Raw genomic sequence first — 113,880 nt, forward strand, 5'->3', positions numbered from 1 at the left:
CACACACTCAGTGCCAACAGTCAGCCTGGTCCATTCAAGCATGTGGTGCAAGGCTGGCTTCAAAGACTGGTGTGTGTGTTCCACCACAATTCCTCAGACCAAGAAGGTCAAGAGGGGCTCATCCAGACTGGATGGCTGCTCTTGTTTCACTCGTTCAGCTCTTTCTTCCTCACATCCTCTTTGTCTTTCCTCTTTTTTTTTTTTTCTGTCTCTCCGACTGACTTTCTTTTCATTTGTTATCTCTCCCCGTGTCCCCTCTCTCTTCCTGTCCCCTTTCTCCCTCTCTCACTCAGCCAGTCCATTTGTATTAATTCCTTACCTAATGGAGAAATCAGATTGTGGTACTTAGCAAGGATGTAATCAAAGTACTGTGCCTGAAATGTAATTCAGGTAAAGTTGCAGTTAAGGAGAGGATAAATTATAAAGCTCTGTATCCATTAAATGTGTGAAGAATAAGGTGCCAGCTTGAGAATTATGACTGATGCAGTGCCTCAATAGGATAAGCTATTCGTTTTTTCCTGTACCACCACAGATAAATCAGAGCAAAACGTTGGTCTTGCCTGCCAGTGCTCTTATTAATGGGCCTTTTGCATTAAGTTTATGACATCTGAGTGCACTGATAAAATACATGTGCATCTTAAAGGGCAAATGACACATAATCTTTAAAGAGTAATGTGCACTGACCAGTTTTCTCTTCCTCCACGGGCCTCTTTCAGTTCACACCAAAGGGGACATATATATATATATATATATATATATATATATATATATATATATATATATATATATATATATATATTGATCAGTTGCAGCAAGGTCCTTAGAAGGACATGGTCCTTCCTGTAGATGTGAGGCACACTGTGACTCTCAGACCAACCGTTTTAGTTGTCACACCCTCAACTGATTTATTTGTGGGTTGTAGACGTGCTGGCGCTGCAGTCCTTATTAAAAAGGCAAACACGACATGGTCACAGTTTTAGAGGTTCAAGTCTCGCAAGCCAAATCTTTGTTACTTTATTTTTTATTTTTTGATCTCTACAGTTGCAGAGTTTTCTCATGCAAATGGCACGCGTCACACACACAAAGTATTGTTTAAAATACTAAAGCAACAAAACATTATTATTATTACGTTGGTTGCTACAACAAATTCTTAAAGCTATAGTTCGTAGTTTCTTCGTAGTTGGCGCGTCCACATGATACAAGCCTTCCATAACCGTGCCCCGTATTCTCTTATTGTAAATGAATGATTTTCTGTCCAAGCAAAACATTCATCGCAACTATATGACCTCCCCGTAACGCTAACTCCTTGACCTTTATGACAGCAGCTGTGGTAGAAACACTACCGCTTTTGTCCAAAGAGGGCGAAACTGAAAGTTAGACATAGTCATTTTAAAACCTTTACTTACAGTGAGTGAATGTCAGTGCCTCAAAGCCATCAGTGGTAATGTGATTGCGATCATAATCAGGGTGGGTTGCAGTAGCCAGCATGAACTTTAAAGATGGAGTAAACCCGGATTTTTAGCCATGCTAGCGGCGTCACTCTCTGGATGGTTAGTCGGCCCGCTACTTTGCTCCAGACTGTAATATCTCAACTTAAATATCTAACTATTGGCTGTATTGTCATAACATTTTGTACAGACATTCTTCTCTAGAGTATCTGAAGCCTACTGACTTCAGTCAGCCACCGACTTTGCATCTACAGTAGCCGCACCACCAGCTAAACATTTTCATGTAGTGTAGTTAAATAAACATCTATTGGATAGCACAAAAATCTGGTAGAAACATTCATGTCCCTCTCAAGATGACTGCAATAACTTTGGTTATGCCTTAATTTTTCATTTACTGCCAGCATGAAGTCAAAATTTCCAATTCTTTGGTTTAGTGTTCAAACCTAGATTTAAACCACTGTTTCTCTTTTATTCAAATGTAACTAACTATTGGGGTTATATAGTGTCAACTTGTTAAGGATTTTTTGCCCCCAAGATGCCTAAAAAAGGAAGAAAGTAATCAGTGATCATAAATTCTTTTAACTTCTTTTAGGTAAACTATGATTTATCCTATTTATCAGTCCCAGTTGTTGTGCAACCGATCCCTAATGTGACTGGGGATTACATTTGCATTGATCTCAGCCAGGTACAAGTGCTGCTACTATTTCAGTAGGATGTACACCGCTCATATGTGGCAACCATGACACTGAAACCTCAGTAAAATGGGGACACGCCTCCACTTGTGGTCATAAAATATGCCTATGGGTATTTGGAGGATACAGCCGCAGACAACACCAGTCACGCCAGTGGCTTTGCCTTTTTACCGCCCCCTCTTCTTTCTTCGGGTCATCCAAAGTGGTAGTTCACAAACTGATGCTCCGTAAGGACTTGAGTTGACTACGCTACTGACTGACCACAACAGCTGCAGACAAAGCCTCAGTGTTTACAGAGTTCATGGCTGAGGCTAGGGAAGAGGAGAGGGCAGCAGGAAGGAGGAGGAGGACATGAGGGGGAGAGATGTGGGTCTCAGCTTCCACTGCTGGAGGAGAAAAAAATGACCAGAGGAAATGGGACCATAATGGTGCCCACAGGAATTCAAGGCTCAAGCTTAAAAACATGGAGCACGTCCTAGGAGGATTCAGACACGGTTTACATAAAAAAGGAGAAACTGTACGACACCTGGGGGAAGGAGAGGAAGAAAAAGGAGGAGGGTAGATGTGAAGGATATATTGCCCCTGTGCATTGTGCTTTTTCTTTCAAAAATGGGATGGGATGTACTGGGCTGTGTGTAGCTCAGATCCAAGGTCGTGACTCAAAAGAAAAGTGTATTTGTGAGTGAGGATTGAGGAAGCACAGGCAGAGGGACACTCTTCCCAGGAAGACTGGCAACCTAAAGTATCACGCAGAGACTTGCAGTGACAAGGAGACTACAAGCTTGGGTTGGGCAAGCTGCCACAGAAGCTCTCAGTGTCATAAAGGATAAATCATGACACTAAGCATCACTGTGGCACTCTCCGTCTGATGCAGCACTACTACTCTGTGAACAGCGGAGCTCGGCGAACACAAAATGTCACTTTTTAACTTCAGCAGTTTCCGTCAACGTTTTTCACCATGGAAGCCATCAAAGGTCCATTAAAGTGGTACTGTAACGCACTGTGCCAGTGTGTTTAATGTGTTAATGCTAGCATGGTGCAACATTGTGTAAAAATGGCTGGCGCAAAGGCCAAGGGGCTTTCCTCTCATCATAAGGCTGAGGTGAAATGAATCAACAATGTTGTTCCTGTTCCATGTCTGAGCTAATTAATAACTAATGGGAAATGTCAAATTTCATTTTCTAAACCCAGTCACTACTGTAAGTGCAGTGGAATGAATGACTGTGAACGGTCTGGTGTTTTGGTCAGAGACTAGGGCTGCTCGATCATGGAAAAAATCATCACGATTGTTTGGGTCAATATTGAAATCACGATTATTTAACAAATCAACAGACAAAACACCTTGAACTGTGAAATTTCCCATGATACTTTACCTGTTTGAATTTTTTTTTCTCATTCAGAACACAAGATAAAATAAGAGTTCATCTGCAAAACGTAATGTGCAAAATAATTGTTTTTCTTGACGATTTTTTTTTGTAATCATTAGGAGCCAAAATTGTAATTGCGGTTAAAATTTCGATTAATTGCACAGCCCTATCAGAGACATTAAATAAACTGAGTTGCCAATTGCTCAATTATTTCCACAATCACAGGCTTTTCAATTAATGTCAGCAATGTGGGGTTTAAACTGAGAGAAACAACTGTAAAATGTAATTATATAGCTGTGCAATAAACACTGTTTCACTTAAAATGTTCAGATTTTGGTTGAAACAAGCAGTTTGAGAGATGTTATGGTGAGTCTATAATGGTATGGCAACTGAGTGTGAAGCATATGGTTCTTTTTTTCTTCAGTGTACTGTAGATTATGAGGTGTAATCGTAGTAGTGGACTATTTTCTACTATATGTATTCTTGCACCAGTTTAATATGGTAGTATTGACTATATTATTCCAACCAATAATAAGATGTAATACTGTTATAATGTTGGTACCACTTTTCTCTAGTTTTCCATCTGTAGGACATATAATGAGCAGCAGCAGTAAAGCTTTAATTAAAAGCTACATGCCATTTCCTTAAAAGCAATCCCCCTTGACACAGGGTAGGTAGGAAGGAGCACATGCCAAAAAATGATTACAAGAGCGCTTGACATTCGAATGACAACCGAGTCTCCTTCTCAGTTTGTCAAAACAAGACAAAGTGTGTGACATTCCTTATACACGTGAGTGAATGTGCGGGGCTCCAAGGCTGTTGCCACAGGGGAAGTTGTCAGTAATTGTCAGACTGCAGCACATTCACATCATATTTCTATTCTCTGTTCCTTTCCTGTATTTAAATCAAATCCCTCACAGGGTGACAATGATGAATACAATCACACAGTCACTCGCAAAATTCCGTTATTACGGCTGCATCCGACTTAACTTTCAATTCTGGCTCGTGCACCTTGCAGAATTCAAAGACGTTCTGCTGAGCTTTGATCCTTAAGTGTCCTCCGCAATCCTGCTGATGCTGCACATTCAGACCTCATGGTATGTTAGCGGCACACTAGCCTTCCACTGGGAACATTTTAAAGAAGCCACTCTGCCTCATACTTCTTCGTACCACGCTCATTGCCCGTGATGCTACAGGACCAAAACACAATATCCGCCTGTATTTGCAGAAGCCTGGGGAGGGATTACCCACTATGCACTATTCCAAAGTTCATAAAACTGGGCTAAATGGGACTGAAGTCTAGGTCACATAAACTGTAGTTTCAAAAGCATTTAAAGGAGTATATTTAAATATTAAGCAGATCACAATTGCATATTAAGATATAGTTGAGATTCTGTTGAAATAAACTGTTAAATGTAACTTAGGTGTTTAACAAAACCTTTAAAAAAAAATTATTCCAGTTTTAATTTAGTCTTGCAAAACCACCACCAGGCTCTCTCTCTCAGACTCTATTAATGCTTCTCCACTTACACTGGTTAGAACATGTCTAGCTGGAAATAACTGACCTTTTTGTTAACTGCAATTTAATGGGGTGATTAGGTCTACTTCGCACTATTTTCAAAGTATACATCCATCTTCCTAAAGGTGTTGACACTGCAATAACCCTGCCTTTCAGCAGGCTCCACACAATGCCTGCTTGCTTACTGGTGAAACACCAAACAAGCAGACCCTTGACATTTTCACGCACCGCCTCATGAAATCCATAAATTCTGTGTATTTATGATTGGGCTGCCCGGTGCTCATAATGAGAGTGGTGAAAGGTTTGCCTGGCAACACTTTGACCTGCTGACCAAAGGAAAACATACAGTAGGTACCAGTTATTCTATGGATGATGTCACGCCGAGGTCCTCACTGGGATTGGTTCTTTTCATTTGCCTTATGTAAGTCGCCATGAAAATGTCACTCCAAAAAACATAAAACCTTGACAGCACAAGGACATATGTGTGCCTGTTTGTTTTAGTCGTATTCCTGAGGCAGACATAGCCAGCAGTGATGATGTCCTCGCCAGAAAAATGACAGCATTGTTTGCTTGTTCAAACACTTAAAGCTCCATGAATCAATAGTTTCTATATTAACAATTGATTGAATGTCTACATCTAAATAACCTGTTTTGTAGGAGGGCTTGTTGGGTGTTAAGGCGTGTTCAGACCGAACACAAAGCGAATTTGAGAGCTGTCTCTCGACTGCTTGCAAGGTCAACAGAAAGATGCAAGTGGATGCAAACAGACTGTAGGTGGCACAACTTGAAAATGTTGAAAATGAAATTTAGATTTTTCTTTTTTTTTTTAAATATAGTTTTCCTGAGGCTGTTTGACAAAAATCAAGACACAATATGTAAAAAGATAGGGGTCTGGAGGAAATAATAAAAAGTTCCGGAGTAAATTTTGAGAACAATCTTGAGTCTGAGCTGTCGCACTACCACATATACTCCCTCTACATACACATGGCTACAGCTAATGTATGCACAGTCAGTTCATTGGCTGTTCATTGGCCGCCCCCAAATAAAGCAAGGCCAAATGCCACCCGAAAGGCACCTAAGCAAACTTTCAGACCTCGGCAGAGTAATAAGCAATCAGACACAGACAGAATCCTATACTGTTGCTTATTGCTCAATCATGCTCAATGCGTTATGGCCAGCTACCTTTCTGACACACAGCTCAGTGGTTTGTCTCGGTAGACAGGGAGGCTCTGTAATGTTTCATAATCAAGCTGATCCATCCAGGCGTGGAGAGCAGCTGGACTGAGCTGATATTAGTATGCCCGTGGTGTGGCCTGGTGACAGAAGCTGGAGTGCTCTCTCTCTCTCCCTCCCTCATTGCATGGTGTCAGATGGAGAATTTTATGTGACAGAGGGGGAATGACATGTGCTGGTGCTCTCCAGCAAACTTAGATTGGCTTTGTAGCTTTAACTGTTTTGAGATAACTGATGGTCAAAGCGCACGTCAGTCTAAGCTGGGGAATACTTGCTCAGATAGCTTGCTTGCAGATGGAAATGTAATCTGATTTGTGGAGAGACGAACACAAAATTGGACCACAGGTTGACCGTAAAAGATGGACAGATATCGCAAATAAAAAATCGGTGTACGGATTTTAAATATAGTTCCTGACAGTGAGTTCGGAAAAGCAGCTGGGCTGCTGGTGTGGAGCCTTGCTGTAATCTGACAGACTGTGATAAAATCAGGTTGGCATTTGGATTGCTGTACCTGGAACAGCTTTCTCTCCTCTCCGCCCATGACAGATGCTGCAATTAGTGGTAGTGACGACTGCTAACTGCTGACACAGCTTAGTATCACCCACCCATCTCCGCTCTGTTTGTACCTGAATCACTAGCTTATCTCAGTACCCGGTTTCCAAGAGGAAACAACCAATCACAAAGGCATTCTCACCCAGTCAAGAATGGCTTGACACAGGTTGATTTTTTTGAACCAGACTTTTTATCCATGGCTAGTACTCTTCTTTTAATTGCAGACTCTAACACAGCCATGGGAAATACTTGTTTGCGATTGGTTGGCAGGTGTCCATTAAAACTGTATAACAGGACTCCTCAAACAAAGATCCAGGCAACAACCACACACGTCAATTTGCAGGTATATTAAACTGCAGCTAACCATAGAGACAGCTTCTGCTGCATGATTCCAGTCTAGTCTACTCTCACTGGTGAAATAGACCTGGGTCAACCTGACCTGTGGAAAATAACTCGCTGTGTGGCGTTCTTTGCCTCCTCTTGTCTTAAATTATTGCTTCAAAAACTCAAACTTTCACTATATTATTTAGTTGTAATTATATCTGTCCACTAATGCTTTGTTTAGAGCAGGGGTGTCAAACTCAATTTTGCTAAGGGCCAGACTGGAAAATGAGAATCACATTAAGGGCCAGACATGTACAGTTTATTGACATGCTTTTATTGAAGAGAAAAAGTAAATATTTTGACTGTATTATTGCATATCTCAAATAGATTTCTCACTTAGAATTTGGGCCACATAAAGCCCCCAAAAATTAAAGAAAAAAAAAAGTTGCTTAGCCATCATAGAAAAAAGGGCCAATATTGTCTAAAAACGTCAAACGTCCGAAAAAGAGGCAAAAACATCAAAAAAGTGCCTTTATTTATTGCGAACCTATATTGAAATGCGGGCCGGATCAAAATCTGCAAGGGGCCGGATTTGGCCCTCGGGCCTTGAGTTTGACACGTGGTTTAGAGGATTAAGTAGTAGCTAGTTATAAAGTCAAAGGGATGAGAATGAGGCAAGATATCTTTGTTTTTAGAGGGTTTTTTTTGAATGTCATTCTGTGAATGTTATATTACAGACCATAACTTTAAGTGAAATGATTTTTATTTAAAGCAGTTCTGTTGACAATTAAAGAAAGCACACAATCACTGTTGTTGTGTGCTTTTCCAAACCTTTTCCAGCCTGTCACCAGTCATTTTTAGGAAAAGTAAAACCAAATGAAGACCAATGACCATAACACTCCTCTACAAAAATATTGCTGTTGTCCCAAATGGATTGTGAAAATTTGCATATAAATCTGCTGCAAGAAAAATGCCCAGCCAAGGACATCTGAATTTTTGGAGGAACGCACTTGCCTTTTACCTCAAGTAATAATTTGTATTAGATTAACAGCTAAGATACAACATTTACAATGGTGGAAAGATGTTGCACATTACAATACTTGAATGAACCAAAGTTCTGTTTCTTTCCGCCCCTGAAACCATGCAATTAGGATTTGGGTACTACTTCTCAGAAAATCTGTTTTGTAAAGGCTTATTTTTCCTTTACAGCTGTGATCGCCTTGCCGATTCACTTGCATAACAAAACAGCTAATTACTATTTTGATAATTCTACAGCAGTTTTACAAAATAAACCAAAAATACATTTTTCAGAATTTACACAGCCCATTTCACAACATGGTGTAACAATTTAATTGTACTTTATTGTTGTGAATATTATAACTGTTCAGAAAATCTCAACAGCCAGGATTTAAGAACAAACTTACTTTTGTGTCTCACAAAGCTCACTTTCAAGTCGGAACACTGAATCTGAACTTATTCCAAAAAAAAAACCCACAGGACCAAAATGGCCCTACAGTTGAAAACCTTTTTTCTGCCCTTCTTGTCCGTCCATTAATAGTGAATTCATTGGTTGCCAAGTCTGGGCCTGAACCCCAGATAGATAACAGGTAATATTATCTACCTTGACATTTCCTCAGTAAAAGGTAATCTCTGGAATTTAAGATACATTTCTTCACCACCAGTCCTGTTTTGTGAGTGGAAAAAGCAGGGATAGAGGAGGCTTTTCCACTCTTGTTGAGCTTGGCTTTCTGAATCATGATTTTTCATGTTTTCACCGTGTTAGGTCGGGATTTCTGGTGACAGAATGTAAATGGACTGCATTTACAGTGGCTTTCCACCTCATCTCTACGTGATATTTGTTGGTGTTGTGTTAGTGAGAGAGAGGCTGATTGGTAAAGAAAGGACAGTGTCAGTGGCTGAGTGAACACCATGTCTGCCATGATGAGCTGTAGAAATGGACAGACAACAATGCCAAGAATCTGTCACTCTCTATTTTCAGGAAACCACACACCGAGGAAGGGGCAAAAAACATCCTTCACACCTGCCCTTGCAAATCTTGAGAGTTGTATCAGTCAATGCAAATGTGACCGTTTTTGTTATTTTTGCAAGCTGTGAAGAAGTCCTGTTGGACTGATGCTTATCTCTTACTGTATTTTCTAACCCAAAAGAACACAGGAATAAAAGAAACACAATTTCCACGAGTACAAAGAACTTGTCGAAGTACTTGGAGGGAATGAGAAAAGAAAGCTGCCGAGCTTGTGTGGGCAGCATTAGTGCAACATCCATCCCTGGTGAGGGGGGGTGGACCGTGGAGGGCCCCGGCTCTTTGTTAGGATGTGAAAGATGGACAATGCCACTACTGTGTGCTGAGAGCAGGAGTCATGCCGCTGCTGGTTCCATAAGACTGCCGAAGCTTGTCACATTATGCCTCTTTTGTTATAGACTTTTTCCTATAATCTTCCCTTTGCCTCCCCCACTTTTCTCTAAAATTCTAAAATCTCTTTGCCCTTTTTAAATCTCAGTGATGATTTATCCTCCATATTACGGACCGTTCTAACCTGATGTCCTGCAGTAATCCACTAGGAACATATGCAAACATCCAATCATCTCACAGTAATTGCCAATATAGTTTTTTATGTTGAGGAGTGAGACACTGTGCTTTAGGAGTTGGTGGTGTGATTGTCAATGTAAAACTGGCCAAGTAATTTCTCTGCTGATGTGTTTTACCTCAGCAAAGCTCTAGATCTGAGACTTGGATTCAAGCCAGACTTCTCAACAAAATGAGAACTTGAGGTTTTACTTGGACATAACTGAATCCCCTGTAAGAGTGACATTTTGACTTGCAATTTGCTGATGAAGACTTTTGAATTTACTTGGACTTGGCCGAAAGAACTTGAAACTTGACTCGAAAGAATTCAGATTTGACTACGACCCCTCACAAATGACTTGAGACTCCATTTATGATGAGATTTGCTTTGGGCTCGTCTTGATAACTGACTTGGTCTCAAAAGACTTTGAAAGACACATGACTTGAAACTTGCTGTGATATACCTGAGACTTGACTTGACTTGGTCTCGTCTCAAATGACTTGGACTTGCCTGGAAAAATCTGAGACTAGACTTGGAGTTGTCACGAATGACTTAACACTTAATTTGGACCTGTCTAAATTGTGAGATTTGGCTTGGGTTTATCTCAACTTGGAATAGTCTCAAATTACTTGAGATCCAACTTGGACCTTGGACCTCTCCAATGATGAGAGATCTGACTTGGAACTACAAGTCTCCAAAGACCTGAGACCTGACTTGGACTTGTCTCAAATCACTTGACACTTAAAGGTACAATATGTAACATTTCTGCTCTAAAATGTCTAAAAATGACCATACCTATGTTATATATTTTTATGAGTTGTGTTCTTACACTATCCCAAATGTTTCCACCAAATGTCAAACCCAGAGAAATCTGTTATTTTATTTTCAGACACGGTACGTTTCCTTTAGTCGCCCGTCAGTGGCGTCATATAACCTTTCACCCTCCAGTTACTCTAACTTCCGTCAGAACACTGGCACCAAGATGATACGTTCAGGAGTAATTGTAAATCATACAATTTCACAGAAAAAAAATACTTGTAACCGCAATACTGCTTTTTTTTGCCATACAGCATCATTTTGTGATTAATTACATCCCACTTTTTATCACAGTAATACAACAGAGACCTTATCTATTTTGAAAGTTCAATATCGATACCAGCTTGACATTACTACAATGTGCTAGCTAACGTTGATGCTAAAGCTTTGTGGGTAACATTATGAGGTTACAACATCGTTCAACACGCTAATAAAATTATTTTTAGTATGACTGTTTTGACCACAGCTAACAGGACTGAGCTAACCCACCAATAACTTCACTAGTAGCGTTAACGTTAGCTGTATAGATAGACTAATTAATCTAATGCTAATTTAGCTAAAGTAGCACACCCCGGTCTGTCTGCCTCACTCCCCCGGCGCAGAGAGACTCAGTCGGGATGACAGCTGACAACAGCCCCGGGACATATAGCTAGCTAGTTACCGTTAGCCCCCAGTCAGCTATCAGCCAGCTACTTTCATTACAGCATCCCCCGGCCAGAACTTATCTCCAGTGCCTGGCGCTTACGACGCTAACGGCAGTTTAATTAAACGTCGGGAAACAGACTATATCAGACCCAGCACCGAGTCACAACAGTGGCCATCCATAGCGGTAGCTAGCTACATCTCCGTAGCGCTACCGGTGTATGTGCCGAAAATCTCGTCCCTGCCGAATTTCTCCCCCCTTCGTGTTTAGCTGTCTTTACGGTTAGCTAAATTAACCCGACAAAAGGTGGGTTAAGCACCAAAACCAAAAGTTAAGATTACTGAAAAGTGAAGGGGAGATAATTCCGTACCATCCAAAAGGTGACATTGATATGGGAAATATTTTGTGCTTTAGCTGCTGGCTACTGTTAGCTTGCTGGCTCACTAGCTAACTGGTCAGCTACAAATAAAAATCTAATCAAGAAAAACGTAATTATGTTGGGGAAACTGCAGCTATTTTATTACAATAACATGAATAAACGTAAAGTGAATACACTTGAATGGGTAAACTCGTCCGTGAACTGATGCATTCTAACCGGCAGCGAAGGTGTTTAACACTAAAACTCCCATAATTCCACGCAACTTCCCAACGTCATCAAAAATCCAGTTTTACCGTCCATTGTTTTGGTTGAGAGACCCCTAGCGGCAGAAAGTTACATATTGTACGTTTAAGCCTCATCAACAAGGCCCCGGACCCCAGTGACAGACTCTTAATCCTACATCCTGGACTATATACCTGTCCTCTGCACATTCTATATATCCTGAATTTTTGCAGATCCCTCATGCACATCCTGCACTAATCCATAATGCCTATTTTTTCTTAATGTTAAACAGTTATGTTTATATTTGTTTCTGTATTTATTGTTGTTTATTCAAATTTCTTGTAAGTGTTACTTACTTGGCAAAAAAATCCTTTTCTGATACTGATTCTGATTGGAGACTGGACTAAAATGATAAGATTTGGCTTGGCTTTGTCTCAAGACTTGACTTGGACTTGAATGATCTGGGATGGACTTGGACTCTCAAATTACTTGACACGTTGTTGTATACATGTTGATGGTAGTCTGCCTGTGGATGTATTTACTTCACACACAGCCACAACCCTCAGCTAACAGTAGAAGAAATTGAAATAACATGTACAGTGTATAAAAACGAGGTAGTGGCGCTTGTACTTTCAGATGCACTTGATCTGCTAATGAAAAACGGATCCTTAAAATGCTTCACATAAATGTAGATGCAGCCAGCTGTGGAATATGGCAGCCATTAACGTGGAGAGTTTTTTTTAAAATTATTTTTAACAATGCCAGGATGACTGCTGAGGAGAGCATGCGATGGCTTCGTTTTACTTCAAGAAACTTTTAGAAAACAACCGTTGGATCTCACACTCAGCACACTATAAAATGTGAATTGCTCTCCAAACGAGCTATCATGGGAAGATAGATGAGAATGGATTTGAGAAAGGCATGTGTGTTTAAATAGTATATATGTGAGAGAGAGGAGTATAATGAAGACAGTGAGATCAATGACTTGTATATCTCTCTTGCAATCTAAAAAACTACGGTAGGCTACATTTAATTGAGTTAATGGGATGAAATGCCATTGCGATATGCAGCATATTGATTTTTGCTGCTGTACTTAGTCTGAGTTTGTTTCAAATAATAATAATAAAAAACAATACTGGGAAAACTGCCAGATCCCTCAAAGATTTTAACAGGGAATGGAGTCGTCTTTGTGAATCTGCTTTGTCATCGCTAAGCACCATTTGAATAGAGCTGCTGGCAAATAATAGTTTTTGATGAGAATAACAAAAAAATAAAAACCAGTATAGGCCTACATGAGAGATTGAGGACAAAGGCAGAAGGTTTATTGCGAGTTTCAACTGCAGCTAAATTCCTTTACTTGTAATTATGCTCAGACTATTGACCAGTGGCTGATACAGCTGTGTCACACAAGACTCAAAGAGAGTTTGTGCAACTTTTTTTTTTTTCTAAAAGGAATCCGTGTTGCCTTCCAGACGCCTCAGGACATGAATATTGCATTTAGTTCAACCCCAAACACTGACATTATTTTTTTGGAGGGAATCATCATCAGCCATGAAGTGAACCATGTCTGCCGGCACCAGGCAGCTGACCTCCAACAGTCTTCTTTGTGTTTAAAACTGAAGCTCTTTGTGGGTTCATACAGCAGCGATTCAATCATCACATTACTACGTATTTCTACATTTGTTATAAAGACCACAGTTGGTGTTTAATGAGCTGCAAGATGTACATTTTCCCATCGTCTCCAGCTATGTTATAAAGTCATGATGAGTGTGTGTGTGTGTGTGTGTGTGTGTGTGTGTGTGTGTGTGTGTGTGTGCGCGACTCATCTGTGTGTAAATCTATATGACTCTGTATGACCTCAGGTACTCGCTTTTATCTAAACCCTCAAAATAACAGTGCAGAACAATTACTGGGCTTCAGTCATCACAGACAAATAATTTGCTGTCAGTAAATGCAGCCTACTGGTCCATCACCAAGGCAAAAACATGTATCACCTGTAACAGCAGGTTTACACTGTGAGCTACGAGGCTCATGGATCTCCTGCTTTCCAGTCATGTTTTAATTAACTACGTCAGCATCCAGGTAACGTGTTGTCTCGAGTTGATCTGAAACAACTGGTTACCTGGGTTTAGTTTAGAAAATACCCAAACATATTTATCACGTTTCTTTCCTCGCGGCTATGGCTATATTGGTCACTAGCCTACATTACAGCCCCTTACTACACTACACAAGTAAAATAGTCTATGGTAAAATAGACTTGTCTATTTTTTTTAAAAGGTCCAATGTGTAGGAATTTCTCCCATCTAGCGTTGAGATCATATATCGCAATCAACTCGCAAAAAACAACAAAACGCACCACGCAGTTCAAAGTACGTATTACGGCTACGGTAGCCTTCACGCTTCAAAAAGCCGGTCTCTTGCTCTTTTCAATACCCTTTTTTTTCTGGCCGAAGAAGAAGAAGACTCCTGTTCCTGAAATTTGGATTTTGAATACGTGCGGTCCTCCATGTTTCCTTCTTCAAACTTGCCGGGGCCGGGAAGCTACGATACCCATTAGCAGCATTAGCAGCTCCTGTGAGTTTATTGTGTGACAGTGAAAACGCGAAAGGCGGAGCAGTATGTCCTGTATGTCCCTTACCAGCTAATGTATTTCAAGATGGTGCATGAATATGGAGCGTCTACGCCAGTAAGTAGGAGTAGGAGTAACCAGTTGTTTCAGATAAAACCAAAACAAACTGTTACCTGGATGCTGACGTAGTTAAGTAATACCTACTGGAAACAAAAGTCAAAAGTGTTCGAGTAGCTTGCAGTGTAGAGCTACGGATGTGAAGAGTATGTGATTTTGCTTTCGACGGTTCAAAACCAGCTCGACGCAAACTTGCAATTATTGTATTTTCTTAAATTTCTTTTTTGTTGCTGCGATGTAGTGCTCATTTATACAATCATATTCGGATCAATATACGGAAACCAGTTAGTTTGGAAGCCAGTAGGGACATAACACCGGTAAGTATTTGGACATTTACACATTTTGTGTTGTGTTGGCTCTGGACTCATTGGATTCATTTTCTTTTTGTTTGTGGTTAATTGTTTGTTTTATGTGTTTTTGTCATTTAAAGCATTATATAAACATAATAATTGTTTATAAGACATTATAATGTATTTATAAGCAGATACAAGGATATTTTAGGTGTCTCTTCATTTACTGCATTCTCAACAATTATATTTTATTCCTATGAGGGCATATTTTACATGATTACACCTGCGTCATTCATTATCTGTTTGTGTACCATGCAATATCCAGTTGGGGAAGTTGGGGTTAAAATAAAGTATTATGAAATATTTGAAACTCTCGACATCAAATCAGATCAGTTACATTTCAATATCGATATATCGGCCTCATAAATCAAGTATCAGAAGTCACTGTAAGAAGTACTGAAACGATGCATCATCTGCCTGTATCGGATACTTGGGCTGGGAGTTCCACAGCTGAGGTCATTGTATTATTTAAAATAAAATGCTGGAGTACAGTGACAAAATGTGCGTTTCTGTCCAAATTCTTACTGTATGTGTAAAGTAGGTCAGGAGCAATGAAAAGTAGAGCTGGGGAGGATGGTTGGTGTGAAGTGGTGAAAAAGGAGAGAGTTCAGCTCAGTATGAGTCATCATGGGTGGTGAGGTGGTAGGCAAACAGCCTTCCTGTGTCAGTAATGAAGGAGGGACTCTGAAGAAGGGCATTATCAAGTCACAGCAGTTCCCAAATGAAACATTTAACATTTAACTATACGCTCTCACCTTTAGAGAGGTGGGAGTGACACTGAGCGGTAAAGACAAATTCCAGTTCATTTCCACGCCTTGAAAGAAACACCCACACGGACGGAACAAAAGGCATCTGGCGCAAACCTCCTTACTGTCTTTAGGTCGTTAAGGTGCCACAATAGCTTTCACTGTAAATATCCCACCAGGGTTGAATGCATTTCCTAATGAGCATCTGCACCACTGTCAGCACCACAGTACATGTTTGATGGCAAACATTGCAATGCATTATTCTGTTCAAGTGAGAAACAACAAACAATGTGGAGAAGAAAAAAAAAAAGAAGAAGTCCAGGACACGCAATCAGGCCCTGCAAATCCAGAACATGAATAAAACATTAGCGGAACAGGAAGATTTTACATTGTGAAGTCTCTTCATGGGCTTTTTACTTTGCACAGAGAAACTCTAGCAGCCAGCAGGTCGTAATGCACAATGGCACACTTTATGAACAGTTTATTTTTGCTCTGCAGGTATCCTGCTATTCATGCAGACCCAGTGCTACACAGTTTTCAGACTTGACTCTAAATATGGAATACTGAGAGATTTTCTGACTGCACTGTCTAAGCTTAGCCTCCAGTGGATGTTATTATTAAATATTCTTTAAAAGGCCCTGAAAACCTATTTTCTCAATCAGCTTCTTGGGATTCGACATGAAACCACTATTTTCTGCCACAGTTTGGGTTATTTCTCACGAGAGAGATTTCTATATTTGTGTTTTTGTGTGTGCTTCTCTCACAGGTTTGGCGTTTTTGAGTGTTAAACTTTTTCTTTTCTTTTTTTTTTTACTTTAACTTTGATTGTTCCTTATTTAGCCGTGAATATTTACTGCAGTAGAGAAATCCTGAAGATGTTACCACTAATTTATTTAACTGGTATGGTCTCTTGAGATCTGAATTGTTTTAATTTTCTTGGCCAAAATGGCAGTACAATTATGTTGCATGAACTGAGGTAGAGAAAGACAAAAGATCTAAAAGGAATTGAATGTTAAAGCACAGCATTTCCACAAAAAGAAAACTGAATTAAAACAAAGTTGCATTTGCCAATTTCATTGAAATGTTAATACTTCTCCAAATCCCTTGCTCTCTGCATGCCATCATGGTGCCCAGACTATTTGGAATTTAGCCACAATGCTCATCCAAAATTAGCAAAATCAGATTTTTGTGTGCAACCAGATGTGTGATTCCATGGCCTCTGGCATATTAACAACCAGCATCAGATGATAGGAACCATGATGACATGATGATATATGAAAGAGTAACCGGAGCCTATGGCCCTCTCTCCTCCAGCTCCATGAAGGTGCCACGATTCCATCTGCAATTTTCCTCCAGCCCCGTGAAATCTGTGAGAAGTTTGCTTTTCCACTCAGCTAGTCTGCACCTTGGTGACAGGCCTAGAGTTTACATCCATGAGGGGCCCCTGGTTTTCATATTACAACATCAAAAATTCCTGCGGCCTTGTTGCACAGTGCTCTGACTGTTCCGAGCTCCTGCCAAGTCCATAGTAACAGACAAGCCTATATTTAGCCGTGTTTATGGGCTGTTGGAAAACGCTTAAAATAGTTAGGAGGGAGACACTTCTATAATGCTGCCCTACAGGGGTCCATCAGACTGGGGACTTAATCTTGGCACTTGAACATGGACATGATTGTTAACTTGTGCGTGTGTGCGTGGCAGCTGTGAAGAAGTTTATAAACTAAATTGAAAAGTCTCTAAAACCTCATTGAATCATTAACTCTCTAAAGGTTGTCAAATAAGATTTCTTTTCTGTTTTGCAAGTGATACAGGAGCTTTTTAGCCAATAGCTATGGGCTCAACTCGAGCCCAAAAAAACCAGCTGTGGACTTTTTAATGCAGGCTTTGCCCCCTTCCTCTTATCTAACAGTTTCAGGTCTCCAACCTTGTCCAGAGGGAAGACTGCAGCTTAAAAAAGTAAATAATCTGGTACCAGGCCAACTCAATACCTACAGAAAACAATGACTGGCAGTCCTCAACATCAAAGATTTAACCCCTAGTCACCTTGATGCAAGCGCTTCAGCAGAGGAACATCAAAACTCCAGCCTGCACACAGAGAGAGACACACAGCTCATATGGATGCCAACCAGCCTTCTACATTTTAAATGAGACTTTGAAGAGCATGTACAAGCAAAAGGCTCAAAAGGAATTATACTAACATGAAAGACACATGGGCGGCACCTTCAACGAAATACACGTTACTGTTGAAATTTTAACTCTCACATTAACATTTTCTTTAAGAAGTAACCCACTGGAGCTTCCTTTCAAACTTGGCTTCAGAGTGAAACAACATGCCATTGTCTCCATCACTATCCTGGGTGCTACTAAGTATATGTTTATAGCCTGTTGTGAAGTGGTCCATTTAATGAATCATTACATAAAATGTTGTGCAAATAAAAACCATACGCAAAAGATGTTGGAACTTGCAAGCGAGCGAGCGATGAAACCCAGACGGGCCGCAGAGGCAATTGCTGTTTAAGCATGGAAGGAATCAGAATTGCTGGAAGCTGAGATAATGATGCTTCATCAGCAGATAAACTGGTGGTATGAACCAATAACATTAATTCCCACTATTGTAAACATAAGAGCGTATCAACACTATATTTAGACTGAACTTTATAGAACCTGTTTGGATTGTGCCATGTCTTTGCTGATTTTATGGATACATATCACAGCCAGATTTTCCACTAGTGGACAGAAAAATATATTCAATGCATCCACGTGCCGGCAATTTTCTTGACAATCCATTCCAGTCCACTGATCCACGCCTAAATAAAAAGTCTATCCCAGTCTAAGCATGGTGTCCGCAACTGCAGAGTAGATCCAGGGCTGCAAAACACCTGCTTCATACACTCAGCAATAACCTTTAACCAGCTGCAAAATCCACAACTAGTAAACATCAAAATTCACTCTGAAAATTGTTTTTCCACATGCAGGAACCATAAGGAGGTGGAAATCCAGGCGTGCACAGATATTGGGAGCAGAAAGGTGGAATCGGTTTTTAGGAGCGCAGTGGGCTCAGAGTGGCGCGGTGGTCCGGGCTCCGTGACCCTTGTGTGTGATGGTGTGAGGGGACTTTTCAGACAGCGCTTCATTTCAAGCCAGCTGGAACAAGTTCCCAGAGCGTTCTTGGCTTATTCACTGTGCTGCTGACAGTGAAGCCAGCACTATGATTGCCTCGCTTCCTCCCGCCCTCCTTCTCTTCTTACACCTATTTGGACGTGAATAGCTTCTCCCGTGAAGCACCGAGAAGCTGATTATGCTGAGCAACACATGCTGGGAGAGCACCAATTACCCTGATGTGCCTTTTCATGTTTGCACATTGTTGGACAGCACATCGGCTGGTGTCCCAGGGGTACACAACAGCACACATGTCTGGAGAGGCAGCAGCAGTGACAGCAGAGGTGACTTTCTCTGAAAGATGACGAGGAAAGATGGAGGGCATCAGTCATGATTGTCACAGGAAATATCATTAATATGAATATCAATACAGGATAACCCAGTGGAATAAACCAACTGTCAGCCTTTCACTGAGTCAAGGTAAAAGCCGTGTTAGAACACCTTTATGTTTCACAATCTATGAACGCTAGTGTCTAAAATGTGAAAAATGCCGATCACAAACATTGGCTTTTGCCGCTCTAGCCGTTGGCCACTCCCTCCCTCACACTGCATGCACACTGACTGAGCACTAAACCTGTTTGAGTGTTGACTCACTCGGATCTTTCACCTGACTCTTTGAATTAACTCATGAGTCGCTCATACTACACGAAACAACACCGTCCGTCTCTCTCTCTCTATCTCTCTCTGCATACACACAAACAGTCCGGTTCTGGTGGTGATTAACGCAGATATGTGCTGTTTAGCACTCATAACGGGCCAGGTGGGTAGCACACTGCCATGAGTCCATGAGGCTAATGTCTGATTACTCCACATTTTCATTGTGATATTTTGTGATTACATTCAGAATCTGCAACATTCTCTGTCAGGTAAATAAGTAAGTTAGTAGTAGGGTATACAGGGGAGTTGCATTTGAAGTGGTTTGGGGTCCTTATACACACACGCACACGCACACGCACACGCACACACACACACACACACACACACACACACACACACACACACACACACATATATATAAAATGTAAAATAATATAAAAAAATATATAAAAACAGGGGTGCAAATAGCATACATAATATTTGTACCAGATAGGGTATTAATAGAACACATTGCTGTGTGCACCGGCGGGGTACGAATAGCATTCATTTCTAATTTCACCAGGGTACGAATAGCACTTCTAATTGCACCAGGGTACGAATAGCATACACTGCTAATTGTACCAGGGGTGCAAATAGCCTCACCCTTAATTTAATCTGAGGACATCATCAGGTTTTTTTTCTTACACTTAATTAGCTCTCTCTAAAACAATATAAGTCTATAACAACTGTTTTCACAGGTTGAGTAGTCCTAATCATGATTACTAAACTTTAATTAATCAACTAATTGTTTACCAATATATTTTTTGTAGCAAATCATTTCCTCTCCATTTTATCCTGGGGTGAAAATCCTGTACGAATGTCATCTTCACACATTAGGATCAACCCTACACAATTTCTGACTCAGCATTCACAAAGTGCTTTTGGTCCGAAGCGATTTACTGCAATAAATAGATGACCCCATGTCAACTCTCTATCAGCACCCACACCTTTGAGATTCCCTGTGCTGCTAATAGCCTCACTGGCACTGAGCTGATGCAGCTTCTCACATTCTCCATAACAGAAAGAGGAAACATGCAAAAGGAGGTTAAACTGCACCATTTAAATTCAGAGTTGGTAAGCTGTAATTTTTTTGCAGCTGTATGCTAAGCTGCAGGATATCTCCATTCCATTTTGTGCATTAAACCGTTTAGTATCCATTTCTGAAAAACAGCAGATGTAATGCTTTTATGCAGCTTTATGTAATGAATACATGATTACAAGTTGCTTTTGAATGCGGATGTGTACATTAGGATTAATTAAAAACAGTTTGTGAGATTTATCCCTGTTAACGTCCTTTAATTAGGGTGACCATATTTTGATTTCCAAAAAAGAGGACACTCGGCCTGGCCTCGAGACAAATCCAGACAGTGGTGATTCTCAGAGGTTAATGAACATGCCTTATTATGCCTCAATTGTGCAAAAATAACTTCTGTAATAAAATAAAATCTGTAACAAGATGTAACAAAATAATAGCTCTCTTTTAAAATAAATAAATAATATGAAATAATGTTCTAAATATGACCTCTTCTGTGTTATAAAATCCAGCTTCAACAAAATATCTCTTAATACCTTTTCAATGTAATAAGATAAATAATAAAGACACTGAAACATATGTGCCAGCTTTGCACACGGTGCACTCCGCCTCCCACTTGTCCGATCCCGACTGGGACGTATGTGGGACATTTTTTTTGCAGTTCAACTGTGAAGCTGCACTAGTCTTGTTTTATGGTTGTAAGTGGACTGATGTTTATACTTGTTTGTGCGTCGAGACGGCGTGTGTGTGTGTGGGGAGTGGGTGATAGAGCGGGGGAGAAGTGAGAGTGACAGCGAGCGAGTCCTACCGACTCTAGAGTCACAGTGAGAGAAACAAAGTGTCTGCCCTGTGTTTTCTGACCACGGTGGGAAATCTTTAGCAGGAAACGCTTCGGCATTTTGTGTGTAATGCTGCTCCGCTGTCTGCCCTGGTCCCTGTCTGTCTGCCCTGGTCCCTGTCTGTCTGCCCTGGTCCCTGTCTGTCTGCCCTGGTCCCTGTGTATGTGCGCGTCGCAGAGCCGCTCACAAGGCAGCCTCTCGGGAATTACGTCATACAACAAAGTAGCCTACCGTAGTATTGTGTTGAGCAAAGTGCCAGTCAATTTAAGTACACGCTTAATGGTCCCATGAAAAACAGTGAAAACCGGACATTTTAATGAATTTATAAACCCCCCCCCGGACTCCCCGGACAGTAGGTAAAAAGTGGACATGTCCGGTCACCCTACTTTAATACAATAAGCTTATGCTGACTCTTGGTATGCATTTGTGCAGTTAATCATATTTGGTAGAATCAATAGAGAGCACGCATACTGTATGTCTGAAATGATTTTCTATAGTAGGTCCAAGGCAGTGATGTCATTCTGTTCATATTTGATAAGATCTCTGTGGGCAATTCATCTCAAAAAGTGATGTTATTGTCTCCACAGGTCACAATTTCAATCAAATAGTTCAGGTGTTCAGCAGATCCACAGTGCCAGTTTTACTTTGGGTTATAAAGCCAATGATTTGCTTTTAGGCTTGTCTGAAAAAATATAAATTTTTGAGGTAGCAGCCGTAAAGCTCTGTGGTGCCTCCCAAAGGGATCCAGCCTAATGCCTCTATCTAACCTCCCGGGCTGAAAAACAATCAAGTGTGAGGTGAAGGTCTCTCCGAGCATCTGCCTCCAATAATAGCATCTGCCTCTGTCTGCTGGAGGCGTGTGAGCAGCGGCCATGTTGGAGGGCTTTACAGGAGTACCATTGGTCATTGCCAGGCCGGGCTCAGAAAAGGCTGAAATGCTCGAAAAGAACCCCAAGTTTAGGCAGTGTTATAACAGCCTAAAGTTATAAAAAAGATCACTGTCAGTTTTCCTGTCAACCACAATATTGAAGCAAAATATGCATTCAAGAATGTACAACAAAGTAAGACTGGGTTAAAAATTGTTTCCTATATCGTTAAATCGTAAAAAAAATCCAGAGATCAATCTTTTAACCGTAAGAGACCTGCGGGCCTGCCAGCGATTTTGGCTGACATTACTGTCTTCAAGAGGATGTAGTGGTTGAAAGCTAATGTGAAGATATTGGTATCATATGAAACTAGTCGACGAGTCTAACCCTGAACTCTGAGTTGATTTACCCTGAGATGGGAAACTGAGTTTTTGGTTCCAGAACAGCTGATTTGAGTTGGTTCAATCAACTGAGAGTAGGTTCCCTCGGAGTTAAGAGCGTGCACCACCACTATAAAAAGGCAGCATGAACAGAGCCATGATACTACGATTCACCATGGCAACAACCACAAACAAACTGTTTGGCGGAAATGCTCATGCGCACATAGAGCGAGTTTGAACATATATTTCGTTAAAAAAGCAATACAGCGGCTGCTGCAAAAGAGAGAGAATTTGCACGGGAGAAAATTGCTTTCAATATAGTGCATTAATATCATATTTAATCAAAACTATCATATTACTGGTGAAATGGTATTGAACCTATAATCTATTTCATTTAGGTGCAATCCTGCGGGCGAAAAAGTCCTAGGCCTACTAATCCCATTCTGAGGCTGCAGCACCATCACTAACAGAATTATAATTAATAATCTTTTATTTCAAAGGGTTTACATCATTCACCTGCAATCCTGTGGAACTCCTTTTAAATGGCTCTCACTGGTTTGTGTCCAGGGAACACTACAAAAACGTCTAAAACACGTTTCAGAGCGAGTCACACTCTTCTGACGGCACTTTGCTACAGTGGCTTTACTAATATGCTCCGCGTCACCAATGTCGTAAAGAAAACTGCCGTTTGCAAAAAAAAGTAATGTGACACAAGAATCTGCTGGGATGTATGAGCATGTCCACGATGGGTGACGTTAGTGATATGAGGACAGATAAGGTTATGTAGGCTACATAACTGATAGACTGGGAAGAAAAATGAGACCGCTCAAATAGGTAGGCTAGTATCTGGAAATAAAAATACATCTATAGTCAGGGCCTCAATATCATCTCCCGACGTATGTTTAACTCCCTGAGAAGGAATACAGCTTCTTCATCAACAGGATCGTCGACAAAAGGAAATGCCATGTTTGAGAAACTGCCTAACACAGTTAATCAACCAACCCTGGTTTTGTATTCATGCAGATAACAAACTGCACAAAAATGCGCCTGATACAGACTGAATGAATTAATAAGGAAATAAGAGAGTGATGTGTCAGAGGGAGGAGACAGAGAGAAACTCGAGGTTTATTGAAGAAAATCTGCTCCCGACCTGGTTAGGTTCACAGGCTCAGTTACCATAGTAACTGGCGCTGAGGTTAGGTTACCTCTCTTTCTAACAAACTCAGAGTTTTCACTAAACCTGCTTTCTGAAACGGACCCCTGGTCATGCTAACTCATCAGGTAGGGGGTTAGAAATTGCCCGGTAATGCATGCTGGTTAGATTTTTGTTCGACTTGATCCCGACTTGCTCTGACGTCATGCACACGTGGGCAACGATAACCTCAAGAGATCAAGGCAGCCGCAGTTCTGACTTGCAGGCAGCGCAGTTTATTTTCCCCGACTGCAAGAACCAAGCGGATCCAGGGTAGGCTGGGAAATGCCGGCCTCTCAGCTGATCTAACAGCTGATTGTTTCAGAATCGATTCAACAGGACAACGTTTTTAGGGCTGGGTTGATTCGTCATCGATTACATAAATGCATCGATACAAATAATTTGCGTCAGCAACAGATCGCATGTGGAGCATTTTGAGAGCTACTCTGTAATAATTAAAACAACTGGATACTGTGTACAAGCTGATATATGGGTCTGATAACATTTTATTAAATCCGAATCGGACCACAGTGTTTCTGTGACTTCCTGTTCAGCCCGAAGGCTGCGGGAATCGGCTGGAAACTGCTGTCACCTACTCTCGTCCACTTTACAGGCGAGGCGCAGTTCATCTCGAACAAGCCTAATATATCATGAATTAGGCGCCAGTAACTTAGATACATCATACCATTTTATTGCTGCTTATGTTTTTATCAGCTGATTTAGTGATAAAGATGGGGGTAATGTGGAACAAGGGCCCCTGACTTTAACTGTGGACCATGTAGTTTTGTACATCACTTTTTATTCTTTATTTCTTTAGCTTGGAGCATTCTGTTGGAGTGGAGACCTGTAACGGTGAGTGGCTCCGTTTACAGAGAAAGAAGCAGAGGCAGGTACCGCAAGATCAAGGTATACTTGAAAGATGTTTACATAAGCCTTTATTGCATTTTCAATATGGCAATGTTTCCACCTCAGCCAAGTAAAAAAATGTTTTGTTTTCTTTTTATTGTCAAATTAAAAATGTGCATTCCAGTCGAGACTCTGACTATGCTGACAGCCCTCAAATAAAAAGCAGCTCTGAGGAGCATCTTCTAGTGTTTTTTTAAAGGTGAGCAGCAACATCTGAAAAATGTGAAATAAGGGCTTGGGTTGTTGACTGAGCCTCTCTGCTGCTTTAAAAAAACAAAAACAAAAAAAACCTATGAGTTAATTTTAGGCTGCATCACTAATCAAAGACATTGGTTTGATTAAAGATTTCAGGTTAGGAGTGCAAGGCTGATAGATGATAGCTTTTTAAAGGTCCGAGATCTGCAATCCCATATGTGATATTTAGCTATAAATGGAATAAGCAATGGGATTATCCACAATTAGGGATGCATCTTCATGAATTATCCATGAGCGGAGGTTGCAAGTGCAACAGAATCTGGCTCTTTATCAGCTCTATGCAGATATTTACCTGAGGCTTTTTTGGAAGCTTCTTTTGATCCTCTGTGGTATCTCCTAAGTCAATTCCTCTTTCCTCAAACTTTTACTTTGAGATTCCTTTGGCTGATTATTTTATATAAATCAATTGGGCACTCTTGTACAGTAAACAAACTTGAACCTACTTTAAGTGCTTGTATGCCTCAGTATGAACAATCTTTAGCGGACTCATTGGAGTATGCACTTGTTTCAAAGCATGCAGAGGCATGAGAAATGACATATTGGCAGGAAGAGAATGATATCTGCTGCCATCTAATCTCAGATCTTGTGTATGTGACATATTTAACTTCCTCAGTTTTTAATCAGAACACTATGAGCGGTAAAAAAAAATGTTTCAAACACTCTGCTGAGCAGAAGGAAACAAACATGCTAACTGGATTCATAAAGAAGCAAGTCTGTTGAGCCAACAATTTGTCTCCTCCTCAAACCTCTTCCTTTGTCACATCCAACAACTTTCTTTTTAGAAATGGTACAAGTGTGCAGTTGCCATTACAGCTGCAAAACAATGACCTTTTGAGCAGGAAACTCTGCGTAGATGTTTTGAGACTTTTTGTACCGACTGATGAAAAACATCAACGCTGACCAGAAAGCATTTTCCAGTGGATTGTAGCCTTCATATTTTCCACATTGAAAAAACACGAGCATAGAGAATTTTCAAATCCACATCTTCTTATAGTAGAAATCACACTGACAGGCAAGAAGAGTCCTTTGCAGGTTTGTATGGGGCCCAGTACTGTCGAGACCATATTTCCATTAACACACCATAACGGTTTATGCAGCACGGTCGAAAATGCTGATCGATCCCATACTCTGATGTTCTCCATCAAAGCAAAAAAAGCCATCATACCGCGTGTAATTACATATAGTTGCTTCACTAACAGCTTATACATTTCTAAACAAGAAAGAGACTTTTCTTGTAGCAATACTCTCCATAGTTTATTCTGTTTGAAGTGTCAAATCTTGCTCTATAAGTTGTCAAAATGAAGCTTCAGTCTCTTAAAGGATCTGCTATCTTGTTCAAGTCCGTATCATTGGGCTATATTTATGACCCAAACGGAATCTTGACTGTTTTTTTTACTTGGGGTGGAGATGTGTCAACACATTATTTTAACATGTTTAAAACCTGCAGATTCTGTGTGGCCCTGCTTAAGACTTATTATTTTAAACTGCTCTTCTATATCTCAAATAGTCTGCTTTTTTTGTGAAAGACTTTAAGATGCATTTCTTTTGTGAGTTATTTAAATAAAATGTATTATTATTATTATTATTATTATTATTATTATTATATTTGACATGTGGTAGTAGTTCCTTCTCTTTAAATCTTCAAGATGCAGTCTGCATGTCTCGTGCCAAGTCATGGCAGGAATTTAAGGCATATACTCCTCTAAATAAATAAATACACAGCAAATCCCTAAAAAATGTACCTACTTAACCACTTCAGCCACTAGCCTGTTATAATGAATAGCTTAGTCAGCTTGGCTTATTAATGAGGATTAAAACATTTAATTTTAAAAAGTTTCACTAGATCTAGACTGCATCTCTGCTACTTCTTCTAATATAATTCATGTAGAGTGTGTAAAATATGACTGTGTCTTTGCTAATCTTTTAAGAATGCAGTTTTGGTTGCACGTTAATTTTGTCTTTGGTCTACTTGTAAACAAAAATAAATGATTCCCCGGCTTCAGCTATATACACATATATATATATATATATATATATATATATATATATATATATATATATATATATATATATATATATACAGGATAAGGGTAATATCAGGATAAGAATCTCAGACAGGGCCAATGCTAAGCATGCAGCGGAAATGAAAATGAAACCCATGTTTAGTGATAAACAGCACAACAGCAAGGAGAGACAAGTAACAGATGTGGTTTCAGTTTAGAGTGCAATTCATCAGATTGAATTTGAGTAATATCTTTAATAGAATAATGACCCCACTTAAAACCACTGAAGTGCTGACGAACAGCTTTAACATGCACGTATATGTAAACTGACTCTCGCATGGAAAATGTGAGGCAGTTGTGGGGAGTTTGAGCCCAGTGTGTGTTGTGGGGCGCAAAGCTGAGCACACTTTGAACTTTATGCCCCAGTTTCTCACAGTCAGACACAGCAGGCATCATCCCACTGTTCCCCCATGAAAGCAGCTCGGACCAGCCATTATCCGGCAATAAAGCCTTTGGCTACGCTGTATGGTGGCCAAAGCCCTGGGGGATGAGATAAGACGTGAGGGTGGATTTGGCTCTCAATGCTGTAAATCTTTTTTACATGCCCTCCTCCCGGCTCACATTGGAGGCTGTTGCTGTCTGCGTTAATTAGTTGAAAGGACTCTCCTGGCTCAAAGCTATGAAAAGAAAATTGGCTTCGCCTATACATATAGGAGTTCGGAAAATGACAATGGGATGACAAGGGCCAAGAAATTAAAGAGAAAGAATAATAACGGGTGTAACAGTGTTACAATACAAAATTGTGTTTGTATGCATTGTGCAGCAGAAGAATGGATCACAGTATTAAAATAGTTCAACATTTTGGGAAATATGCTTATTCACTTTCTTGTAGAGAGTTAGATTGGTACCACTCTCGTATCTCTATGCTAAATATGAGTGGAGGCATTAGCTTAGTATAAAGACTGGAAGCAGGGGAAAACAGCTAGCCTGGATCTATCCAAAAGTTAAAAATGTCACTGGCCCAGCTAAGCACATGGAAAACCACAACTTGTCATTTTTATGTTTTGGTTTTTGTGTTTTCATACTTAAATGTACATGCCATAAGAGTCATGGGGTAAGTGAGCAAATCAGCAAATTTCTCAAAATGTCCAACTTTTAGACTTGACTAAATTTGATCAGTTCATACTCCCAAATGGTACAAATTATATGCAAATAAGTCCTTGCCCTTCCCCAAAAATCTTTTAAATTGAGATTTGTGGAAAATGTAGATCTTTTGATAATCCAGACACTGGCTCTTTATCTTTTATGGGACTCATCAAGACATTTTCTATTCTTCACTTTAGTTATTTGAAGATGAATCACATGTACACATTCTGCTTTAGTTTTACATGTACAATGTTTTAGTTTTACATGTACACTTTTTTATTTTATGAAGATAGGGAGATAATAACAAATTAATCAGAGCAGGAAGTGTGAAATAACCTGTGTTTTGGAAACAGCAGCATGAAGGGGAATAATGACCTTGGACATGTGCCCATGTCCGTTTCAGTCAGCAGACTGTTGTGTCTGTTGCTGCTGCTACACCTGAATGGGTGTAAAACAGCAAGCCATCACAATGATGCTCAGTAGAGATGAGCTGTTGGTACAGTATGGGAACCTTCATTTGAAGGTTGCAGTCAGTTCTGAGTACTAGATCTATAAAATCTTATTTCTGCATTAAACTCTCCAACTTCAAAAATCAGCCAAAACGTCAGAATAAAACGAGTTGTTTGCGATGAGAAGCCCAAGTAACCCCCTGTGGCTGTTTCTAATTTGAGCTGTTTTTAATTATTATCCACAGAGGAGTCACATCTGTCAGAGGTCATTGTCTCCGACCAAACAGCTGTAATTTTGCTTTTTGACTAGCCTAGAAATCTAGACGCACCCTACCGGCAGCAAATTTAGTTTGCAGCCAGGGGGGTCTAGGCACTCTCTGTTGGCTTGCGAGCTGGATAAACCAAACTCTGGTCAGGCCAATCACATCGTGTATAGAGCCGGTGGGCGGGCTTATGGCTGCTGCTGCTGCTGGGAACAGTGGTCCTCTGGAAGACTTGGAGTTAAGCTTTGCTTTGAGAAAAGAACAAAGAACGGCACTGAAATCATTCTTAAAAAAGGAAGATAAAAGAAAAGAAAAGCTTAATCTATCAACTAGCTTCGCTACCTTCTTCGTTGCTCTGCCTGGTTGTAGTCTGTATTACGTGCAGGCGGAATTTGAAAGACAACCGTTCATCCCGCCCCCCGGATTGAGCTCCGTCAATGGTGAGTTCCCAGACCCAACATCTTAATGTGGGTCTCCCTTGTCAGGCTACTTTTTGACCCCAAAAAATGGGAATTAAACGGACATGATGTATGAGTGTGCAATATTTTCTTGTCTTTAGTGCTAAAATCATGGGGTTGATTAGTCAATAAAAAATAAACTGCTAACTTTATAAAATTAAATATTTTAGACAATAAATAAGCAAAAAATACATATTTGTTTTATATCATTGTGACATAAATGTCTTTTGGCTTTTTGGAACTGTTAGTTGAACAAAAAAAAGGAATTTGAAGACATAACCCTTGGCACTGGGCATTTATGGAGGCCAGTTTCCACTTTTTGACATTTTAAAGACTGAATTATTATTCAATTAACGGCCTTATTACATGAATCATTCATGAAAAATAATCATTAGTTTCAGCCCTAATCTTGTTAACTCCTCGTTATGATCAGTAGAGTCCTGACTAACCAGTATTTTCCATTTTACAGGTGCGAGCACAATAGGTATTTTTGCCAACTTTTTGTCTCCACTTTCCATTTCCTTTCCCCTCTTTTTTCTTAACTCTTTCCTGATCCTCCCATCCCTCCTGCTCCATATATTCTCCCAGTTGAGAATGAATGGGACTCAGTGTTAATGGAGGATGTGAAGTCACCCCCTTGACAGAGGAACACAGGTTGGCACCTGGATGGAGCAGCTGTCTCGCAGTCTTTGACTGACAGATTGCAGCTTGGGAACCCAGACAAGCAGCCACATGCACAGCGACCTGGATACCGGCCATTCAATTAATCTCCACCACCATCAGCCTCACAGCCATTTGGACTCAGCCACTGCTCTGGTGCAGATTGACTCACCTGTGTTCCCACTCCAGACCAGTGGAATAGAGGCCCAGTTAAGACAGTATCCCCCTTTTCCATTTCTACAACCGAGAAGCACAGACGCATGTCCAAATAGTTTGATAATTCAGCTGGAATGCTGAATTATACACAGAGCCGTATGTCTCTCTAATTTAATAGCTCAACATTTGACAGGCCTCATAACTTGAGTCCAGCTAAATGTATTTCTACTGTAATTTGATCAACTAATCAGTTGCACAGAGGTTGACTTTGGCTCTTATGTGAATATGAATGGCTGCATTTTCTTTGTTAACCTCAGAACTCTGTCATTCAATGTCCCGGCTTCCTATAATCTAAAGTTACAGTGCGTAGCTCCATGAATGCATTACTGTCTGTCACTGTGCTGACCCAAGTCACTTTTGATTTGTCAAGGCATGTTTAATTCAAATACTGAATTTGGACAGTGAAGTGTGTTTAGGTTTAAGCAACATTTTAAGAGCGCTGGAACAATAAATTGATTAGTTTGTAGACAGAAAACCAAACAGCAATTATATATTTTTTTATTATTTAAGACATTTATTAAGTAGATATGCTCTCTAATGTGAGGATTTGCTGCTTTTCTTTGTTTTATATAATTGTAAATTGAATATATTTGAATATATTTGGGTTTAAAGATGTCAACTAAATTTCTAATTAGCATTTTTTCAGTTTAAATTTTTTTTTTTATATTAATATAACTAAACATGTAATCAAGTTTAAAAAAAACAACTATTTATGCTAATGATAATAAGTGTTAGTTACAACTCTAATTCATAACCTTTTGACCTCAACTTCTAACCGTTCACCTTTAAACGCAGGACTGCCAGAAAGAACAAGACCTGACATATCTAAGACTACGTTTATCCTATAGACCTTCAACAACTAATGTTAAAGGTCTCTTCAGCTAAGCCATCTAACTGTCTCTTACTGGCAATTTCCACTGGATGCAGAACGTCTGCGGAATGTCTCCGGAACGTCGACGGAGTCATTAGGTTTCCATTAAAGTCAATCTGTGTATTTCCACAGACTGCGGAACGTCTGCGTCCCTACTCCGTCCCAGTTCCGTCAGTCCGCAGCCCTCCGCAGCAGATACGCAGAGCTTCTATTTTTGACGGACGACGGAGAGCTCCGCAGCAATTTAGCACACGGCAGATAGTGCGGGACAGGAAGTCGAGCACAGAAACAAAATAAATATCCGGTTAATTTTCAAAATAAAATACACCGTCCTCACGGCGGATCATATTTCCCTGCACTACACCTTGAAAACACAGCACAGAGTCGTTTCCTCTCTACTCCTCTGGATGGAAACAAACTGTTGTTGGTTTTGTGGTTCTATTCTACGTGAATTTGCGAGAACTTGTGGGTCCTCGTGACTACAGCTGTCAGTCACGGCCGCAGCCGTTGCGCAAACAAATCCGGACCCGGTGGGTATTGGCAGACGGCGGAGCACGCAGCAAGTGGAAATCCCCGGTTAGACCCCATCCCAAAGAGGCTACTTAAAGAAGCTTCAATAGTAAATATGATCAATATGTCTTTATTAACAGGTTATGTACCACAGTCATTTAAAATAGCTGTGATAAAACATCTTCTGAAAAAAAACCACCGTTGATCCTGAGGTCCAACTATAGACCTATATCTAACCTTCCCTTTCTCTCCAAGATCCTTGAGAAGGTAGTCACTAATCAGTTATGTGATTTTCTACACAGCAATAGTCTATTTGAGGATTTTCAGTCAGGATTTAGAGTGCATCATAGCACAGAGACGGCACCTGTGAAAATTACTAACAACCTTCTAACTGCTTCAGACAAAGGACTTGTCGCCGTACTTGTCTAATTAGATCATAATGCGGCATTCGACACTATTGACCATACCTTCCTGTTACAGAGATTGGAACATTTAGTTGCCATTAAATAGGGTGACCATATTTTGATTTCCAAAAAAGAGGACACTCTGCCCTGCCTTGAGACAAATCCAGACAGGCTTCTCAGAGGTTAATGAAATCTGTAACAACCTGTAACAAAATAATAGCTCTCTTTTAAAATACATAAATAATATGAAATAATGTTCTAAATATGACCTCTTCTGTGTTGGAAAAAAAATATGTGCCAGCTTTGCACACGGTTCACTCTGCCTCCCACTTATTTTTTTTCCAACACAGAAGAGGTCATATTTAGAACATTATTTCATATTATTAGGAAACACTCAATTAACTTTCACTGTTATGCAGATGACACCCAACTATACTTATCAATCAAGCCGGACGAAACCAGTCAGTTAGCTAAACTTCAAGGATGCATTAAAGATATAAAATCCTGGATGACCTACAATTTTCTGATGTTAAACTCAAACAAAACTGAAGTTATTGTGCTGGGCCCTAAACACCTCCAAACCTCATTATCCAAATATATAGTTACTCTGGATGGTATTGCCCTGGCCTCCAGCACTACTGTCAGAAATCTAGGAGTTATTTTTGATCAGGATATATCCTTCAACGCCCACTTAAAACAAACCTCAAGAACAGCCTTTTTTCATCTTTTTTACATTGACAAAATTAGGCACATCCTGTCTCAAAACGATGCTGAAAAACTAGTCCATGCATTTGTTACTTCCAGGCTGGACTACTGTAATTCCTTACTATCAGGTTGCCCAAATAAGTCTTAAGACTCTCCAACTGATCCAGAATGCTGTAGCGCGTGTTCTGACATGAACTAAGAAAAGAGATCATATTTCTCCTGTAATAGCTTCTCTGCATTGGCTTCCTGTAAAATCCAGGATTAAATTTAAAATCCTTCTCCTGAACTACAAAGCTCTAAATGGTCAAGCACCATCATATCTTGAAGAGCTCATAGTACCTTATTGTCCAACTAGAGCACTGCGCTCCCAGAATGCAGAGTTACTTGTGGTTCCTAGAGTCTCTAAAAGTAGAATGGGAGCCAGAGCCTTCAGCTATCAGGCTCCTCTCCTGTGTTTGGGAGGCAGACACCGTCACCACATTTAAAAGTAAACTTAAAACTCTCCTCTTTGATAAAGCTTATTCTATTTACCTCGGAAGCTGGAACTGGGAATGACGTTATACCCAAGTTGAATGCGCTCTATTTAAAAGTCGGATTTTCATTGTTTTCATTAGGTCTAGCCCGGTTAGCTATTGTTAGCAATACCAGTTGACAACAACGCATTACGCCGTTTTTTGTGCATGCAAACAGCGTAACAACATGTCCACAGATAGAAGTTGGACATGCCTGTGTGAAAGACTGATTTAGTGACACAAATAAGACAGAAGTGCTTATAACTTTATGTTACTGCAGCTTTCACAACTGTTGATACAGGGGGCAGCCATGTTGGATTTTGAACTTGGGCTACTGCGAGGTTGTCTGAGTTCCGAGCTTGTAAATCCGAGGTCAGGGGGCGTGTTTCCGACTTTGACCTCGTTAAAACCGAGTTCCGAGGTAAACAGAACGTGGCATTATAGTTAGGGGTGTGTGAGGGTGTGTGAGGGTGTATAGCTTCAGACACGGCACCCCTTCTCTTCTCTGCTGCTTTTCATAGTCGTCAGATTAATCTCCCATAACATAAAAATAGAGGGAGGCAGGCCAGTACAGCCCGATCCGGCAGGGTAGAGTTCAAGCCCGACCAGGCTCCTCTCCTTAACCTGTCTCTCTAAGTTATGCTTTTATAGTTTTAGACTGACTTTCTCTCTTCTCTCTCTTTCCATCTGTGTGCATCCTTGTCCCATAAATGCTTGTTACTAACTCAGCTCTGGGGAGTTTATTCCCCAGAGTCCTTATGTGTTTCTTTTGCCCAGCATGTTTCCTTGGACTAGGGTGGCACCTAAATCATGGTTGCCCTGTTACACCCCGCTATGCTCTGCTCTGCCCTGCTATGTCCTTTAACGCCCTGCAGTGCCCTGCTATGCCAGGAACTACTACAACTATTATTTCTGGTCATGTTTCCAGTATCTCTATTGTGACTATTATTGCTATTGTTCATCAACACCCCCAAGACAAAGCGTAAGACACAAAATAAAAACAACAAGGCTAAGAGCAACCTTAAAACACTGACACAAATATACAAAAGAAGGACCAATCAAAGAGGAAATCAATATGCTAATGAGAATAAGTAGGTTTGTACCAACGACTTGTAGATAGCAAGCAACTATAGTGTCCTGATCAACCTAAGCCCGTCCAATTTTATGCGCTGCTGTGCACAATAGACTTAGCACCTGCTCTCACTTTACTTGTCATTTAGAGCTATAATAGCTTGCTTTGCCCCATAGTACACAAAGTCCTCTGTAATGGAAGTTATCTTCATGCTCAATCTGCATATTACACTCTCCTTGAGAAATTCATGGGCTTTATGACCTTATGCTCTTTCAAAATCTCTTGTGATCACAGAGCTAAAAAAAATCCAATTTAGATTCCTCACGCAGGCCGTGAGGTTTAATGAAATGGTTGCTGTTAGCAAATCTGCTGGGAGAGGCATCTCTCAGTATGTTAACCTATCATAAACATGTTAATTTCTCCATGATTAAATGTGGAAGCAAAGCAGTGATCATGCTGTTGTAAATCCCACAATGCAAAGTGCAAATATTGCGTTTAAACCAATGATCTATGTTTGATCTGTGACAGGAACATCGAAGAGGTCTTGTGCCTGTGAAATCAGCTTTAACCACATTTATTTGCAAGGAATTGGATATTGATTGGCGGAAAAAACAGCTATGCCACTGAAATCTTTCCTCATTTACTCCTTATTCTGTCCTCTCAGGGAAGACAACAATCACAAAACGTGACTTTGAAGTTAAAACTGTACAACGAAGTGAGCACGTCCTCTGAGTATGAATACCACCAGCAGGATGATGAAATGCAAAGGTGAGGATATCAAAACCGGACACGCCATCAAACTGAAGCAGAAGGAAATGTGATCCCCCTTGAAACACAAGATTTAAAGTGAGCTGAATGAAAAATAATGTGCATCCATGCTCTGGCACACAGCAACGTAGTGCAGAATTCACAACTCTGCATCACTTCAAAAGCCTCTACTGTACTGCTCTCCCTCACTTCTAACATAAACATCACAAAAATATACTCCTCAAATTGCATCTGCAGTGACTGAACCAACAGCACATGGTTGCCGTTGCCTGTCAAACAAGCTAAGAAATACTGAACCATTGGCTCAAAATAATACTGACTTGACTGACAGGTTTCCATTACTCTGTAATAATTACTTCATTATAACCCTCTTTGAGTCCACAGTTTATTAACATAACCATGCCATTTTAAAATCTCATTAAAATACAACACAAAATGAAAATGGGAGCAAATGATATGTACTTCCGTTTACCTCCAGCCATCTTTCCGTTCATGTTTGTGTCTCGGTTGCTATTTGAATTCCTTCGTCGGCTCATTAAAAAGTTTAGTCTCAAATCAATGAGGTTTGTTTGCTGTCATTTGGCATGTTTGTCCTCAGGAAGACAGAGTATACTAAAAATAGTGTTTTATTTCCCAGTATATAGCATTTATAAGTATGTGGAAAAGAACATTTCCTGTGAAAACAAGTTTCTATAATATATTATAATAATTCTATAATAACCTATATAACTGACATTGCCGATACCATTATCATTCCATTAGCAAATCCCTGTTGCCAATTATTGTAGGATATGACAATTATAAATATGGAACCATGCGTTTGCAGAAAATAAATGTGTTTGTAACCACGGAAACAGCATTGTGAATGCAGGGGGAGCCACTAAATTATTTTCTAAAAATGGAAAAAAGGGCATTATCATACCCAATTATTCGGTCAAGATCCCCTATCCCTCGAGCTCTCATACTGACTTTTTATTTCAACACATTTACTGCACGACTGCAATCTGTACTTTCAAATGTGCCTTTTTCATTCAAGGCTTTCAGCAAACACAATTAAAATCTTGAAAGAGAAATGTTCTCTGTTAATATTCTGTCAATTAGGGCTAACAATTATTTTCAGTGTCAATTCATCTGCCGATTATTTTCGAGACTGTCCTCCCTTGAAAAATGCCCACATTAGTCGTGCAAGCAGAAATTACGACTCATATTTATATATTTTATAATGACACTCTTTAGTGGCTGTAGTAATTATGACAGGAGCAAAAGAAGTATAAGAGCGCCAAACCCAGCGTAAGGAGGCAAACAAACAAACAGGATTTTCACCCAAGAGATCAGGGTTGGAGTTTGAAAATAAAAGTTAACGGCGAGTGTTTTTTACTTTACGGGACAAACTGAACTACATCACGTGTGTAACCCAAACCACAATATTTTTCTAAACTAGGTAGTTTTGGTGCATAAACCTAACCAAACTGCGAGCGTTTCACCACGTTGACGACGGGTTTAAAACCCGTCGTCAACGTGGGTTGCATTTCCTGCCATAAACCATAAACCATAGGGTAGGAATAAACAACCCATATCAACGTATAGTTTGGAGGACTCGTTATTTTCTCGATTGCAATCGCTCAATATAAAATGTTTAAAAGAGTGAAAAAATGCCAGTCACAATTTATGAGCCCAATGGTGGTCTTGTTTCGTCCAACCAACAGTCCAAAACATTCAATTTACTATCATATATGATGAGGAAATTAGGCATTTGTGCTTAAAAAAGTATTGAAACAGCTCCACTGTGAACCAACAAATCTATGAATCCACTGTCTTTGCATCAGTGTTTCTTTTCTCAGCTTGCATGCATGCATTATATGTACAGTATATTCCATGTTGTTACATTATATTGTGTTGTACATTGTGTACTGTATGTGGAAACTGTGTATGTACTGTTATGGGAAAATGGGCGGTGACCCTGCCTAGTAAGCTGATGTATGGCATCCTGTCCAGCACTACATGATTCTGCTCTATTGGCTTTCTCCAGAGACCCGACCTCTTCAAGAAAAACCTTTTCCACAAGAAGCAGCTACGAACACAAGCAGGCCATCATAAATCAAATGGGTATTTCAAGGGGGGACTGTCCAATATCTGTTGGCGCTCAGCTTACTAGGTAGCGTGATGTGGTTTATTCATTCTTTTGAGTATTGCAACAGAAATCTTCAATGTTTCCATTCATCCACTGATGTTAAAAGTACAGCCTCCAAAGCACAGAGGTATGACGAAGACAATGGAGTGTGACAGCTTCAATCAAAGGTCCTGGTTTGCTGAGGCAGCATTGTTCTCTGTGGAGTCAGGTGATCATGTCTCCCTCTGACTGGTCAAATATTTAACGGAGATTACAGCAGATTAACACATATCATTTTTGATCTGGGCTAACAACACAGATCAGCTTTAGTCATCTGAACTTAGAGGAACCCCTGTAGTCTAAGAAAAACATTCACTGATGGTGGTAAATTTAGCCTCTGTGTCAAGCCATGGGGGGATTTTGCATTATTTATTCACATTACGTTAGTCCATATTCAAATGACTTGAAATAATCATGAGTTTATAACATCATGTCTCCTCCACTAGAGCTGAGAATTTAGTTCTCATCAGGTGAAAACTTCCAAACTCTGGCTTTGGGGATTTTTGTGTCAAGTTAACGTTACAGGGTTGAGAAAATTAAATAACTCTCAGGTTTAAAAACATGCAAAACAAAACCATCCATATAGTCTATGATATAAATCTATATATACTGTAGTATGTAATCTGTATCCTTTATTTTTCACGAGAAGTTTTCAGCAGTAATAAATGTCAGTTAAAAGGAACAAAGCCATTTTTAGAGCTGAAATTCCACGATCTTTGTTCAGACCCCTATATTGGTGCTGAATAGCTTTTACAAATATCATCAGGTTCAGGCTGTAATCACCGTTCAGCCTTGACATACACAACATGGAATGAAAGAGATGAGTAATGACCAAGCTGGAAATACCCGCATGGCAGCAGCTGCCTGAGCTCATGGAAGTTAAAACCAGACTTAGCAACAAACACATATGCACAGAGGACAAAATAAAGACATCTCATCCCCTTTTCATGACCAAAAGTATTGAAAACATACTGCTTTCAATGGAAACAGTGACTCATTTAAACAGGAAATCAGTGTTCACTCTTTCCTTAGAAATCCCCAATATGATTTTATCAGATATCTTTTCCACCCCTCTCTCACTAACAGACCTGTGTTTATAAGCTATTATTTCTAATCTCATTTGACTGTCCACATAGGTTCTTTGCGACATTTAAACATAAACTCTTTCCATTAAACAGAAGATAAAAAAACGCAAAGAGACTGTTTTTGAGCTGACAGTGGTGTGCTGTTCATAAAAATACTCCTCAACAGTGGAACCGTGGGGAGTCTCGCTCCGCTCAGACTCTTAGCGGAGTTTCTTTCTCGTGATTTAAAATCGGGATGGATGCAGTTTCCTCCTCTAAACACAGGTGAGATAGAAACTAAACTGAAAAAAATCCTGGGATGGATGGTATACGTTCAAGCCTGACACTACAACAGTCTTGACTCAACAACAAAATAAAAGCTTTTCAATTTGATTTCTTTTGGGTCCAATTTCAAGGACATATGAAACCTGACAAGACCTAACTTCATACACTATTTTGTGGTCCTTTGATCACATTTGTAGAGGCTTAAAAATGTATAGTGGCAGTGGAAAACTGCCACTATAAATTGGATTTGCTGGCCACCAATACTGTGCAGGGATGACACTGATTTGATAGTTACAGTAATGCATAAGGGAAGTAAAAATGTCATGCCTACTGCCTAATATTAGCACTTTGATCTTTGTAATTTTTGGGAAAGCAATACTAGAATGTGTGCTATGAAACAAGCAACTGAATGCCACGGCCAAACTGAATTATCTGAGGTTCTGGTTCAAATATCTAGTAATTTATTTCAATTGGCTCAAAGGTGAAAAACATGACATAAGGGTCTCAATAACACACACACACACACACACACACACACACACACACACACACACACACACACACACACACACACACTTCCTCCTGTCGCTTTCCTAATGTGTATTGAAACAAAAAACAAATGCAGGTATGCAATTTTCTAAGCTCAGAACAAACGGAGAAATAAAACAAACAAGAGTAAAGACTTTTTCTGCATTTGTCTCCTTTTCAGTATTTTCCACCGGGCTTTTATAGAGACAGGCTGTTGCTAAGAGGCATGTCTGGCTGCAGACGTGGGGCCATTGCACAATGACTTTATCATCATCATCATCATCATCATCAGTGTTGTTGCCATCAGAAGATTTGAGGATAAATACTTACAAACGGTCTTACTAGTGTAGTTGATTAGATTGTGATCATCCTCGAGTGAGATATACAGCAGGCAGTCAAACTTGCACGTGGAAAACCACAACGGAAGGCTTAATGGTAGCCATGATGATGATGATGATGATGATGATGATGTTGAGTCAGCGACGACAGTACCAGACCTGTGGCGGTATCACTTAAACATGATATGAGACAACATATTTCGCAGCCGAGCGTGCTCATGGTGAATCCACCTCTTGCAGAGAGAATTGCAGCCACATGTGGCTACATCGCAGTCAAGCTGCTGAATCCGTCCGGATGCGTCATGATGAATCATCTCCCATATCTCTGGCCCACATGCATCCATCTCCCTGTTGGAATTCATCATGCAAGAGAACACATTCTCAAATGATTGTGAAATTATTGGCCTTTGTTTTCCCAGGTAATTGCAGTGCATTCTATTGTATTCCTATGTCTGGGAGGCAAACACCTTGTTTAATTGTTTAAATTCTCCAATATTGAGCCGTGGCAATTATACTTCAGACACCACTAACTAGCTGCAAGGCTAAAGCAAAGCAAAGAAACCTAACAAACATACAGACATGGCCTCTTATAAATCCTTCTTTGCCTTAATGGTTTGAATAACCAGCCAGTGAGCAGCAGCTGTCTTGGTGGGTGCTATCCCCTCCCCCACTGTCACCCCCCCCCCCCTTTAACCAACCCCTTTATACACTCTATGCTGAGGAACAAGCACCACAATAATACAGTGATGGACCACTAGAGACGAACAATAAAAAATTCATGGTGTTTTTGTATTTATTTAATGTTAACAGAGATCTGTAGCGCATTTAGCTCAGGTTTAAAGCAATATGTTAATGGTGAGTTTAAAAGGGCCAGTTCACAAAAATTAGAAAAGGCAGATTTTGTCATTTACTATGCAGATTTGTGTTGGAGGCATTTGTCTCTAAGAAATTCTGACTCAACCAAAGTACAATGGACATGAATAGAACATTTGTGGTGCTTAGAAGATTGACAATAACATTAAATGATAAGGCTGGCATTACTCTACTCTTACTATGATTGTCAACAAATCCTATTAAAAGACCAAAACCAACAATGAAATTCTACTGTATGAACAGTATCGCCTGTTTTGCCAAAGCCATTATCCATTGAGCAGTGTCCAGCTGTTTTAGGAAATGTTTCAGTCTTTTTTTTTTTAAATGAAACTTTAGACATTATTTGTGACCTGTTTTTAAAGATTTCATTCTCAGTAGGAACCAAGACAGAGAAGCACACTATTGGTTTTGGGCTTTTCATGGGATTTGTTGACAATGAGAAAATCATAATAGCAAATATAGCAACATATAAGAAAAATGTACACTATCACCAGACTTATCCCCAAACAGTCCTTCCAGAAACAATATGGTAACTCTAAATAAGCCATAGTGAACACTTTCAATGGCAGCTGTCTTTAACCGCTATTTATGTATTTGTCATTTCTACCTTTTTCCGTAGGCCTAATCTCTTTTATTTGTGAGTTAATACCATAGACCGTCTACAATATGGACGCAGTCTCCGTGACGTCCCACATAGCTTTCTCAAGAGCCAAAATTAAGCTCAAAGTGGACAGCTCCCGGTGGCTCCGTCCGTCGGCATCTTGGCAGTGCCTGATGTCAGCTAATCCAATAATGGGCAAAGAGATGGAGCGTGGACAGGGCTGAGGTAGGCCGAATGAAGGCAACAGACTATGCACGCCTCCTGTGATGGCAGCCAACCTGTCACTCAAAGCGAAACACCCTTAATTATGCAGAACTTTAAACTTGAATATAGGGGGGGGGTAAACTTAGCTATAGAGTCCAAAATCGTTTTTTGTACCAGGCAGCAAACATGTTGAATTCTGCTGTAAATAAACTAATAATAATAAGTCTTATAGTTATTTATTAGAGGGACCCCTGATCGCTCCACCCTTTTGCTGCCTCTAACCCCTCACACACACACACACACACACACACACACACACACACACACACACACACACACACACACACACACACACACGCACACAGGGAGGGGGACGGGGGACCGGGGGAATGGAGCGAGAGAGAGAGAGACTGACTCCCACCGTTCATATCGGAAGCTTGAGAGAGAAGCAGAAGAAAGAGAGACGGTCACAGCGCAGAGTCTAGCCTACAACTTGTTCACATGTAACCGCCAGCGGAGGGTAAAACATATTTATTACACGGATTTACAAATGTCATTAATCCCGTGACCGGTGACCGGAATGGAAATATACGAGCCGGCAAGTTGTTTGATCCGGGTGGTCGCGTGAGCGCTGCAAGAAGAAACTCATGGTAGGCTACGTTCTTTTTTTTATTTTTTTTCATACAGTATTATTATTAGCCTACTGCACGATATTTAGCCCTGTGTATTTTGATTTCTGTCAATGCAGTTTTTAGTTTTTGTCTCCATCAGTTCTGAGTGGGTGAAGTTCATGCCCTCTGTTTTTAGACTGTGTCTCGACTGCGTGCAGAAATGGAAAAGTTTTTTTTTTGGGTGATTTGACTGTGTGCCCTGTCTACAACCGGAGACATCGCCAATAACGGTCTCCTTTCAGCGGCGAGGCGCCCGCTGCCCGTACAGAATGAATGGGTCACTATGTATTCTAATCTAACTCAAGAGTTGACTCAGTTTGCCTCGGTTTAAAGTGGAAGAAAGAACTACTGCTTGTAGAGTTAACAGCATGGGGATTGTAATAAATGACTATCGGACATATTTGATCACAGTCGCCATCACTTCTACGAGGGACTGCTTTGATTCCGAGAATCATGTCACATTTTGTTTGTGATTGTGCAGGAATATTTTGGCTTCCGTTCATGAGATGCGTTGTTCGGCTCTTCTCGCGTGGGAGCCAAAACAAAAGGATGTCCCGCTGACCAATGAGAGCATGGGAAGCCTCAGGAGGGTCAGAGTGGTCCTCTCATCTCTTTGTCCTACCTGAGACAGCAAATAGACCACAGACTGCCGCAAGGCAAATATGAGACTGACTGGGAATGCTTTCCAAATGGATTTTTATGATTTTTTTAAAAACAGTTTGAAGTGCCTGGTCGCACACACACACAGATGCATGTTCCCATATAGATCATTAGATGTTATGAAGAGTGTGTTCAGGATCTGAGAAGCCATCAACGCACCTGCTAGTTACGCTTTCCACAGTTTAGGCTACATCACAACATCCTTCACTGACTAAATCTGTAACAGTTAACAGATCCGGGATCTTTTGCCAGACTCAGCTGCGCAAGACATAAAGATATGCGCTGTTGATGATATGGATTCATCCCAGCAAACATTTGGACGTTTAATAACCGTTGAAAAGACGTCCGTCCGAGACGTCCCGTCATGGTTGAAAAATAGTTCCAAAATGAAAGTTGAACCGACGTCTTTGACGTCACTTGGCCGTGAATTCCACGTCTTTTCTGGCCGTGAATTCCACGTCTTTTCTGCGCGTCCCTGGACGCCAGAATTAGTCTTCTTCTGGATGTTTATAAGGTGTGTTTCTGCATAAGTGTAGGCTATAAGCCTGCATATTAAACAATCATACACCCATTGTCTTAAATCGTGAATGGCGATCTTGACGTTTACTCATCTAAACTTGACAAAGGTTCTAAAAAGGTCCAAAATCGGTCCAGTCATACCTGAACGTCTATAACACGTTATAATCACGTGTAGATCAAACAACACTTTACTTATACATTTAAGTTCTTAATATAATTAATTGCATCTGAATATAGGGTTAAGGTTTGTTGCATGTAATTATGCATAATTTATAGTTATTACAGTAACTACATGTAACAAGGGCACTGTAAAATAAACTGTTCTTATTTTCATTTTAGTAGTTCATTACAAATGATCATAAAGATAACGGGATGAACTAAAAAGCCACAAAATTCCAAATCACATTTATTTATTTTACGGTTTATACAATACAGATTCACCCGGGAAACAGGAAAAACGTGTTCATTACAAAACAAATTCAGTTTTAGCTCAATTCCGTTAATTTAGTTCAGTTCAATAACACTGTCACAAATATCTCCCTTTGTGTAGCAACTTTTTGCAACATCAGTTACACCAAAAAAGTTATTTGTTATAACCCCACACTCTTCCTGGAGCATGTTTCAAGTGTTTTCAAGCCGCATCAATTTCTGATTCAGTTGAATTTGGGCTCCACCTCTTCACAGCATCTGAGGGAAGAAAATATTACAATAATAAACAAAACAAACAGTAGGAAAAAAATTACATTGAATTATTGTCTAAATGTTTTTATGGTCCTATAACTAAATTAAAAAAAAATAAATGAAACAAGATTTTGCACCAGTTTCATGAATGAAACTGAGTTAGAAAAAGCTAAAATCAATATATATATATATATATATATATATATATATATATATCCCCCTAACCCATTCTATGAAAAAAAATGTAGGATTACTTCACCTTAGAAAAAATAACCAAATAAGGTAAAAAAAAAAAAAAAAAACGATTAACAGTACAGTGCAGCGTAGCAATTGCATGCAATGTTAAAACATACACTTTCACAACTTTGACTGTAACATTAAACATACTTTATACTATGGTATACCGTTGTATAAGTTCAAATTAACTTTTAGCCTACTAACGTTTGCTAGCTAGCTAATTTTAGCCAAACTCAGTACATTTCAGTTGACAATGTGGGCATCATTTCTTTCGGTTCATTCATGTCAAACAAGTAAAACTCAAGCACGTTAATCTAATAATACAAAATGTACTTACCCAACAGTAGATTTTTAATAATATTATCGATACAACTCAATTCCTCCTCTCTTCGTGGTTGTTCAACGTTCAAGTTACTGGCTCCGGAGTCTATATCTCGCGAGATAATCTATCCTATCGCGGGATCTTGTAATATCGCAAGATCTTTTGTTACTACATCTTGGCAGCAGTTTCCCTGTCAATGGCAATTACATGTTGTATATGTCAATGATTACATCCAACTCCGACATAAATGGTGACCGGATATATTTATGTTTTACACGTATGCATACATTCATTTAAAAACAAAAAACAAAGAATACATCAGGTACAACAGGTTGAAATAATGACTAAAATGCAGTGGCTTTGCAATCACTTAACCACACTGGGCACTGTGTAATTATAATTTATTTAAACCACATAAAGTAAATGTACTTTGTATACAAATCGTGTTTCTTTTTCTGTTTTGCTTGACTAGACGTGTAAAAGACGTCAGTGGACGACTATCCGCAGCCTTGACTATAGACGTGTAAAGGACGTCAGTGGACGTCTTCACAACCTTTTAAAAACTTGGCGAATTAAATTAATTATTGCAGTATTAACCATGCAAGGGTTTAGCGCAGCTTTATCACAATTGATTTCATAGAGGGGCATGATGGACTATAAATGCACGTGTAAAGGACGTCACTTAGTGGACGTCAACTTACAACTGATTCACAACATGGTATATGTTGAAGTACACGTAGCTAAAAGTAAAAATAACATTTATACATGCAACCCCACAGAACTGTTGACATGTTCAAATGTATCTGAATGCATTTTTAGGAAATGTTCTGTGTAACATCTTTTTACCAATTTATGCCGTCCTACCGCGACTATTTTTGGCCAGGGACACAACGTTGCCGTCGGACCAATGTTTGCTGGGATGTGAGGGCAGATTTTTTGGTTAATGGTTAAGACATGCCTTCAGGGTGCATCACATCACATAAACCTCCTCTCTCTTCCCCTCATTACTTTCAAGTTGAATAAGTTAATGTGCAGAGTAACACAATGGTTTTTAATTACTGTACTTAAGCTTTCAATTACGCACCATGGTAGCTGCTTGCCAGCACATTAGCCATAAGGGTTCTACACAGAAAACGAACTAAATCGGAGAAAAGGCAGGCCAACGGGAGGAAAATTAAGAACTTGTCAAGAGCACTAGTGCTGGAGCACTTAATCGATTAGTAGAATGAGAGAAAATTAATCTAGAATTTAAATGTCTGAGGTCATTTATCAAGCAGAAATGCTAAACATTCTCAGCTACTAGCTTCTCGAATGTGATAATTTGCAGCATTGTAGGCCTAAACTGAATATTTGTTATAAATTTACTTTTAACTGGACAAAGCAAGATCACCATAAGCTGTGGACACTTGTGATTTTTGAATTTACCTTTTTTTGGGACATTTTATAGACTAAACTAATAATCTGATAATAATTAAAAGAAATAACGGATAATGAAAATTATAATTACAAGTCATACTAAAGAGCACTTTTAAAGTGAGTAAGAGAGTAAAGAGCAGTTTTAAAGCACATATTTCATAATGATGCACATACTGTTTGCATGGTATGGCTAGATAGCCACTCAGTGTGTGTGCCATGCCAGTGTGCGTGTGTAGCAGTTTGCTTACAAGTTGTTACAGAGTCTGTGTGGGATGCTGAGACGTAGGCGTCATAAATGTGGCGGGGGATTCTTTTTCTCGCTGCAATATATTATTACACAGCGAGTGGGATGGATGATTAGAATGATTTAAATGCCACGACTGGGTGTAGCGTGCGTGGCCTCTAGCAGGCACTCTGTTTTGTTTGAGCTCATTTCATCTCTCCCACAGCAGATTTCGTTGGGAGAGACTGAAGCACTTTGATGAGTTACTCCGTCCGAGATAAATTGAGCTGTAATATTGCCGGCTGATTGTTCTTGATTTAGATGCAGCGTTAACTTCGGTCTTTGTAGTAGGCGGATGAAGTATTCATTTAAAAGAATTTAAAGTAAATAAACAATGAATCACACTGTCACACATTGTCAAATCTGCATGTGAAGCAGGGCTTTGTGCAACATAATAAAGAGCATGCAAAAAGAGGCAGAACTATGAATAATTACTATTAATGTCATAACTCTTCCATCAATTAAGAGAAAGCAAGATGTTAGTCTTTCAACCAGACTTTGATTACATGTAAATGTGATCACAGCAGGAAATGCAGCTTTTAGGATGCATTCTCCATCAAATGGTTTTCATTAGAGATTCCGGTGATGCTTCTTTCAGTAATAGACCAGCTGTAGACTCTTATTAGTGCAATACAGACAAAGAGGGAATGCCTTTGTTAACTAAATCTTTGTTGGAGATTTCTCAAGTGAAGGGAATTCCATTGAAATGGCTAGGGGAATCTGGGTGAAATCAATTTCAATGACCTTTTTAAAGCCACTTCATCATGCAAACTGGGGAGACTTTGGCAGCAAACATGCACCGAACTGTTGCCCTTTTCAGATTCACGGAGGTCTTCAGACACTGACAGTGATGAAACATACAGTCGTGTTTGGATGTCAAACCACAGACTGGATTAGTTTGAGTCCAGAAGATGAAACAAGTGTTACTTCAAAGCTGTATTTTTTTGGTGTGGGGGTTCTTCTGGGAATTGGCTGGCATTATTTGACCATCTTGTTCCCATGTTGTTACAGTATTGTGCCTTTGTGTAATATGAAAAACATGCAGTGGAGCAGCTTTTATTAGCCGAGACGTTTAGGGTCTTTAAGACTTTCATGTGAATTGTTCTGCCATCCTGCATTTAATGTCGCACAGATTTAACACAATGGCGTTCTTGTTTATCCGCACAGGTTTCATTTTCAAGTAGGGTGTCGTCTTTATCGTCACCCATAAATCTGAGGAAATGTCCATATTTGGGAAATAGATTCACATTTTTGTCACAGCCCTGGCTATGTTATGATTTATTAACAAATAACTAGAAATCAGAAAGCAATGATAAACACCGTGCTGCCTGACTTCCTGCCAAATTCCTTTTGCTCCACTTTGTCTTTTGTGAGGACACAGGCTTGTCTGGGACATTTTGCACCAGACGGGGCAACCGGCTACCCCAGAGCCTCAGTGTCTCATCCCCAAAACCTCTGACCAGTCCTTTAGATAGCCTGCGTTCCCCCAGTGTATCTCACATTCTGTCCCTGCACTGATACCTCGGACACCTTTTCTTGTTTCCTTCTGTGGGATACATCTCCTTTTTCAGCCTGAGAGCCTGAAGCAGCACTCTGTGTTTCTCAAATGAAGCATTTGACCGCTCTTTTAGGGGGTCTTTTATTTCACTCACTGCTGCAGGACGGTTACTGTCAAGAGTGCTTTCAGGGGCCACTGCGTACAGCCCGATAGGACTCCTCTGGGGCACAGGGCACACAGACTGACCGGACCCTCAACCCATGTGTATGCAGACAACATCAACACACAACAGGGTCAGCTAACTGTCCTTCAAATGTGATTTATGTATCTCAAGTGCAAAGATTTTACCGGAAACTGTCAGCATTGGCCTTTCCTAATACTGTTGTTTTCCCCACCACATTTTGGTTTAAAGACCATACTGTAATGTAGCCTTGCTGTTGTGTTTTGAGCAGGTTTTAAAATTGACAGTCTCCGTAGTCCTTGGGTGCTTAATTGACAACATATCTGAAAACCAATTAACTGTTATAGATCATTTATCAACCAAAAATGCTAAAAGTTAATTGGTTCCAGCTTCACTAATGTGAGGATTTGCTGCTTACCTATGTTATGTATTGTAGCAAATTGAATATTTTGGGTTTTAGACAGTTGGCCGCAGAAAACAAGCAACTTGAAAACAAGAAAAAAAATCAATTCAATGACTAATCAAGATGAAAGTAGTTGTTTGCTGCCCTAAATGTTTAGATTTTAGATTAGATTTAGCACTGATGGTTAACAAACTGAACACATCCTGAAACTACTATAGTGGATACATCTACCTCATCAGCATGCAGATTGAGTTTTTGCATCAACATAAACAAACTGATGCTGTGTGTCTATTTAAAGTTCAGTCCTGAAGAGCTGACATGTTTTCATAGGCTGCTGAACAGCCAGCAGCCTATCAAAATATGTCAGCTCTTTACGTAACCATCTTTAGCTCCACTCCTGTCACCAGTAACCCTTTGTTGCATAAATGTTTCATCGACAGACTGCTGTTTTTGCGAGCTGGCATCTAAGTGACAGCAGGCTCCAGTTTTAGACTGAATGATCTGTACTAGAGACGGTATCCGGCTCCCTTCTGACTGTGCTCAAGTGCAGAAGTTGGACTTTGAAAATAATGGTGCATGCAGCAGCCCAGTGATGGATAGATCCTTCAATGAAGTTATGTTATGTATTCCTGATGAGAGTAGTGGCTCAGCAGGCAGGATTTATGTGGCTGTGGAGGAGCAACCACTCCAGAAGATGCTGTCTGATTGAAGCTGCGGTCCGACGCTATTTGTCATTGTGATTGATGAGCTTCCAGTGATTAAGCTAACATGCTGACAGACATTAATCTTCTTTATCTCGTGAATGACTCGCATGGAAGTTTCTTCTCTGGAGTTATTGGCTCTAGTAACCCGGGAGGTGTCAGCATCTTGCATGCTTCATTCTCTTTCTGGTTGTGGTCAATCTTGTCATAGTCTCTAAGGTCTAAACTCTTTAAGAGTCATTTTAACTGGTCTAACCAACATTATATGCAGTACTTGAGACATTTATAAGTCAGATACATCCTTTTAAAAAAATTTCACACATAAACATCTGCCTGTAAATTCAAACCACATACTGTATGCTTTCTTGACATGTTATTTTTGGATTAATTAAAAAAAAAAGAGAAAAAGAAATAACACACATGGGATAAAGCCCCGTGCTGTATATGAAGCAATAATTGAAACGTGATGTGAGAACACAACATGAAAACAACACCTCACACATAAAAAAAAACATATTTTTGAAAAGTGTATGACTTGATATTTACATATCTGTAGGACACTTTCCTGCAATAACATGGGACATTGTGTGGAATTGTGGAAATCATGCTGGGACTTTGGGGGTGCTGAGTAGGAAGGTAATTCTGGCATCGCAGAGTTGCCGTGTGCCACTGTCAAGCTGGGGGTCATTTCTTGTATTAATGACGCGTGGGAAACTAAACTGGCTTTTATTTCCCTCACCATCTGTAGCCAGTTGTGCGCTATAGATGGAGTCGGGCGAATGAGAACATCCCCCTTTTGCAGCTAGCAGTTTGATTAATGGGACTGTGCTGGGATATATTACTTATGCAGAGAAAATTGTATGTTAACAATTATGTAAAAATCCCTGTTTACTAAATACATCACTGGTCTTATCGCTTCATTAGCATTAAAATGGCTGAAAAAAACAATGTATAGTTAAGGCTCATAGTTTGGAGTTTAATCATACTGAATTTTCTAGGATTGTTTTTTTAATAAAAATGAGCAGTTTGGAGGGGATGGAGGGAAAGACTTGAGGTAAAAATTATGCTTGAAGTGAAGGACAATTAAGGTACTATAAAACTCTGAGCACCCAATTGCTGCAATTTGCATCAAAATTCATATTTCTTCTTGGAGTCATAACTCATTCAAATTGTAACAGACATGTGTCAGACCCTTGTTAAAACTGATAATTACCTGAATCGAATGCCTCTACATGCCCAAAAGGTGTTTCCTGCTGCAAGAAGTCTCACACTAAGGGACGAGGTTGGGATAGACGGTAGGGGTTTGAATCTTCACTGGTGTCACGATTCAATTTGATTACGATTATCCAGTCAACAATTCGATACAATTCAATATCCCGATGCATCACCTCCTCAAATGTGTTATAAACTCAGCAAAAGAAGAAATGTCCTCTCACTTTCAACTGCTTTTATTTTCAGCCAACTTAACATGCGTAAAACTTTGTATGAACGTTTCACAGACACGTGACTAACAGAAAATGGAATGGAAAATGGAATGGAAAAATGTGCCCTGAACAAAGGGTGGTCAAAATCAAAAGTTACAGGGAAGACATCCTCCTCCCTCATGTGGTACCCTTCCTGCAGGCTCATCTTGACATGAGCCTCCAGCATGATAATGCCACTAGCCATAACGCTTGTTCTGTGTGCGATTTCCTGCAAGACAGGAAAGTTGGTGTTCTGCCATGACCAGCGAAGAGCCCGGTCCCATTGAGCACATCTGGGACCTGTTGGATCGGAGGGTAAGGGCGAGAACCATGCCCCCAGAAATGTCCGGGAACTTGCAGGTGCCTTGGTAAAAGAGTCTCACAACAAGAACTGGCAAACCTGGTGCAGTCCATGAGGAGGAGATGCACTGCAGTACTTAATGCAGCTGGTGGCCACACCGGTTACTGACTTTTGATTTTGTTCAGGGACACATTTTTCCATTTCAGTTAGTCACATGTCTGTGTAACATTTTTCAGTTTATTTCTTAGTAGTTGAATTTTTTTTGTGTTCATACAAAATTTTACACATGTTAAGTTTATATTGCTACACATGGTTTTCATCAACAAATTCAAGCAGTCAGATGTATATCAACTCCCATTTTTATTGCATCTTCTCTTAAAAAAAAAAGCAGAATCATCCGCATCGTGATGCTTCGATGCGATGATTATATCCAACACCCCTAATAGACGGTTGGGTGTACAAAGTAAAGTTTGCATTCTGTCTCCTACCAACAATCAACGCTAGTTTCTTTCAGCCATGCCTTCAATCTTTCCCTATCTCTAACCAAGTAGTTCTAGTTGGTGGTTTAGGTTTGAAAATGTTGGTAAATGACGGATGTTTATAGCTCAAAAAAATCTCCTTGTAAGAAAGCCCTACAGAGTTAAGTTTAAATCAAAAGAAATAATTCAATTACAGAGAGGTTGTGCATCCACATTTTTTATTATTGATTTTCTTTCTTCTAAATAAACATAATTTCCAGAGAGAAACAACTGAAAAATAATGACTGCGTTTTTACACACATGGCTTTCAAAATCTATATTTACGCTGCCACTTGATCATGGACGCTTTCATGTGTTGCCATGGAATCCCTTAGGTTAGCAGAAAGACCCAGTATTAGTGGTTGCGTGTGCGCGTGTGAGTGTGTTTGTAGACAGTATCTGTCTTCCAGATGTCACTCTAATGGGCCTCAACATAGACCTGTGGGGACCTCAACAATATACAGCGGTGGGGGGAGATGTCTTCATTTTCCAATTACCTCTGGCTACCTCTTATAAATGAGCAAGTGTGAAACCTTTCAGCACCATAGTTATATCTCACTACACAACCTACAAACCATTGAGAAGGTTTCTGTTAATTTCATCTCATTACTAAACCACCAACATGGCATCATGACTTTGCGTAAACATACACGCCATTTTCCTAAAGCCAAATGGCGTGTTATTTGTACGCATTTTGAGCTATCCACGTGTATGTCTACGCTGTATACAGTGGATGTAAACATACACACCACGCGGCATCGCCAAAAAAAGCTAAAAAAAAACAACTGTTGAAAAACACCACACGTGGGACGCGATCCTAGCTCTCCTGGGTGAAAGTCCTGTGTTTTACCCATCCTTTCATACTACTCGCTACGGTGAAAATTCACACATAATGTAGATCAATGGCGGCCAAACGGCGTTGATAAACACGCAAAAAAGATTATGCTTCTTGATAACACGCCAAAACGGCATACGAATTGGCGTGTCATACATATGCCACTTTATGAGATCAGTCTGAAACCACAGACAAGTTTAACTTCTACTCATCTTCCAAGTAGGGTAGAGTACCTAAACCCGGTGCTTATATGGCACCTGTGCCTAAACGACCGGTAACTACCGGACCAAGTAGCGACGCAGATTTCAGTGCCACTTAAATGCCTGCGCTGCCCTCTGATGCTCCGAAACAAACATTACAGGCAACAGAAGCATCGCTGCATGTGACGCTAGTTAACACTACACTTGGGATCAGGTAAAGTTAGCCTACCGTTAGCCAGTAGCTGGTCCTAAACACGGTTAAAATGCTGACAGCTAACGGTAAACGGTGTAAAGTGTGACTCTGTTTCACTGTAGAGGATTCCAACACCGGGACGTATCAGTCTGCTCTGCAGTTGCCGTTGTCGGAAAAACAAGGCCTAAGCCATGTGATGCATTCAAAGTTATCGCAAAATACCCTTTTCCCATCTGGTGGTTGTTTTTGTCGTTTAACAGCAATTTACTGTGAAAGAAGTTATTGTTATAAGTTAGTTATTACATTATTAATAAATCATTTCATTTTGACCATATGGCAAGCCGTTCTTTTAATGTCGCCGACTGTCGTTTTGTGCTCTTTTTTAAAATCACTATTTTAAAAGTATCACTTTAGCAGCTGTATTGGGAAGAAAAAAAATCTGGGACCCAACCCTACTTCCAAGTAATGTAGCTGAATGCATGGTTTAGGGGGTGATCGTAAGTGCAAGCAGCAGCAGCTCCGGGCTAAGCAAGAGGCGCGGCGTCTTAACTCGCTCAGACTGGTAAACAAAAAAAAACTTGCATGCACTTGCCACCTAGCTGCACGTCTGTCTGAGTTCAAAGGTCAACACAGAGTTCCGTTTACCAGACAGCCTCGAAATGTCCAGCAGAAGCGTCAGACACAACTGCAGGGCTGTTTGCATTCTTCAGACTCTTTGGCAGTGAAGGAGATGCACTCCGACCTGGCCCCGGTCACAAGGAATTTGTACAAATGTTATTTTCATAGCTGCAGCTATCATTTTGTGGGATTATCCTGCCAAGTTAATTTGGATCTGGAGTTTTATATCTGTGCAGGCAGCTGCTGCTAGTATGAACCTTTGGCGAACCAGATAATTTTTTACACTTTGCGAGATGGATGTGCTGTTGTAGTTAGAACATCTTTCCCCCTTCCTCCATTTATCAGGATGTAGCCAAGCAGGTAGAGTTGTGATTAAACTGTTTTTTGTTTTGTTTTTACAATCCACTACTTCCAGAGCATACTAAATAGGACTGATGCATTTTTGTGATTTATGCTAAACCTCACACTCAAATTACAGTGTAAGTGATCCTTCTGTGAGAGAGGTGGAACATATTGGCAACCTTAAAAATGAAGATACCATGCAATTAATCCTCCGTATTAAAAAGGAGACCTCTTTATGCTCACCCTTAATTTGGAGAATTAACCTGCCTGCCTCCCTGTTAAGCCGGGAGAATTTGTCCAAGCCTTCATTATTGGGGAGCCACATGTATAATGTAGCAGGGAGAAGATAAAGCACCGCATCTTATGAGTTGAAAATCCACAGGCCAAGTTAATATTATGGATCCGCTGGGATGCCCTCGAGTAGCCTCCCTAAAACTGTTTGCATCAGGCCTGCTCCTGAGCGCAGAGCAGCAAGCCAGCCAGACTCAGTAATAGCCTACGTTTTGTTAATTCACAAGTTTTCTTGGCAGTCTTAGGCTAACACTCAATCTGTGCACATATCCCTATCTGGCAGGAGGCTCAGTGCAATTAGAGATGAAACTGACTGTTAACTAGGTGTGAGACGCTACTGCACAGCATCTCCTGCACAACCTACCAAAGCAGTGAATTACAGACGAAACAGGAAGCTGTTCTGAAAGAAGTGGCGCTTCTCCTCATCATCATACACACATAGTCACAGATAGAAATGTAGTCTTTAATAAATTGGCTGACTTTTTTCAGTTGCTGGGCGTCAACAGCATGTTGCATCAGCAGGGAAAAGCTAATTTTTTTTTATTGTTAGCCTACTACTTACAATGTTACTTCTTGAATCCTCACAACTGCAGGATTTCACAAAGATTGTGGGTTGTTTTTTTGGGGGAGATACTCAAATTTTCCTCCAGCATAAATAAACAAGTTTGTTTGATGGAAGTTGGAAGAAAAAGCAGAGGAACAGCTCAACTGGAAAGAAAGTTTCTAACAGGCCTCACTTGATTTAACAAATGAGCTCCTTTTAGTTTCCTTACTGGGCTTTCAAGCCCTTAGTGACTTCAGTTTATATGAGTCCAGGGTACCATCATCATATTCTTCTATCTGCTGGGCAACTACTTAAAATATACTGGCATACTGAGAACAATGATTTACAAGCAACACCAAACATCCCAAGTGCCCATTTCATTCTGATTAATGAAAGGAACATTAGTCAATGATAAAGAAAGACTAATGACACCTATACACAATACAAATTCATCGCACAACCATTGTGTAACTGCACGCATTATGTGTAGTAGTGACATGTACTTTGGGAATTTTATATAATCATGCTAACAACCTGTAAAGTGTTTGCTATTTAGGCTTAAGTGTGATAGATTTAAAACAATTAAGTTATGATTTCATTCATTTGGAGCCAATGAAAAAATCTGAATAACGCCAGCACTGTCAGGTGAAAACCTCCTATCTCCACTTCTGCTGACTTTCATAACTTCATTTTATGAATTAGATCTTCCTCTTTGTGTGGAAGACCATTGCAAAACAAAAGAAAAAAAAGAAAAGCAAAAACAAAATATGCCCAACATCAGGATCAGTCACATTTGATGCATGTTTTTAAATCACTCAAACTTTTATGTTCACAACTTCTGTTAGAAACACACATTCTGAGCACTTGGATCTGTCTCCAATTTCCCACCTTTATTGGCTCTCATGATTGTCTTATTGAGTTTACTAAAATACATACTGTATTTATATGTGGCACAGATGTGCCAAAGGGGTACATTTTAGTAGCCGTTTACCGACTTGAAGTACAGTGTGATTCAGAGCATAGAATAGTGTTTACAGATGTGTCCTACAAATGTCAAGAGTGTCAATGGACAACAGCATGTGGATGGAAAAATACCCTACAACCGCAACATTGTTTTAGTTGTAAATATAGCCTTGAAAGTCCTAGCCACAGCATTGTTTCTTCTTTTTACACAAGCGTTACATTTTTTCCCTAAATTTTCTGTAAGCCGATTTGGACCTGAGCCATTTATGCTGCACTGTGGGTTCAGAGGCATTCCACTGGAAACAGTAAACATTCCCATTGGATTAATTACCAACTGCTTTTCCCCCAGCTCTGTCTGCTTCTTGTCAAAAAGGAAGATTAACAGTAGATTGAACTTTGGTCCACATGTAGACAGACTGCCTGTCAGGTCTCATTAAGAGCGTGAGGAGGCCAGCAGGAGCAGGTGTTGTAGGATGTTGAACAAATGAAAAAGGTGGTCGTCTGAAGGAAGAAGTCAGATTAGGTAAAGGGCCAAATTCGAGCACCAATTGTTTTACTGTCGTCTCCAGTATTCTTGATGCGTTTCCCCCATTTTCATCAGTGAAAATGTATTAATGCAATCACAAGATTGACACTTTTATTTTTTAGTGGTGTCTGTTGGAAGCCTCATTTTTTTTATCCACCTTCTAGGAAAAACAGCTCTGATGCTGAGTTGCTAATGGTACTCGATATAAATGTTTCAGGCTGCATTTGCCACCCACGTTATTGCCGGTTTAAAACACAAGAGATGGACCTTAAGGGGATGAGATACCAATTGGCACATATTTCACAAATTACAAAAACATTCAATCCTCCTATGCGGCAGCACTGAGCATCCATGAATCAAAGTCTTATTTTACGACTTCTCCCGACCCCCTTACTTACAATAAGTTTCCTGTCAGTTGGCATTCTTTAACTCCATCTCTCCTGTCTTTTATTTCAACCTACATCTCAAAATCTGTCAGCAAGACAGATTAATATTTCACAAACAAGGAATATGGTCAAGAGGAAAAAAACAAATGAATTAAAATGACTGTAGATCACTTACAAAAATATTTTTTAAATCTCCAACAATAGCAGGAAAGATTAAAATACAAAGGAGAATTATTTAAATTCATGGGGGTATACATTTTTTAAAGATAGATAATAACTTAGAGACACATCACATCTAGGTTCATCCTGATACATTATTCATCGGAAGTTGCTGCTGCGAACACAGCACTGCTTTGCATATGCCCCTCAAAACTTGAAGCTCCTTTTCATTCAAACAATAAATCCTTGATTGTTCATCGTGTTAAAGATGCAGCTCTTCAAATAAATTTGCCATCGTTAATTCCTAATTTGATGCAAGGCAGGCACCCATCTCAGATGGACACGTGAACCTTTCACGTCTTATCTCTACATTATCATTTTCAGTCGCAATTTAGCCTCATTGTATGTGTTCCGTGTAGGGACCAGAGCACCCCATGCTCTACATAACATATCCATTACTGTACTCAGTAATTTAAATAGCAGCCATTGTTTTTCTGCACTTTTTATGACACCATCATAAGCACTTATCCACCTCAGAAGGAGCCCAGGCTGCGGGAGGCTTCTAGTGAAATTAAAATAATTAATAAAAGATAAGATGGAAGAAAATGCTGAACTGGGATTCCGCCTGAAATCTCAGCAAAGCAGCAGTTATGAATCCAGGACAGAGGCCACATTTCTCGCCACCCTTGACACAGCAGTGAAAGGGTGTTGATAATTTGACCCGGCAGCTCCTCAGTCAGGTCACGGTCAGGTCCTCTGGACTCCTGGTGGGGGAATGCTGCCTGACTTCCTGGAGATTAGATTTGGATCTTTGGTCAACAGTGTGTGTGATGTGGGGGAATGTGATGGATGACTTCTCCCTGGGTAATATGACAAATTAATCCACTCTAAGCCACAGTGAATACTGATCTTCTCTTTCTTGCTTGCGTTACATCGTTGTGATATACATGATTAGATGGGGGCTGCAGCCCCTGGGGGGTGGACATATTTGACAGGTCATGGGGCTCCTGCTCACTCCATTATCAGTGCGCTGGGTGGTACATTGTAATCCAGTGCAATCCTACTTCCAGATGTTTCTCTTGTACTCTCAAGCTATTGTAAGGAGTAATTTCATGCTTCAGTACCTTGCCTAGGTTCTCGCTTCATTTACTCCACCAGTGATGCCTTTTCCAATTGATTTAATTTATTTAAATAGATACTCTATAGTTAAGGCTCATCATTTTCATTTGAATCATGAATTTCTTAGGAGTATTTATCAGAGTTCTCTTTACTTTTTTTTTACTTTTTTTTTTAGATGTCCTCATCACAAGACAACCTTATTTACTGTAAACTGCAGTGATCAATTAGCCTGGGAAAACCCTGACAACCTTCTGGCAAATTTGAGATTTGCTCTGCAAGTCAGTCTGGCCAAGAGCCCATTCAAGACCATTTCCAATTTTTCCAAATCGAGGCACCAATCACAACCGTTGAGGCAGGCTTTACACCAATCACAACCATTGAGGCAGGCTTTACACGATGATGATAGCACAGCGAAGGTGAGCAGCTTTTTGTTTACATTCAACATGACGGCCAACGAAGTGCAGCAATCCGTTGATACCGCTGTCGCTGCTACGTCACCTGGATCGTTGGTCTGATTGGTTGAAGGACTATCCAATTGCGCCCACAGGCATTTAAGCAACGTCCGTTGGTGATGCCCCTTTGGAAATGAGCTGCGAATGAACCTAACACACCCACTCTCAGTTACAACTGAGAAGGGTCTGGTGTCAACCAGGCTAGTGATCAATACTTTATTGTAGCAGGAAACATAACTTTTGGGTGTGTGGGAGACAAAATCTAGTAAAAGTTATCAACTTTAAGATTTTAATAAAAATCCAAACCCATTTTTGATAGTATTTACATATAGTAGTTGGTGGATTCAAATTGCCTTCACATGCAAAGGGGAATGAAAGGAAACCGTGCAAGTTTAATTTTATCTTACGAATAACAACCTCTTTCATTGTGAAGCAGCAACAGGAACAGCAATGTATTATTAATATTCATCACTGTGGTTAACGATGACTCCAACCAAGGTGTCTACATAACAAGCTAACAGTCCTGTTGTTCATTTTTTCATGAGCGAATAATTCTACATTTTTTGAAGAAAGTAAATAGAACAAGAAGCAGCTACAGCGAGCTGTTCGCAGAAGAGTTGCAGGTGACAAACACATCTAAGTTCTAACAAGGTAACCAACTTTACGGTGTCCAGATTATTTGGTTGCACGATAAACAGATATACCTGCTGCTTTTCTGACAAAAGTAGCTGCTAGAGGAGAGTTTGCTGTAGTATTAAACTGCAATGGCTGTTACCAGCGTAACCATTGGTGGTCAGTTCTAAACAATCTAATGTAAATTGAAATGAATATTTTTTTTTTGCTGAAAAGATGTTAATATAAAAACAAATACATAGGACACATATCCACAGTTTAAGGAGAGAGCTCTTGTCCCTTTAAGATCCCATTGGAAAATTAAAATAGACTCGACACTGGAGGAGACAGTGTCAGTGTCATCAGCAGCTATTTATCACTAGCTCTCTTTAACCAATCACAGGGTTGCTTCAGTTTCACATGTCAGGCTGAGCCTCATGGCTGTACCACCCTGTGGCCTCATGCTGAATTTTAATTATTGTGAGTGGCCTGATGGAAAAACATCTTTCTCCAGCTGACACAGTGATGACACCCTCTTTGTTCTTCCCTCTGACTGCTTCTATCACGCTTTTGCCTGACAGTACATCCTGTGTTTTTGGTGGACGTCAACCAAAATCCACTTCCCGTTTCTTGGAAATGTTAAGAGGTCATGGTAGTGAGGATGAGCAGATTGTTTCTCAGAAGAGAACATGCACTATACAGCCCTTCAGCTTGTACTGGCTTTTACAGTCAGCTAATCAGCCGTTGACGGTGAAAAAGTCGTAACGGGAAACTGCCCAAAGCTGCAGGCACTTCTGACATTCTGCTTACGGTCTGAAGTCATTAGCTGTTTACTCTATTCTTCAGTTTTTTTTGTTGCTTATTTGCTTTGGAGGATCTGTAAGTGGTTCTAATGGGGAAATAGCTTTGTGGATGGGCTTGTTCCTGAATGACAAACTGCTTCTTCAATATGACAGTGGATGGTTGGAAATCAGTCTGTGAGAGTAGGTCGAGGGTACTCCTGTGCAGCTGCACACAAGGACACTGTGGACAGAATGTGCTATTCTATTCTCAAGGTCTTCCAAGTGTCTTCATCGCAGGATTTTTTGTCCACTCAGTCATTGTGTGTTCATGTTTTATATTCCTCCACACCTTGAATGAAGGTACCGAGCTTGCTTGCTTTGTCTCTTTTCTCTGGCTCTGTGGTTGTGAAGGCAAGCTGGCAGCAGATAGTTGTTTATGCTGTGCACATTCCACTTGTATTAATCTGTTTTTTTACTACTGTCACAGACATATGGAAAATACCATGTTACGGTCTGTATAGGAAGGAGGCAACACTGCAACACTCAAGATGTGCGTATTACTTTACACCCCTGCACAATGAATCAGGGATAATCACTCGTTTACATTATGTTCTCCTGTTTATCAGTCAGTATAACCCACTCTGTGCCTCATGCTGTCTGTTTGTAATGCATATACTTTGCATCTAAAGTATGTATATCTTTGCTCTTTGTCCAATGACACCTTGATTTCCTCCTTCATAATCCCGTTATCTCTGATTAAACTCAATGATTACAAATTGAGTATCCAGTGATTCATTTGTCTTTGAGGATTTAACATTTTTTTTCCATCGACTTTTCATGGTAATATGGCTCCGAATTGCTTAAACTTATCGTCTCACTCTGTGAAAAACCTCACATAGCATTCCACTGCATCACAGTCTCCAACGCAACCTCTAATCTGCCTGTTGCTCCTGCAGATAACTTTAAGCTGTCATGCTTTGTAAACAGCACTGAATAATAAAACATAATTCTGACATATAAGTAGACCTCCCTCTTCTGGTCCCCGGAGGACAGACACATATACTGAGGAAAATTGTTTTCCAGAGTATCTCCAAGAGTTTCCTGCACCGTTTTTCAAAGGGAAAACAAGCAGGAAACATCTGAGTTCCACAGTAAATAGGTTAGAGTTGTGCCCAATAGAAAAAAAGGCCTTTTAATCTTCTCAAGCAGTCAAAGATGAAGACAACAGAGGGAGGTCTGTGGGGATAACTAAGATATATTAACTATATTCTGCAGTATGGAGCAGCCTGAGAGTAAGCTGGTGCTTTGCGTTGAATCAAAATAAAAAAGGACATTTCAGGGGCCCATCAGCAGGCCATGCAAATAATTCCCCCCCAATCATGTGGTTGGAGAAATTAATGAATATAGGACTGTGGAGTGTTTTTGTCATTCCTACTGTGTGTGACAGTGCTATGGAATATGACCACAATTCATGGACATCGGAAAAATAGAACAATATTCCTAAGTTTTGTCTAGTTTGTTTGTGTCACCACTTTGCCATTTTTGTCTTCACAATCAATGCCAAAGAAATTCCACAGCATGACAAAAGCTGTAATATAACCAGTTTGAAATTTGATTAACAACAATAGATTTCGATTGGTGCTTTTATAAAGTACAATAAAAGATAATGTGTCCATCTGCACTGCATCTTTTTACACAAATAATCAATCATACTGTATTGAGAGCTCTAAACACAAAGAAAGGAAGAAAAAAAAAAAGGTACACAACAGAACGGCAGTTAGCTGCCAGTGTGTGAGATTGGTCGGCTTTTCCAGAGCGGGGATGGACACCTAGGAGTGGAGTAGACGGCCGACTGAACAAATCTCCGTGATTGCCTGTTTCACTGCCTGCTCCGTCTCCGAATGACGGGGTAGACAGTATGGAGAGGTCTGCCTCTGATGAGGTATTAAGGCCGTGGCAATTCCATTTGCACCACACAGGGAGGGAACTACTGCATTAGCACAGCATGCAGGCCATTACCACTGATGCCAGTGTCTTTGAAGTTAAATTACAATCATTATGATTTTAATCTGTGTGGTCAATATGTTGGAACTCTCTAGTCAGATGACACTTATGTTTGGAAGTTGACTTGCAGACTTCTTCTTTCTAATAAAAAGCATACATTATAAGGGTTTATAATGTTTACCTATTATGCTATTCATTGTTAGTAAATGTAGGGCTTTATCATTCAGTAGGAAGTCAATAATAAGAACAGCTTTTGTGCTGCTTGATTGTGAAAAAATAATTGTAGCTTTTATTATTATTATTATTATTATTATTATTATTATTATTATTATTATTATTATTATTATTATGTTGATGACAAGAAAACTCATGGTAGGCTCACGACCATTGGGCAGCTAGCTCCTGAACTGAACCAACTATTAGTGTTTAAAACAGTAACGTTAATACAGCGTGTCAGAGGAATACAGCGTCTCCTGCAGTGGGGCATCAGAGGCAGAGGGACCGCAGCGTTCGCTAACGTTAGCTTCTTGTCTCATCTGGGGTGTGATACATTTATCAAAGTCAGTGTGCGCAATGCTATTTTACAATAAACTGCCGTCATATTTCACGGGACCCGCGTGAGTGATTTCATGTTCCAGTTTTTCAGCCTCAGAGGGGAGAGAGAGGGCGGCTGACTGTTCGCCTGAGATCAGTAGAGCAGACGGCTCTGCAGAGCCGTGTATAATTACGACTTTGACATTTTTTCACAGCTGATGGAGCAGCGGTGCGCCGCTGCTACATGCATATAGTGGAAACCCTGTGCGTGCGAGTGCGATGCTGATGTTGCGCAATGTTAATCATGCGGCGCCCAAGTGCATTTAACGGCATAAAAATCGACATATGTCAGACTGACCGGCCGGTCGCCAGTCATGGCCGATCACGTGAAAATCGGCCAATTCCGGTCACCAGTCGGTCAATCAGTGCATCTCTAGTATTCTACTCAACATGGTACAGTCAAGTTTCCTCTTTAACGAAACCCATTGGATGTACTCAATTCCTGTCTAGTTTGGTCCCATGGCCAGCAGTAATAAGAACAGGAGCTGATACAACAAACCGTGGGTTAATTTAAGTTGTATATTAACAAAAAAATTAAAGTATTAATACATGAATTGGTTTTGGTCATTTCATCATTATGTGAATGATGACAGTATGCATACTGAAATGACTCAAACTTTTTTTTTACTACTTTTGTCTGCAGGTTAGCATGCTATACTCATGTATGTTTACTATGCTAACATATCTCGGCCACAGAGGCCTGTTTCACAACTAAGACTACAGAACTATTGGAATAAATAACAGATCAGCAGTGTGCAACCTACTCTTATAGAGCAACGACAGAGCCCATGGCCCTAAATTAGTGACTTATTCATTAATATAATAAGTATAAAATAACCTGCTTCGAGGCATCATGGTCACATTACTTTGAAAACTACATCAAAAATGTATATGGACCAATATATCATCAGATATCCTGTATAGCTCTAATAGTGATACAAATGCTGCTTCTTATACTATGAGTAAAAAGTCAAAGCACATTATGCCAGATGAGGATATAAACCAGCCAAAGGGATATTAGTGATCTACAAAGCATTAATAAACCATGCATTACCTATCAAAGCTATAACTTGCAATAAACCCTTATTAGAAATAGTGACCAATTCATTTTATGAGCCGTGGTCAGAGGCACTTCGTCATGTTGAAAGTGCTGAAATAAATGTGGCTAACATCCATCTTTAATGAGGAAAATGTTGAAATCCACACGGTTTTCTATTATTTCAAGGTAGATGATGCAACCTCGTGTCCTTTTTGTCCACTGCCCTCAAGCCATATTTCTGTTCTAGTTATGGCGTTTCATCATGTTTGATGGACAGGCACAACATATTTCCTTTATGAATAAAGCTATCTGTCAAACTGCCAGTCGCCCACTGAGTTAGCTGACTGATAGATTTAGATGCGCGTTCCCTTAATAGCAACAGTCTCTCGTCAGTGACACAGTATTCACTCGCTCGCTCTCCATCTTTACCCCCCTCCTGCTTGCTTATTCCTTCCCTCTATTTGACATAGCCTTGAGCACAAGCACCTCATTTACTTCCGCCTTAATGAAGGACACAGACAATCAATAAGTGCTAATAGCATGAGGACTACAGATGAGCGCATATGTGCTCATCAATAGCAAACAGTGGGCTTGTTACCAAAGCACAAATCCTGAAAATTTCATCTTACTTTTAGCGCTTTTATTACACGGTGGCGTGTCCATCTCTGTGATGGAACAGGACATCTGATCTGTAGTAATTACATTTCTGTTAAAAGCAATCCTCTTAGTCTTTTTGAAGCTTTCATCACTTTGAAAAAATAAATAAAAATGAAAATGGGATCCCACATGAATACAGACTGCTTGGATAAGAAGACGTATACTAACACTACAGTCAGACAACTTCTTGACGTCTTTTCAGAGCATGGCTCGTTATTTCTCCACCTGTCTGTGGAGAGACTGTTGCTGTGGGGTGACGCTCAGGGCCCAGCTGGGGGTAAATGACATGCTTGAGCAGGTAGGCAGGCGCTCTCCAGCCATCCTCTTATCAGCTCTGCCGCAAGCTCCATGATACAGAGTTTTGCGAAGGGTGTGGGCGATGGGCGTTGGTGGGGGGGCAGACAGCATCAGCAGCCGTGAGCAGGAGCGATGACTCAATTCCATAGTGCCCTTATCTTATAAGGTATGCGAGCAGGATGCAGGTATAAACATATACGTCAACCTCATGGCTGTATCCATGCAGTTTCAAGGCTTCAGACATATTCTCGAACATCCCACTCATCCTTTGAAAAGTGTCCTAGACCCTCGGCTCTGTTGGCTTTTTGTCATTATGCTCTATTGTATTCACTGCCATCGTGTTGGCTCGGCTCCAGACACAAAGAAAGCCTCGAGGATAAAACTACACGTTGCTGCTGCAGGGGCATTATCATTAAAGATCCCCAATTCTCTCATCCTTTAAACATTGGCCCTCCTTTTATCTGTGGGCGACTGTTGATCCATGTGACTTCACAGTGAGGAATACCATTTCCTGATAATATAATCCCTTCTCCGGTCCAGACCGGGTATCTCTTATATTCATGTCTCTCCCCAGGAGAGTCTGACACACAGCCTCATAGTTTCTAGGTTGAATGCATCCCTCGTCCTTATCACTCCCTCCATATTGTGATTCTGATGCACAGGGATGGTGGGAGGATTGGAGAACTGTGAGTTTTGGGGAGGGTGTTGCTGTGCTATCTGATTAAAACAGGAAGTGTAAGAGGTCAGTGAATTTAGTTAATCCTGAAAAATTTGATTGTTGCTCAATTGTTAGTCGCAATGAAAATGATGTCAGATGTTCCAGGACATTGTGACATTTTGAAGTGAGTTGTAGTTTTACAGAATGACTTCTTAGGTGCTTTTCATGTAGTCATCAATATTCAGAGCAGACAGATTTCTTTCACCGTTCTGTCAATTTATATATTTTTTGTTGAAGCTGAAGTTACAACTGCAGAGGTTTAAGTGAAATTCCCTTTGGCTATCTAATCCTCTGACTGCTTTCACAAACCGGCATTATTTTGGCATTTTTCTGAGACTGAGGGATAGGATGACATGCTCTTAGAGGTGTGAAATGTTCATTGAAACTAAAACGGAAACAATTTCAATCTGTGCCTGGCCTTGGTTGCGACCTGGTTTCCAAATGAAGCAGATACACAAATGCAAGTCAGAATTTGAACAGGATGAGACTACAAGTCTATTCGTCACAGTATGCATCAATGAAACTTCTGGGTAATCTGACTCCTCTTTCAGCTATTGTTAATGTGAAACGGGAAGCTTCAGCTACACAGAAAAGCGTAGGTGGAAACAAAAGGTTATACTAAATATTTCTGAGGTTTTGGAAGTTGCTGCATCAGCCATAACCCATTAAACAGTGATTCAATGTAGTTGACTGTGTTTTTCTACTTACTAGGCAGGGGTCAGTGGATGAGGTGGACTGCACTCCACAACCCATCATGGATATTAACTGTCAGCCATTCCCCCATCCCACAACCTCCTGTCCTCCTGGCTCCTGCTCCACAACGCCCACCTGTGTCTGAGCTGTGTCACCTGGGACTCGCTGGCTGTTGACAACATGATGGACTACAAATACAGCCTGCTGGGCTCCACAGTGGACAACTACCGCAAGAGGCCGTTGCTCCTGCAGGTGGACAACACGCCCATGAACCTGTTTGCAGTCCTCGAGGTGAAACGGGAGCTGCCGAGACGCTGGAGCTCCCTGGGCTGCTTCCGCAAGATCCGCCTCTACAGCGTCCTGTTCGGCCTGGCCGTCTCGTTTGTCATCATGGCTTCGTACATCTTGACAGGAGACAAGAAGGGTCTCCTTCTCACCCCTTCCCCCTACCACTTCAGCAGCCTAGTCAGCCCGGGACCTTATGCGTTCAACCTCTCCTCAGTCAAGGACTATGCACATATCAAACTGGTGGTCAAGTCCATCACATCCAAGGTGGAGTTTCGCAGCAGTCGACAGCTCCCAGAGCTAAAGGCACTGGTTAACAGTGAGCCACATGTGAGTAGACATATTATCTGTCCTCATTTATTCAAAGAGATCTTAAGGACACAATTTCTATCCAAAAATGTATTTAGTTATTGCTGTAATTAGTACCTCAGTGTTTTATAGTGTAAATGTTATAGTATCTCTATTTTAAATCATAATACAAGCATGGCCCAGTGTGATATTAATCTCTTTTAATTGACAATCACAGATGTGTCTTGAAGCGTAATTAAATGCTAAGTGAAAAGGTGATTTAAATTAGTATTCGTGCCTACATGCCGTCTATACCGGGTTCAAACCAGCTACACAGTTGCAATTTCCCACAGCAGTTTAAAATTTAAATTTATAAAAAGAAAAAAAAAAGAAGAGATAAAACTGCTCTGAAAGCCTTGTAGAACACTTCATGTCACACCAGATAATTGCATGTCTCCACCATTTTCTTTTTGCAGAAGGGATTTAAAGTTCAAAGTCATCTCACAGTCTTTCAACACGTGTCCGTCTCACCTCAATGCCTGGTTCAATTAATTGTTAATCCTAATGATAATGGCTTGTGTGAGTGCTACTTGCAACAAAACTAATTTTTTTATTGAACCAGCTAATGAATAGGAGAGTGTGGCCATGGGACAATCAATACCATGTCTGTGGATGGATCCGGCATTAATTATCCTTAAAGTAGCTGTGTCTCACACAGGCTGTGAGCGAGTCACAGTAATGTCCGCCTTTGAAACACGGTCTCACTCCGCACTCGTAAAATATGGATGTTTGGACAGTGGCTGAAGTAGTATGTAAGGCCGAAATTCAGCGCAGGGAGGCTGGTTGGGGTGGTGGATGGGTCAAACACAGGACTTTCACCCAGGAGAGCGGGGTGTCATGTTTCCTAAAGTCGTTTTCTTCTTGTCCTAAACCCAACAGCCCAATTCTTCCCATGTGCCACAGAAACGTAAGCCCACCCACGACCTTTTCCTTAACATAACTGCATCAAAAAGGGACGCCAATAATTGACTTTAGCGTCAATAACAATGACAAAGGCACCTGACCAAGCGTCCGTATTTTACGAGATGGGAGTGAGAATCTGTTGGCCTTTGTCGTGTTTGATCACCAAAAAACACTTGTGTAACGCAAACAGAAAAAGACTGTCGGAAATGTGTTGCCTCACTTCTACTGTTGAACGTGAATCTGTTTTACACTCCCAGGGCAGACTGTTCGTGTGTGTTCATGGACACACTGCTGTAATAAAATGTTACAAATGTACTTTTTATTTTGTTTTGTTTTTCTTGAATCCAGCACATTGGATTTGGAATGAAACAATGTGTTCACATCCATACTGGGTAAACCGTAAAGGACTTATAGCTCTTTTTAGGACAATGATACAAGTTTGAGTTTTTATGCCCAAACCGGGAATGTTCTTGACTGGCGAAGTCAGTGGCCTGACCTCAATCCAACTGATCATGTATTTCTGCTGAGGACCAGACTGATGGCAAAAAGTTCCCAAAAATCATGACTTTATTTAAGTTTATTAACTTGTCTAATAACTTTTTTTTGACTGGAAGGTGATTAGCTTCCATTGTGCAGCCATAGCAATGATAATTTCAAGGGTTTACAGAAGGCTTTGTCTGAAATGCTTTATATATTTGGGAAGTTCAGTGACTCAGAAGCTTAAAGCAGCCTGCTTTCTTTACCATTACAGATGTTTTCTGCCATCCCCCGGAAATTCCTGCCTGGTGTCAAGAACCCCTGCTGGTATGAGGAATATACTGGGAATATTACCTCAGACCCATACAGGACAAACTTGTATGCACGCTATTCAAGGCGCTTCCGGACAGTGTTTCAGCACTTGAGGAACACTTTTCGAGAACACTTGTTTCACCGCGATGGGAAACCCTACCGCATGCGATGCCTTCCTTATTTCTATATCATCGGCCAACCAAAGTGTGGCACAACGGACCTGTATGATCGACTGAGGCTGCACCCGGACGTGAAGTTCTCTACTTTCAAAGAGCCACACTGGTGGACCCGCAAGAGGTTTGGTGAGTAAAGAAAACTAAAATTTGCTGTGGTAGAGGCCTTCAGGCAGGTACACGATAGTGAGAGCCCCAGAACATTTAAAGTGTGAAATGTGACTCTGACAGTATATTATTTTGGCAAAATCAGCTCAGAGGGCTTCAGAAAAGCACTCCTTGACAGACGTTTCTAAAGGGTCAGCCTCAAAGGCAGGCCTGCCTGTTTCATGAGCATTATTAAATGTATCTCCTGTATACTTACTGCCATCATATTGCTAAGATATGTTGATTGTAGTAACAATATTCCATAATTTAAACACATTTCGGTATTTAATTGGGGGAGGGTTGGGGGGAGTCCTTTGTCTGAATGTGTCATGAATTAAGTATCCCTGGTGCACTCTCCCAATGCAATTAATGGGTCTTGAATATTCAAGACCCATTTTGTTCATTTTGTTTACAGCTCTAATGTTACATTTATGTTCTATTTTGCCTCCTACATTCTTTTTCAGTTTCCCCCTCCTGTGTGCTTTTACACCATCATCTGCCTCTTAGCAGTGCAACATCTCCATTTTGATACATTGATGGTTGAGCTCATGCGGTGGCTGTGCTCATTAATGGCCTTAACTAGGACAATACTCAGAAAGATTATCTTGGGCATAAGATTTTTCTCTGTGGTAGAAATGACTTGCTCAGGACACACGTAAAACACCGTGTCCTTGCACACTTTAAACCCACATGTGTGGGCGCACTGTTTCCTGCACTGGTTTAGCAAACACTCACTCCTTAAAACATCTTGCCACCATGAACTTTGCTTCCTTAAGCTTCTAGTTCTTGCTCTGTTTTACACCTTTCTGGCTGCCCCCTCTTTGCACAGTTGATTCTATACTCTTGTTTAAAAGAGTAACAGAGCAATCATACATGTATTTAATTAGATGGAAAATCATTTTATTTTATAAGGAAGCAAACAAAATAGAGGCATACTTCAGCACACACACACACACACACACACACACACACACACACACACACACACACACACACAGTAATACTGCATGTAATTTTCTAAAAAAAAAAAAAAAAAAAAGAGATAAACCCTCAACTGCGTAGACATCTGGTCATAGGGCGGTTCTGTTATCTAAATGTGTGGATGCCATCATGTGTTTGCTTCACCATGTGCATCTGTGATGTTAAAAGAACCACCACAGATGGAATTAAAAGCTATGCGAGATCTGGGAGTGTGAGACTGTATTTGGGTGAGCTTAAAATCCTCCCTAAAGAAATTATATTTGACTTTAGAAGTGGGAGTTCGACCCCCCAGCAGATGACTATGGAGGGGCAAGGGATTGAAGTGGTAGGGGAGTATAAATACTTAGGAACAATAATAGATCCTAAGCTATCATGGAATTCCAACACTGATGCCATGTATAAAAAGGGTCTGCAGCGACTTTATTTCATGCGGAAGCTGAGACAGTTCAGAGTAGGGCTTTGACTTTTGCCCAAAAATCATATTCGAAGTTCGTTTGTTTATTAATATTTGAATATATTTGAATACTTATTAATACATATTTTGACCATTAAATGCCTTCAGTAAAACTTATATTGGTATCAAACTTTGTATAGGTTCTATCCACCAGAGGGCAGTGTATCAGTGAATAGGCAGGCAATGATGTTTTCAGAAGAAAAACACACTGCCACAACTGTTATTTTTTTACACTGGATACAGTATTGCCACGGAAAATATTGCGATACTATGCTGTATCGATTTTTTCCCCCACCCCTACTACGTAAGTGGTCTGATGTTTATACTTTTGTGCTGGTGTGTGCGTCGAACCAGCGTGTGTGTGTGTGTGTGTTAGAGTGAGAGAGTGACGGTGATTACCGGTAGCTTCAGAGCGAGTAAGAGTGAGAGAAACAAAGTGTCTCCCCTGTGCTTTCTGACCACGGTAAGACATCTGTAGCAGGAAAAGGTCACCCTCTCCTTGATTTTATGTTGTTTATGGAGAAGGAGAACCAGGAAATGAGTCGGAGGAAATGCAACACTACCACGCCACGGCCGAGCGAGAGTTACATTTTGAAATCTAAAATATTTAAAGCCTCGGAATCTGAATTGAAAACGTTTACAAACAAACACATTTACAAAAAACAATGGCCATAACAGGTTCGAATATTAAGGGCTGCCTAAGATTTGTTCGATATATCAATAATTTTTTAAATATTCGAATTATATTCAAATAACAAAGTTCGGAGTCGAAGCCCTAGTTCAGAGAGACATGATGGTCCTTTCCTCTTTTGTTGAGAGTATTTTAACTTTCTGCTCCATTGCCTCGTATTTGTCTTTGTCACTGACAAACAAAAATAAATTACACAGGATAGTTAACATGGCCAGCAAGATTGCTGGATATCCGTTAAATTCTCTGACCAAAGGACAAGCAATTTGCGGTGATGGGCTACATCCTCTATTCCAGGCGTACGACGTGCTGCCAACAGGCAGAAGATTTAGGGTGCCGTCCTTACAAACCAACCGGTCTCGCAAATCATTTATTCCTACCAGCATCACACTACTTAATAAATCAGGGAAAATAACTTGATCCTTTCTGTGTGATAATACTGCACTTTGGTATAGTATTAAAATGTCACTGATGATGTTGCACCTTACTATTGATAGCCCACTGGTGCTAATGATACTGCACTTTACTATTTTATAATGTAGAGATATTTGGTCCTGTTGTTGTCTGTGGTCTGTTGTCTGTCTGATGAGCTGTATGGTGCAAGATGCATTTTCGAAAGGATCAATAAATGTCTATCTCTGTAAACAAATCCAACCGCTCACTTAACTTGCAGATGCTTAATAGCACTGCTGCTTTGATTAGATGACTTTAGCCTAATGACATTTAAAGCATCTTAAGTCTCTTCTCTCAGATGTGAAAGATTTTTTTCTAAATCAAATGTAGTTGATAATTACTCCTCAGGCTAGCAGTAACACTTACAGATTCTAAATTTGTCTTGTGTTTTTGCTCCCAAAAGAAGGCAAATCATTATTCTCAATACCTACCAGGCTTTTTGTTTTCTTTAAAACTTAAACGCTCATTAGGACTCATGAATAATGGAAAATCGTCAACAGCTCAAGAGGCAGGCATCAGGAGTGTGAGTCAGTGTGTATGTATGTACGTGTGAAGAAATACTAGAAAAAAAAAAGTGAAGAGCAGCAGATAAACTGTAGAGGCGCTGATCTTTTTAAAATCTGCTTCCGATTATGAAATCAGAGCAGATTAGATAATGACTTTAGTTGAAAGACGTGAGTTATAGCGTGTAGATAATCTCATAATTCCCTTTTAAGAACAGCAGCTGCATTTTCACATCAGCGCAGCATGAGGACTCAACATTTAAAATGGCAATTTCTCAATGCGGAGGACTTATTCTTCTGCTCAGCAATGGCTGATGCATACATTTTATTTTGCCTGGAGTTATCGGTCTAAAAATTACTTAATGATTTTAATAATTTCACCCTGGGGTTTTGGCATTATACTTGTTGGAGGGAGCTACAAACATTTTCCGAAAATTTCATCCAAATTTTTGACACAAATATCAAAGGAGGTTTAACCGTGGCAGCCAAAACGATCCTTTTGAAGTTCATCCAGTTGCCGACGATGCCCCTAATCCGTTGCCACTCACAAAACATAACTGGTGGATTGATTAATCTGCATGAAATACCTTTTTTGATGTGTTGTGTTCAGTTTGAGTTGATAATTATTTGAACCTCATAAAAGCTGCGGGATGTGAATGAGTTGTTTGCCTTAATTTGTCGACCTTGTGCCTGTGTTTTCTGCAGCCTGTGATGTTGCGTAGCAGCAAATGCAGCTGTATCCCAAGGAAATAGGTCCTTCTAAGTTATTGTCCCCCCCCCTCATTTCCCATCCTTTCATCTTTGCTGCCACTTTCTTTCTCCCTCTCTCCCTTCCAGTGTTGCACTTAGAGCTATGTGCTGGTAATCAGCACTTTTCTCTTAAGACATCCTTTGAGAACACTCTGAATTCAAATGGTCTTGTTTTGTATTTATTTATTTATTTCATTCCCCTCAAGGCTCCACTCATCCAAAGCAGTGAAAAGGTGATTTGATGCAACCCGAGAGGAGCAGTTTGAATCTTAAACAGATGTGCCTTCCGTATACAGTGCCCATCAAGAAACACGGACTATTTGCAAATTGTGTGACACTTCAAATCATATAAAAAAGCAAAAGGGATGGGAAAAACAAAACCGAAAAAGACAAGCACCATCACACCTAGTGTAACCGTTCTGGATTAATAATGATGCAGGCTGTATGTCTGGAGAGTTTTCCTGCTAACTAGATAACGGTGTTTTACTGTGACACCATCAAAGCATCACTGAAAGTAACAGACACCTGAGCTACCTCATTATCCTTATCCTGCATGGATACTCCTAAATCCTACCCTGCATCTCCACAATATCCTGCCTAGTAAATTATTATACTGCGGACCACAACAGCTCAGATGGAAAACACATTTGCTGGTACTGCATTCAAAGCATTAACTTGACTTTGGCACCTAATTGGAAACGGGGAAAACTGAGCAGGGACGCTACTCCATGCTGAATTTGGATTGGATCTAAATTTTTATTAGGCCACTCCACAGTCAAGACAACACAGAAGCACTAATGACCTCCTTTAGTGTGATCACAGAAACACATGGAGAGGAGAGGGCAGGCAGGAACGAAAACATGCTTGATGGATACACAGGGATGTCAGGGCTAAAGATTCCCACCCAAACAATGTCTATCTTAATATTTATAGGCTCATAAAAGAGAAATATTTGTCTGTCTCTACTTTCTACCAAACATAAGATCTGATTACTTGCCAACTAAAGTAAACCTGCACTTGAGATGTAATTGTAACCCACAAAGTGTGTTTACCATCCCTGATTTCTCTTCTCCTACAGGTATCATCCGTCTGAGCGAGGGCTTTCATGATCGATACCCAGTGGAGGACTACCTGGACTTATTCGATCAGGCTGCTTACCAAATCCAGGGCAACCTCACAGCAAATGCCAGTGGAAGCCCCAGCCAACCTAACATCATCATAGGTAAGCAAAATGACAGTCAATAGTATTTACCACCAATGTGTGTATTTACTAAATACAGTATGGTTAAATGTAATACAATTATCATTTGCAATCCGTTAAATCCCATTGGAATAGTGCCTCACAAAAGACGTTTTTGAAGTACAGTAGTTCACTTGTTCCGTGTGAGCATCTCAGCATCAGATGTATGCACGATTCTTCCCATACGGTAACCAATGACCAGTGCAGAGGATAAGCTTAAAATAAATCACTGATGTTAAAAGCAACCAAAAACGAGGCGTGCAAGGGTCAAAGCCACATGATCCTGGGCCGATCCAAAGGATCTGAATCAGGGGGAAAAACGGGCATATTTGAATAGATTAGTATCAACTGAAATAAAGCCAATCAAATTCCAGTCCTTTCTTTCTCCAACAGGATGATTAGTCTTCTCTCTAGCTGGTCAAGTCATGTGAGTTTTAAGAGTTGCATTCTCCAGTTAAACTTTCACTTAAATCATAATTTATGCTTAATAATTTAATGGTTTTGAACCAGGACCTTTAGTATTTGAATCAAGTAGCTAGCTTGTCAGATTTAGTACACTACAGCTGTCATTTCAATGCATCAAAATAAATATTGGTGTAAGTATTGGATCAGACTGTGTATATATGGCAGATACCCAATATAAAAAAGCACTAACCCAATGCCTCTGGGAATGGGAATAAAAGACAAGCTCGAACTTGTGCCCCTTGTGTATAAAAAAAATAAATAAATCAACCACTGCCTAACACTGACTTTTGTCCAATCTAACCCTGAGCCGATTTTTAATTAACAATAGTCTTAAGATTAACTGTAACCCAAAAACTAAACGTCAAATAGAGCTTTTCACACTTAGCATCATGTGAAACTCAGCTACCCTTTGAGTGGCACACTAGGCCTCATCTGCATACGTATATTCCAATAAAGCACCTCTGATCTAGTTCAGAATGATTATCTTAAGAATTACATGGTAGCGGAAAGCAAGAAAAGGGAACAAGATAGCATCTCTCTAATCAGATCTCCAGGCAGTTTTAGTCGCACAAACATTTCCTGTTCAGTGTAATCTTTGCCTTCCTGTTTTGTCACATCATGTCAGAGGCCAGCTTGAGCCGCCCTCCCTCTGATGTATCATATTGGTTACTCAGGTCATGTATCAGCGCTGTGAATCTGAGTGAGAAACATGGCCTGACAGGACTCTGTGTCCCCTTCAGGCTGCAACCAATAGTGTTCCGGCTGCGGAGACCTGCCATTTGCCTGGAACTTCACTTGTAATCGTGCCTGCAATATAACAAAGCTGCTATTAAAGCAGCAGGTAGTGAGGCTGAAGCACAGACATGCTCTGTAGCAGCCACTCTCATTCCGGCTAGATTTTTAAGAGAGCCAGTCCTAAAGAGACACTCTAACAGCTTAATAATACTGGACTTCCTTCTGCTTCACTCAGCCACTTCAATGAAGTGCCATATAAAAAGGATCATTGTTTTTTTTTTGTGTCAGGACAGCAATAATATCCACAGCAGGGTGGAGAAGTCTTTCAAATCTCTGTCCTCTATCTGCATATCCTGCTCCCAGCGCCTCTGCTTCCATCTGTCTCTGTCTTTCCCCGTCATCCAAACACAATCTCTAAGAACTGCTCAGCCGCAAAGAAAAACTGATGTAAGTTTTCAACAATAGCCTTTTCAGACTGGACTGAGTTGGTGCATTGAGTGCAGCTTAGCATGCCGCCCTGTTTTGTTTTCCTCCTTAAATAAATAATCCTTGTAAAAGAATAAAAAAGAAGGGGGGAGGAGGAGGAGTGTGCCAAAGCTCCACTCAGTATTCACACCATGCCCTGGGAGAGCCCAGCAAGGTGCAGGCCTGTGGCCAGGATCTTGGGCTTCTGACTCTCCTCAACTGCCGGCCAACACCATGGGCCCACCGGTCTGGCTCTGCCATTTGTTTGCCCTAATACAGTCTCTCCCCGTGGAGCAAAATAAGCCCTTTTAATGGACACCGAGACCTTTAATGGACTTGATCACAGTGTGTATCATTTCAAGCATAACAACATTAGCAGCTATCCTGTTTCACTCTCATCGTTGTCATCACAGAAAATAGGTCCTGGCTATCATCCCTTTCTCTGAGGAAGGGAGGCCGATAAGGCCCGTGTTGTGTTCCCTCCAAATGCATCGCAGCTTTACTTCACAGATAAGAGGATAATGAAGGCACAGACAGCCTAATGAATCCTGGATATCATTTCTCAGCACAGCCTGATAAAGGTTCTGCTCTCAAATTGTTTGAGAAACGATGTCCTCTGACTTGTTATGAGCACCAGTACGGTCACTGTGTGAATTCCAGTCTTTCCACAATTTTACCCACAGCTGGATTTGCTGGATTTGTTTTTTTTGCCCTCCCTTTAGAATCTTTTGTTTAATTGACTTGTTGCGTTGCATGCGTGTTGGGAACATGCTGTGTCTGTTAGTTTCAGCCTTGATTTAAAAGCAATTATATAAAAGGAGGTTGAAACAAACTTCCATACATTTATGGCTTATTGGGCTACTGCATGTTTTTCTGAAGAAACTACTTGGGGTAATGTATCCATTTATATGGATTACATTACTCAATTACGATTACCCAATTAGCATATTCAACTACACATATCAAATACAAAGAGTGAGAAAAACTATGAAAATGTGTCTGTATGCATGTTCTGTCTCTGCATTATTGTAAAGTATGTTTATGATGGTCTGTGTGCATGTTTTTATTTAAAAAACTGTGGGTGTATTTTGCAGGAGAAGCCAGCGCATCCACCATGTGGGACAACAATGCCTGGGTGTATTTCTATGACAACACCACAGAGGGAGAGCCTCCTTTCCTTATCCAGGACTTTGTCCACGCCCTGCAGCCTAATGCCCGCTTCATCATCATGCTCAGGGACCCAGTGGAAAGGTGAAAGTGATCTCTGTTTTACTGCCTCCCACTGCATATCTGCACTAAAAATGCCTGGACCGATGGCGATCCAGCTCTGACACACACGCCGCTACCCTTATGCTTCTATCATAGCTGTTTACACTGCAGATACAGACAGATACTTTACCTGTTTACAGGAAACTAAAGACCTACTGTCACAAATGATGCGTTGCCTTTTACTGACCCCGGGTGCCACTTTTTTTAGTTTGTTTTTTTAGAGCTCATAGGTGCAAATGACGTCATACGCTTATTTGCTAATTAGTTGTATCATCGAGCATTATTTGCATAAAGCTTAGTGGTTGTCTGTTGCAGCGAGGGAGAGATAACTAAAGCAAAAATTGGTGAAAAACAAATTAAAAGCTAGTCCATCTCAAGCCGAAATTATACTGTCTGTGTGCGAGAGTGATTACGGCGTTAATGTCGTAATCAGGGCTTGGGTCGTCCACATGGCTTGAGTCTTGAGGAGTTGTAGCATTTATGCACTGACAGATAAACTGACTGCACTGCTACTCACAGCTAGAACATTACTGCCAACTTCATACTCATCGACACACACACAGCTCCCTCTCTTTTTCCCTGTCTCTCTCGTCACCGAACACTCGCTGTGTGCGCAACATGCATGGTGTGTGTGTGTGTGTGTGTGTGTGTGTGTGTGTGTATGTGACACTGTGCCGCTGTGTGCACAAACCACCATGCAACGACAATGTGGAACGCCCATGCCGATACTTTCCACATTGTTTTTATGTTCTTATGCTTAGGCCCTGCGCCTAAGCCGTATAATGGTAGGGAAAATCATGCATCCCTTTTAATTGTGATGCCTTTATCAGAGCCGTGGAGAACTTATTTTTGCTGTTAAGTGTTAACATTGATTTTTACTTCAGAGAATTTACATGCTCTCTATAATTGTTTCTGTCCTAATATTGAAATGTACTGTTGAAATGAATAATTGATATTGCTCCATTCACATTCCTATTTACTGTTCTTTAGTATAGTATTAACAATGTGTATGCATGTTGCCATACAAATTATTCTCAGAATCAATATCTTCTCCTTATCACACGTTTTTTTATGCTTGGAAGTTCAGTTGCCCATCATTTATATATCCAGCTGGAGAAAAATGCCCTCCGTTAAAACCGGTCATAAACTGGTTTTTATGACCACTTATTTGAATATTGCTCAAATAAGTGTATCGGTTCTAGGGAAACTGAACCCATGGAGAATACCCAATACTCATTTTAATGGCAATCACTTTCAAAACAAAAAAACTATTAGTGCAATAGCTATCCAGTCTAGTCCAAGGATTACTACTCAGTTAAGTCATTAGGTTCTCAAGACAAAAAAGAAATCTTGCAATTTTTGTCTTCACTTTGTGCCACAGAAAAAAAATTCTGAGATGTAAACATTGCAATCGCGCCTTGTTTACTGGAAACTACAATGCTCGGGGCCTTTGTTGCTGCAGGAAACAGATTTTTGATGCAAGACAAAATATGGGTAAAAACCGGTGTAAACCTGCTTCACTGAAAAATATCTGCAAACACCTACACGTTCACATTTGTTTACAGAGCATCTCTATTGTCTTGCAGGCTCTACTCTGACTACCTTTACTTTGGTATTGCCAACAAGTCTGCAGAGGATTTCCATGAGAAGGTGTCAGAGTCGCTGCAGTTATTCGAGGGGTGCCTTACGGAGTACACAATGCGCTCCTGTGTGTACAACACTACTATCAACAACGCCATGCCAGTGAGTGCACCCTCGCTTCTGCTTTTGTCTCGCAGCCCCACAGAAATCCGCAATTTAGCGACCTGCGTATAAGCTGGTGGGAAGAAAGAAATACAAAAGAGGAGTGAAAAAGACAGATGGAGTGAAATCCACACTTCATTTGCACATGCTAAAGCTTGCAGAGCAGACTATTCAAAGTGGATTGACAACATTATTGAACTATTAAACGGGGCAGTCTAGAGCCTATCTTTGTATTAGAAAAACAAGTTTACCAGTGGTGTGAACTTGCTTCTTACTAAAAAAAAAAAAAAAAAACCAAAGTCTTGTCAGCCAGTGCAGGGCCCCCAGTGTTGGGCCCCTGGACAGCTTTTCCCACTGTGCCCTGAAGCAGCTTGGCTGAGAGAGGGAGGAGGAGACCATCCTCTTTTGGCTCCTCCTCCAGGCTGCCTTGTACTCAGAAGTCCTCCTCTTCAACTGCCACTGACGAGCTTTATGGCCCTCTGGGAGCATGCTCAGTATTCGCTGGCCTAATTGTCCATCCACTAATATCTCCTCAGAGTTATTAGACCATGTGAAAAGCATTACAGCTGTCCTTACAGCGGTCTCTCATGCCTGTGGCTCCTCGATAAAAGTTTTAGAGCTCAGATTAGAGTCCGGGGAGAAAAGACAAATAAACACCACGAGCAGGAGAACACGATTGGCCTTTACTGTTGCACCAAATTAATTTAACAAAGCGAGGAGTTGCTGGCCTGGCTTGCAATTGTTTATTCTGAAAAGCCTTTCAGTTTTGCTAAAGAGGCAAAAGGACACAAAGACAATTCTTTTCCCATTAACAAGGTATTTTGTTTACGCCTACTGTTCTGCAATGATTGGTCACATGGGAATCTAAAAATCCATTTCAAAAACAATTAGGCTACCTGCAAGTACACTGTGGTGAAATCTGACAAAAGATCAGCAGCCAATTCATTTTTTTGGAATGTTATGACTTAATTTGGTTTAAATCAACAAAATGTCAAAAATAGTAAAAAGGACACCCATAAAGTTCCCGGAGCCCAAAGTGACATCTTCTTATTGCTGGTTTCGTCCGACCAAAAGCACAAAGAAAAAGTATGATTAAGGGATCACAATAATGGGCTGAAACTAAACATGTAGGCGTATAAAGTGAGCAGCTGGAGCACTGGCAGGTGGTGATGCAGGTTTCTCAATCTAGTCAACTACTCCCACCACAATACCAGTACATGTTCAATTCCCTCACAGTGCCTAGCATTACCCAGCCGGCCGTACCCATGGGGAAGATGAAAGAGAAAGCTGGTGGAATTCTCTCCCTCCAACTTCCCTTCCCCCCTACTGTTCATCTCCTTAAAAATGTACACTGTGTAGTGTTTTAAGTATTTTATTAGCTAAAATCAATGTCTTCATTCACAAATATGTCCGCATTGGTGTAAAATTACCTCTGCCAATGATCTGACTTTCTTATCTGTATTTACATTGGACAGGCAAGTCCAAGGAGGCTTCCATGTCGTTCCACCATTTTGAAAAACTATAATTGCTGAGAGGGACATAAAGCACTAGCCTACCTGTCTAGCTAATCCACAACACGTTTTTGTTCAGAGCCAGCGTCACGTGACTGAAAGCAGCTGAAACGGAGAAGGAGATCAGTGAGAGGCGCTTGTCACTGCCCCGGTAAATTTGAAAGCCTGCACTGCACTTTAGTTCATAATGGAGGATCATACTCACAGGAGAAGGAATCCTCGTCGCCAAAAAAGGCTACCGTAGTTGCAACACACATTTGAAAAAACAGGTGCTAGAGAGCACTGTTTGTTTGAATGCAAAATACAATTTCACCGCTAGATGGGAGAAATTCCTAACAGTGTACCTTTAAGAGAAGTTTAAACATGCATACACACACCCCCCATGTCCCTCCACTAAAGGAGGACATTTCTTGGATAGAGCTCGTTATCTCACATTGATTCTCCGGTTTTGTGCCCTTAGGTCAGGTTGCAAGTTGGTCTGTACATTGTGTACTTAATGGACTGGATGACCGTCTTCAGCAGGGAACAGATTCTGGTCCTGAGGTTGGAAGACCATGCCTCTAACAGGAAATACACAATGCACAAAGTCTTTGATTTCCTTAACCTGGGTGAGTAAAGCAACACATCCCATCATAGGGGGTGGGGGGGACTCTGGCAACATTGAACGCATAATATATGCGGACCGTTAGCGAAGCGTATGTGCCGCGGAATGTATGTTTTAATTGGCTACACCAGCTGCACACACACGGCCTAGGATTGTGTGAGTCACAGGTGAGACGGAGAGCTTTTGCTTTGGGACTGTTTCAGGTTTTTGGAGCATGTAGGCCGGCTCCTCATCTACAATGGGTCTCCGGTTAGAGAGATAGACACAGGGGGCAGAGGTCTTGATTCCACTTAACCTTTACTGGTGTTCAGAATCTGGTACAGTGGTTTGAACAGTAGGAACAGCTTCCTGTCTATGTAGGAAGGTAATATGATACCTTTATGATATACGTATGGTATGTGAAATAATAAGAATAGAAAACAATAGTGAGTCAATATGACAGTATAACCGTGAAACAAAACGGTCACATTAGCACCAGTTATTAATATGCTACACTCACAAATTATCATTAGCGCGTTAGCATTATTGTGTTAGCAATAGCTTCTTAACAGAAATGTGGAAACAGTATTCAATCTACTCACAGAAACATCATTAACAACAATCAAACTCTTTAAATCGTCCTTAAAACACAGTAAAGCTCTGCCACAGAACATCAAAGTAACTGAAACCTGTTCTGGTTATTTAACAAACTTACATGTGCTCATTCACGCATTGGCTGTACCCATTGACATACATATAAAATGGACCAACAGATCCCGTTGCTCTGGACGGAGACCAGTGAAGGATATTAGAATCACTTTTCCGGTGATAGCTGAGCGTTACTGCGCAGCCTCCAACTGAGAGAGACAACGTAAATGTGACGTGAGCAACGTGTCTGAAAGTTGGAAGTCTTCTGGTAGCTGTGCCAAGAGAAATCTCAATCATTCAGAATCTTACAGAGACGGAGAGCGTAGGTATATGTAAGGAGATAACATGGGCACAGGCTAACTATTGCTAACTAAAATGCTAGTTAACGTTAGTAATTAAACTTAAACAGCTAATGTGAGTCAAAACTGCATCAAAATGGCGCCATAGGAGGTACGCGTTCCAAGAAGAAGCTTACCCCCTTGACTGTACCCAAGGGGGTAAGCTTCGCTTCAGAACTCGAACCTCCTATGGCGCCATTTTGATGCTACACAACTATGTTAACAAAGAGCAGTGCACTTACTGCATTATGAAATTCTGTTGATTTTGAAGTGCTTAAGTCGTGTATAGCTTGATAGCTTAGAGAAGAGTTACATTTCCTTCAGATACAGTTCTGAACTTTCTTACACCTTCTATACTTTCAGTATCAAACATTTTATTTTCTTGGATATTCAGTTTAGCCCTGTAGTCTGGAAGTTCTGACTTGGCTCTTCAAAGAGCTGCCAACCCCAGCCAAGATGCAATTACCTCCCAGAGCGTCAAAACTTCTGTTCAGAGCGCTGCTGATATACAGTGACACTTCAGAGTCCATTACTGTATTTTTATTCCATTTGTTTAGTGCTGCAGCAAAATCTGGGATGCCCACAAAGAAGGGATTTGAAAGAAGTGTTTGTGTGTTTTTATAGGGCCGCCGACAAAAGAAATAGAGTCAGAGATCACAAGAAGTCCAGCGTCAAACACCAGGAGGCCAGCTGACAAAAACCTGGGACCCATGCTGCCCATCACTAAAGAGATCCTGCGGGATTTCTACATGCCGTTCAACGAGAAATTGGCCAAAGTGCTGCGGAATGACTCCTTCCTCTGGGAGAACTCTAAACTCTGAACAACCCACCTCCCCTTTACTTCAGTAAAAAACCACTGATGTGTCAGCCAGCCCTTTTGTTCGAGCTTCATCTTTTTCAAGTGCCCATGCAAAAAAATTGTTTTTAAATTATTTTCTAAGTTATAAAAGCAGAGATGAATCAAAGATAGAAAATAGCACAAGAGAGAGAGAGAGAGAGAGAGAGAGAGAGAGAGAGAGAGAGAGAGAGAGAGAGAGAGTGTGTGTGAATGTGTGTGAGACAGTCAGAGAAAGATGTCAGGTGTTGATTTTTTTTGTTCTTGTGAACAGTTGTACAAAATTAAATAGTGAATTCAAAGCTATTATAAACAGTCCTGTGTAGTTTTTTTTTTTTTAAAGTTTGGTTTGATTAATTAAAAACTGACCTACTGTAATAGTCCGTCCTTTTTGTCCAACATAGCTGGTATAACAGAGCTGATAAAAAACTTACAATGCGCCTTGATCACAATTTCAGTCTCCTAAGTGTACTTACATTTAGTGAGTGCAAGCTGAATAGTTGTCTAATCAAAGCAGAAGTTTAGTGAAACAACACCACCTTCTACTGGACACCACATGTAGATGCAACCTTAAAAGCTTCCCTCATTCAACACTACTAGTACAGTGCCCGTTCAAAATGTGCCTGTTTGGAACGGGCCGATTGCTTTGCCTGCAGCATTCTCCAGAACCAAGGTGTACCCCAAAATTACTTACAGAAGGACCCCAAAGTACTTAATATGCAACCAGCCTACTACTGACTTACAGTGTACCGTTTTGAGAGCCAATCAGCAAAAATCTGCGTTCATCAACCACCAGAACTATGGAAAGTAACATACTCTATTTGAATACCAAATGAGTTCAAAGTTCGTGAAAGTTCGGAAATCTAAATGACGAATATGATTCTCTGACTGAAGTTGAGTGAGTCAGGTAGCTGAGAGGCAGCCAGGTATGTAGTCACTCTGATCAAGCCTTGATAATAATGATTTGCTCTCCTTCTGTTGAATGGATGTCACAACCACTGAATAATTACCAATAAGTAACGAGCTGAAGTAAAATATTAGTGATTGGAAGCTATACCTTGCAAATTAATTTGGTAATTGAAACAATAACTTTTGAACATCTTAGAAAGAAGCATGGCTAACCAGGGGTAGAAGATAACTGGGGACAAATCAACAGCAATTTCATGAGTATGAAAACACTGTCAAGCTATGCTGAACAATTTCAATTAAGGAAATATAATACTTTGAAATACTTAAGTTGGAACACACTTTCTCTACACCAGAGGGCAGACAAGGCTTACCAATGGACCGCTGCAATTTAGACATAAGGCATTTAATAAGTTATGGCAACAGCAAGATAAAAACGTTTTGCTAGCAACAACATCTGGATGATTTAGTATGGAATATGGAGACTACAACCCTACATTTCGTTACATATGTGCCTGCATATTGTGTCAATGACAGTTCAGATATCACGATAATTTTGACCCAATACTTCGATATTGATATTGCGGCGATATTGTAGTGTTGACATTTGGTGCTTTCACAAAATGTTTTATTTTTTTAATATATAATCATCAGTAACGTGGATATAATGACTACGTGGGTAAAGACAAATAATAGAACAGCTAGAACAGTCTGGTAAGTTCACAAAATAACATAATTTTACTAATGTAATGCAGATTGTAAAACAAGGAAAGACAACACTTCCAAATCCAAAATCTAAGCCGATATCTAGTCTCATATTACGATATCGATATAATATAGATAGATAGATTGCACAGCCCTAATGACAAAAAAATGTAATTGAATTCACTTCAAGGCAAACCGACCCAAATACCACTGGAAAACCTCCTTTTATAATTAAGAGGAAACCTGCAATCACACAGATTTATTGAACACCATAATATCCCATTCTTTGTGTTGCCGTTAGGTGTAAACAGAATGAGAACATGGATCCGTCATGCCTTGTTACCACTGGGCAGGCTGGTGGTGGTGTAATGGTGTGGGGAATGTTTTCTTGGCACACTTTTAGGCCCCTTAGTACCAATTGGGCATTGTTTAAATGCCACAGCCTACCTGAGCATTGTTTCTGAGCATGTCCATCCCTTTATGACCACCATGTACCCATCCTCTGATGGCTACTTCCAACAGGTTAATGCACCATTTCACAAAGCTCAAATTATTTCAAATTGGTTTCTTGAACATGACAATGAGTTCGCTGTAATAAAATGACCCCACAGTCACCAGATCTCAACCCAATAGAACATGTTTGGGATGTGGTGGAACTGGAGCTTCGTGCCCTGGATGTGTACCCCACAAATCTCCATCAACTGCAAGATGCTATTCTATCAATATGGGCCAACATTTCTAAAGAATGCTTCCAGCACCTTGGTGAATCAATGCCATGAAGAATTGAGGCAGTTCTGAAGGCGAAAGGGGGTCAAACACGGTCTTAGTAGGGTGTTCCTAATAATCCTTTAGGTGAGTGTAGATGTTTAAAGGCAACCTTAACAGGGTCAGGGTACGGTCAGTGTATCTTTTGGGGTTAGGTTATCTTTCGGTCATTAAATTATCCTTTCATAAACAGGTATTAAAAAACAAATGGTTACTTGATTTTCATTTTAAAATACAAAATTTGAAAATTGAAATACAAGGCGTTTTTTCCTTTTCATGGTTAAAAGGAGATGAGAGAAATTTTAAATATGCTTTGATTTTCATTTTCTATTACATATAACAAAAAATAAAATCACTAGAAAACAGAAATGAAAAAAGGCCTGTTTTTTATATTCTGAGACTGGATGTTGCCATTTCCAAGGAAACAGCGCCAGTGTACTTTATTTTACTATAATTTTAGTGTACCAGTGTTGCTTTTAGCATAGGCTAAAATGACTTTGGATTCCTACTCTGTGATTTTAGAAATCTCTGTGCGCATATCACAGGGAAGTGGGGGTGCAAGAGGATTTTCTGCAAGAAATGTGAGGAGATTTTGCACTGAAAATGGCTCAAACTTGATGTGACCACTGTATGGACTCATCTGACACCACGCTGAATAGTAGTGGGATTCGTAATTTCGCGTCCGGTTTGGCGAAGTGCTGCAAATGCAGAAGTGCCTTAAACCTGCATTCTATCTGAATTCCAGCAGGGGGCGATACGTGCGGTAGCAAAAGGAGGTCGGTTTCTGTAGAAGTCTATGAGAAAGACACTTCTTACTTGATTTATTACCTCCATAAACATTTTCATAATGAGTTTATGGTCTCAATCGCTAGTTTTATGTTTTCTACAATGCAGAATGTTTCATTCATTTTTTTAATTATGGTCTCGTTGATTTTAAAATCGACGATAAAGCAGGGGGTGTTTTAGGGCGTGGCTATGATGCGATTGACAGTTCGCGGCCTGTCAATCATGACAGAGCTTTAGCAAAGCTTGTCCATGGCACATGAACTTCATTTTGAAGGTTGACCACGCTTTTGTCTTAGTGATTGTGACACTTGGTCTCATAATAATGTCTTGTTCAGTGTTCGGTTGTACGACAAGACACTCAAAGGAGTTGGCAGTTCAGTTTTTCCGGTAAGTAACCTTACATTTTGTTTTAATACGGTTTTTCGTTAACCAACGTTAGCATCCCAATTAATATCAGTTAGCTAGCTAGATTGCACCTTGCTAACCATGCTACCAGGCTAACTAATAACCATAGACTGTATATCAAATCTATGCATGGTCTAATTCTGCAGTTGAGGGAAACTGATCCTCCGTTTTTTTACACCTCTTTGCACAAATAAATATGGCTATGAAATACATCCTGAAATGAATAAATGAGGCAATACATATACATTTATAAATTAGTCAATATAGTTCAATAGCCTAAATACATATGTTTTACTTTTATTTATTTCAGGGGACTTTATTTTATACGTTACACATTTATTTCCCTATTTGCACGTTATATTTAAATTAAGTTTGGTTATCTTACAGACTCAGACTAAAAGCAACTATAGCTAGCCTCCCTGGCATAGTGCATCAAACCATATCACTATCTGCCAAAAGAAATAAAACCTTAATACATCCATGAATAAAACACAAGCTTGGCAGATGTCAGACGTCAGGCTGCGTGCAGTTCATGATTTTAATGATTTTTTATTTGAATTTTTGGACAGTTGAATTCCTGAATAAAAATAATAAGTTTTAAAATTCATGTTCATTGTTATTAATTACAATTTACAACAACAACAACAAACACACACACACACACGCACACACACACACACACACACACACACACACACACACACAACAATAAAAAAAGAACCTTTGGACTAACTGTAGTAACTGTATAAAAATCTGTAGTAACTGTAGAAAAAAGCAATGGGGGAACAAATCAAACTAAAAACTACACTAAACTAAAAATCAAAAACCTATGTGGACACCGCATTCCTCAGGGCATCCATTACTTCGTCCATCCCACTCAACATGAAATAATCTTCCCCAAAACATTCATCACTGACACTTCGGGCAGTTGGGGGAGTTGAGGACCCACTCCCGCACACATCCATTGTATCCCACCAGGCTCCTGCAGCAGGGTGCAATTATAAGGCCAGTAATAGTTCCTTCAAGAGAAGTATAAATAATCAGAACAAAATATTTTGGTCAGTCACAAATAAATAAACGAAATAAAGTTTGTTATCAACCTACACACTGTTATGAGAAAAAAATGCAATTGCTATGCTTGGTCTGGTGTAAACATTTTTGTCTTTGGTGTAGATGTTTACACTTTGCCTCACCATTTCCAGCTTACTTCATTCATACACTTTACCATACCATTTTCAGTTTTCTTTGAGACTATATCATTTCGTCACCCAAATGAACACATGAAAAAACACCAAGTGCACCGTTCCCCCCTCACTCCCACCACTACTAAAATGTGATCTCCTTTATATTAGGGCCACTCGGCTTAGCAGTAAATTTGCTGTCAGACACTAGCAACTCTGTTCGTTTTAGAAACATGTTAATCACGTTGTCATATTGCTTATTCCCAGTGTAGGGCAAGGTATTGGAAAGTGTGGAGAGCTAATCTACCAGTTATTCTACAGTAAATGACACTGCACTACACTGCAGCTACCATCCCTAAATAAATTGGCGGTGGCGTGAGTAATCCTCAGCCGTTTTATTTCATGCAGAAAGCACTGCTGCCTTGGAGCCCCAGAAATGCTCAGGAAGCTTTTGTGGCAGACTGATCTCATTAAGTGGCGTATGTATGACAATTCGTATGCCATTTTGGTGTGTAATCAAGACACATAATAGTTTTTAGCATGTTTATCAACGCCGTAAGGCCTCTGTTGACCTACATTATGTGTGAATTATTGCTGTAGCGAGTAATATGAAAGGCCGTAAGTCCGCAGAGGGAGGTTGGTGGTGGTGGATGGGTAAAGCACGGGACTTTCACCCAGGGGAGCTGGGATCGCATACTGTGTGTGGCGTTTATCAACTGTTTTATTTTTTATTTTTAATAAAGCCTTCCCCAGTGTTCTTTTCCTAAACTCAACCGTTTATTGTTTTCCTAAGCGTGTGAAGTTGGTCACCGTTGTGTTTTTGTCGTGTTTTTGTCTTACTAAAGCCTTTCCTAATGTTCTTTTCCTAAGCCCAACCTTTTTTTTTTTTTTTTTTTTTTTTTACACGCGTGTGAAATTGTTCTCGGGATAGCACGGTACGTTCTCGCCATAACACGAAACGTGGCAACGCCACGTGGTGTGTATGTTTACACCCATTGTATACAGCATAGATATACACATGGAAAGCTCAAAATGCGTACAGATAACATGCCATTTGGCTTTAGGAAAGTGGCGTGTATGTTTACGCAAAGTCATGATGCCATGTTGCGTGTGGACACTTACTTACTGTTTGGTCAATAAAAGAGCTAAGCTTCTGAAAAGCTACTTGATTCAGAAAACAGCGGTGCAATTGAGAAGTGGTTATACTAGTAACCCTACTGCCAATCACTGCCTGCGATACAAGTTGGATTTAGTGCCGTGACGGCATCGGCACATGTTGCAATGTTTGTTGTAATTTCAGCTACTTTTTAATTTGCCAGTAGGTGTCATAACGGCAAATGCCGTTAGCACAAAATCAAACCAGTTAAGCCTCATGCGCCGGAACGGACCGGTGATACACAAAATGGACCTAACCTCTAGCAATTGCATTTTAAATGTACTAACATGAAGGTTACAGACCTCTGCAAACAAGACACTGGAAGGTGGCCTTCACAGAGGTGGCCTGGGCTTCTGTCAATGTCACAGCTGGCCTGTCTCAGCTAGCCCAGCCATCTTCCTCATTATCTGGGCAATATTTGGAAGGTCTTAAGCTGCCAGGACAAGCTCTTCCACTCGATTTAGCACTTCCATGTCATCCTGGACACGACTAGGGGAACAAGCATAATATACAAGTTTTTATCAATTACAACAATTTATATATTATGTCTATTCATAGTTTTAACTAAAATTACTTTGTGGGAGACTTTAATGAATCTAATAAAAGATAAGTGTAATTTTTGGAAATGGAAGTTATCACTAATTTGAGATGTTTAATATATATTGCATATTTTTTCAGTAAGAAATAATTCCCATTCACACCTGCACGCAGATGCCCAGTTTGTGTGAATGTCATGTGATATGCGTTGTCAGACCTGTTTATTTGGACAGAGATTAGTTTTGTTTGACTCAAACTAATGTAAGGTAAATTGAAATGGCTTGTTTAGGGCTAGAGTGGGTGACATCATCTATAGAATGGAAGGCAGCTGAAAAAGAGAGTAAAAAAAGTTTTCAACTTAAATCATTTTATTTATTTTTTGGGGCATTTTAGGCCTTTAATTGACAGGACAGCTGAAGATGTGAAAGGGGAGAGAGAGGGGGGAATGACATGCAGCAAAGGGCCGCAGGTCAGAGTCGAACCCGGGACCGCTGCGTTGAGGAGTAATCCTCTATACATGGGCGCCCGCTCTACCAACTGAGCTATCTGGGTGCCCGAATCATTTTTACATTTAAACGTAGGAAATCTTACGCACAAATGACACTACTTAAGCAAAAATACCTACACATTTGGATCTTTGACAGAAAGACCAAGCACCTGCTGCAGGCTCCCATATTAAAGACACTAGACTTTTCTTGAGAAAGACAGACTTTTCTAAACTGCTCTATTTCTCCCTTTTTTTTACACTACACACAATTTTAACACTTCATCTCTTTAGGATCACCTGCTTCTCACATTATCATTTTGACGATTGGACAAACTGCCTGCGAGTCAGAAGCAACATTTTTCGAAAAAGATTTCCATCAAATTAACTCTGTGACAGATTTTGGCAATGTGTGTAAAACAGCCCTTTCCATATGCACTCATTAATCACCATAGCAACTAGTGCCTGGCTGTTCATACCAGACCACGCTGGTCAGAAAGCGATCCTTCTCGTGATCCTGAAAAATAATTTACTTCAGAATGCCCTACATAGAACATTTGGGCTCCAGGTAATCTGGTATTTTATCTGCTAAACATTATTAAATTCTCAACCTTTGGGAAACACTTGCACAAATAAATGATATCTATACTGATAAAGGTTGAATTAATTACCTTCACTGGCAATAAATTAAGGATATGCTATTAAACACATACAATTATTCAATTTGGGAATTTATTGATTAAAGTTAATTATATGCATTAACTATACTCAGAAAAAAAGCAGAATATTGATTACTCACAATGTCAGATATCTGGATCTCGACAAGTAGCCTAATTATTCCTGCATTCAGTGTTTATAAAAAAAATAATCACAGATATATGCTATAGCCTAATTTTTAGAGAGACGTTATAAATTAAAAAGGAAATTTAAATTTAAGTTGCACGGTTCTTCTGACCAGAAACACCTTTTGAATTTCAACCTGTGGTGACTTTTGTTTTAACCGAACTGTAGGTCTATTTTCCTCAATATTCATGTTACCTCGAATAGCTCCTCTGAGCTGGGCCTGGAGGTGGTGGCACCTGCGGGCAGCTGGTTGAGGCGCTGGGCTGACTTGCAAAAGCAAATTGCCTTGTTGCCTGTGACTGTCCTGGGTCTGAATGAGAGGATGAGGTATTCCCTGCCTCCTCTCCATGGACTTCATAGGGACCTATATTCCCGAAGACATCCAATAGCCTATTATTTACTGGCAGAAGTACCTCCTGGTCCTCATGTGTAATGAGGTACACAGTGTCTTCCTTAAGCTGAAAAAATGAAGACACCATTATTAGGATAAATAAACTGATTGTGACGACACAGATCTTTTGATTTTCATGAACTGTAACCGCAGTAATCCAAATTAAAACCCAAAAGGCTTGAAAAATTTCACTTTGTGTATTTTATTTAAAATATATAAACGTTTACCTTTGTTCAATGAAATGTCCTATATGATCGAACTTTTGATATTGGCCTATGATTTTTTTTTTAAAGCACCTGTAAAAAAAAAAAAAAAAAGATACCGCTCACCAGCCTCCTCCCCTCCCGGCTTCCAATTAATTTAGTCTACATTTAATTATTAGATTTTGAACCAAAGAAATGACCTATTCTATAATGAAAAGGTAGGCAAAGTGCTTATGATCAGGGGCTGCACACTGTAATGAATTTGACTATAGATTTTACAGTAAATACCTGGTAAATAAGTTGCCAGTAAAGTCTGGAAAAATTGCTGTTAATACCTGTGAAAGTAATGACAGTATTATACAGGATTTTTTTACATGTTATTGTTGTACATAAATTATAGCAATGTATTGTTTTTCTTTTTTTTTACAGGAAAACAACACTTTATTGTAATTTAGTTTACAACATTATCTTGTATTCTTTTCAAATTACAGATGTTACCTGGCAACTTGAGTTGCCAGCAAAAAGCTGTAAATATTTCACAATACAATATGTTGTTGTAAAAAGAATTACAGTAAATGTTAGTTTTTTACATTCGCAGCTTTGCTGATGCCTATTGTAAAGTGTTTTAAATAAGACCAGGCTTGCTTTTAATCCAAAAATCATTGCATTAGATTCTCTTCAACTGTTAAATAAAACCAGAGTCAGAGAATAAAAATCATGACATTTTATTATTAAAACGCAATACAGTGTTACAATACTGTAAGTTTTCAGAACCTAAGGTAACTTTTCTTTTTCTTAACAGCTCATTAAACATTCGATGGAATTCAAATTAAGAGTTGCAACAAGGTCCAGCAATATTAAAATTCACCATTATACGTTGCTTAAAGACTATATAAATATAATTTATATTATATAACCAATATAAAATCAGGACCTAGATTACAAATCCAGTTCAAATAGTGAGGAAGTCGTTTGTATATGACTTACAATGGAAGCCATTCAACATCCATCAGCCTCTTGAGTATAGAGGAAACATGATGATGTCCGATGAAGCATCTGAAATCTCAAAATCACATGGAAAAAAACTTCATGAAAAAGTGCCTTAACTGCTCTACAAGAGAGTGCAAAATACATCAGGCTGTGCAAGTCAAGCTAATTTGCCTTTAAGCTTAAGTGCAGAAAAACTGCTGGCTTTTTGTCATTATGCTCTATTGCAGGGGTGTCAAACTCAATTTTGCTAAGGGCCAGACTGGAAAATAAGAATCACATTAATGGCCAGACATGTACAGTTCATTGACATGCTTTTATTGAAGAGAAAAAGTTAAATATTTTGACATAAAGCCCCAAAAAAGTCAAGTAAAAAAAAAGTTGCTTAGCCATCATAGAAAGCCTCAAGGATAAAACTACACATTGCTGCTGCAGGGGCATTATCATTAAAGATCCCCAATTCTCTCACCCTTTAGACATTGGCCCTCCTTTTATCTGTGGGCAACTGTTGATCCATGTGACTTCACAGTGAGGAATACCATTTCCTGATAATATAATCCCTTCTCCGGTCCAGACCGGGTATCTCTTATATTGATGTCTCTGCCCAGGAGAGTCTGACACGCAGCCTTATAGTTTCTAGGTTGATGTTACATGTGCCTCTGGTGTGTGTGTCTTGTTTTCTCCCTCTGTCTCTCTCTGTCCCTCGTTCTGCCCTCCTCCCTGCCTGTTGGACACCTGAGCGTAATCAGTGCTCAGGTAGAGTGGGGGAGGTGATAAGAAGGCAGAGAGAGGGACAGAGACACATGGAGAGCACACCGGTGTGTGTGTGTGGTGTGGCCTATTCATGTGAGTAATCAATTGGTAAAGTTTCATGGTGATATCTGTAAGTTAGAAATGTTGCCCTATTCACCTGTAGTGTCTCGCCTTAGAGTTTCCTCACCTTTTTTCTCCACAAGCAGGTTTGTGTTTCCCAACCTCCATGCACACTTAGGTGCTGGAGTTTTGTTATTTTTGTTTATTGTGTTAGTTTGGGCTGGAGATTACCGGTAGTTCAGTTATTTGTCTCTTTTGTTTGTTGTAGGATTAGTTTACCCTTTTTAGGTAATGTAGGGGAGCGACTGACCGCCCATTGCGAGGTTGGTCCAGCGTCTTCCTATCTTTTGTTCTTTTTGGCCGGGGTCTCAAGTCCTTTTTGTTTCTCTTTGGTTGCTACTTTTGGGAATATTTTTGCATTATTTAATAAAGCTTGTTGGTTAATTGTTAACCTTGTGTCTGGCATCCTTTTTTATGTTGCATACTCCAATTCCTTTTGAGCCTTTGTTGGTTTCTTTAAATGGAGGCTGTAACCGATGAATGCATCCCTTGTCCTTATCACTCCCTCCATATTGTGATTCTGATGCACAGGTAGGGTGGGAGGATTGGATGACTGAGTTTCTGTCTATTAAAACAGGAAGTGTGAGAGGTCGGTGAAATTAGTTAATCCTGAAAAATGTGATTGTTGCTCAATTGTTAGTCACAATGAAAATGATGTCCGACGTTCCAGGACATTTTGAAGGGAGTTGTAAATTTATAATGACTTATTACTTCTTGGGTGCATTTCATGTACAGTCAATATTCAGAGCAGACAGAATTCACCGTTCCGTCAATTTATATATTTTTTTTGTTGAAGCTGAAGTTACAACTACAGAAGTGAAATTCCCTTTGGCTATCTAATCTTTTGACTGCTTTCACAAAGCGGCATTATTTTGGCATTTTTCTGAGACATGCTCTTAGAGGTGTGAAATGTACATTGAAACTAAAACGGAAACAATTTCAATCTGTGCCTGGCCTTGGTTGTGACCTGGTTTCCAAATGAAGCAGATACACAAATGCAAGTCAGAATTTGAACAGGATGAGACTACAAGTCTATTCGTCACAGTATGCATCAATGAAACTTCTGGGTAATCTGACTCCTCTTTCAGCTATTAACGTGAAACGGGGAGCTTCAGCTACACAGAAAAGCGTAGGTGGAAACAAAAGGTTATACTAAATATTTCTGAGGTTGCTGCATCAGCCATAACCCATTAAACAGTGATTCAATGTAGTTGACTGTTTTTCCACTTACTAGGCAGGTGTCAATGGATGAGGTAGACTGCACTTCACAACCCATCATGCATATCAAAAGAAAGATCCGGCTCTACAGCGTCCTGTTCGGCCTGGCTGTCATGTTCGTCGTCATGGCTATGAACAAGAAGGGTCGTCTCCTCCCCACTTCCCCCTACCGCTTCAGCAGCCTAGTCAGCCCGGGACCTTATGCGTTCAACCTCTCCTCAGTCAAGGACTACGCACATATCAAACTGGTGGTCAAGTCCATCACATCCAAGGTGGAGTTTCGCAGCAGTCGACAGCTCCCAGAGCTAAAGGCACTGGTTAACAGTGAGCCACATGTGAGTAGACCTATCTGTCCTCATTAGGGTTGCAAAGGGGTGGACATTTTCCAGTAAATTTCTGGAAACTTTCCATGGAAAGTTAAGCTGGGGAATTTGGAAATGTTCCAATTTGGAAACTTTCATGGGAATTAATGGGAAACTATGGTAATTAATGGGAATTTATGAGAATTAACTGGAAATGTTGGGTAATTCATACAAACTCAATCTTATATAAATATAAACATGTTTTGTAATAAGCAGACAGGCATATACAGTGAATCCAAATGTTGAGTTGTCAGAACTTTGATATTCTTTCAATGAACAACAAAACCATGAATGTTGACAAAAATAAACCTATTCCCTATGGCCCCTCCCAGGCTTCAATCTGCTGTAGAATGTTGGATTCTAGAAATGATCTGTGCAGTGGGTTTGGATTAATAGCCCTGCAGTAAGCTAAGTAGTAGCCCAAACCATTGACCTTTAGCTTAACAAATGAAGGTAGCTAACATGCTGCCTTTGATTTACTATGGTTATATGCGTGCTAAGCTAACCATCAGCGCCATCTATTGTTTCCAGCCTATCAAGAACAAGTGGGCTATACAATCAGGTTAATAGCAATGGATTGTGTATTTACCCAAGGGTTTACAGAAGGCTTTGTCTGAAATGCTTTATATATTTGGAAAGTTCAGTGACTCAGAAGCTTAAAGCAGCCTGCTTTCTTTACCATTACAGATGTTTTCTGCCATCCCCCGAAAATTCCTGCCTGGTGTCAAGAACCCCTGCTGGTATGAAGAATATACTGGGAATATTACCTCAGACCCATACAGGACAAACTTGTATGCACGCTATTCAAGCCGCTTCCAGACAGTGTTTGAGCACTTGAGGAACACTTTTCGAGAACACTTGTTTCACCGCGATGGGAAACCCTACCGCATGCGATGCCTTCCTTATTTCTATATCATCGGCCAACCAAAGTGTGGCACAACGGACCTGTATGACCAACTCAGGCTGCACCCGGACGTGAAGTTCTCTACTTTCAAAGAGCCACACTGGTGGACCCGCAGGAGGTTTGGTGAGTAAAGAAAACTAAAATTTGCTGTGGTAGAGGCCTTCAGGCAGGTACACGATAATGAGAGCCCCAGAGCATTTAAAGTGTGAAATGTGACTCTGACAGTATATTATGTTGGCAAAATCAGCTCAGAGGGCTTCAGAAAAGCACTCCTTGACAGATGTTTCTAAAAGGTCAGCCTCAAAGGCAGGCCTGCCTGTTTTCATGAGCATTATTAAATGTATCTCCTGTAAACTTACTGCCATCATATTGCTAAGATATGTTGATTGTAGTAACAAAATTCCATAATTTAACACATTTCGGTAGTTAATTGGGGGGTGAGAGGGGGAGTCCTTTGTCTGAATGTGTCATGAATTAAGTATCCCTGGTGCACTCTCCCAATGCAATTAATGTTTATTTTCTACCTGAGAGTCGCTCCTTAACACATCTTGCCACCATGAACTTTGCTTCCTTAAGCTTGTAGTTCTTGCTCTATTTACACCTTTCTGGCTGCTCCCTCTTTGCACACAGTTGATTCTATACTCTCGTTTAAAAAAGCAATCATACATGTATTTAATTAGACGGCAAATCATTTTATTTCATAAGGAAGCAAACAAACTAGACCAGGTATCTTCATCAGGGGGTCCGGGACCCCTAGGGGGTCCTCAGAGTCAATGCTGGGGAGCCTTCAAATTATTACGTTTTCAAAAAAATGTGAAAGTCCTAAAATGAATCCAACATATTATTAGCAAATATAAATCCCCACTTATTATAGGCTTACCTACCTATAGGTAGTCACTAGCAACCCACAGATACATATAAAATCATGCTAATTATTACAATTATTAAGCTATTTAAAAAAAAAAAAAAAAAAAAGAGATGTATAAAGGCTTCAGGCCACCCTACGTACTTGTAGTCCCAGTTTATTATGTTACTTCATGTTATACAATATATGTAGTAGGGGGTCCCTACTCGGTCTCTTTCAGGTAAGGGGTCCCTGACTTAAACGTTGAAGACCCCTGAACTAGACTATACTTCAGGATGTTATTTTTCTCTAGTTTTAGGGAACACACACACACACACACACACACACACACACACACACACACACACACGGTTTCCATTCTCTAAGATGTGAAAGATGTTTTTCTAAATCAAATGTAGTTGAGAATTACTCCTCAGGCTAGCAGTAACACTTTCAGGGACCTATTTCAGAAAGCAGGTTTAGTGAAAACTCTGAGTTTAACCCTGAGATGAGGGAAACTCTGGGTTTTCTGTTTCAGAAAGAGAGGTTAATCAAACCTGAGAGAGAGGGGTTACTCCAGCCCGTTTCAGAAAGAGAGGTGTCTTAATCTCAGAGCCAGTTACTATGGTAACTGAGCCTGTGAACCTAACTAGGTCAGGAGCAGATTTTCTTCAAGAAACCTCAAGTTTCTCTCCGTCTCCTCCCTCTGACACAGTGCTCTCTCATTTCCTCATTCATTCAGTCTGTATCGGGCACATTTTAGCGCAGTTTATTGGCATGAATAAAAAAATATTGTTTGTTTATTAACCATGTTAGGCAGACTATAAAACCTTTTTATTTCTCAAAACATGGCATTTCCTTTTGTTGATGATCCCGTTGATGAAGAAGCTGCTTTATTTTGCTGGGTGTTATGTTGGGAGATGATACTGAAGACATTTTAATTTTTAGATAACTTCCTATTTGAGCGGTATATTTTTCTTCCCAGTCTATCAGTTATGTAGTCTAGGCTAAATAACCTTATCCGTCCTCATATCACTAATGTCACCCATCTATGCTCATACATCCCATCTGCATGAAATACCTTTTTTGATGTGTTGTTTAGTTTGAGTTGATTATTATTTGAACCTCATAAAACTGCGGGACGTGAATGAGTTGTTTGCCTTTAATTTGTCGGCCTTGTGCTTGTGTTTTCTGCAGCCTGTGATGTTGCGTAGCAGCAAAAGTAGCTGTATCCCAAGGACATAGGTCCCTCTAAGTTATTGTATTGCACCCAGGAGGCTGAAACAGGGCAAGTTTTAAATGTGCTTTTAGCCTCTTAACATGTTCGAAATGTCATTACAAGTGCCTACCCATGTGAAGTGATTCCTTCGGAGTGAACACTGTGAATCTGACTGCAGTAGATGTGACAGAAATGCATGAAAGTTGTGCTGATTCAGCTCTATTGGCAAGACGAGTGCTTCGGGACTACAAAAATATTTTCAAAAATAGGCATATGCTTATTTTTTTAAAAGTGCTGTTGTACAACTAGCAGGAGACAAGTTATAATTGAGGTATGTTTGGAGACACTACCTTATTTAATCATTAAATTAATACATTTTTGTTGTAATCTCTTTTCGGTGTAGTTTGTAGACTGTCCCCAAGTCTTGCCGTCTCAACACTGAAACTAAACCGAGCTGAATTAGCAGAACTTTTATGCATTTCTTTCACATCTTCTGCAGTCAGATTCATTGTTCACTCGGAAAGAATCCTTTCACATGGGTAGGCACTTGTAATGACATTTCGAACATGTTAAGAGGCTAAAAGCACATTTAAAACTCTAGCAGGAGGATAACATGGTGTAGGCATCAACGATTGTTCTTGTTTTTGTCACTACTGACAGCACTCCAAATTTACAAATTTAGAGCTACGTGTTCAAATCGACTGGAATTCTCCTTAATATAGGCTTTCTACCTAACATAAGATCTGATTACTTGCCAACTAAAGTAAACCTGCACTAGACAGTCCCTCCAGAAAAACACAATTATGCAATCGCATAATTCAGCCAAAGTCCGCATATATTTGTTCATATTTTCCGCACTTTCGCCGCATAAATTGTCGATTTCCGCGCAAAATATGCGGGGCTTGCATGATTTCATAATCCCCGCATTTTTGATGCAAAAAAGTCACATATCTTAGCAGAAAGTTGAAAAATGTTGCGTTTACTTCACACAAGAGCAGCCATTTTCCTCTGTTGCCATGGGAATGTTATGAAGTGACGTAATTACATCATCAAATCTCCTTTTCATCAAACCACAGTTTTTGTAAGTTTTTCATCGCATAAAATTGCATAAATATCCCATCGCATTTTTTAAGAAAACGTGCCGCATAATCAAGGATTTTTGCCCGCAACAATCACAAAAAAACTAAATTTTTCTGGAAGGACTGACTAGAGATGTACTGTAATTGTAACCCACAGTCTGTCTACCATCCCTGATTTCTCTTCTCCTACAGGTATCAACCCTCTGAGCGAGGGCTTTCATGATCGATACCCAGTGGAGGACTACCTGGACTTATTCGATCAGGCTGCTTACAAAATCAAGGGCAAACTCGCAGCAAATGCCAGTGGAAGCCCCAGCCAACCTAACATCATCATAGGTAAGCAAAATGACAGCCAATAGTATTTACCACCAATGTGTGTATTTACTAAATACAGTATGGTTAAATGTAATACAATTATCATTTGCAATCAGTTGAATTGTGCCTCACTAGAACTAGTTTACTTGTTCTGTGTGAGCATCTCGGCATCAGATGTATGCACGATTCTTCCCATACGGTAACCAATGACCAGTGCAGAGGATAAGCTTAAAATAAATCACTGATGTTAAAAGCAACCAAAAACGAGGCGTGCAAGGGTCAAAGCCACAAGATCTGCAATGTAGAAAGTATTTTGTTAATGCTTTTATTTGAATTGACCATTAATGATAATGAGCCGCAGCAACTGCTGTATCTGACAGAAGTTTGCGTCACTGATCCTAAGGATCTGAATCAGGGAACAACGGGCATATTTGAATAGATTAGTATCACCTGAAATAAAGCCAATCAAATTCCAGTCCTTTCTTTCTCCAACAGGATGTAAAAGGGAGAGATTGGGTTGTCTCCAAGGGGGTAAGCTTCGCTTCAGAACTCGAGCCATCTATGGCGCCATTTTGTTGCTAACTGGCCATCACTCCTGTTAGCATTCCGCTGACCGCCATTTTTTTTTTTTTACGTCACTTGACTGCGAATAACTTTACATCAGAAATGTTTGAAGACTCTATTTGTCCGTTGTTTAGTTCCAAAGAAACACGACAATGTATAAAAGGCTCCATTACCTTGTACCTCACGTTATGGCTCCATAGCAGACGTTTTTGTAAATATAAGCTAACGATTGTGTCATAACCAAGTGACTTACTGTCGCATGAGCTGTTTAGGTTTAATTCCTAATGTTAACTGGCATGTTAGTTAGCAATAATTAGCCTGTGCTTATGTTATCTCCTTACATATACATACGCTCTCCGTATCTGTGAGATTGGGAATGATTGAGATTTCTCTTGGCACAGCTACCAGAAGACTTCCAACTTTCAGACACGTTGCTCACGTCACATTCTCTCAGTTGGAAGCTGCGCAGTAAAGCTGGCCATAACCGGAAAAGTGCTTCTAATAGCCTTCACTGGTCTCCGTCCAGAGCAACGGGGTCTATTGGTCCATTGTATACGGTCTATGGTTGTCTCCAGGAAATAAACTTGTTTAGAGTGGCAAGGTGTGGGGGGTTGGTGTTCCCATTTAAAGAACACGGATACAGATGTCCTGTTTTGGTTGATTTATTTGGCTGTGGTCTTATGTCATTTACACAGCATTAAACCAGGGAGGTAGATGAACGTTAAGAAGGCAAAGGAGATTACAATATATCCACCGGAGAACTAGCATAACGGCACGGCGTTTTTCACATGTGGTGCATTCAATAGTATCGGAACGGCTATGGTACGTTCAAGAGCGTGGGACATATAGAAACTTACAGAGAACAGGCTATTACTGAATAGAACTTATCTCAATAAACTATTTAACAATACATTAACAGTGTGGGCTTTCTAACAGGATGATTAGTCTTCTCTCTAGCTGGTCAAGTCACGTGAGTTTTAAGAGTTGCATTCTCCAGATAATAATTTATGCTTAATAATGTAAGGGTTTTGAACCAGGACTTTTAGTAGTTGAATCAAGTAGCTAGCTTGTCAGATTTAGTATTTCAATGCATCAAAATAAATATAAGTATTGGATCAGACTGTGTATATGGGGCAGATACCCAATATAAAAAACCCCTAACCCAATGCCTCTGGGAATGGTAATAATAGACAAGTTCAAACTCTACGTGCCCCTTGTGTTAAAAAAATAATCAACCACTGCCTAACACTGACTTTTGTCCAATCTACCCCTGAGCTGATTTTTAATTAACAATAGTCTTAAGATTAACTGTAACCCAAAAACTAAACATCAAACAAAGCTTTTCACACTCACCATGTGAAACTCAGCTACCCTTTGAGTGGCACACTAGGCCTCATCTGCATACGTATATTCCAATAAACCACCTCTGATCTAGTTCAGAATGATTATCTTAAAGGGGTGATAGAATGCAAAACCAATTTTACCTTGTCATAGTTGAATAACAGTTTGGAGGGTAAATAGGACATGCATAGAACCTCAAAATCCCATTGACACCTCTTTCCTCTGAAAATCTCACAGTTTGAAACAGCCTCTGAAAACGGGTGAATCTCAACAAACCACTGAGTTGACGTCAACTCGGCGGCTCCTCATTTGGCTCTAGTCTTTGTCACGCCCCAACATTTACATAGGCTACACCACTGACCTGAGATCAGTTTTTTGAAAATGCATTAAATTGAAATCCGACAAATGTTAGCTAAGCTTTGTAAGACCTTTTTGGTAGCTGTGATACATGCCGTGACGAAATTCAAAGTGTAAATATACTATAGTTATGCCGAAAGTGTTGCTAGGTAGCCGCTATCTTTACCCATTGGATTGAAGGGACATAGCAGCTAACAAAACCTCTCATATTCACAAAAATGCATTACATTGAAATCGGACACAACTGTAAGCTTTATAAGACCTTGGGGAACCTGTAATATAAGTGGCATGACAAAATTCAAACTGTAAATATACTATAGTTATGCCTAAGTGTAGCAAGCTAGCCGCGATCTTTTCCCATTATATTGAATGGAACACATAGCTAGCTAGCTTCTCCTCCTAACAAGACCCCTTACGTTCACGAAAACGCCTTAAATTGAAATCGGACACAACTGTTAGCTTTGTAAGACCTTGGGTAGCTGTGATATAAGTGTTGTGACGAAATTCAAACTGTAAATATATTAGTTATGCCGGCAGCCGCCCAGCTCTGCGGCGCCCCGGTAGTGCAGTAGCTAATCCACAAACGATGACTTTGCCCTGGGTATGGAGCTCAGCAGGCTGCCGCTTTCTTGTCAGACTGTGTGGAGCTTCTAAAGTCCAACACGTCTTACCAAATTTGCAATTGGCCATCAATTTTTCGTAAAACAGCCCATATTTGAGCTTTATATAGTTGATTTTTCGCATAAAAAAGTCTCCAGAAGTGAATTTGGTAATGAAACATTGCAGTGTCTGAAATATGAGACCTACTGTCTTGTCTAATCTATCTAAATATTCACGCGCATACCATATTTGGAAGAAAAGCTCTTGTTAGAAATGGGGCCAAAACACAGGGATGCATAAGGGCCAATACAATATCAACCAGGCCATTTTCAGCCCAACCAATGTTACATACCCTATTAGGAGACCTTAAGGAACAGTGTGAAATACCCTATATAATCATTCTATCACCCCTTTAAGAATTACATGGTAGTGGAAAGCAAGAGAAGGGAACAAGATAGCATCTCTCTTATCAGATCTCCAGGCAGTTTTAGTTGCACAAACATTTCCTGTTCAGTGTAATCTTTGCCTTCCTCTTTTGTCACATCACGTCAGAGGACAGCTTGAGCCGCCCTCCCTCTGATGTATCATATTGGTTACTCAGGTCATGTATCAGCGCTGTGAATCCTGTGTGAGAAACATGGCCTGACAGGACTCTATGTCCCCTTCAGGCTGCAACCAATAGCGTTCCGGCTGCGGAGACCTGCCATTTGCCTGGAACTTCACTTGTAATCGCGCCTGCAATATAACAAAGCTGCTATTAAAGCAGCAGGTAGTGAGGCTGAAGCACACTCAGTCCTAAAGAGAGTTAATAATACTGGACTTCCTTCTGCTTCAAAGAAGAAAAACTGATGTAAGTTTTCAACAATAGCCTTTTCAGACTGGACTGAGTTGGTGCATTGAGTGCAGCTTAGCATGCCACCCTGTTTTGTTTCCCTCCTTAAAGGTCCCATGGCATGAAAATCTCACTTTATGAGGTTTTTTGACATTGAGTTCCCCCAGCCTGCCTATGGTCCCCCAGTGGCTAGAAATGGCGATAGGTGTAAACCGAGCCCTGGGTATCCTGCTCTGCCTTTGAGAAAATGAAAGCTCAGATGGGCCAATCTGGAGGTTACCTCCCCTTTCTCTGCTTTGCCCGCCTAGAGAATTTGGCCTGCCCATTAAAAAGAGACATCATGGCTTTGAAATGAGCAAAGTGGCAGTTGGTGAAGGCCACACCCCCAACAGCCACCTTGTCCCCCCCCCCCCCTCTCCTTCTCAATAGCTACAGACACAGAAATGACACATACTAAGGAAAACTTATTGTGGGACTGGCTCTAGTGGCTGTAATTCTGCACCAATGCTAAATTTTGGGAAAGAGACTTCAGATACAGTATTAGGGGACCACTAAGGTCTATATAAAAGCATCCAAAGAGCACCATGTCATGGGACCTTTTGAATAATCCTTGTAAAAGGGAGGGGGGAGAAGAGTGTGCCAAAGCTCCACTCAGTATTCACACCATGCCCTGGGAGAGCCCAGAAAGGTGCAGGCCTGTGGCCAGGATCTTGGGCTTCTGAGTCTCCTCAACCGCTGGCCAACACCATGGGCATGCCGGTCTGGCTCTGCCATTTGTTTGCCCTATTACGGCCTCTCCCTGTGGAGTAACCTTTTTAATGGACTTGATCGCAGTCATTTCAAGCATAACATTAGCAGCTATCCTGTTTCACTCTCATCGTCATCACAAAAAATAGGTCCTGGCTATCATCCCTTTCTCTGAGGAAGGGAGGCCGATAAGGCCTGTGTTGTGTTCCCTCCAAATGCATCGCAGCTTTTATTTTTTTAAATGGGAACAATTAGCATATTCAACTACACCTATCAAATGCAATGAGTGAGAAAAACTATGAAAATGTGTCTGTATGCATGTAATGTCTCTGCATTATTGTAAAGTATGTTTATGATGGTCTGTGTGCATGTTTTTAACCACTGTGGGTGTATTTTGCAGGAGAAGCCAGCGCATCCACCATGTGGGACAACCATGCCTGGGTGTATTTCTATGACCACGCCACAGAGGGAGAGCCTCCTTTCCTTGTCCTGGACTTCGTCCACGCCCTGCAGCCTAATGCCCGCTTCATCATCATGCTCAGGGACCCAGTGGAAAGGTGAAAGTGATCTAAATTTTACTGCCTCCCACTGCATATCTGCACTAAAAATGCCTGGACCGATGCCAATCCAGCTCTGACACGCACGCCGCTACCCTTATGCTTCTATCATAGCTGTTTACACTGCAGATACAGATACTTTACCTGTTTACAGGAAACAAAAGACCTTGATATGCGTTGCCTTTTACTGACCCCGGGTGCCACGTTTTAGTTTTTTTTTTTTTTTTTTTTTTTTTTTTTTAGAGCTCATGGGTGCAAACGACGTCATACGCTTATTTGCTAATTTGTTGTATCATCGAGCATTATTTGCATAAAGCTTATTGGTTGTCTGTTGCAGCAAGGGAGAGATAACTAAAGCAAAAATTGGAGAAATTTAAAGCTAGTCCATCTTAAGCCAAAATTATACTGTCTGTGTGTGAGAGTGATGACGGTGTTAATGTCGTCATCAGGGCTTGGGTGGTCCACGTGGCTTGGGTCTTGAGGAGTTGTAGCATTTATTCACTGACAGATAAACTGTACACAGACTGCACTGCTTCTGTCTGTCATGTGTGCAGAAGACAACGTGGGACGCCCATGCTAATACTTTCCACATTGTTTTTATGTTCTTACATAAACTGGTTTTTATGACCACTTATTTCAATATTGTTCATTTGGTTCTAGGGAAACTGAACCCATGGAGAATACCCAATACTCATTTTAATGGCAATAGCTATCCAGTCTAGTCCAAGGATTACTACTCAGTTAAGTCATTAGGTTCTCAAGACAAAAAAGAAATCTTGCAATTTTTGTCTTCAATTTGTGCCAGTGACATTTTCTGAGATGTACACATTGCAAGCGCGCCTTGTTTACTGTAAACTACAATGATCGGGGCCTGTGTTGCTGCAGGAAACAGATTTTTGATGCAAGACAAAATATGGGTAAAAACCGGTGTAAACCTGCTTCACTTAAAAATATCTGCAAACACCTACACGTTCACATTTGTTTACAGAGCATCTCTATTGTCTTGCAGGCTCTACTCTGACTACCTTTACTTTGGTATTGCCAAGAAGTCTGCAGAGGATTTCCATGAGAAGGTGTCAGAGTCGCTGCAGTTATTCGAGGGGTGCCTTACGGCGTACACAATGCGCTCCTGTGTGTACAACACTACTATCAACAACGCCATGCCAGTGAGTGCACCCTCGCTTCTGCTTTTGTCTCGCAGCCCCACAGAAATCTGCAATTTAGCGACCTGCGTATAAGCTGGTGGGAAGAAAGAAATGCAAAAGAGGAGTGAAAAAGACAGATGGAGTAAAATCCACACTTCATTTGCACATGCTAAAGCTTGCAGAGCAGACTATTCGAAGTGGATTGACAACATTGTTGAACTATTAAAACAAGGCAGTGTCTAGAGCCTATCTTTGTATTAGAAAAACAAGTTTACCAGTGGTGTGAACTTGCTACTTACTAAAAAACAACCAAAGTCTTGTCAGCCAGTGCAGGGCCCCCAGTGTTGGGCCCCTGGACAGCTTTTCCCACTGTGCCCTGAGGCAGCTTGGCTGAGAGAGGGAGGAGGAGACCATCCTCTTTTGGCTCCCCCTCCAGGCTGCCTTGTACTCAGAAGTCCTCCTCTTCAACTGCCACTGACGAGCTTTGCTCAGTATTCGCTGGCCTAATTGTCCATCCACTAATATCTCCTCAGAGTTATTAGACCATGTGAAAAGCATTACAGCTGTCCTTAAAGCGGTCTCTCATGCCTGTGGCTCCTCGATAAAAGTTTTAGAGCTCAGATTAGAGTCCGGGGAGAAAAGACAAATAAACACCACGAGCAGGAGAACACGATTGGCCTTTACTGTTGCACCAAATTAACAAAGCGAGGAGTTGCCGGCCTGGCTTGCAATCGTTTATTCTGAAAGGCCTTTCAGTTTTGCTAAAGACGCAAAAGAACACAAAGACCATTCTTTTCCCATACCCACAAGGTATTTTGTTTACGCCTACTGTTCTGCAATGATTGGTCACATGGGAATCTAAAAATCCATTTCAGAAACAATTAGGCTACCTGCAAGTACACTGTGGTGAAATCTGAGATCAGCAGCCAATTAATTTTTTTGGAATGTTATGAGTTAATTTTGTTTAATCAACAAAATGTCAAATAGTAAAAAAAGGTAAAAGTTTCCGGAGCCCCCAATCTTCTTATTGCTGGTTTTGTCCAACGAACCGCCCAAAGAAAAAGTATGATTAAGGGATCACAGTAATGGGCTGAAACTAAACATGTAGGGGTATAAAGTAAGCAGCTGGTCCACTGGTAGGTGGTGATGCAGTTTTATCAATCTAGAGGAAACTCCATCTTTCTTAAATCCCTCAACCACTCCCACCACAATACCAGTACATGTTCACTTCCCTCACAGTGCCTAGCATTACCCAGCTGCCCAAACCCAAGGGGAAGATGAAAGAGAAAGCTGGTGGAATTCTCTCTCTCCAACTTCCCCTCCCTCCTACTGTTTATCTCCTTAAAGGCGCAGACACACCAACCCGATAATCGGCTGTTGGACAGTCTGGCAAGGTCAGTGACTCGAGTCTGTTCAGTGTGTTCCGTGCCGTCGTCAGTCTGAGGGGCTGTCGGCCTTTTATTTTGGCTGATGTTCAGTCAGAGGCAGAGGCAGGGCAGTCGGGACTCACCCGGAAATGGCGAGCGGAATAGTGTGACTAGAGTCTCTCAAAATCGGACGAAATTTTTGATCTGAAATGAACACAGATTCAGCAACTGCATGGCCTATTCCTCACTTAAAATGTTTTCAGAAACATGTTTCAGTGAACTATTTTAGTACTAGATCGTATTCTGAACGTATCAGTCCGACTGGCTTTTCTGCCGACGGTTGGTCGTCTGGTTGATGTGTAACTGCCATTAGAGAAGTTTAAACATGCATACACACCCCCGTGTCCCTCCACTAAAGGAGGACGTTTCTTGGATAGAGCTAGTCATCTCCCATTGATTCTCCGGTTTTGTTCCCTTAGGTCAGGTTGCAAGTTGGTCTGTACATTGTGTACTTAATGGACTGGATGACCGTCTTCAACAGGGAACAGATTCTGGTCCTGAGGTTGGAAGACCATGCCTCTAACAGGAAATACACAATGCACAAAGTCTTTGATTTCCTTAACCTGGGTGAGTAAAGCAACACATCCCAACACATGACCTGGTCTGTAATAATTTCCTCTGGTGACTGATCAATACAATACAAAATAGATCAGTTTTTCCCTAGGATTTTTTTTTTCAAGGTGGGTGGTGATTCTCCCCCCCCCCAAAGTTGTTAAGCAGGGGGGCATTGAATGGGACTTTGGCAACATTGAACGCGTAACGTATGCGGACCATTAGCGGCGCATATATGCCGCGGAATGTATGTTTTAACTGGCTACACCAGCTGCACACACGGCCTAGGATTGTGAGTCACAGGTGAGACGGAGAGCTTTTGCTTTGGACTGTTATTTCTTCAGTTTTTTGGAGCTGGCACAGCGCTGTGAAAACGTCAATCAGCTGTTATCAGGACGCAGGTGAGGGAAACAAGAAATAAAAACAAACTTTCAAAATGAAATTGCCAATACGCTCATTCAGTCATTAAGTCATTTCCTGTATATCAGTAGTTTAAAGATGCAGAAGGTAACACTTATAATACTAACTTTCTGTCATATTTGCTGAAACTGACTATGTTCGAGTAGAACTAGCCTGACAAGCCAGACCCACATAAAGATGTTGGGTCTGGGAACTCACCATTGACAGGGCTCAATCCAAGAGGTGGGATAAATGGTTGTCTTTCAAATTCCCTCTGCACGCAATAGGATAGCGCTACAACCAGGCAGAGCAACAAAGAAGGTAGCGGAGCTAGTTGATAGATTAAACTTTTGCTGTATCCGGTCGGCACAACTCCGAACATATCTTCCTTTTTGAAGAATGATTTCTGTGCCGTTTTTCTTTTCTCAGAGAAAAGCTTAATTCCAAGTCTTCCAGAAGACAGCAGCAGCCATAAGCCCGCCCACCGACTCGATACACGATGTGATTGGCCTTACCAAAATTTGTTTTTTCCAGCTCGCAAGTCAACGGAGATTGCCTAGACTGACCCTGGCTGCAAAAAATAATTTGCTGCCACTAGGGTGCGTCTAGATTTCTAGGCTAGAGTAGAACTACATTAAGCAGGTAATTAAAAAAAAAATCCTCTGGCACCACTTACAGCCTGTAGTGTGATTTGCAAAAATCCACTGCTCCCTGTTCAGATCCACCAATCAGGGCTAGGGGTGTGTCTAACTGCATGTCAATCACTGCTCAGGCACATGCATTCATTCTCCCTCGTAGGGGGAGGGGCTTAGGAGACAGTTTGGGCTTTAGCAGAAAGGGGGGGTAGGACTGAGAAGTTGGTGATGTTCAAATTCTTTGGCTAAATCCTGGATCTTCACAATCCTACCTACAGCACCTTAATTTAAAAGAAATAATTACACTTTTTGATCCATTTCTGTGTAAAAGGCCCACACACACTGTACGTAAAAATATAAAAAAATGTTATGCTTGTTTACAGTGTTCCAAATTATTATGCAAATTGGAATTAAGTGTCATAAACTTTAAATACTTTTTCAAACTCATGGATGTTATTGTGTCTCCAGGCTCTTTGGATCACTGAAATCAATCTCAGACACCTGTGATAATTAGTTTGCCAGGTGAGCCCAACTGGATATGAGAAGAAGGATGTTCCACATTATTAAGCAGGCCACAAATTTCATGCAATATGGGAAAGAAAAAGGATCTCTCTGCTGCAGAAAAGCGTCAAATAGTGCAATGCCTTGGACAAGGTATGAAAACATTACATAGTTTACGAAAACGTAAGCGTGATCATTGTACTGTGAAGAGATTTGTGGCTGATTCAGAGCACACGCAGGTTTGTGCAGATAAAGGCATAATGAGGAAGATTGCTGCCAGACAAATTCATCGGATTAAGAGAGCAGCTGCTAAAATGCCATTACAAAGCAGCAAACCAGTATTTGAAGCTGGCTGGTGCCTGTGGAGTCCCACAAACCTCAAGGTGTAGGATCCTCCAGAGGCTTGCAGTTGTGCATAAACCTACTATTTGGCCACCCCTAACCAATGCTCACAAGCGGAAACCAGCTGTTTACTGATGAGTGCCGTGCAACCCTGGATGGTCCAGATGGATGGAGTAGTGGATGGTTGGTGGATGGCCACCATGTCCCAATAAGGCTGTGACGTCAGCAAGGAGGTGGCAGTCATGTTTTGGGCCGGAATCATGGGGAGAGAGCTGGTAGGCCCTGACTGACTGACTACTTTCTTCCATGGTACAAAAAGAACCGTGCCTTCCGTAGAAAAATCATCTTCATGCATGACAATGCACCATCTCATGCTGCAAAGCATACCTCGGTGTCATTGGGTGCTATGGGCATAAAAGGAGAGAAACTCATGGTGTGGCCCCCATCATCTCCTGACCTCAACCCTATTGAGAACATTTGGAGCATCCTCAAGCAAAAGATCTATGAGGGTGGGAGGCAGTTGGCATCAAAACAGCAGTGTGAAGGTGATACCAAAAGAAGGGGTCCTATGTTAACATGTAACTTTCCCTGTTAAGATGTGTTTGATTGAAATAGCTTTTGATTTCAGTAAATATGAACTCATAATGCTGCAAATTCAGCATGACCATTTTCAGTTCTTTACAACCTATAAAATGTTTTGAAACTGTTGTGCATAATAATTTGGAACAGTGCATTTTGAGTTTTCATTGGGTGGCTTGTTCAATGAAATTCGACTTATATAACGATTGGTGACTTGAAAATTATACTGACTGTCATTTGCATCGACTATTTAGGAAAATCCGTGTAAAATATCATTTGCATAATAATTTAGTTTCATTGATTATGGTGAAAGCGTAGTGTTGGAACGTCCGCTCCGCATACATTACGCGTGCCCGTAAAGTTAAAATGAATTATGTCGGCATGTTCTTGCAGTGTATGGAACCCTGATCTATAGACTATATATTATGTCCAAAACGGCAGGCATTACGGCACTTGGGGACAGCTTCGATATACCAGACATGTATAATAAGATTTAACGGAACTAGGGTTCAATCCCCAGGCCGACAGTATAAAATAGGGAAAGTGAAAGAACAGCCCTTGTCCCTCCCTCATTACCACCACTGAGGTGCCCTACCCACTGAGTGTGAAATAACTGAAAACATGTCTTATATTTTAGATTCCTCAAAGTAGCCACCCTTTGCTTTTTTGATAGCGCTGCAAACCCTTGGTGTTCTCTCAATGAGCTTCATGAGGTAGTCACCTGAAATGGTTTTCACTTCACAGGTGTGCCTTGTCAGGGTTAATAATAGAGTACCGATAGTTGATTGCTGGAACTATCGTTATCGGCAAAAATCCATACAGAGTTTTTCCTGGTTGCGTCCGTTGCTGGAGCGGCTGAGAAGTGCACGCTGTCACACACATTACGCTTTATATGGGCATCCAAGCGAGAACGAGTATATAGTGGGAAAGATAGATCCCTCCAGGTCAGAGATCGTCTGTTACCGTTCTAAACCGACAGTTTAACTATTTTTATTTATTTATTACTTTTTGTTTCAGTTTGAATGAATGTCTTTTATTGACTGCAATATTTATATTTATTTCATTTTGCATGTTTTCATGGTTCAATAGTTTTTTTATTTTTATAATAAAGTTTTGTTTGTTTTACTTGGAGTGTCAGGTTTGTTTTTATCCAGTATCAATTCTAAATACTATCTGTCGATTAATCGCTTATCGGCAAATACGGCCCAACCTAGCTATTGGTATCGGTAAAATCCACTATCTGTCAACCTCTAGTTAATAAGTGGAATTTTTTCCCTTATTAATGGGGTTGGGACCATCAAAAGTCAGGTTGATACACAGCCAACAGCCCTATTGGACAACTGTTAGAATTCATATTATGGCAAGAACCAATCAGCTAAGTAAAGAGAAACGAGTGGCCATCATTACTTTAACAAATGACCGTCATAACGGTCAGTCTGGAAAATTGTGAAAACTTTGAATGTGTCCCCAAGTGCAGGCGCAAAAACCATCAAGCGCTACAACGAAACTGGCTCACATGAGGGCCGCCCCAGGAAAGGAAGACCAAGAGTCACCTCTGCTGCTGAGGATAAGTTCATCCGAGTCACCAGCCTCAGAAATCGCAAGTTAACAGCAGCTCAGATTAGAGACCAGATGAATGCCACACAGAGTTCTAGCAGCAGACACATCTCTACAACAACTGTTAAGAGGAGACTAGGCGAATCAGGCCTTCATGGTCAAGTAGCTGCTAGGAAACCCCTGCTAAGGAGAGGCAACAAGCAGAAGAGATTTGTTTGGGCCAAGAAACACAAGGAATGGACATTAGACCAGTGGAAATCTGTGCTTTGGTCTGATGAGTCCAAATTTGAGATCTTTGGTTCCAACCGCTGTCTCTGTGCGACGCAGAAAAGGTGAACGGATGTGTTCTACATGCCTGGTTCCCACCATGAGGCACATGGAGGAGGAGGTGTGATGGTGTGGGGGTGCTTTGCTGGTGACACTGTTGGGGATTTATTCAAAATTGAAGGCATACTGAACCAGCATGGCTACCACAGCATCCTGCAGCGACATGCCATCCCATCTGGTTTGCGTTTAGTTGGACCATCATTTATTTTTCAACCGGACAATGACCCCAAACACACCTCCAGGCTGTGTAAGGGCTATTTGACCAAGGAGAGCGATGGAGTGCTGCGCCAGATGACCTGGCCTCCACAGCCACCGGACCTGAACCCAATCGAGATGGTTTGGGGTGAGCTGGACCGCAGAGTGAAGGCAAAAGGGCCAACAAGCCACCGGATCCTGGGAACCCTTCAAGATGGTTTCAGGTGAGCTGGACCTCATCAAGAGAATGCCCTGAGAAGTGTGTGTGTGTGTGTGTGTGTGTGTGTGTGTGTGTGTGTGTGTGTGTGTGTGTGTGTGTGTGACTGTGTGTGTGTGTGTGTTTGTGTGTGACTGTGTGTGTGTGTGTGTGTGTGAATGTGTGTGTGTGTGTGTGTGTGTGTGTGTGTGTGTGTGTGTGTGTGTGTGTGTGTGTGTGTGTGTGTGTGTGTGTGTGTGTCCGTCCGTCCGTCCGTCCCCAAACAAGCCGTAGTGATAAAGTCGAAGATTATATTTATTTAAAAAAGAAAAACACTTAGCTGTCTAACATTTCCCTCTGGAAACAGCCGGTTTCCCTCAGAGTGGCGAGGACCTGTATTTGGACCGGGATGGCACGGTTCCGGCGTGTTGCCCTCTCTACTGGACCCAATTCAGTACATAGATCCAAGAGCTCAGCTTCAGGGAATCTAAATTGGCATATTGGTCCCTGAAGTCTCTTTTTCTACGGATTCTTCCATTAGTGTAGTCCTCCTGCAGTGCCATCATGCAGCATTACGCATGGGTTCACCGCAGTAAGTTTACAACAATTTGTGATTGTTAACACCTTGCCAACACAGCATCAACTACTGGTATCCCCCACCCCGAGATACAATTTGAAGACAAAATAAAGTGTAATAGGCAAAAACACTTTTCTTCATGCAGGTTTTGTCACAAACTGTAATAAAGTTCGGACTGATAACAAGGACATTAAGGGTAACTATTGCTCGAGAACTTAACTGCTATATTTTCAGACTTTGACATTTGATGATATATGCACAGTTTTAAAGACAGATATTTAGTTATTTACACGGTGTTCTGCCTTTATTTAATGTGAGGGTATTTGATGCAATCCTGTATTCCATGAAGTCTGTAGCAGGCAATGTGATGGTGAGATGGTGTTGATTAAATATTAAGAACTAATTTTTATTTAAGATTTGAGTTGGAGGTGTTTATGGAACAGTTATCACTCCGTACAAGCGCAAATAACACTGCTGGATTTCATCTTCATGGTAACGTGGATGATATGGAGTGAAAGAATGTGCGTGAGGCATCAATACTAGAAAATATTACGAGTAATCTTATTCCCATTTACTCTCTGCAATCTGACTTCAGTTCACCATCTGCGTTGCCAATTGCTATTTTGTCTCCATGTGCGTGGAGGACCGCACATTCTCCTGTCAAGTTTGTTTTTTATAAATCACAACCTTTGCATGGGAAGTTGCCTACGCACATTTTCAACCCCGTTTTGTGCATATGCCATGTTTATAAATGAGACCCCTGAACTTTCTCACACCTTCTATACTTTCAGTATCAAAATTTAATTTTTTTGGGATATTCAGTTTAGCCCTGTAGTCTGGAAGCCCCCTTGTCTCACTGGTTCATCCCAGTTAAGTTGCTCCAAAACTCTGACTTAGGTCTTCAAAGAACTGCCAAAAATTGGGATGCCCAGAAAGAAGGGATTTGAAAGAAGTTTGTGTGTGTTTTTATAGGGCCGCCGACAAAAGAAATAGAGTCAGAGCTCACAAGAAGTCCAGCGTCAAACATCAGGAGGACAGCTGACAAAAACCTGGGACCCATGCTGCCCATCACTAAAGAGATCCTGCGGGATTTCTACATGCCGTTCAACGAGAAATTGGCCGAAGTGCTTCAGAATGACTCCTTCCTCTGGGAGAACTCTAAACTCTCAACAACCCACCTCCCCTTTACTTCAATAAAATAAACCACTGATGTGTGTGTGTGTGAGTGTGAGAGAGACACGCTTATTGTAATAGTTTGTCCAACGTAGCTGGAAAAAACTTAGAATGCACCTTGAACACAATTTCAGTCTCCTAAGTGTACTTACATATAGTGAGTGCAAGCTGAATAGTTGTCTAATCAAAGCAGAAGTTTAGTGAAACAACACCGCCTTCTACTGGACACCACATGTAGATGCAACCTTAAAAGCTTCCCTCATTCAACACTACTAGTACAGTGCCCCTTCAAAATGTGGAACGGGCCGATTGCTTTGCCTGCAGCATTCTCCAGAACCAAGTTGTACCCCAAAATTACTTACAGAAGGACTCCAAAGTACTTAATATGCAACCAGCCTACTACTGACTTACAGTGTACTTCTACATCAGAGGAAGACATTGTACTACTACATTTACCTGACCGAGAACATTGCAGATACAGAGTTTAAATCACAAAATATCACAATTCGAATGTGGAGTTATCAGACCCTTGCCATCAATCCGGCCCGTTTTGAGAGCCAATCAGCAAAAATCTGTGTTCATCAACCACCAGAACTTTGGACAGTAACGTACTCTATTTGAATACCAAATGAGTTTGAAGTTCGTGTTCGAAGGAAATCTAAATGACGAATGTGATTCTCTGACTGAATTTGAGTGAGTCAGGTAGCTGAGAGGCAGCCAGGTATGTAGTCACTCTGATCAAGCCTTGATAATAATGATTTGCTCTCCTTCTGTTGAATGGATATCACAACCACTGAATAATTACCAATAAGTAACAAACTGAAGTAAAATATTAGTGATTGGAAGCTATTAAACCTTGCAAATTAATTTGGTAATTAAAACAATAACTTTTGAACATCTTTGAAAGAAGCATGGCTACCCAGGGGTAAAAGATAACTGGGGACAAATCAACAGCAATTTCATGAGTATGAAAACACTGTCAAGCTATGCTGAACAATTTCAATTAAGGAAATTGAATACTTTGACATATTGAAATACTGAAGTTGGAACACACTTTCTCTACACCAGAGGGCAGACAAAGCTTACCAATGGACAGCTGCAATTTCGACATAAGGCATTTAATAAGTTATGGCAACAGCAAGATAAAAACATTTCACTAGCAACATCTGGGTGATTTAGTATGCTTTAAACACAAAAATGTGCCTCAATTTTATACAAGAAAAAGGAGTGAGAAAAATAAAAAAATCACTTGTCAGTAGTCATGTCTCATTTTTTGAAGATTTAGCCTTCCTCCCCAACCTTCAATGTGTCTTTTAATCTGTGGTGTACATGCACTGTTTGGAGTATGGAGACTACGACCTACATTGCGTTACATATGTGCCTGCACATTGTGTCAATGACAATAAAATTTAATTTAATTCACTTCAAGGCAAACTGACCCAAATACCACTGGAAAACCTCCTTTTATAATTAAGACGAAACCTGCAATCACACAGATTTATTGAACACCACAAGATCCCATTCTTCTTGTTGCCGTTTAAAAAAGAAATTAAGGGAACGCAGCTCCTTCACTGTACATTCTCACAATGACAGCAGATTTGACTCCTTCCTTACTGAAATCAAGACAATCTGACTGGAAAGAAAAGTGACTGCAAATCATTTGCATATTTTGTTTGGAGTTGGACGGCCCATCTGGCTGGCTGAAGAGGTTCCGCTTCAATGAGAGCCTCCAAACAACTTCAATTTCCTTGGAATTCACAAACATTATCAAAACTTCTTTCATCCTAGTCTGTGCTGTATCAGGATACAGTAACTGACAGGAAACTGGATAACTACTGCCACTGAGAAAACTCACATTTTTTGATACACATTTAACCTAAGATCCCACTATTTCACATTCCTTGGCCTCTGTGCTGAATTTTGTCCTCAGTATCCCAAAACTACAACCTGTTGGCATTGGAAATGACAAATGTTATTTCAGGCAGTATTCTAGCTGTCT

At 40.5% G+C, this 113,880-nt stretch overlaps 2 protein-coding genes and 1 long non-coding RNA gene across 6 annotated transcripts; 2 read left to right on the top strand and 1 right to left on the bottom strand.

Annotated features, from left to right (window-relative positions):
- The first annotated feature begins 41,333 nt into the window (after positions 1–41,333).
- On the top strand, positions 41,334–81,426 carry LOC114548070 (carbohydrate sulfotransferase 15). The gene is made up of 8 exons (XM_028567768.1): positions 41,334–41,581; positions 64,828–65,424; positions 67,097–67,436; positions 72,362–72,505; positions 75,283–75,439; positions 77,044–77,200; positions 79,172–79,319; positions 80,905–81,426. Exons 2-8 carry the CDS (start codon positions 64,990–64,992, stop codon positions 81,099–81,101), a joined length of 1,578 nt encoding a protein of 525 aa, XP_028423569.1. The 5' UTR covers positions 41,334–41,581; positions 64,828–64,989; the 3' UTR covers positions 81,102–81,426.
- Positions 81,427–85,376: 3,950 nt separating this feature from the next.
- LOC114548484 (uncharacterized) lies at positions 85,377–89,330 on the bottom strand. Its single transcript, XR_003691369.1, has 3 exons — positions 89,079–89,330; positions 87,322–87,508; positions 85,377–85,701 (listed from the first exon to the last, which is right to left on the bottom strand). It is a non-coding gene; the product is annotated as an uncharacterized LOC114548484 (long non-coding RNA).
- Positions 89,331–91,176: 1,846 nt separating this feature from the next.
- Positions 91,177–112,099, top strand: LOC114548386 (carbohydrate sulfotransferase 15). Of its 4 annotated transcripts, none has more exons than XM_028568311.1 (9): positions 91,177–91,310; positions 92,572–92,890; positions 93,605–93,944; positions 97,156–97,299; positions 97,774–97,809; positions 102,120–102,276; positions 103,286–103,442; positions 105,268–105,415; positions 111,681–112,095. In XM_028568311.1, coding segments are annotated over exons 1-9 (1,533 nt in total). In that variant the 5' UTR covers positions 91,177–91,308; the 3' UTR covers positions 111,911–112,095. The 4 variants fall into 4 exon arrangements, with proteins under 4 accessions (XP_028424112.1, XP_028424114.1, XP_028424115.1 ...); XM_028568314.1 differs by lacking the exon at positions 111,681–112,095 and adding an exon at positions 106,903–108,467 and having other exon boundaries at positions 91,183–91,310; XM_028568312.1 differs by having other exon boundaries at positions 91,282–91,310; positions 92,576–92,890; positions 111,681–112,099.
- The last annotated feature ends 1,781 nt before the right edge of the window (positions 112,100–113,880 follow it).

Source organism: Perca flavescens, chromosome 21 (assembly GCF_004354835.1).
Source record: "Perca flavescens isolate YP-PL-M2 chromosome 21, PFLA_1.0, whole genome shotgun sequence".
Lineage (NCBI taxonomy): Eukaryota > Metazoa > Chordata > Actinopteri > Perciformes > Percidae > Perca > Perca flavescens.

Excerpts from the sequence above, each read along its gene's own strand:
- LOC114548070 (XM_028567768.1), top strand. The coding sequence starts at position 64,990 with ATGATGGACTACAAATACAGCCTGCTGGGCTCCACAGTGGACAACTAC. Across the intron at positions 77,201-79,171 it reads CTATCAACAACGCCATGCCA|GTCAGGTTGCAAGTTGGTCT; the intron begins GTGAGTGCACCC and ends TTGTGCCCTTAG. Across the intron at positions 79,320-80,904 it reads CTTTGATTTCCTTAACCTGG|GGCCGCCGACAAAAGAAATA; the intron begins GTGAGTAAAGCA and ends GTGTTTTTATAG.
- LOC114548386 (XM_028568311.1), top strand. Across the intron at positions 92,891-93,604 it reads TGGTTAACAGTGAGCCACAT|ATGTTTTCTGCCATCCCCCG; the intron begins GTGAGTAGACCT and ends TTACCATTACAG. Across the intron at positions 105,416-111,680 it reads CTTTGATTTCCTTAACCTGG|GGCCGCCGACAAAAGAAATA; the intron begins GTGAGTAAAGCA and ends GTGTTTTTATAG.